The 144,179-nt window shown below is 37.0% G+C and overlaps 1 protein-coding gene and 1 pseudogene across 6 annotated transcripts; one reads left to right on the top strand and one right to left on the bottom strand.

Annotated features, from left to right (window-relative positions):
- Nucleotides 1-5,445: 5,445 nt before the first annotated feature.
- Nucleotides 5,446-98,263, bottom strand: SMAD2 (SMAD family member 2). Of its 6 annotated transcripts, none has more exons than XM_053571412.1 (13): nt 97,858-98,263; nt 97,493-97,577; nt 68,634-68,759; nt 66,771-67,060; nt 31,258-31,347; nt 30,044-30,237; nt 29,106-29,240; nt 26,053-26,127; nt 15,204-15,257; nt 13,486-13,698; nt 11,458-11,595; nt 11,141-11,285; nt 5,446-7,122 (listed from the first exon to the last, which is right to left on the bottom strand). In XM_053571412.1, exons 4-13 carry the CDS (start codon nt 67,004-67,006, stop codon nt 6,999-7,001), a joined length of 1,404 nt encoding a protein of 467 aa, XP_053427387.1. In that variant the 5' UTR covers nt 67,007-67,060; nt 68,634-68,759; nt 97,493-97,577; nt 97,858-98,263; the 3' UTR covers nt 5,446-6,998. The 6 variants fall into 6 exon arrangements, with proteins under 6 accessions (XP_053427387.1, XP_053427388.1, XP_053427384.1 ...); XM_053571413.1 differs by having other exon boundaries at nt 97,803-98,263; XM_053571409.1 differs by lacking the exon at nt 68,634-68,759.
- On the top strand, nt 36,211-36,845 carry LOC128571763 (high mobility group protein B3-like; annotated as a pseudogene).
- Nucleotides 98,264-144,179: the final 45,916 nt, after the last annotated feature.

Below are 144,179 nucleotides of genomic sequence, written 5' to 3' on the forward strand. Positions count from 1 at the left end.
AAATACTGGTAGAGGAAAGAAAAGAATTTTCAAGAACATAAGGCTACCTCTAAGGGAATTAGCCCCCAAAATATTTTAGGTCACTTTGCTAATAGTTCCTCCACGCTTGCTAAAAGGCTAGGAAGTCGACAAACAGCTTATTTAAAGGTGGTAACTTTAAGAATAGTTGGTAATAATTCAGCAAATTAGTGAGTTTATGAAAATTCACTCTTTTAATCAGTTTTAGACAAATCTTGTAAAGGTTTTTCTGGCTTTGTCCAGTTATACAGCATTTTACTGTATCTTTTTGAGATTAATCCAGTTTTGTAGGTCTTTTCACATTCTTTTTTTTAGGTGAAAAGAGTCTATGCCAACTATTTCCCACATTCTTGCATCACATATTGAAAAGAAGACTGCCAACTGAAGATATTTCCCACAGATTACAAAGGCTCAGAATGTTACTTTTAACTGTGCTCCACCAGAAGGTCTGGCCTTGGGAAGAGATGGCAAAAAGAATACTCTCAGATATGAACATTTTCATTTTGCCTACAGTGCTGTAATCTGGTTTAACAACTACAGAACTGCTTCCACCTTAATCTCATACTTTTTCTTGCTTTACTCTTTTGTATAAAATGGTTAGTGTTACAGCTTCACTAATAAAAAAATACAAATATTTATGATTTAACAGTCGGGGTCAAAAATCAAAAATGAAGTCTGAGGTAAAGCTGGTCTAAGAAAGTAACAATTTGGGTTCTGCATTTAGCCAAGAAATAGGGTTTTCAGAAAAAAAAAACCTCAATAACTCAAAATTCATATATGTTACCTACTTGTTACATATGTGGTAATTAAATTATTTCTCACAATTTTAATTTATCTGTGTATATGTATATTAGTTACATAAATCAACAAAGGACCACATTCTTAGGGTGGGTACATACATACATTCACCAGAAAAGTACCCTACTGTTTCTCATCAAAATTTTTTTTCAGCTTAACAATCCAAGAATGTGAATAATAACAATGGCAAATCGGTGTTTTCCCAGGAACTTACTGAAAAAAGGAAAATCTTATTGGAATAACAGAGACTTTAGTACGATTTCTAGTCCTATAGACAAATGCTGAGAACCAACTTTATGATACAGCACTGTAAAGGGTAGAACTAATATAGAACTAGAAATATGCCAAGTAACCTAGTGACCAATATTGTAAAATAGCCAAAAACTTTAAAGCCATAGGGAAAAAGGAGAACTGTTAGTTATGAAATGGAAAATATATAATATCTAAGTGTTTTTATAATTCTAAAACTTCATTCTTTTCCTAAAATCAATATATTATAGATATAACTGTTCAATAAATGGTCATTTTTAATTAGAGACAGGAAGGTAAATCCTTATTCCTAGCCTCCACCCAGAAGAGCACACTGGGAATTTTAGAGAAACTAAGGGAGGATAGAAGAATGTTATGTTCCTTGCAATGGTGAATTTTTTTGCTCACTATGGATCTCATGGCAGCAAACCAATTGACAATGAAGTTAACTTAGGTTAATATGCATTGGCCAGTTCTCCTGTGGGTCAGGAATGGCCCAAGGAACCTTAGAAAATCCAATTCTGATGAACACAGCTAAAAAAATCAGATCTGAGCTACCTTCAGGCTATAAAAAGATACAGGAAAACTTGACCTTGCAGCGGTACATCCCTGGGTATACATTAAGGGACAAACAATTAAGGAGGGAACAATTTAATATTAATTTTTTAAAAAGAAGAAAGAAAAGTCAACCCCAAGTTAGTATATTCCAGAAATAGTTGGATATATAATAATTTAGTGAAGGGATAGATGACAGAGTTTTATTTGATGTTAATTGAATTCTATGATTCTTAATTGTCAAGTTGCCTAAAACTGGCATACCAACCGCCAAATTAGGACTCTGGCAGAATTAAAAACAAAACAAAACCCTACTCTGACAGTCTGTCCATTAAAGGAAAATGTCTATAAGCAAATTAAAAACTTTTTACTGAGGTCTGAGATATAAACAATGGAATCATTTAATACTGTTAAAATGACCTCAACTGTTAAGTTTTTCTATGAGTGTGTGTGCGTATATATGTACATATATACAGATATATAAATTCATACATGTATGTTATATACTTTATTTCCTACTACAAAGATTGAGGCAATTCTGCTATATATATAATTAGCTATAATATCCAAGATAAAATAGCTACTACTCAAGAAATTATATGAACACAGGAGACAAGTTCTTATCAGAAAGGCTACCATGAAGCTATTCAGTATAGCTCATAGTTCCTGGTTGTGAGGCTCAAAATAGGAATTTTACTCCAAGAAATAATTTGTCCCTCAATTCCCATATACAAAACCTAAACAAAGAAAATATTAATGAAAATTTGAAAAGGAAAATATAAAAGGAAATGACTACCTTCTAACTACCTCTGGAGACCACATAATACCATCACTGCTCCTCATTGTACTAAATACATGCTATAACAATCCAATATGCCCCAAGATGGAAACAAGGCTGGTATAGGGAAAACACCGGCTACAACTGCCAGAAGAGTTAGCAATCATAAATGTAAATTAAAATAGAATCTGATACTTTATGTCAGTTGCCAGTCACAAAGACATTTAACTGGAAAGAATTTCTAAGCCATTTTTAGGATCTAAGTGATTGACCAATTTGAACACATTTAAGCTTCATGGTGAAGAAATCAGGACTTGGTATGAAAAGCACCCTCTATTTTTTGATTTATAATTACATAGTAGAGACACATTCTCATATAGGCAGATAAAACATGGCTGACAGAACAAAAGGCAACCAGCAAGTACCAGCTGTATACATGCTGTCAGGAGAAAGGGGGAAGAATAAAAGTGAAGTTGATGAATAGAATCAAAACGTTTAATATGTATAAACATCAATACCCTAGATCAGAGTAAGAGAAAACACCACCTGTTGTTCATGTCCACAGATTACTTAGTTATCACATACTTGTGGAGGTAAGGGGCTTGGCATGGAGATGAGGCAAACTAAGAAATTGGTATGGTCACCTTTTAAGGCAAAGACTCTACATGAAGACAGACTTTAAGTACAGTGATGATTGTCTTCTATCACTTTATACGCCAGCCTCCTCTACTCTCACACTAAGAGAGTGCCTAATATTGAATCAACACTCAAGGCATTTAGTAATTAAAAAAAAAAAAAAAAGGAGTATCTTAAGGATATATAATGGGCAGCTTTAGGAAGAGATAGAGAAACCAACTAGGTACATAATCTCTTTTATTTGATTCCAACTAGCAAGACACTAGGCTGATTGTTTTTCAACTTCAGAGTCTTAGTCTTGAAACTGACAATAAAGGCACAAATAAAGTGAATCAAAATAACTTTTAACAAAAGGGAAAAATCTGATAATGTTTAAAAGACAGATGAATTAAGCAAATTTGAATATACTTTAAGGTAAAAATTGTAACTAAATAATACAATCAGAATACAAATATTTAGCTTTCAAGAAAAATTAGGCAGATTTCCTTCTGGCAAAGTGCCAGGCCTTGAGAAATAAAGTAACTTCAAGACCAAGCATTTTGATGGTTAGGACCATATCCTAACTCATCTTTTCATTATTCAACATTTATCACAGTGGCTGGGAAAACAACAGTATCAACCAATGTTTCTTGACTGAATGTATATCATAATGTATTATCAGTATATAATGGGTATAGTTCAAACTTAATCAGGAAAGCTTCTTTAAAATAGAATGAAAAGAGCACAATCAGTGTTATTCTAGAAGACTGGTCTAAATCCAGTTACATTTTCTAATCTTAACCAGTGATTATAAAGGCTTCTAGAACTTTTTTTTTTTTAGAAACCAATGGAACTCTTATTTTTTCTCCAGAAGAAATCTCATGAAGAACTCCAATACCGAATAAAAAATAAAGCTGACACTGGTTAGATCAAAGACAGTGGAAACTTTACCAGCCTCCAAGCCCTAAGCTAGCCCCAAGGTTTCTCTGTAGAACCCACCAGGAAAACCACCACTCATCCTAGAAATGTGAGAGAAAGCACAGTCATTAAGTTCTCAGGTTGTCTGAGAAAACTGCCAGTAATGTGGAGGATAAGTTCTCAATAACGTTGTCAGTTTAATAAAAACAAAATTCAACAAAGAGGAGACCCTACCATATAAAAGAAAGAAAAAAGAAAACAACACACACACTTAGAAGGGATCAATAAAAAATTAGGCCACAGTAGCTAAAATGCAAAAATCAGTGTCTAATTAAAAAGCATTAAAAATATTCACACAAACATAATCACCACCAAGAAGAGTCAACCACTCAACAAGTGCAACTGCTCAATACAACATGTATTTCCAAAGAGTCTCAGTTTCTTATTTTACAGAAAAATCACATCAGAATTGTAGAGATGTGCTCCACTATTTAAATGTCAAAGTAGGTACTGCTTCATTTAACATATCAATGCAAAAGTAACTGCCAGAACCTTCTGCCACTTGGGAAGTTGTTCTCCACCCTCAGAACCATTCCCTAACATCACTAGAAGTTCTCAAGTAACTAAAAACTTCCAAAGGGCAGAGGCTGTCTACTTATTATCTCCAGCAAGCCAGTGGTAATAGGTGGGACATTTACTCTAATCACATCATGGGAACCAGAAGTCATAGTGGCAGCAGGAAGTCTGGAAACAAGCAGCAGGTCTCTACAATGGTGAGAGTTTGTACAAGAAGGGGTTGTTAAATTAGGTGGTACTGACCTTGTGCAAATGAGAAATTTTTTCAGCAAAAGTTTGAGGAGAAAGATACATTAGTGAGAATGATACAAAGCAGACTATCACAAAATAAGGCCACCTTCAATGTATTATAAACCGTAGAACCATTCTGATCTTCAAGTTGGGATTTGTGTAGAGGTTTCAATATAAAGCATTAATACCTACGCATGAGTTTCCTTTAGTATATGAGCCTTTCCTTTAGTATATGATGCTGTTCTCTTCTCCAGGAATGCTTATCTCCCCTGGCTCTTCACATGGCTTGCTCCTTCAATGAATGACAGGTGTTAGTTCCAGCATCACTTCCTTAGAAGTCTTCCTTAATGTCCTACCTGAAGCATCCCATCTGTTCAATTCTCTAACACAGTACCCTGTTTATCTCCTTCATAGACAACTAAGATGATTAAGGGTTAATGTAACTGCTGTTTCAGCAAAGGCAGGAACTGTTGCTGTCTTGTTCACCTTTACCCCAAGTTCCTGGCACATAACAGGTGAACCATAAATATTTGTTGAATGAATAAAAAATTACTATACCAAATTTACACAAAAACATACATATACACACAAATATAAGAAAGTGGGGAGTATCTGATAAAAAACAACCAAATGCTGAAAGTACTGAGATAAGACTTGTAGATACAGGTGAATATGATATCCAAGAATAAGTACCAAAGATATCTATCTTCAAAAATATGAAAATTTATGAAAAGATAATCAGGAGTAGTCATTTTCCATTTCTACTGAGATACAGACAAGAAATGTTTAAACTTCAATGAGTCAACATTAGACATAGTAACTATTTGCTACAGAAAGGACTACCAACGGAGCTTCTGAAATCTCCTCACACTGTACAGCATAAAATATAGTCAACCACATATCCAGGATTAGTTAAGAATAGCTCAGATTGCAGGTAATGATAAACTAAAAAAACTTGCTAAAATGGCTTTTCCTCAAAATTTTTAAAATTATGAATTCATAATTATATAGCATAACATTCAATTTATAAATTGAATACTACATACTTTAAAAACAGATGACCCTTATCTGCTGATCATAACCTCAGCATTACTTTTCTAAGTATTTTGCAGAAATAATTCCATTTACAAAAGGTCCATTTCATAATACAATCTGGTAATTAAATCAAATGAAACTACTCTAAATCAAAGAGCAGAAGGCCTTGAAATATTTTAAAATACCTTTTAAAAAGGGATATTTATAGATTAGCTTTAAAAAAAGGATAAATGTACTGAAGAAATTCTAGCATATCCCTGAAAATAACCATACTACCACCTGTGTATTTTTTATGAGGTGGAAAGATAGATCATCAGACTGCTGGTTATATAAGTCAATTATTACCTGTTGAAACTTGGTGTAACACAAAGGGTCTTATTCTATATGAATCTGTACTGTACTCCAGAATTAACTGGTACCAGCAGTATCAGTGCAACTGTTACCGGTGATGATGTCATCCTACACTGTTTTGGTATCAAGACAATTGTGAGAATGGACACAAGAAGCTTGGAAGGATTTTCAATATTGTTTCCTTATAATAACATTTAGTAGTAAATTAAAAAAACACAAAGAATGACTGTTTAAGCCCCACTGAACATATTAAGGTCAAGGATTTCAAAGATTAATCCACTTTTCTTCCCCCAAGAGTTTATTTTTGGTAAAAGGCAGAAAAATTAGCTTTTCTACAAGGAAAATTTGCTTCTAAATGATAATTTGAAAATCTTGATATATATTATATATTTAAAAAGTCACACAAAAATAACGGAGAAGTGGGAATAACAGATCAAGTACTATAACTTTATAAAGGCTTGCGTAGATTGAGAAGCAGCACACACACACACACCTCATTTATGCAAACTAAAAATGTATATAAACAGCACAATACTGTGATACTGGATCATGATACATTACCTGTACATATAACTACTACTGTTATTAATAAACCTTTGGGACACTCAGTTGTATGCCCAACAAGACATCATTAAGTCTTTAAAATCTTCTCCTCCTTCTTTATGGGAGGTTATTTCTAGACACTAATTTTCCCATCTAATATTCAAATATAGGAAACAGATTCCACAAGGTGCTTTAATTGATGAGACCTCAAGTGCTGTTTTCTCTCTTGAATTTTTGGATAGTAAACAGTCCATGGGGACCACACACAAATACTATGACAGAAGAGCTGTTACATTAAGTCTTTTGATGGGATTTGATTGGCGATGAAGCTTTATGACATGCTTGAGCAACGCACTGAAGGGGATCCCATCTGAGTTAATACTTTGTCCAACCACTGTAGCGGTCCATTCAGATGAAGTTCAATCCAGCAAGGTGTACTTGTTACTGTCTGCCTTCTGTTTAAAAGAATATAAGAAAATCACCATGAAATCAAAAGGTGTATTCACTAAAAATCTAATTTCTTTGAAATAATTATTAATTCTGGATACCTGATTATCATTTGAAAAATAGCTGATCCTCAAAGTATGACTTTTTTTTTTTTCATTTTAAGAGGTAAGAGATCTAAAAAAGTATTCACTTCCCATCAAATTACAATTAGTAAGGTGACCTTATTATTTACCACTATCCAAAACTGGCTACCTCTGAGAGACAATGTAGGCATTATTAATCATCAGGCCAGAAAAAGAGATGTAAACCAGGACTGTCCAAAGCAAACTGAGACATACAGTCACCCTACTTATTAATTAAATCAACCACAGAATAGTTAATACTCAAATATCAAACAAAGTCTATAAGGGTACAGGGGTCAAATTTAAAAGTACATCAGAACAAAAATCAAACTTCAACCCAAGCTAAATCCAAAGCCAGTGAACAACATTCTTTTAGCAACATCATTCAGGCTTTTAATAAAAAACAGCTCTAGTGCTTCAACAAAAGGGGTGGCTACCCTCTGGAAATTACATATTCAACATCATCTCATTATTTCTAAACACTGATTTTACTTCTGCCTTATTTGATATATAAAATAAGTTAATAGGGTGGTGCCTGTAGCTCAAGGAGAAGGATACTGGCCCCATATACCGGGGGGTGGAGGGTTCAAGCCCCAGCCAAAAAACTGCAAAAAAAAAAAAAACAAAAAAACAAAAAAACAACAACTTAATAAACCTTTCTTCTACAAAATAACAGCCCTTCAAACATGAGAAAAATTCATTATTTACTCTTTATCTCTAAGCTACACAAACCCAATACAGCTTAAAACTATTTCTAAGGATGTGAGTTTCTGTAATAGGTAGTGTCAGTGCCCCACTATACCCTTCAGATTTTTCACCATGCTCTAGCCAACTTCCAATTGCAGGTATCTGAATTTCTGTGCCTAGGAACATTGTCATGCCCACAGTGTAGCAGTCTAGAGGTGTCAGGAAATTAGCATCCCTAGAAGGAGCCCTCAACCAATTGACATTTACGCAGGCAGTGCTTCCTTCTCCCCTGGGTGGGATAATTCTGTAGGTTCTCTACTGTTTCCCCCAAATTTTCCACGACCTACGCACTGTGGTAGGTAGCTTAATAATGGTAAAGCTACGTTCCCCTCTCTAGATTGCAGAAAGGCAGTAGGTTTAAGAAGACTGCCACTACATTTATTTAGGCATAGCTGTACCTGAAAGATAGTCTATCCCATCTTGTTTATTCACTTCTGATCCACTTAACTCAGACATATTTCTCCATTAAAAATAAATTCTTTGTACAAAGAAATTCCTTGTTTACTGTATTTCCTAATTTTTATGTTGACAATCAAGTCAAACATTTCCTTATGTTGACATTAAAGAAAATGAAAAATAGTTTTAGAAATCTAACAATTAGGTCTACTTCCTCAGCGTCAGCATTAATGAAGACAAAAATTCTTGGTAGCTACCCACAGGTCACAGTTACGTAGGTATTTGATACTTTGATTTTAAGTATTATAAAAAAACTATGTGATTATCCAAAGTACGTGACTACAAATATCTATAAAAACATACCAAAACATACCAGTTCAGCGCCTGTAGCTCAGCAGCTAGGGCACCAGCCACATATACTGGGGCTAGTGGGTTCAAACCCGGCTTAGCCTGCCAAACAACAGCTACAACAACTACAGCAAAAAAAAAAAAAAAAGCCGGGCATTGTGGTGGGTGCCTGTAGTCCCAGCTACTTGGGAAGCTGAGGCAAGAGAATCACTTAAACCCAAGAGTTTGAGGTTACTGTGAGCTGTTGATGCCATGGCACTCTACTGAGGGCAACATAATGAGACTGTCTCACAAAAAAAACATACCGTATATTACTGCTTCTTACAATTATGGATTTTAATTTATCCCTGAGTTAAAGAACGGCAGGGTCCACAGTGAATGAAGATGGGCAGTATCTCTTTTATCAATTAAAAAAAAAGAAAACTATCCTTAGCAGAAGACCTACCTATAGATACACAGAGGGTGTCAAAATATTGTATATACATTTTAAGAAAGGAAAAAACTGTATTAAAATTGTAGTACTCAAAATATACCAACTCAAGAAACGTTTGACTTCTGCAATTATAAGAGGTGTTCCAAGTGGTTTCTATCAGTGTCCAGACACTTCTGACTATGGCAAACTACTCCTTGAGCAACACTAGGAAGCCTCCTCGATCTTCCTTTGTGCCCATCGCACATAGTACCATCTGTCTCAAACTTATCATGAATGCATGCAATTGTTAGGGGTGTTGGCAGTTATGTTGCACACTTATGCCTCCGTTAATCATACTTCCACACTATTCTCAAATTTCAAATACCACTTCAAAATGGTCTTGCATTCCTAAAATGACAACTGTGCTTCTGCTATTTTCTGTCGAATTCATTTGATTAACACCGTCTTTTGAGTAAATGTCATACTATATACATTGCTACTATAATTCAATGCAACTTTGAAAACATAGATACATAGATAACATTTCTTACAAATGTATATACTTTTTTTTTTTGGCACTCTCTGTGTATAGAATTCTCCCTGTCCTATGTAGTTCAATTTTAATTCCTACCATATTCTGCCTTATTCTAACCTTTTGAAGGAAAAGAAAAAGTCTGACCTGAAAACTTCTTATTGGCTGTTACCACTGAATCTGATTTTACTATCAACTCAAACTGAGTGAAGTCCAAAGTTTTGAAAAAATGTATCTAGCATTCTTTAAAGATATCACATTTAAAAAGGGTACTGATCAAAAGAGAACCACAGTAAAATCACAAAACGAATTATTCTACCAATATAAATCAGACAAAACAGTTGACAAGTCTTCATTCCAGAATATAAATATATAAAAGTCATACTCAACAAGCAGACCTCAAATCTTACCATCTTAGTAGTCAGATGCCTCACAAGACTTATTTAACATAGAGAATCAAGTCCAAATCCAATCAAATAAATTCTGAAGGGACAAAATTGCTGAATGAAGTAGGAATATAATTACTATACTATATGAGTGTTTCCCATGCAGGCATACAGAGTGAGTAAATAAAGCAATCAGAGCAGAAGACTATTTTACTTAAGTTCTATCCTTTAATATGGTGAAGAAGTCTTCTCTTTCTTTGATATGGAATCCATTTGATTATTTAAATTAGTAATGACCTAGTCTGTGTTATCCACTGACTACAAGTTAGTTTTTGTAAAACTCAGTTATGTAATTGTTACTACTATCCTTAGGGAAGAGGTGAGAATTAAGAACTGTCTTCCAATTCCAACTCAACTACTTACCATGTATCCTTCAAATTATCAAGTTTTTCTATGCCTATTTGCAATTATGTATTGGTTTGAATCATTTGTTACCTACAAAGATTGCCATTTCATATATTTAAATCTTACAGAGAAAAAAATAATAGAAACATTAATTCTTAGATATTACATTTAGAACATAGCACAGTACCTGGGCACATGAGCAAGTACCCCTTCTCCTCCTGAATAAAGTTCCACTGCTTCACCTACAATTCAACTCATCTCAACTTATTTGTTCAGCCTTATTTTTCTCTACTTTCTACATTCCATATAAACTGCTACTCCATTGTCAGGATTACCACTTTCCACCCTAACCACCCCCATCTATGACTACTAAAATTGTATTGATCTTTTAGACCAGATCACGTGCCGTCAATTATGAAAACATCGTTCCTTCCATGAAGTGACATAAATGGCCAAATGTATGTCTTCACTGTGGTAAATATATGCCTGTAAATGTTTCAATCATATCTTCTATAAAATTTTAAATCTAGAAGCCTCCAACTTTCATTATTTTACATAAAGATCTGCTGATCCATTACCTCGATATGTATAGATAAAAGTGAATTCCACCAGATGCAAAAAGTAAAAGGGAATGTAATTATACTGTGAAAATGTAAGAATAGAACATGTATGTCATACCGGTATTCTGCTCCCCACCCTTTCACAAAACTCATTCTTATGGTGCACATTCTAGTTAGTTGATATACGGCTTCAAAACCCTGATTAACAGACTGAGCCAGAAGAGCAGCAAATTCCTGGTTGTTGAAGATCTTCAGATTACAACCTATGATTGAAAAGAGTAAAAGAAATTGTATAAAAAGAGTGTCATTAAGAAATTATTGTAAAAGAGCTCTATATAGGTTTTAGAATATGAGCAGGCAATCATCTCCTAACTTCTAAAATTAGCAACCAGAAAAATTAAGCAATTTGATGTGATAGGTTTATTGAATCCATACCTGGTGGAATTTTACACACTGTTGCAGGGTGCCAGCCGTATCTCTGATTACAATTCGGGCTCTGAACAAAGATTGCACTATCACTTAGGCACTCAGCAAATACTTCCCCACCTATGTAATATAAGCGCACTCCTCTTCCTAAAACAAAATACATACAGGATTAGTTTATAACATTTACTACTTTGGTGCGACTTTGAAAATCTTGGAGGAACTGTAAAATGACATAAAGAATTTCCATGACCTTTTACATAGCTATGTTATTCTGAAGTCTAACTTTGAAATACTGTGTATCATTTTGTTTTTCCAAGTGTATTTCTAACAATTTTATTGATTTTTAAAAGTAATACATGCTTACCAAAAGTATTTAAACAATGAAGCATAATATATGAATATAGATAATAAAAGTTTCATACAAATTATACATCATTTTAAAATAAGTAAAGAAATTAAGTTAATTCTGAAGGTATTAACTAATGTTTGAATAAGTATATCTTCATCACACAGGCTGTCATAAAGGCCCTGCTGAAGTTAAGAAAAAAGATAATTGAAGAAAAACAAAAAAATTAAGAGGTTTAGAGTCATCTGCCCTTTTAAAAACTATTGAGGACCTCAGTGCTACAACTGTAAGGAAATGAATTCTGCCACAAGTATATGAGCTTAAAAGAGGACCTCAAATTCCAGATGACAATGCAGCCCAGCCAATACTTCCATTTCAGCTGTGTTAGGGATGTATGACCCACAGAAATTAAGAGATAATAAATTTGTTTTGTTCTAGCCACTTGAGTATGTGGTAATTTGTTACACAGCAAAAGAAAACTAATAAAACAACAAACAAGCCTGATTTAATAGACAAATGTAGAACCTGGTACCTTTGTTCTGTAATTATGCAATACTGTAAGTCAATCAATTATGCACCTGGTCATTAGAACTAACTTCCACATGAAAATAAAGTAAGTCACTCTGATAATCAACATTATTTCTCATAAGTGGTGATGGGTAGTAACAATTAAAAAACAAACAAACAATCAGAAGCAACTACTGTTAAAAGAAGAAATTACGTTAAGGGGATGATGACACTCAATTATAAGTAGCTATCAAACCTTTTCACCTCACTGTTAAAAAAGAAATACTGAGGATCCCAAAGAGTTTTCCTTCATAAAGGTTACATTATGAAAATTTACCATATTAGATATAAAAACTGAGATTTAAAGAATTCATTTAAAAATCAAAATAATAAACCCATTATATATTTATATAAATAAACATTTATGTAAACAACTGTATTTCCAAAATAAAAAAATTACCAAGAAGAGTGGAAATGTTTCACATTTTTGTAAATCTCCTGAATGTCTGGCCTACCAGAAAGAGTTGGATTCTCAAATCAGATCTACATTTCATCTCTTGCAAAAATCACATGCCATGTAGCCTCTAGAAAACTCTGGTCTACACTTATGAGAGAACGAGAGTTAAAATGGCAAACAGCATATTAGCACCATTATGAAAATAGTGTAGACCTCATGAACTTGCTAAAAGATCTGAGACTACCAGAAAGACTCTGAATTATATTTTGAACTATATTAAATAGTTTTTGTTCTGATATCTCAATTCAGATTAATAATGGGAAGATTTAATATATGAACTTGCTAGAGGGAGAAACACCCCAAAAGATATAAACAAACTGGCAAAAAAAAAAAATCAATAATTTGTAAAAATTATAACCCCCAAATGTGAACATGGCAATTTTATAACTCATAGAGACTCAACAAATTCAAATTATTTCAATACATATTTATGGGAAGGACTTTCTAGTATCAAGGGTGCCAAATGAAAGTCAAAGAGTCTATAGACTGAAAAATGATCAGGATCTATTAGAAGCAATAGGCCTGTGGGCTTATATATGACTGCACGTAACCAACAGAAAGAATGCTGGCTTTTCTGCACACCAGCTCTCGCATACTACATTAATGCCCGCAATATGAATATATGGCATTATGGCATTGGTTTTCACACAGGAAAAATAAAACATACCTATATGTCTTCTTGTCATTTCTACTGTAGCATTTCGGTTAACGTTGGACAGTAAACCTAAGCAAAACCTCTCTGAATTTGATGGATCTGTAAAGCCATCTACGGTGAGTGAGGGCTGTGATGCATGGAAGGTTTCTCCAACCCTCTGGTTTAATTCATAATACGCTATTGAACACCAAAATGCAGGTTCTGAGTAAGTAACTGGCTGCAAATCTGAAAAAAAAAAAAAGCAAAAAAGGGGGGAATAATAATAAAAGAAAGAAATGTGTGAAAAAGTCAATCCAAAAATACACTGACTACCATCATCTTTACATTTTCTACACCAGCCTACACTAACCAACGACTCAGGAAACAGAAATAACATTTTTATCAGTTTCCACAGATCATACCAGATCTTTTAATATTTTTAATACAAAATTTCAGTTTCCACAGATCCTACCAGATTTTCAATTTTTCAAATGTCTCCCATGTTATTAAGTTACTTTCTGTTGGATTATTTGTTTTACCAACACTTTTAGTCTAGTTCTTCTTCAAATATAAAACAATCCAAGACAAAGTCGACCAATTGGCCGTATTTGTGGATTTGTTAAAAATGCATTAAAAAGTTAATTTTTGATAAAATAAAGAACAGAGAAACAGCAAAGATTAATGAGTCAAAAGCCATAAGAAGAAAAACGGTCATAATAAAAGAATATGAAATATGACATATCGGTCATAATAAAAGAATATGAAATATGACTTATTTTTTACATTTGTCTATTTTACCATGAGATTCTCAATTACTCTAGCTATAAAAATAGAAAACCTACACAATATGTGAGAACCAGAAAGTAATAAAACACAAAGAATATGAAAGTAGTAACAGAATATGGAATCTAAAGAATCCTTTTACTGCAAAACTAGGATCATATAGGTATTCAACTTCCATAATTTTGACTAAATCATGTAAGAAATATTATGAATGAAAAAAATTCTACAATTCAGTAGAATATATTTTGTAGGAACTGAAGAGAAAATGTGAAATAGCAAGGTAAAATGAGGGCCAAAAATAAATTACAAAAGTGTACATACAGTTATCCCTCACTGTTGGAGAGGATTGGTTCCAGGATCCAGTGTTTAACATAAAATGGCATCATATTTACATAAAACTTAAGGATACCCTCTCATGTACTCTAAATAAACTCTAGATTACTTATAAAATACCTAATATAATTTAAATACTATGTAAATGTTTGTTATACTGCATTTTAATTTTTATTGTTGTATTGTTTCTGCATATATGTATAGAGGAGCTAACTGTATAGACACACACATACATGTGTACAGACACACATTCACTCTCACATATACACCCTCCATACCACATGTATTTATGATATGTGTGTATATATTTATACATATACTTTCTTATATTATTGCCACAGACATAACATAAACTTATTCATAAAAATATAGCCATAATTTATAAAATTTTCCATGAAGAAAGAATGATTACAATAAAAAGATTTTTTATACCCATATGTGCCAGTAAACAACTTTTAGTAATACTGAGGCATGATATCAAGCTTTTAAAAATATATTAAACCACTTCCACAATTATTTAATATTCATTAAGATCCCTTTCCTACAAATATGAAAAATAACCTCCAGAAAGGACTTTTATTATTAAGTAAATAATACAGTACAAAAATGGTGGGAAGAAAGCATCTGCAACTTACCCAGGCTATGATTAACAGGGGAAAGAGTAGTAGGAGAGAGTTCTGCTGGAGAGCCTAAAACAAAAGGATTTAATTTTAAAACAGATGTTCAAGTATGCTAGAACTTCTGATCAAGTAAAATAACTGGCTACAGCTAACTGTAATTATTACCAAAATTACATAAATCATTTAAATCCATAAGCTATAAGAAAATGGTCATAATAAAAAGATATGAAATATGACATTTTTTACACTTGTCAAAATACATTAACTGCATTAGTTTAATTTGGGGGAGGAGGGTTTCAACATATAAAAGTTACAAAAGGCAATGAATAGTCCTGTCTTTAGTTACGCAGTTCACCATCCCAAAGATATTTAAGATTGACAGTCTTGTGTCTTTCCAGAAATATCTTATGAACCTTATGTGTATTAAGTAAATACACGTGTTCTGTTATGCCTCCCTTGTCATAAACAAATGACACAATTCTGAACCTCCACATTACTTATTCTGTCAGAGACTATGTTGATGTTTCCTTAGGTATTTTCTTATCTATCTTCCTGCCCATCAAACACGTAACATTACGTTATGATCTCAGATTGATGAATACTTGGGCTGTTTTCCATCTTCTGCTTTAAGAATAAAGATTACAATGACTAATCTTGTACATTTTGCATACTTCCAATTATATATTGGAAACTGAAATAAAATATAAAGGCTCCCTCCCAGTGTTTGACTAATTGGACCCACCTCTTGGCCAAGGGGAATCCCCTAACACTGAGTTGCTAGCCATTGAGAAAGGTCTCATCATGTCTCCCTGCTTCCTTAGAGATGTCTATGCAAAACCTACCTGTAAATCCTCAATATACACAAGAAACTACTTGAGCCTGAATATATCTCCTATAGTTTGCCTCTAATTAACAGACCTTTATCTTAACTTAGCATTCCTTTTCTCTGACTCCTAGTTTATTAGAGCCCAACTCTTTCAGCCAATTGTCACCTGAACAACCAGAGGACCCCTACTCTGAGATGTCTCACGGTTTGGGGCCAAACCAATGTATTTATTCCATGTCTCAATTTATGACTTTAATTGTGATTCCTCTGTCTCTCTGAAATGCGTAAAACCGAACTGTAATCTCCCCCATAATAAGTCCTCTAGCTAGAGACATCTTGGGTGTGGCTCCAGGCTATGGTCCTCAAATTTGGCTCAGAATAAACTTCTTTAAATTATTTTACAGAGGCTCAGCACCTGTAGCTCAGTGACTACGGCGCCAGCCACATACACCGGGGCTGGTGGGTTCGAACCCAGCCCAGACCTGCCAAACAACGACAACTATAACCAAAAAATAGCTGGGCTTTGTGGCGGGTGCCTGTAGTCCCAGCTATTTGGGAGGCTGAAGCAAGAGAATCGCTTAAGCCCAGGAGTTGGAAGTTGCTGTGAGCTGTGACGCCACAGCACTCTACCGAGGGTGACACAATGAGACTCTGTCTTGAAAAAAAAAAATTTATTTACAGAGTATGGCTTCTTTTCCACTGACAATATTTACATGAGTGCTATCTTTGTTAGATTCTGTGATCAATGTTATGGTAATATAAAAAGTTTTATACCTTTTCTTATGCTCGGTTACAGCTTAAATCAGTGGTTCTCAACCTTCCTAATGCCACAGTCCTTTAATACAGTTCCTGTGGGTCGCAACCCACAGGTTGAGAACCTCTGGCTTAAATGATATTAGCAGCACACTCTTCAAAAGTTCAGTAGCATTAACCTATGAAAATAGTTGATAATGTTCTAGGATTTATGAGATAATTTTCTATTTTCTTCTATGAAAGTTGACTTAAGATAGCTCTACTTTCTAGAGTCAGTTTTGGGAAATTATATTTTCTTAAAAACCGATCTGATTCTTCCCATTTTAGATAAACAGGCTAAATCTAATCAAGAGAATAAGGAGCATAAAAATACAAAATAAGAACCACTACAAACAATAAAAATCACAGAGAGACTACTCTGCTCAATTTCATGCAACTCAATTTTAAAACACGTTTGCTGTAAATGTTATGAAATAATCTTACTATAAATGCAGAATACATTTTATGATCACCATTCTCTAGTATGGGCGTCCAACTTTTTTTTTTCTATCTGCCACACATTGGAAAAATAAGAGTTATCTTTGGGACACACAGCATCTTTTTTGAGATATCTGATACCACACATAAACAAAATAAGTTCTCACAAAATCAGCATGCTGGCCACAGGTTGTACACCCCAGCACAAAATGATTTAAAGAAAGTTATCTAAAAGTATGAACCACAACTCCTAAGCTTACACAAATAGAAAAAGATAGGCCAGACCACTCTATGTACCTCTCCTGATCACACACCATTATAGCGATGACAAAATACCAGGCAACAAAAGTGAAATGGCAGCACCCAGATACATACATGAATCAAATGAACATTTTTTAGAAGACAGAACATTCTTATGTAACACAATTATGTTCTTTTTTGTTCCTCAGTTGAAAAATCTATACAACAGATCCAACTAAGAAAGGTCAAAATACATTTATAACAATGAACTAAAATTCACTGCTGTTTCCTGCAACAAATATAAAATAAACAAAGCCGTTATTAGAAATGGAGGAAATTGCCCATGTATTCCTATCTTTCAATTGTTTATTCTTCTATTAAATACTTATAAGAAGTAACCAGTAGGGTCACAGTTCATTAATTTAGACTAATGGAAGTTCAGTTAGATGTAACAAGTCAGAATTATAGATTACAAAAAAAGATTATAAAATTTTAAGTTAAATTAAGCTAACAATTTATTAGTTAACAGAACCTTTTAGAAGTATTTATAAACAGAAGCAAGTAATTAATCATTAACCTATGTATTATTTATGTACAAATGCTGCTACTGAAGTCTAACCTACCACAAGCCTTCCACTTAGAAGAGATAATAAATATCATATTTCAGCCAATTTCAATCAGCAGTGTTTACCTGAAGTTGAAAACAGCTAGAGAGGGTGGTGCCTGTGGCTCAAGGAGTAGGGCGCCGGTCCCATATGCTGGAGGTGGCGGGTTCAAACCCAGCCCAAACCAAAAACCGCAAAAAAAAGAAAATAGCTGGAGAAATCTTTGTACATGTATCTTTACATACAAGCTCACATGTAAGATACATTTTTAAAGAGGAAATGTAAGATAATAAGAAATGAGTTTTTGGGCGGCACGTGTGACTCAAAGGAGTAAGGCGCTGGCCCCATATGCCGGAGGTGGCAGGTTCAAACCCAGGCCCAGACAAAAACTGGAAAAAAAAAAAATTTTGTATAAATGAGCTCAATTTACAACTGCCAAGAAGTGGAATCAACCCAAGTGCCCATCAACCCATGAATGGATTAATAAACTGTGGTAAATGTAAACCATGCAATATATTCAGCCATAATAAAAGATGGAGATTTTATATCTTTTATATTAACTGTGTAGAGATGGAGAATATTCTTTAGTAAAGTATCACAAGAATGGAAAAGCAAGTATCCAATGTATTTAAAACTAACATGAAGCCAGCAGATGAACTAATACAGGCCCACATAAGAGAAAAATTCAATTTAATTCAAGTTGGGGGTAGGGAAGAGGAAGGAGATTGGTGTGCTCTCCCCTAATGGACACAATGTACGGCATGTGGCACACCTCCTGGGTTGAGGGGCACAACTACAACAGTTACCTTACCCAACAAATTAAAAATTACAACCCAATCGTCTGTACTCTCCATAATCTGAAATTAAACAATTTTTAAAAATTCATATAAACGAGTACCAAAATACTCTCCCAAAATGTTTACACTCACCAACAATTTATAAGCCAGTGTTTCCTCACATTACTACATGCTGACATCTGCAAATCTGATAAGTTTAAAGGGGGCAACTCTTTGTTTATTCTTTATTTTTCTTTTGAACAATGTACTCACATTCTTTTATCAGTTTTTCCATTAACTACTTTTTCTTCTTGAGTTTTAAGTTCCTAAGTTTAGAAATCAGTTCTTAGGCCTGCCCTATCTGCAAATATTCTGCCCCGCCTTTTTAAATTTCATTTGGTATATCACTCAAGGTGACATTTAAAAAAATTTTAATAGACTATTTTTTAAGAGTAGGTTTAGATTCATAGCAAAACTGAATGGAAAGTACAAAAAGTTCCCGTATAACTCCTACCCCTCTCCCCATGACTTTTCCAATCATCAACATCCTCAATGGTACATTTGTTATAATTAATAAACCTACGTTGACACATCATTGTCACCAGAAGTCCATGGTTTACATTAGGGTTCATTCTTGGTGTTAAGATGTTCTATGGATTTGTCAAATGTATGCTGACACATATTCATTTGAAGAATCAAAGAGAAGCGCTTCATTTCCCTAAAAATGCCATGTACCTCACCTCGTCATTCCTCCCTCCCCTATAACCCAATCTTTTTATTGTTTCCATAGTTTTGGCTTTTCCAGAATGTCATATACAGTTAAGTCCCATCCCCACTTAATGTCATTAAAAGTTTCTTAAAAACTGTGACTTTAAACAAAATGAACAGGTAACAAAATCAGTTTTTCTCCCCACATCATTATAAGGAAATGGCTTTGTTCTAGGACCTGCTGTACATTGTTTGGATATACTAATTGATTTATTGACTCTCCTATTAAATAAAACTTAGTTGAGTCTACATTGTAGCAATTATAAATTAAGCTGCTATAAACATCTATGTGCAGGTTTTTGGGTAGACATGTGTTTTCAATTTGTTTACGTAAATACGAAACAAGACTGCTAGATCATATTATAAGAGTATGATTAGTTTTGTAAGAAAGCACCTAATTGTCTCCAAAGTGGCTGTAGCATTTTGCATTTCTATCAGCAGTGAATTAGAGTTCCTGTTACTCCCTATCCTCACTGGAACTCATGAACTCCTTCAGCTTTTGTCTATCTGAGAAAGTTTTTATTCTTCCTTCATTTCTGAAAAATAGCTCAGCTGGATATAGTATTCTTGGTTACCACCCCTCTTCCTCACAAATACATCATCCTATTCTCTCTATACACTTTCTGCTGAAAAAAATCTGCTGGTGGTCTAATGGTGATTCCTTTGTATTGACACATTGTTTTTCTCTTGTTGCTTTTATTCACAATAGCCATGTATTGTGACAAAAGATGAATGAACAAATGAACAAACAGTGGTATATATCCTGCCACTTGTAACATGAGCGAACCATAGTATCGTAGAAGGTATCATACCAAGTGAAGCAAGGCAGACAACAAAAGAAAATTACAGAATGATCTCATGTGGAATATAAAAATGTCAAATACACAAACACATAATAAAATAGTGATCAAAAGGGAAAACTTAGGTAAAAGGAAATAAAATTATAGATATGTAGGATAAGTCTACAGATCTAATGTGTAACATGAAGCCTATAGTTACAATATTGATATGAATTATGTGCTAGAAATCTTTGCTGTGTGTTTGTGTGGTAAGAGTACCTAACATCTACTCAGCAGATTTTTAGCACAGACATAGGATTTATGCTCGCCAAAGAAGAAGTCAACTACAATTTCAATGGCCATCCATGGGCAATTAAAATGTGAGAAGCCTCAAGCACTGAGCTCTTTTATCTGCCAATTCTAACACATGTCTTTAGCTGAGTACATGGTAAGACAAGAAATCTTGGGCAAGGCTAGAAAGCAATGACATATCCTATGGTCTTGCTATACTTCATATCTGAAAGCCCTACCAGGTAGAGAGAACTAACTCACCCTAAAACATGAGACAAGGTGATATTAATCACAGCACTAAATCAATACCTCTCCAACTCAACTCCGAATTATAGAGAAGAGATCAGCTCCTCAACTCAGCAACCAGAGAGCATAGGGTACATTTTTCCAAGGCAAAGTATTATCTATCTTACTTTCTAGTATTATTTTACAAACAACATCCAGTATCCAATTAAAAAACAAGATATATATAGAGAAGTATAAAAAAAGATCCATAACCAAAAGGTAAAGGAGTCAACAAAAGCAGACCATGTTACATATTAATCCAACACTAGAATTACCAAATAAAGACTTAATGGAAATTGTAAACTGAAAAACATGTTATAGGAAAGAATTAATTTAATTGGATTAACAGCAGACTCAAAATCAGACCACATATACATTATCACTTGAATTGCAACTGAGGGGCCAAGATAAATCAATGGAAAGGAAAACAACTGGAACAAACATGTGTCTGCAGGAAAGGAATGAAGAACAAGAATAAAAAGCAGAAATGGTAAATATGCAGATAAATACACAACATTTTTTATTCTTTTAAAGTTTTCTTTAAAAAGAAAAATCTCAAAACCTAAAGCAAAAAAAGTAATGCCATACTTTGGGGTTTACACGTATTTATTAAGTACAATATATGACAATACACCACTAAAACCACAAAACATGACAAGAGAATTGGCATATCCATTAAGAACACTATCCTAAAGTTGTGAAACCTGACCCTACATTCTTGACAAATAACAGTACTTTCTTATTTTACTCAGAAGATCCCAACCACAAAGGTATTTTAAATGGTTTCTGCCTTTGGATCTTAATTCCTCACTTGCCTTAAAATTTTTATGTAATCAACTTTCTTCTTTTTTCTAAAGGTTAACTCCTCCTTTATATTTTCCTTAAATACACTCATACAGTGCTTATTATGAGTTAGGGACACATAATTGCTTTAAAAATACTAGCTTTTGTAAATAACTTATGAGTTAGGTACTATTATTAACCCTATTTTACAGATAAAACTGTGTGCCTATGTTACCTACCTACTATATGGTAGAGGGACAATCCAAACTCAGGTAGTCTAGCTCAGTCTGACCTTGATATGCAAAATATACATTGGATTAAGAGAAGTAGTCTTCCAAGTGGGATATGTGAACATAACTAGGAGTAGACAAAACAAATAGCTTACAAAAAGAAAAAAGTAGAATTTGTTTTCTATCTAAGCTCACCCTTTAATATTCAATTCTTGTGTATGCTTTTAAGTACCTGTAACTTACAAATAACTAGATGTACACCTTGGTAGTAGTATACTCTCAAATCCTTATAAATCACTGTATAAGCTTCCTAGGAATTGCTGTAACAAAGTTCCACACACTGGATAGCTTAAAACAACAGAAATTGGGCTGGGCGCGGGTGGCTCACGCCTGTAATCTTAGCATTCTGGGAGGCCGAGACGGTGGATTGTCTGAGCTCAGGAATTCAAGACCAACCTGAGCCAGAGGGAGACCTCCTCTCTTAAAAAAAAAAAAAAAAAGCCAGGCTTTGTGGAGGATGCCTGTAGTCCCAGCTACTTGGGAGGCTGAGGCAAGAGAATCACGTAAGTCCAAGAGTTTGATGTTGCTGTGAGCTGTGATGTCACAGCACTCTACCAAGGGCGACAAAGTAAAACTCTGTCTCAAAACAAACAAACAAACAAACAAAAAATCAACCAGAAATTGATTTTTCTCACTGAAAGACATAAGTCTAAAATAAAGGTGTTGGCAGGGACATGCTCTCTCAAATGCTCCAGGAGAGATTCTGTTCTATGCCTGTCTCTTTAAGATTCTGATTTCTCCAACAATCCTTGTCACTGCGTGGCTTGCAGCTGCTAACTCCAATATCTGCCTCCATCTTCACATGGCATTCTTCCCTGTACATCTCTGTTCATTCCTAAGGACATTGGTCATATAGGGTCAGGTGTCCACTCTACTCTAGTATAACTTCATCTTCACTTTCTAAAGACCTCATTTCTAAGGCCACATTCTGACATACTGGAGGTCAGGATGTCAACATTATCTTTTTGAGAGCCCCTATTCAACCTGCTGACATAGGCAGATTAAAATATCTCCATCTTTGTATATCCTAGACCAAGCAAAGTACATTTAAAAGATATAAAATGGAACTGTGTTATGAAATTCACATCTTATAATCCATCTATGAGATTCTATTTCTCTATATACCTGTTGGCATTAATGTTTTCATAAAACCAATCATGACTTGAAAAGAGACTAATTATAGAATACTTTGATAAAGGCTTACCAAACTTTTAGATTTCTTGCAATGTCCTGTCTGACCTCTAACATCCATAAGACTTTAAAAGAAGAATAAAGGCTTACCAGAAAAATATTTTTTTTTAAAAAGAAAAGCAAAAAGTAACAGGTGCTAGTTTATACAGCTCCTTACCAGGCTTCATTTGTCCTCTCGGTACCCTTTTAAAAAATATCAATTCAGGGTGGCACCTGTGGCTCAGCGAGTAGGGTGCCGGCCCCACATACAGAGGGTGGCAGGTTCGAACCCAGCACCAGCCAAACTGCAGCAACAACAACAACAACAAAAAACAGACAGGCGTTGTGGTGGGCGTCTGTAGTCCCAGCTACTTGGGAGGCTGAGGCAAGAGAATTGCCTAAGCCCAAGAGCCGGAGGTTGCTGTGAGCTGTGATGGCACAACACTCTACAGAGGGCAACAAAGTGAGACTCTGTCTCTTAAAAAAAAAAAAAATCAATTCATTTTATCCTAGTACAATGTGAGAGATGAATTTAATTAGGTCCTGCTCTATGACTCTAATTAAAGCAGAGTCAGAGAAAAGGCCAATTTTGTTTTAAATATGGGCCCTGCATCAGTCAGAACTGTCTTTTTTTTGCCATGGCACCACTGAGAGAGGAACTGATAGCAAGGAAAGAACTGGTAGTTAAACCAACATTTAACATGTCACGTATCAGGTATATCCACTGTCCTTACAGTAAGTCAATTTTAATGTGTCATTCTGAAAGTTAGTAACATTGCTCCCCTGAAACAGCATTAGAAATATTAGGTTAGAATCAAAGTTAGCTCTACCTCTGAATTCATTTTAGTTGATTCAGTTTATTCTCCTCTTTTTTATTTGGACTTGTAACCAGTGATAATACTTACTTATATTAATGCTTCTCCTGTGTTGTATTGTTGAATAGGTATTTGTGCACTAATTGGAATCCCTGTAGCTTTTTGTGTTCAGTTTCTTTCACTTAACATCATCTTTTCAAGGTCTAGCCATGTTGAAGAACTTCATGTTATACCATCATTCCTTTATATGGGCGGATAATATTCCATTGTAGGGACATATTTAATTTAATTATCCATTCACCATTTGATGGACATATGAATTGTTTATCCTTTTAGAATGTTATGAATAATGCTTACATAACCATTTGTGTACAAGTTTTTGTGTGGACATGTTTTCAATTCTAGGAATGAAATTGCTGGGGCATATGATAACTCTGTATTTAATTTTCGGAGGAACATCAGACTTTTTCAAAGCACTTGAACCATTTTATCGTTCCTACCAGCAACATATGAGCACTCCAATCTTCCCACATCCCCACCAATACTTTGTTATTGCCCTTTCTTTGATTATAGCCATGTAGTGGGTGGGAAGTAGTATTTCACTGTGGTTTATGATATTCAGCATCTTCCCATGCCATTCACTTTTACTTTACTTTGTCTGGTTTTTATCATGCCATTTACTTTTAAATACCAGTAATAGCTGTCCATCACAGGACAAAAAAAGAACAATGCTGCTTCAAGAATAAAGTTCTTGGCATATCAGGAAGACATATTTGGAAAGCCAAGTATCATCTGCATTAATTAACAAATGTAATAAGGGAGGGTAATTGGTGGGACCATACCTACGGTACATCTTACAAGGGTACATATGAAACTTACTAAATGTGAATTATAAATGTCTTAACACAATAACTAAGACAATGCCAGGAGGGCTATTTTAACCAATTTGATGAAAATATTTCAAATTGTATATAAAACCAGTGCACGGTGCCCCATGATTGCATTAATGTATACAGCTATGATTTAATAAAAAAAAAAAAAAACACATTTGTAATAACATATGCTATTTTCAATAATCATTAGAGTATTTACTTTTCTTAGTTATCTGCTGCAGCCATAAATATGATTTGCTACAGCAGAAGCTCCTTTATCTTGGAATCAAAAAAATGGAGTAAGCAAAAGAATTATTATAAAAATCTCCCTCTTCTACCAATGTTAATCCATGTTAAAATAATTTAGATTTGCCTAATTGCAGAATGTGTTAGCATAAGACATATAGAAAGACTGGTGGTACAATTTGTTGGGTTGTGATATTAAGGTGTCAATCCTTAAGACACATTAACCAAAGTGGACAATTACAATAATATCAAAGTGATTTCACAGGTAATCTATTCTTGTCAACTACACATTTTATTATACAACAACTGGTTTGAAGCTTTAATGTGTGTAATATTTATATATGTTAAAACTTTTTTCTCTATCATTGTTTGGAGTTGGTAGCTAAATATGAGAAATTAATCAAATTAGGTCAGATATAAGTTATTTTTTGTAAGCAATCTACTATAATTCAGAACTCATTATTAAGTTAAAGGAACATTAAAAAGTTGATCCTCATCTCTCACCCTCAAATTCCTCTAAAAATCTGTTATTGGACTAATTATGGTTGCATATCCCAATGACATATTTATTCACAGAGTAATTAAACCTTTAAACAGAAGCAAGTATTTAAAAAGAAATAAAAGCATGTAAGTGTTCTCAAATTTTCATTCACTCTAAGAATATAACCATAACAATTACTCTGTACAGTAGCAGATGTTAATTTTTTAGTGACAACAAGGCCCCCCCCTTTTGAAGGTTCAGACCTGGTTAAACCAATATAGAAGATATTTTTTGTTTGGTATGTTTCTCAACCTCTCCAGATTTAAGAGGACCATCTCTGGTGCATTTCAAATAATGCAAGAAATACATATCTAATTATTAAGAAATTCTAAGAGACTTTTTTTTACCTGTGTCCATACTTTGATTCAACTGTTGATCACTTGTTTCTCCATCTTCACTGATATATCCAGGAGGTGGTGTTTCTACAAAAGTTAAAAACAAATCAAGTATAATTGCAGTATAATCTTTCCACCTTTTCTCCCAACTACCAAAGATAACCAATGAATCACTCCAAATAACAATTAAGAATATTATATAACATTACTATAAAAAACAATACTAGATACTGAGGGCTTATGACTGAGATCCTGAAACATAGGTCTTGAAGGCGAATCCTTAAAAACTACTCATAATAACAATCTAGCTCACTGGACATACTTTCTTAGACATTATTTACATATCTGCTTCATTCCCATATGTATATATTCTGGGGCGAGAGCCAAAAATACAACTTCAAAGACGCCTCAGTTCTGAATTAATAGGCTTCAAAGACTTTAGTACCTACAATTTTTTTTAAACTAATGAACATCATCGACGGGTACTTAAGAGATTAAAGACACACACACATGATTTTAGGTTACAAAATTAATAGAGGCTTACATCTTACACTAAATTCTACAGGGCAAAATATAATAGTATGGTTTAGGACTGGTCTAGCCTGAATTCTACCTAAAAAGTTTATTCTCCAGAGATTTCTAACTGGTAAATTCTAAGTGTTTAAAGCAGAAAATTCAATACAAATACGGACTACTGCACAAAACTGAAGTAAAATACTCCCTAAAAATAAATACATATTAGGATTCTAATGTGCATTCCCAGCACGTTTTCAAATAAACTGTTTACTTTAGGAGGCATCTGAACAGCTGAATACGCTTCTCATAAAATAAAAACTATTGAAACCATTTCACCAAATATAATTTTAAGGACGAAAAAGAAATTGATAAGATTTTCAACAGTTTAACATTTACATTGTTGAACAGTTTTAAGCATTTCAAGACAATGCAGCCAAAATCTAAAAATTTTTGTAATTACCAGAAAGGAGAAAGGGAAGATGGGTATTAAGGGTTTCCTTTATTAACCCTTTACAATCTTGCTCAATAAGCTAACTATAAATTTTAAGTTCTTATCAAACTTTTCATTTAAGTGTCAGTATCTCCAAATTTTTCAAACTGAAATTCTAAGAATAAAATATCTTCATGTAATCAAACAATAAAGAACACAAAATAAGAATACATATCATTATGCATCACTCTGGTTAAAGCTAATAAATTTAAATAGAGCTAAGCTTTGCCAGTTTAACCACCAAAAATACCGAACTTTAAAATATTTTATCCTATTGTATTTCCTTACTTTTCTACATCATTATTTATGTATAAAATAACAAAGCTGTTAGCATGTTAGAGAAAATGTTAAAATTTCTTTTGAAGTGGAATAAAAAGTGAACCTTTTAGTTTTGTTATCACTTGGGAGCTGGATAAAGCCTCATTGTTTAGAAAAGCAAATGGGTATAATCCACCTCTGATTTTCTACTTTATATAATACCCAAAACTAAGTACTAAAATAAAAACAAGAAAAATTAAGCCCAAACATCTTTATAACTAAAAGCCACTAAATATTCTGCTTAACATCCTTCAAAATAATTATTGACTATGTCTCACGCGTACAAGACAATATGCTTACAACCTAAGTTTCCTGGTACTGCTAAATAATAGCAATTCCTGACTCAGACTTAAAATGCCTCCCCCATACACATATACAAACTCCACTCCAAGACACATTTATAAAAGAATGACCAACAACTTCTACCCAGGAAATGCCCTGTTTTATAGTCCTACATCCTTATCCTAGTCGATCATAACTCTCTCCTCTCCTCCTGACTTCTCAAAGTTTATATTTCCTAGCAACCAAAAAAGCAGCTTTAAATTCTCTTTTGGAATAAAACAGTCAAAGAAATGTGCATTAAAATACTTCAAAAACTATTTCCCATCTGTAAAACTGGCTATTTTAAAAAAGCACTTCTTCTTTTTCTTATATTTCTAACACTGTCTTCAATGAACAAGCATTAGATGGGATATATTAAGAAATAATTACAGTAGAAACCCTGTAAGTTGGCCATACAATGGACCATAACAGACTGGTCAACATATGGAAGTGGTGAATACAAGGAACTAGCCTACTGTACTAATATGTACATATGGTGAATGCCTGGTCTATGACAATTAGGTCAACTTAAGGAGGTGGTCAACATAAAGAGGTGGGCAACTATGGAGATTCTACTGTGTTTAATGTACTTGAAGCTCTTAAGTTCCTTACATATTTTTAGTGCATAAAATAAAAACACGAGTAGAACAGAGGAACATTAGGAAAAGTGGAAAAAAACTGAGATAATAAAAATCTTCATCCTAACATTACACTTTTTGTTTATGCTAGGGAGAAAAATCAACCTAACAAAATATTAGTTGTTGTCCTAAAAGATGGTAAAGTCTAAAAGGGTATGTATGATATCATGGAAATATTACTGTATCACATAATACAACAGTGTGAACATAATGTGAGAACCATGTGGTTTAATTAATTTTCATCAGGAATTACTAAGGTGCAAATGAAATATAACTAAAATAAAGGTTTTTTGATTTTTAATGTAACACAAATTTTACTAGATCTATAGAACAAATACTGTACTTCCTATAAAAAAGTTACATTTCTCTTAAACATTTTTAAGTTATCTAAGAAAAAGTGATTATTTGGTAGATTTTTAGTTACAAGTATTTGAGAAATACTTTTTTCTATTATTATTTATTTTACTTATTCTGCATCTCTCTCAGCTTCAACGACTAAGACAAACCTACTAAGATCTTTTCTTATCTGCTTCTCACAGTACTTTGATTAAAACCACTGCAAAAGAAAATGAAATATAAAGTAAAACTTTTCTCCAAACAAAACTGTTTAATGTACTAAGCTTATATTTTTCATGAAATAATCACCTAATAAATCAAATTTTTTTCTATTCAAAATCCAGAAACTTTTTTTAAAAGTGAAATCATAATTTAGTAATACTTCAAATGTTTCAACAAAAATTTCTCTCTATCCAAATTTTAAAAGATTCAGAAGGCAAAAATACCTGGGATATAATTACTCTGTGGCTCAATTCCTGCTGGGAAATTAGTGTTTTCTGGAATGGAGTGGGTATAATCATCCAGAGGCGGTAGTTCTGTTAGGATTTCAGTGTGCCGTGGCACTAATACTGGAGGCAAAACTGAAAAAGTTACAAGAAACCCAAGTTAATGGCAAACAGCAAAAGGGGAGGGAATATTTATTGTAAGTTTTCACCAAGAAGAGGAGGAAAAAGAAGAAAGGGTAGCTTAATTAAAAAGTTAGGGTCTACCTATCTGGTATATACTAGTTATTGAGAAACTGACAAATCTGAGTATGGCTTAAACTTATGTAACTCACCATCTAAAATGCCACACTCTAATTTATCTCCTACTTTTAGGAAGAATGCAACTCTAGTACTATTACATTACCACAGAAGTTCATAAATCCCCACTGGAAAAGTTGAGAAAAGACTGGCTTAGTTTGTAAAAAAAGATTTAGGGAATTTTCTAAAAAATGTAAGTTATATGTTTTTTTAAAAAGTTTCAAGTAGAAAGCAAACTAAATGAAGTCTTGCTACAAGCTTTATTAAACTGGTTATATACAAATGATGTCATAAAATCATTCTGAAAACACTCAAAAGCAAAATGCTTATAAGTCACTGCAGCAGAGAAGTACAGCAATATATCAGTTTAGCTCTAAGCAGACTGCAAATCTGTGGGATTTCCTGGATACTACCAAGTAATATGCTAGTCCAAGAAACTGACATCTTTTACCTCTAAGATATGTTTTTCCACATAAAATTTTAGAAAATAAAAAGCATTTTTAACCACCAAATAACATGCTGAATTTAAAGTACTTACTTAGATTTTACACTAAAATTTTCGTGGGTCACAAGAATACCTAAATAAGCTTAAATTCAGGCGTTTAATTTAAAACTAGGAAAAAAACCTGCCATCTTCCTACCTGGTGTCTCAACTCTCTGATAGTGGTAAGGGTTTACACATACTTCATCCTTTTTAAGATTAAAAGCATATTCGCAGTTTTCAATTGCCTTGAGTTCATGATGACTGTGAAGATCAGGCCAGCGCCACAATCGGCAATATATAACATGTGGCAATCCTTTTCGATGGGATACCTGAAGACGACCATCAAGAGACCTATTGGGAAGCAAGGGGGAAAGGAGGGAACTTTAAAAAATAAGTGTAGTCAAATGGGCTAAATTTGTACAATAACAGCATAAAGAAAGAAATGATAGCCATTTAGTTTTAGGGAGAATCAGGAAGAAAAATGTACTTTTTAATGGATTTGACAAAAAGTACGCAGCAGCACTAGCAGATGTTTCTTATAAATATGCTACATAAATGACTCGAATGCCAATGAAATGCTAACTACTTGGGAAAAAATGATTTTTCCAGAAGAATGTTAAACAATTATATTTGAAAAACTTTTTGTCAACTTCTATGTTTGGTATATCAAACTTTTTAGAGATGCTTCTAAGGGCATTAATTCTGTAGTGACTAGTCAAAAACAGAACTAGTGTGAAGAATGGTAAATACCAACAATGACATGACAATAACTTGCTCAGACTAATGTAACTCATTACCCAGTTGTGACCGCTTTGAAAACTAAGGTATTATCTATATAGTTCACACATAAATGCAGATGGTGATGAATATGATGAGATGAAATGGACAAATACCATATACTCAAAAAATAGAATGAGATGATTAAAAAGGTAACATAAAACAAGCTAGCCTGCTGTTAACTGTGATATAAGGGGTTCATTAAATAACTATGTATTTATTAGTATAAAGATGAGATTTTGATCACAAGAAATTTAGCAAAATTGGTCATGTACCTACTGAAAAATTAGGCCAACAACAGAGTATATCTAATCTCGAACTAAAATGAATATATATTTACAAAAATCCTTATTCTTTAGGGGAGGCAATAATTTAAAGAAGATTCAAAACTAGAATTGCATTGATCAAAACATCAGCTGAAACATTTAATGTATTTTTTAATAATGGCAAGCAGATATTTTAAATGCTATGCCTTATTTTAACATTAAGGAAAACATCCTAAACAAAATTATACTAAGCAACCCAGTACAGGTTTTCCAAAACATCCCCCCACCCACAAGATCTCTAGGATTTGACAGAGGGCAGAATATTCACCTGGTTTGTTCAGAGAAGCTGTAAAGGCCTGTTGTATCCCACTGATCTATGGTATTTGGTGTACTCAGTCCCCAAATTTCAGAGCAAGTGCTGTGCATAAATTGAAAAACAAAAAATTGATGTGAACATGGAAGCATGGTTATTCAAAATACCATGATGTAAAACATGGAGAATGTACAGAATACTTCCTTCACCCAGAAAATATAAATTGTTTCACTTTTTTTCACAGGCGTTTAGTACTAGTTACTATATTTTCTATATGAAGGAAGCCAATAAAATGAAACATGTGACTCCAGATAAGTTATGATTATGTTTTTAAAATGTGAACACTAATGCTTTCTAGCTTAATGAATCATACCTATAAAGCCCTTTCTAATCTCCTCTACTTAGAACAAAACGTCTAATACCACAGGCCTTACTAGAAGTGCTTTATTTTATAATCCATTTTTTTTTTTAAAAAGTACCTGAACATGAAATGTCAATTGATATTCTTAATGTAGGAAAAATCCTAAGTAAAATAGACACATATTCACAGTTACAATTGCAGGTTATTTGGTTCCAGTACTTAAATACTCAATTTTACTGAAAATTATTATTGTACTAGTATGGACAAAAAGTAGAGCTTGAAATCATTCTAATATAGTATATGATCTTAAAATTTATGATCTTAAAATTTTTCTTCACATTTCTTTGCAAAGCATGGGCAGCCCAGAGATAATCCTTCCTATTTTCTAGACCTCTACTTATCATTTCAAAGTAACTTCTGATCAGTGGGAGATGGGAAGAGCTTAAAGTCTTAGAATGGAACTCCCAAATCTCTCAGGTACTAGCTGTACTTTTTAAATGAATCAAAAGTCAATTTCTAAAACCCAAGTTCCATTTCTCGCACATTTACAAAATAATCAAAATTTCAAAGAGGAAGAATGTTTCAAAACAACTTTGGAAAATCAAACAACTGATTAAATTCTAAATTTATACATCACTAGTAGCTAATTAGATCAACATTTCAAAGGAAAATGGTGAAAAGTGCTCACTTACGGTGGCCAGGCAACACAGTCACCTGGTATGCTAAGCTTCAGTGCTACAGGTCTCTGGACCAGCCATCAGGCTGGAGGAAAATGTCAAAATACCCTGCTTGGGGGCTATAGTAACTGGACAGTTTGTTTAAAAAAGGAAGTTTGAAAATTTTCTAGCGCCACCTTGAAATATTTTACAGATTCTCTTGCTTTTTTAGAGAAGCCAAACATAAAATGTACTGGATCATAAAAGTCAGAAAAAGCCAATTAGAGGATAATTTAGATCTTTTCTTTTTTTCCCAAAGATACACTGATTAAAAAATCATGACATAAATGGTTATTTTACTTAGAAGATAGCAGACTTCTGTTGGAAATATATAGAACGCTGTTGTTTAAATCACAACAGAATCACCTAAATTCTAGAGACTCATGAGTCTAAGGGAGAAATATACAACTGATACTTCTTTCTTTGAAAATAATTAACAGAAGTGTAGATATCAACAGTCTGTTCTGCTCTGATGATACAGGAACATTTCACCCAAGTTATTCTGGGACTCACATGACTACTAGAATCTAAAATACAGCATGGAAGAGCTTAAATTGTGCTTTATTTAATCCTTGAAAGGAATAAGAGAAGAATAAAGTAATTGTTAAAAATCTGTAATCAATCTAGTGGCTAACAGGGACCCCAACCTTCACTTGGTCACTTTCCAAAGGCTATCACAGGGTATATTTAAACCTCAGCCCTATTATTTATTACAGTATCTCTCTTACAAAATTGGAAGATTTTAAAATGTTAAATATATTTCCAGCTAGTAAAATCTTTACTTGTTTATGTCAGAAAAAAAATTTTTTTTAAAGAATCCAATTTATAACAAAATACAGTTTGGCCCTCCATATCCAAAAGTTCCACATCCTTGAATTTAACCCACCAAAGGAGAAAAGGGTTTAAAAAAAAATGCAATCAAAAAAAGCAAACTTAAAAATATATACAATAACAACTATTTACACAGCATTTACATTATTTGAGATGAGTAATCTAGAGATGATTTAAGGAATTAGAGACATCCTCCTACATGAAATATTGCCAGAACAGAAAAACAAACACCACATGTATTCAATACTAAACTGGACCTAGTTGATTAACATTTATGTAGATATATGGAAGTAAAACTCAAAGAAAGGTGAGAGGGCAGGAGAGGTACGGTAAATCCACACCAAACTGGTCCAAGGCATACATTCTGGGTTTGACTTAAAATGTACAAAAACAAATTATGTAACCAAACTGTGTGTACCCCTATAACAGTCTGGCAAGATAAAAAAAAAACAGCTTCTGAAATCCATTTTTTAAAAAGTATATCGGAGTACACACATAGCTTATATACTACTTATTTTATATCAGAGACTTGAGCATCCACAGACTTTGAAATCTATGAGGGATCCTGAAACCAATTCCCCCACAGATAATGAGGGCCTCGCACAAAGCTTCTAGATAAATTATAAATGTGTCAAAACTATACAAATAAATATTTTGAACATAACTGAATCAGACAAGAGTACATTTAGACAAGGCAACTAGAACTCAAACAGAAAATTGCAGTCTTTTGTTTTTGGAATCAGAAGATAGATGTGGGGGCAGAAATGTCAGGGAAAAAAGGTGGAACTAACCTATAAAAGGACCATGGAGGGAAAACATCAAAATATGACAGTGGTCTCTGCTCAAATTAAAAACCTTGCCATAGATATTTTTAAAAACCTAAGTATACAAAGAAAAACCCTGTGTTCATAGATGACACAATGTTAACATGCCTATTTTCCCTTAGTAATGTGGCCTATTTGTTTATCATAGTTTCAGCAAAAAAAATTGACAAGCTGATCCAAAATGTATATGGAAATGCTAAGGATTGTGAACAGCAGAACAATCTTAAAAAAGAATTACTGACTCACAGATGAATCTCTGTGAGTTTTAATCTCAGGCAGTTTTAATCACTCTTGATCAAGAGAAACTAAACATAAAAGACTACATACTGAGTAATTCCACTTATATGAAGTTATAGAAGTGGCAAGACAAATTGAAAAGTAAAAAATTTCAAACAGTGGTTGCGTCCAGAAGAACCTTGGACGATCGAAGTATAAAAGAACCTTCTGGTGGATAGAAATGTTCTATATCTTGATACCCTGATATATTATTCATCTGTCAAATCTAATCATTATTTGTGTACTTTGCCACATGAAAATTCTACCTATGAAAAAAAAAGTAGGACGGCGCCTGTGGCTCAAGGAGTAGGGCGCTGGTCCCATATGCCGTAGGTGGCGGGTTCAAACCCAGCCCCGGCCAAAAAAACCACAAAGAAAGAAGGAAAAACTGGAACAGAAAGTCCCTATAAAAAAGTACAGATGGTAATTTCACATATGATAAAGAAGGTTCCCTATGAATTTACAAGGAAAAGTCCCTAAAATATATTAAGTGAAAAAAGCAAGAGTAGATCAGTAAGCATAGTACGCTACTCTTCACATATATATATTAAAAAAAGGATAGATAAAAAGATTTTTAAGTATTTGCTACACGCACATCAGTAGTTTTAAACAAGGGAGCGGTGGGAAGGAAGACTTTTCAATGTATATTTGTACACACTCCATGCATGTGTATGAAAACATAACCATATATTTTTAAGCCATGTGAATGTACTGCCTTTTACCAAAATTAAATCAAAATATTGCCATAGAATTAAATAGTAATCCATGTCACGGTGACATTTCTATAAAAAGCTATGCTTTTAATCTTAGATAATTAAGCATAAAAAGCACACTGTTATTTCCTATACTGCATCATTTCAAGCACACTTTGGCATTAGTATTGGAGGCAAGTAATACTAACATGCCCACCTGAGCCTATTCATTTTTTCCTGACACAATGTCCTCTCTGTCTCTTGTGGGCCCTCGGTACCAATTTTTTTCCACATGTATTTATCAACAACTGTCCCTGGCTACCTTTTAACTTTACTACTATGCCTAGCAAACCAGGTCAATTTTTAAGATTCTTTTGAGGTGGGGAGGTTAAACCAAGCAGCTTTAATCACTTGCTCTCCCTTAAAAGATTGACTATGTCTAACTACATTGCATTTCCCCACAAGACCCTGAGCTCCCAAAGGTCTTTGTGTACCTACCACCCAGCAAACAAGGTATTTGGTGACTCAATTAGTATCTTCATAGTATTCCTAGTCACACTAAATCCTAACATTTTAGTTAACACTGGTGAAAAATTTCATCTCTCGGGTTATCAAAATGTAGGAAAGGAATGCAGGAAAATTTTTAGATAAGTAGCATTGATTGTAACTATATGAAACTACTTATACAGTCAATAAATTTCAATAAGCCATAAATGTTACTTAAAATGCAACATTATTTTGTATAATGCTTAAAAGGAAAAACCTTTCAATTTTATTTATAAGAAGCATCTCAATGTGAAAAAATGTGTTATTTTAGAATCAGTAAAATATTTAACAGCAATTATCTTTACAAGTTACTATTCTATATCAAGCAAAGTGTAAGACTTTAAATGGATTATGGACCTCACAAGTAACCTGCAAACTATGTAAAAACAGTACCTGTAACTCATTAAATTGATGTTAATTGGAAAAGAAAAAACCTGCACAACATCCAGTAGTTGCTAAGTACTAAGGATAGAGAAGAGTAACTCTGAAAATGTTAAAATAATAAAAATATGTTCTATGTAAAATCAAAAATATATCCTAAAGAAATTAAGTTTATTACTATAACAATGATAGCAATATCCAAACACATTGGCACAATATTTCCTAACTTATTTGACCATTTATCTTCAGAACATCTTAAAACTCTTAAGTATTGAAAAATATCAGACAAAAATTGGTCTCAGAGATAAATTCTGCTTGATCAGTATTTGATTGTTGTTGTTCGTGCCCTGCACTGCCCAGACTAGCGAACAATACAGTCAAGATGGCTAAAGGTGACCCCAAGAAACCAAAGGGCAAGATGTCTGCCTATGCCTTCTTTGTGTAGACATGCAGAGAAGAACATAAGAAGAAAAACCCAGAGGTCCCTGTAAATTTTGCAGAATTTTCCAAGAAGTGCTCTGAAAGGTGGAAGGCAACGTCTGGGAAAGAGAAGTCTAAATTTGATGAAATGGCAAAGGCTGATAAAGTCTGCTATGATCAGGAAATGAAGGATTATGGACCAGCTAAAGGAGGAAAAAAGAAGAAGGACCCTAATGCCCCCAAGAGGCCACCATCTGGATTTTTCCTCTTCTGTTCAGAATTCCGCCCCAAGATCAAGTCTACAAATCCTGGTATCTCTATTGGAGATGTGGCAAAAAAGCTGGGTGAGATGTGGAATAACTTAAGTGACAGCGAAAAGCAGCCTTACATCACTAAGGCAGCCAAGCTGAAGAAGTATGAGAAGGATGTCGCTGACTGTAAGTCTAAATGAAAGTTTGATGGCGCAAAGGGTCCCACTAAAGTTGCCAGGAAAAAGGTGGAAGAGGAAGATGAAGATGAAGACGAGGAAGAAGATGAGGAGGAGGAGGATGAATAAAAAACTGTTTATCTGTCTCCTTGTGAATACCTTAGAGTAGGGGAGCGCCGTAAATGACACATTTCTTATTTAAGAAATGTCTATTGCCCTCATTAGGTTTAATCACAAAATTTGATCACGATCATATTGTAGTCTCAAAGTGCTCTACAAATTGTCAGTGGTTTACATGAAGTGGCCGTGGGTGTCTGGAGCACCCTGAAACTGTATCAAAGTTGTACATATTTCCAAACATTTTTAAAATAAAAAGGCACTCTCGTGTTCTCCTCACTCTGTGCATTTTGCTGTTGGTATGACAAGGCATTAAAGATGTTTCTGGCATTTTTTTTTTTAATTTGTAAGTTGGTGTTAACTATGTGGTTATTGGCTAGAAATCCTGAGTTATCAACTGTACATATGTATAGTTTGTAAAAAGAACAAAACAACCGAGACCAACTCTTGCTGCTCCCTGCTTGGTGTTAAGGCCATGGGGAAAGATGTCCTTCTGAGGGGCCGTAGCTCAGGGCGTGCACTGTGAGCTGCACCTGTTGACACTGCTGCGGGCATCCATTTAGCTTCAGGTTGTCTTGTTTTTTGTATATAGTGACATAGCATTCTGCTGCCATTCTTAGCTGTGGACAAAGCGGGGTCAGCTGGCATGAGAAGTGTTTGGATTTTTTTTTTTTTTAATTAAGTGCGGTAGTTTTTAAACTCTTTGTTTTAAAACAAACCGTAGAACTCTTCATTGTTGGCAAAGCAGCAAGCGGAAGAGCCACTGCATCAATGCAAGTTCAAGAACCTTCTGTACTTAAACACATTTGCAATGTAATGTTATTTTTTGTATGTTTAGAATGCTGAAATGTTTTTGAAGTTAAAAAAACAGTATTACATTTAAAAAATATTTGATTGTTCACTAATATAATTAGCATAAAATATTACAATATGTTAAAATAAGATGTAATAGACCACAAACCAACCATGATGTTGGCCCTATGTTAGTATACAGGCAGATGAGGCAAGCCTGTGTTGGTATCTCATACAATGTCCTGAAGTTCTTTAAATAGAACGCAATTTCTTAAAGGCAGATTATGACACTATCAACTGTGTACCTTTCTTCCATACATATCCAGCTTGAATTAAAAAGACATGGGGAAAAGAGTGGAATAGCTACTGAAATAATAAAGACACTAATATATCAAAAATATTTGTTGGCCTACAATATATTAGTTGATCACTAACCTAGTAGACTGGCTTGGGGTAAACTTGGCAGAAAGCCTCATCAAATTTCCCTAGTAATCACTTTTACAATGAGTATCAGTAAAATTAACACACTGAAGACCTTCTTCATCTAAGAATAAATTAACCTTTGAAAACTGAAATTAAATTTTAAAATCTAATATATGATTGACAAGTTGTATGCTCATACACATTTTATACACACATTTAAATTAGCATTTTATACTGGTTTAATCACCTAGACATTATATATTTGTGTCAATTAATGTACCTCTTTTGCATTGAGGACATATATGTTTTATTCACATACTTCTTACAGGAGATAAAAGAGAAACAATGTGAACCAAATTCAAGAAAATAACACTTGTTTGGGGCAAAGGAAGGCTTGTATCACAGAATGTTAAACCTAGTTTTACTGTTCCTGACATATTTGCATGATTTCCTCCTTCAGTTAAACAACAAATGTCAAAAGTAATAAACCGATTTTACTAATTTATTATTTTACTTGATCTTCTTGCCTAGAACATATTTCTTCTTGAAATCAAACAGAATTTGTCACTGTGGAAAATTTAAAGCATGGAGTAAAATTAAAGGGGTTAATAAATTAATAGAACAATACCAACAAAAAGAAGTTATTTCATGATCCAGCTTTTGATTACTGTTACGTTCAAATAATATAGATTTCTAGGGAATAATTTTTAACAATGCATCCATAATTATTTCTACTCACAACAGAATAATCCTTTCATTTTTATATATGACTTGAGACCAGAAGTTTGTATCTGAACTAGCTCAGGAATGAACAGCTAACCACTGTAATAATAGAAAGTCTCCATAATTGCATGTACTGTCTGTATACTCCATCATCACTACAGAGTTGCTGGATGGGGAATGGAAAACAAGATAACACCTACCTCCACAGTTTTTTACCTTCCTTCAACCAATGAAAAAGGATCCTTGGAGACATTATACTTAACAAATTTGCAAAGGTTACAAGTGAACAATGAAGTATTCCTTGTCTGCAGAAAACTTACCCAAAAGCTGTCAACTTACTGAAAGCATTTACTATGTGCTTTACACACATTATCTAATTTATGCTATGTACTCACACCAACCTTGTAACATGAAATACCATTACCATTATTTTTAAAAAAGTAGGAAAGAAACCTCAGCATAAGTTAAATAACTTAAAATGTCATAGAGCTAATGTGATAAAAGCCAGGATTGATATCTGCTTCTGCATGGCTTAAAATCCTAAATTCTTAAGGATACACTTCTGTAGAATGATAGTTTAAATCTGTTGTTTCAATTTTTTACAAAAGCAGAAACTTAAAGACTGTAAATATTATTGAAAGATATAAAATAAAGTAATAATTTAAAATGTTTAAATGTAATTCACTTATTATGTCACTAGAAACAAAGTGACTGTTGATTAAATTAAGTCTTAATCAATGATTAAGAATAATAAATTTTATTTGCCTCATAATCTAATTTTTTTCTCCTATGTTTTGTTTTGTTTGCAAAATGCAGACAATCCTGAGAAACAAGTCATTGCAAATGCAATTTATTTTAAGCTACTACATCTACAAATGCTAATAACCATATCTCTTGAAATCTTAGGATATTTTTAAATAAAAATTCAGAAATGTAAACATAAGTATCAGGAAATTCATTTCAAAATGTTGAATCATCAACAATAGTCAACAAGCACTTATATTCCTTCATAATTAAGGCATAACTAGGCAGTAATTAAATCTGGAGACAATTTAACAGAGTCCTTAATTGGTGTAACCCTTCACTCTGTATAGAGAATGTTTTTCAATTTTATCTTACAACAGTGAAATAGTAACCATTCAAAAACAAACTCATAGTCTGGTATGGTGGCTCATGTCCGTAATCCCAGCACTCTGGGAGGCTGAGGCAAGGGGATTGACTGAGCCCAAGAGTTTGAGGTTGTTGTGAGCTAGGTTGCCATAGCACTCAACCCAGGGCGAGAGAGGGAGACTCTCTCTCAAAAAAACAAAAGAAACAAACAAAAGAAACTCATTCAACAAATACACATCCTATGATATCAGGGTTTCAAAACAGAACAGAGTATGTCTAGATTCTAGGTACCTGAGCTGTCCTTAGCTCTCAGTTGAGCTCATTGTGCTGTGCTATGGTACTCTTAATTGCATAATTTTACAAGAATATACACAAAATAGAATTTAAAAAACATGCTCAGGACAGCAGAGCAAGATGGTGGCCGAGTAACACTTCCTTGAAACTGAGCACTGTGAGTCTGGGGAGACAAGACTCCAGGCATCTCTGGATGGTGAGATTTGCCTATAATCACCACTTTGAGGACACAGGGAGTCAGCAAGAGACATCTAGACCCCAAGAGGAGGACAAAAACAGTGGAAAACTGGCAAGTCGCTGCATGTGTTCGTTCAGTCTAAACCAGTTGGCAGCCTAAGTATAGCAGCAGTGAGACTGCAAACCGGAAAGGCCTTACCTGTGAGCTGTTTTGGTGTTTCTGGACTTGGCACTCCGTTGAACTGCCTTGGGAGAGGTTGGGCAGGAGTGCAGAGAATGCTGGGCGTTGTCTAGAGCCCCAGACTGAGCCACTGAGCCAGATGGAGCTAATAGAGTTTGGCTGTGGGCCGTGGGGAGCCATGTGAGAGAACTGACCCGGCAGGCTCCACCCTCAGGGTCACAGAGCAAGGATCAGGCAGGAGCTAGTAATCCAGTGACTGAACAGCCTAAAGGTGGGGACTGAGCCGCCTTACAGCCCTAGCCCCCAGGTGAAGGGTGAGACCAGTTTTGGCACACTGGGTAAGTAGATAGCCACTTCAGCAGTGATCCCAGCGACAAGTACTTTCCTGGGAAAGCTTCTGCTTAGCCAAATTTAGAAGTTTAAAGTGCCTTTTAAGAGGACTGAAGACAGATGTAGGGTCTCCACCCTCTGGGGTTTGAGAAATTAGCAGAGGCCTCCAGTTGTGTCAGCATTGTGATTAACATCTCATACCCCAGAAGATCACCTGTTGCCCAGACAATATACAACAAAATACATATAGTGCTTTGTTTTTTTGTTTTTATTTTTGTTGTTGTTTTGTTTTTTAATTTCAACCTTTTCCCTATAGAGTTTTCTTTTCTTTTTTTTTTCTTTCTCTATTTTTCTAGTTTAAATACCATTTCCCATTGTTGCCTTTTTCAATAATTAGAACTTCATTTTTGCTAGTGTTGCTACACCTATTATTTGGTTTTTCACCCAATTTTATCCCATAAAGTTTTCTGTTTGCTTGTTTTGGTTTGATTTATAGCATTTTTGTCTTTCCTCTCTACTTGGTGGAGGTGCGGTACTATGTCAGATCAGGCTAGCAAAGAGCTGCTGACCTCAAGGGAACCACCCAACCCAGCACCCCCAGAAGTTGGGGTTTCTTTAAGGTTGTGTCAAAGTACCCTACTGTACACCTATATTGCTGTCACCCTCTTTCTGTGCCTCTCATCTTTTTGTCAATATTTCCTTTTAAGCACCCCCTCTCCTTTCTCTTTTTTCTTTTCTTTCTTTTGTTCTTTCTTTTATCCCTTCTTGTTCTTCAACCTTCTCATCCTTCTGGTCCTGTACCAAAAGGACTCATCGAAACCCTAGTTCACAGGCACGGCAACTTAAAAAGCAAGAGGAAGTGAAAGGAAAATTAGGGCAAGGAAACAGATAAAAGAAATCACTCATGGGAAAGAATCAGCAGAAAACTCCTGGCAACATGCAGAACCAGTCCAGAGCAACCTCTCCAAGGGACTGCGAGGTAGCTACTACAGAGGATTCCACCTATAAAGAAATGTTAGGAATGACAGAAAGGGAATTTAGAATACATATGATGAAAACAATGAAGGAAATGATGGAAACAATGAAGGAAACTGCTAATGAAGTGGAAAATAACCAAAAGGAAATCCAAAAACAGAATCAAATAAGAGGTGAACGATATGAAGAATATAGAAAGGATATAGCAGAGCTGAAGGAACTGAAGCAGTCAATTAGGGAACTAGAAAGTATCAGCAACAGGTTAGACTATGCAGAAGAAAGATTTTGGAGGTAGAGGACAAACTTCTTGAGAACTCAGATAGTTAAAGAGGCAGAAAAGAAGAGAGAGAAAGCAGGAACATTCACTGACAGAATTATGGGACTTTATGAAGTGTTCCAACATATGAGTTATAGGAATCCCAGAAAGGGAAGAAGAATGCCCCAGAGGAATGGAAGCCATACTAGAGAATATTATAAATGAAAATTTCCCAAATATCATCAAGGATTCTGACACACTCCTTTCAGACGGATATCGGACCCCAGGTCACCTCAACTCTAACCAAGCTTTTCCAAGACACATCGTGACGAACCTGCCCAAAGTCAAGACAAAAGAAAAGATTCTTCAAGCTGCCAGGAGTAAGCGCCAGTTGACCTACAGGGGCAAATCCATCAGAGTGACCGCAGACTTCTCTAATGAAACTTTCCAAGAAAGAAGACAATGGTCAGCTACCTTTAATCTACTTAAACAGAACAATTTCTAGCCCAGAATTCTATATCCTGCTAAGCTAAGCATTAAAATTGACAGAGAAATCGAATCATTTACTGATATACAAACATTGAGGAAATTCGCCACAATAAGATCAGCTCTACAGGAAATACTTCAAACTATTCTACACATTGACCATCAAAATGGATTAGCAGCAAAGTAAGAACTCAGAAAGTAAAGGACAGAACCTAACTTCCACACTGATGCAAAAGATAAAACTAAGCAATGGACTCTCACAAAATAAGATGAATAGAATACTACCACACTTATCAATTATCTCAATAAATGTTAATGGCTTGAATTCCCCACTGAAGAGGCACAGATTGCCTGACAATTAAAAGAAACAAGCCATACATTTGCTGTCTGCAGGAAACATGCTTAGCTTCAAAAGACAAATGAAAACTCCAAGCTAAGGGTTGGAAGACAATTTTCAGGCAAACGGAATTCAGAAGAAAAAAGGAGTTGCAATCTTTTGGATTTAAACATGTGGATTTAAAGCAACTAAAGTTAAAAAAGAGAAAGATGATCAGTTTATATTGATCAAGGGAAAAATACAACAAAAAGATGTTTCAATTCTAAATATTTATGCACCCAATTTAAATGCTCCCAGATTCTTGAAACAGACCTTACTCAGTCTGAGCAATATGGTATCGGATAATACCATAATAACAGGGGACTTTAACACTCCTCTTACAGAGCTGGAGAGATCCTCTAAACAGAAATTAAACGAAGATACTTAAATGAGACCCTGGGACAACTGGGCTTGATAGACGCATATAGAACACTCCATCCCAAAGATAAAGACTATACAATCTTCTCATCACCCCATGGAACATTCTCCAAAATTGATCATATCCTGGGACACAAAACAAATATCAACAGAATCAAAAAAATTGAAATTTTACCTTGTATCTTCTCAGACCATAAGGCACTAAATGTGGAACTCAACTCTAACAAAAACGTTCAACCCCACACAAAGGCATGGAAATTAAACAACCTTCTGTTGAATAACAGATGGGTGCAGGAAGAAATAAAACAGGAAATCATTAACTTCCTTGAGCATAACAACAATGAAGACACAAGCTACCAAAACCTGTGGGATACTGCAAAAGCAGTTCTGAGAGAAAAAATTTATTGCTTTAGATGCCAACATTCAAAAAACAGAAAGAGAGCACATCAGCAAACTCACAAGGGATCTTATGGAATTGGAAAAAGAAGAACAATCTAATAGATGAAAAGAAATATCCAAAATCAAATCAGAGATCAATGAATTTGAAAACAAAAGAATTACTCAGAAAATTAATGAAACAAGGAGTTGGTTTTTTGAATAAATAAAATAGATAAACCTTTGGCCAGACTAACTAGAAATAGAAAAGTAAAATCTCTAGTAACCTTAATCAGAAATGATAAAGGGGAAATAACAACTGATCCCACAGAGATACAAGAGATCCATCTCTGAATACTACCAGAAACTCTATGCCCGGAAATTTGACAATGTGAAGGAAATGGATCAATATTTGGCATCACCCTCCACCCGGCCCAGGTCCAGACGAGAGGAAGACTTTTCAGTTGTTGGGGGAAACTGTGCATTGAGTGGAAAGCCTGAAGATTATGCAGATTCAAACAGTACAGCAACCAAATCTGAATGCCAGTTGGAGTGGATTTGCCATAAGTGTGGTGGCTAGCAAGGCAGCCACACTAAGAAGGTCTCCACAACCAGGGTGCTACTACTGCAGAAGGACATAAGAAGGTTCTTATCAGGGGCCTACAGCACGGCCATCCTAATTCTGCCTGTTGGGATCAAAACTCCACTCTTTGGACAGGCTTAGGGACTCCCGCGCCCCACAGGATAGACTCAGGGGGTACTGTGAAACCTGCTTCTGAAGGATTCTTGTGAGCTTTAAGATCTTAGCCTGGCAGGGGTCTGAATGCTGAGGAAACAATAGGGCAATCAGCAAAGGCAACTAAGTTTGGAATCAGGACCACAGAGGTTATTGGTTGTGATCTCTGACTCCCAAAAAAAAGCACAGCACCACCTGGTATCCTGGTGACATATTGCAACATACTGTTATCAAGAGCAAGGACTTCTGTTTGAAACAAAGGAGGCAGTGATAGGAAAAAGGAGAAAAAGGAGGTGAACAAGAAGAAAGAACACATGAAGAGAAACCAAAAGGAAATTTCAGGTAACATGAAGAACCAAAACAGAGGAACTCCCACAAGGGATCACAAGGTAGCAGACTCCACCTATAAAGAATTAATGGACTTGACAGAAATGGACTTTCAAATATGGGTGATAAAGACAATAAAAGGAATGGCTGAGAAAGTGGAAAGACAGAACCAAAACTCAGATGAGATAGGTAGAATATATAAAAGATATGGCAGAGCTTAGGAAATTAACAATCAGGGAATGTAAAGATGCAGTAGAAAAGTATCAAAGATAGATCAGACCATGGAGAAGAAAGAACCTTAGAGTTAGAGGATAAAGTTTTTGAGTTAATCCAGGTAGTTAATGAAGAAGAAAAGAAGAGAGAGAAAGCAGAACAGATCCTTAGAGAACGCGACTCCATGAGGCATTCAAACATAAGAATAACAGGGATTCCTGACGGGGAAGAAGACTGTCCCAAAGGAAAGGAAGCCCTACTGAATAGTATCATAAATGAAAACTTCCCAAGTTTTACTAAGGATGCCAACACGCTCCTTTCAGAGGTATATTGGACCATGGTCATCTCAACTCAAATTGAGCCTCTCCAAGACACACTGTAAAAAACCTATCTGAAGACAATATGAAAGAAAAAATTCTATAAGCAGCCAGGAAAAGCACAAAGGCACAGAGGCACAAGCCATTAGACAGCAGACTTTTCAAGTAGAACTTTCCAAGCCTGAAGAGCATGGTCACCCACCTTCAACATTTTAAATAAAATAACTCTCAGCCCCAAATTCTGTATCTTTCTAAACTAAGCTTCAAAATTGATGGAGAAATCAAATCTTTTGCAGATATAAGCACTGAGGAAATTCGCCACAACAGCACCAGCTCTACAGGAAATACTTAGACCTATTCTCAACACTGACCACTACAATGGACCACCAGCGAAGAAAACACTCAGAAGCTAAAAGTCAAAACTTCCCTTCCACAATGGAGCAAAGGATAAAACCACACAACATACTTTCACAAAATAAGATGACTAGAACTCCACCACATGTATCAATTCTTTCAATAAATTTCAATGGACTGAATTCACCACTGAAAAGGCACAGGCTGATTGATTTGATAAAAAAAAAAAAAGCACAAGCCATCCGTATGCTATCTCCAAGAGACAGACCTAGTCTTGAAGGATAAATCAAGACTCAGGGTTAAGGGATGAAAAACAGTATTTCAAGCAAAAAGAAATCAGAAGAAAGGAGGGGCTGTAATCTTATTTTCAGATACAAGCAGATTTAAAGCAACTAAAGTTAACAAAGACAAAGATGGACACTTTATATTGGTCAAAAGAACTATACAACAAGACATTTCAATTTTAAATAAGTATGCATCCAACTTAAATGTTCCCAGATTTATGAACCAGACCTTGAAGGGTCTAAGCAATATGATATCCCATAACACCATAATAGTTGGGGACTTTAACACCCCTCTGATAGACTGGACAGATCCTTTAAACAGAAATGAAACTAAACAAAGATACAAAGATGGTAAATGTGACCCTAGAACAAATGACATTAATAGACATATACAGAATACACCATCCCAAAGCTAAGGAATATACATTTTTCTTGTCAGCCCATGATACCTACTCCAAAATCACCCACATCCTATGATACAAATCAAACCTCAGCAAAACTAAAAGAATAGAAATTATACCTTGTATCTTCTCCAACCACATAGCAATAAATGTGGAATTCAACTCCAACAAAAACATTCATCCCCACACAAAGACTTGGAAATTAAACCTTATGCTGAACAATAGTTGGGTTCAGGAAGAGATGAAAGAGGAAATTGTTAAATTCCTCAAACGTAACAACAATGAAGACACAAGTCACCAAAAACCGTGGGATATAGCAAAGGCAGTCTTAAGAGGGAAATTTAGCACATTAGATTTTAAAAACAGAAAGAGAGCACATCAACAAACTAATGAATCATCTTATAGAATTGGAAATAGAAGAACAATCTAATCCCATATCCAGCAGAAGAAGAGAAATAAACAAAATTAAATCAAAGATTAATGAAATTGAAAACAAAAGAATCATTCAGAAAATTAATCAAACAAAAAGTTGGTTTTCAGAAAAAATAAATAAAATCGATAAACCTTTGGCCAGATTAACTAGAAACAGAAAAGTAATCTGTAATAACCTCAATCAGAAACAATAAAGGGGAAATAACAACAGATGCCACAGAGATACAAGAGATCATCTCTACGTACTACAAGAAACTCTAGGCCCAGAAATTTGACAATGTGAAGGAAATGGATCAATACCTGGACTCACACCCTCTCCCTAGACTTAATCAAGAAGAAATAAATCTCTTGAACAGATGGATTTCAAGAACTCAGATCAAAGAAACAATAAAAAAAACTCCCAATTAAAAAAAGCCCTGGTCTAGATGGCTTCACACCAGAATGCCATCAAACCTTCAAAGAAGAGCTTATACCCATACTTCTGAAATTATTCCAAAAAAATTGAGAAGGAAGGAATCTTCCCCAACACGTTCTACAAAGCAAACATCACCCTGATACCAAAACCAGTAAAAGACCCAACTAAAAAGGAGAATTTCAGATCAATTTCACTAATGACTATAAATGCAAAAATTCTCAATAAAATCCTAGCCAACAGATAACAGCTACACATTAAAAAAATCATTCATCATGATCAAGTAGGTTTTATCCCAGGGATGCAAGGCTGGTTTAACACACACAAGTCCATAAACCTAATTCAGCATATTGACAGAAGCAAAAACAAAGACCATATGATTCTCTCAATAGATGCAGAAAAAGCATCCAATAAAATTCAGCATTCTTTTCTAATTAAAACACTTAATAATTCAAGCATAGGTGGCACATTTTTTAATCTGATCAAAGCCATCTATGACAAACCCACAGTTAATATTATACTGAAATGGAGTAAAACTGAAAACTTTTCCACTTAGAACTGGAACCAGACCAGGTTGTCCTCTATCGCCACTACTATTCAACATAGGGCTGGAAGTTCTAGTTAATACCATCAGACAAGACATGGAAATAAAGGGCATCCAAATGGGTTCAGAGGAGGTCAAACTCTTGCTCTTTGATGACAATATGATCTTATACTTAAGAAAATCCCAAAGACTCAACCACAAGACTCTGGAAGTGATCAAACAATACAGTAATGTTGAGGATATAAAATCAATGTCCACAAATCAGTAGCCTTTGTATGCCAATAACAGCCAAGATGAGAAGCTAATCAAGGACACAATTCCTTTCACAGTATCGTCAAAATAAAATGAAATACCTAGGAATATACGTATCAAAAGAGGTGAAGGACCTCTACAAAGAAAAATCACAAAACTCTAAGAGAAAAAACAGCAGAAGCTATTAACAAATGGGAGAACATACCATGCTCACGGCTGAGAACAATCAACATTGTGAAAATGTCTGTACTGCCCAAAGCAATCTACAGGTTCAATGCAATCCCCATTAAAATACCTCATCATACTTTCAAGATTTGGAAAAAATAATTCTTCACTTTGTATGGAACCAGAAGAACCTTATAGCCAAGGCAATTCTTAGTAATAAAAACAAAACCAAGTGTATCACCCTACCAGACTTACAGCTATACTACAAGGCCATAGTTATCAAAACGGCATGGTACTGGCACAAAAAGAGACACTGACATTTGGAACCAAATAGGAAACCATGTGATGAAACTAAACTCTTACAGCCACCTACCTTTTATAAATCAAACAAGCACATACACTGAGGAAAAGATCCATATTCAAAAAATGGTGCTGTAAGCACTAGATAACCACATATAAAAGACTGAAACTGGACCTGTACCTCTCACCACTCACAAAAATTGATTCAAGATGGAAAAAAGATTTAAATCTCAGGCATGAAACAAAAAAAGTCCTTGAAGAAAGTGTGGGGAAAACACTTGCAAGATATCAACCTGGGGAAAGATTTTATGAAGAAGACTTCCGTGGCAATTGTAACAACAAAAATAAACAAATGGTACTTAATAAAACTAAAAAGCTTCTGTACAGCTAAGGAAACAACAATCAGAGCAAATAAACGTTCAGAATGGGAAAAGATATTGGCATAGTATGAATCGGACAAAAACTTGGTAACTAGAATCTATAGAGAACCCAAACTAATCTTTATAGTGCTGAGTTTTCCAATACATGAACACATCACAATTTGTTCATTCTTCTATTGATTGAATATCTGACATATATCCATGTTTTTAACTATTGTAAATAAAGCTGCTACCAACATTCAAGTCAGCACACATCTTTTTGTGGACATGTGTTTTCATTTCTCTCAGCTAAACTCCTAGAGTGAAATCCTGGAGTCACTGGGTAAAATATATGTTTAGTTTTATAAAAAACTGCTAGACCTTTTTCCAGAACAGCCATTTGCCCTCCCATCTTCAACATACGAGCGCTCCTGGATCCTCCATAGTCTCATCAACATTTGATGTGGTTGGCCAATTTGCAGATATTCTCGTGGTTGTGTGGTGATATTTCATTGTGGTTTCAACTTTCATTTTCCCAATGTCTAATGATAATGCACACTTCTCCATTTCTTCACTGGACCTTTATGTATCTTCAGTGAAGTATCTAACTCTTGCCCATTTAAAAAAAATGGGTTATTTTTCTACTATTGAGTTACAGAAATTCTTTATAAATTCCATATATGATACTATTTCAGAAATGTTTTACAAATATTTTCTCCCACTCTTGACTTGCTTATTCATTTTTTTACAGTGTCTTTTGATGAGATGCTTTTTATACTGAGGAAGTCTAACTTAGCAACCTTCATGGTTATTGTTTTCTACATAAAACAATTTTGTCTTCACAAGTATTTTCTCCTTTGTGCCTTATAAAACCTTTATATAATTTTATCTTTTTGATAAGGACTATAATTCATCTGGTATTTTTTTTGAATGGTGTAAGTTGGGAACAGGTTCATTCTTCCATATTGTTTTATTTGGAGGCATACTCCAGCACTATTTTGCAGTATTTCCAGATAACTCCAGCACTATTTTGGTGACTTTTCTTACTCAGCAGGAGTATCCAACTTTCAAACCACAGACCACATGCAGATTACTTAAGGACTGTTTTGCTTATCTGTGGTGTCGGATATCACAACACACACCCCCCACCGCAATCTGCTTTCATTAGTGTTTGTGCATTTAATGCATGACCTAAAACAACTTTTCTTACAATATGTGACTGAATGGAAGAAAAAAAAAGGCTGGACACCCCCACTACTGGGTTGATTTGGTAAGTTTGACAAAAAATCAAATAAGCATAAAAATATTTACCAATTTGGGAGCTATTTTACATCTTTTATCTACATGTTTTTATGCTAGCATCATCACACTGTACTGATTACTATTACTTCAAAGAAAATTGTGAAGTCAGGCACTTTAAGTCCTCTAACTTAGTATTTCTGAGCTTTCCAATTCACAAATAAAATGTCAGCTTATTGTATAGTAATTCCAACATATAGGTTCTCTTGGAGTTGGTCTCCTCATAAGAAAGGGTCACATTTTTTTTGTTCTTCACATTAAGCAACTTAGGATTGTATGCTGATACTGTGAATTTTATGTGATAGAGGTCCTGGGTTCTGTTACACTCTCCCAGTAAGCACTTTTTGTTTTAGTACACAATTAACTTGGCTGCACTGAAATCCTGAACTATCTTTGAGCAATTCAAATTAGTTTTTTACATTGAGCAGGGCTGTACTGTCTATCTTACAGAGGTGAGTTAGGGGTGAGCTGGTGATTTTGCAGAAGTTTGTAAGTAGAATCTGGCATAGCCCTCTCCTTGCTGAGATTTCCTCTTTACTACTCAGTAGCTGTGATTGTCATAAACTCTTACCTTTGGTTCTTTAGATAAGACATTCAGTTTTGTACTGGAATTTTTGCTAGCTTGCATACTTTATATGGACAAAAACTATAAAACAGAAAATTTTCCCAAGCCATTCCCTTCTTCCTAGTGTCAAATCCCCTCTAAAACATGCCTATTTTTTCTTTTTTTTTCCAAGATCTCATGTGATTTTTACTATTTTGCACAGAGTTTGTTGTTGTTTGATGGGGTGTCAATCTCATAAGAACCTACCTGGCTATCTGAGAATCAGAACTTCCATTTCATTTCTTCAATTTCTCTCAGTAAGATTTTGAAATTTCATATAGCAACTGCATGTCTTTTTAAAACATATATTTCTAACTATTTTATTGATGCCATTATTCATGGAATTTTCTGTTATCACTTCCATTTGTTTATTGTTAGTATTTATAAAGATACAATTGACTTTAAAACATTAAATCTGTATGTAAAGTACAGCCTTGTTAAATTTACTCATTTGCTTTAATGGTTGTTGTAGGTTCTTAAGGGTTTTCTACATAAAATGTTATCTGTCATCCACAAACAGAATTTTGAAACATTCCCTTAGATATTTCCACCTTTTACATTTGGTTTTCCTGATTCACTGCACTTGCTGGGTCCTCCATTAAATTAATGAACTGAAGAAACAAAGGGGGAACATTCTTGATCTTAAGGAAAACACACTATTTCATTTTAAGTATATTCTTAGCTGTCAGACTTTTATTTTGGGGGCAAATCTCATGCATTTGTCAGCTTTTCTTTTTTTTTTTTTTGCAGGTTTTGGCCAGGGCCAGCGCCCTACTCCTTTGAACCACAGGTGCCACCCTGTCAGCTTTTCTTTACCTGAGGAAGTCTTTACATTTCTCAGTTGCTAGTAGTATTTACTGTGAATGAATAATGAACTGTTAAATGCTTTTAACCAGGTTAGGTGATCATATAGCTTTTCTTCTTTGTTAATGCAGTGAACACTACATTAATTTTTGAAAGTTATAAACTAACCTTGCATTGTAGGATAATCCCTACCTAATCGTGATGTATCCTCCTTTTTGTATACTGCTAAAGTTTATGTTAATACTTTTTTCATCCATGTGCATGACAAATTAATTTGTAATCGTTCTTCTTTTAGTGCCATCTTTGTCAGGTTTTTGGTACCAGGTTATATTGGGCTCATGAAATAGCACTTTTTTCCCTGAGTTTCTACAAGATTGGTGTTAATTCTTCTTCAAATGTTTGAATTTACCAGTAAAACCACCTGGGCATAGTTTTCATTGAGGGAGATTTTGATTAAGAATTCTATTTATTGTCGATTATCCAGATTTTCTGTTTCTTCTTGTAGTAGTTGGGAGCAATCTAAATTTCCTCTTAAACATAGTCATAAAATGTGATGATATAAAGTTGTAAATACTTTCTTACGATTCTTTTAATGTCTATAGGACCTACCATAACAATCCTTCTCTCATTACTGATACAGCTAATTGGTGGTTGTGGGCTCTCTCATTCTTTTTCTTGACCAGTCTAACAGGACTTTATCTTTCCAAACAACAGAGTTTTGTCTTGGTTAATTAACTTTTTTGTTTCTTTTCTGGCCCTTGGTTTCTGCTTTTATTTTTATTATTTCTTCCTTCTACTTACTTTGCATTTTATCTTTTTTTAAAATTCTAGTTTATTTGAGGAAATCTTAGGTAACATTTTTCTTTTCTAGGAGTATTATTTAAGCTCTAAATTACTCACTGAGCATGTTTTTAGCAGCATCCCACATATGTGATATGTTGTATTTTTGTTATCAATTAGTTTGAAATATATTCTTTTTTTTTTATTAAATCATAGATGTGTACATTAATGGAATTATGGGGTACAATATGCTGGTTTTATATACCATTTGAAATACTTTCATCAAACTGGTTAACACAGCCTTTACCATATTTTTCTTAGTTATTGTGTTAAGATATTTATATTCTACCCTTAGTAGATTTAACATGTACCCTTGTAAAATGCACCACAGGTGTGGTCCCACCAATTTCCCTCCCTCCCTTCCCCTCCTCATTCCCCTTCATCTTGAGCTATCGTTGGGTTATAGCTTTCATATGGAAGTGTGGGTGCTTATAATTAGTTTCATAGTAGGGCTGAGTACATTGGATACTTTTTCTTCCATTCTTGAGATACTCTGCTAAGAAGAATATATTCCAGCTCCATCTATATAAACACGAAAGAGGTAAAGTCTCCATCTTTTTTAAGGCTGCATAATATTCCATGGTGTACATATACCACAATTTATTAATCCATTTGTGGGTTGATGGGCACTTGGGCTTCTTCCATGACTTAGCAATTATGAATTGGGCTGCAATAAACATTCTGGTGCAAATATCTTTGTTATAAAGTGATTTTTGGTCCTCTGGATACATACCTAATAGAAGAATTGAAGAATCAAATGGCAGGTCTATTTTTAGATCCCTAAGTGATCTCCAAACATCTTTCCAAAAGGAACGTAGTAGTTTACATTCCCACCAGCATTTTCCACATCCACACCAACATCTACATGAAACTATAAAAATACCAGAAGAAAGTGCAGGGAAAACACTTGAATAAATCGGCCTGGGCGAATATTTCATGAGAAAGACCCCCCGGGGCAATTGAAGCAACACCAAAAATACATTACTGGAATCTGATCAAACTAAAAAGCTTATGCACATCCAAGAACACAGTAATAAAGCAAGCAGATAGCCCTCAGAATGGGAGAAGATACTTGCAGGTTACATCTCTGACAAAGGTTTAATAACCAGAATCCACAGAGAACTCAAACATATTAGCAAGAAAAGAACAAGTAATCCCATCTCAGTGTGGACAAGGGATTTGAAAAGAAACCTCTCTGAAGAAGACAGGTGCACGGCATACAGACACATGAAAAAATGCTCATCATCCTTAATCATCAGAGAAATGCAAATCAAAACCACTCTGAGATATCATCTAACTCCAGGAAGATTAGCCCACATCACAAAATCCCAAAACCATAGATGAAATAATGGTTTATATTAGAATATATTTCTAATTCATTATTTTTCCCCTAAAATAACCCAGGAGTTAGTGAATTCTGCTGTTTAATTTTCAACTGTCAACAGATGTCTTATTGGTATCAATGTCTAACTTATTCTATTGTTGGCAGAGAACATACTTTGTGCATTTCATCTTTGAAAATTTACTTGAGTTTCATGTCCTACAGTCTTTATTGGTATGGTTACCATGAACACTTGAAAACACTGAGCATTCTACTAATGTTGCGTTCAGTATTTTACAAATAACAAGTAGGTAATTAGCACTGTAACTTAAAACTTCTATATCTTCACTGGGATTTTTTTTTTTTTCCTTTTTGGTCTAAATGAAATCTCCAACCATAATTGTGGAGTGATTTTGCTCCATTAAGTCTATCAAATTTTGTTGCATGTATTTTGAAGCTCAAAGATGCAACAGATGCATATTTATTGTTACGACTTCCTAATGTCAGTTTTTAGAAATGTCATTTTATTATAGAATTTTCTGGCTCCACTGCTTCTGATAATCTGTCATGCAAACCCTTGCTCCTACATGTTACATGCCATTTTTCATTAGCTGTTTTAAGATTTTCTTTTTCATCAATTTGACTATGATATATTTATGTGTGGTTTTCTTTTTATTTACCCTGCTTGAGTTTAATAAGGAATCTAACTCTATTTTTGGTATGTGACTGCTAATAGGTTTCAACTGCCACCATTTAATCTTCCCCTTCCGTCCTGAATTCTTTTCTGGTGCCAGGGGAATTTCAAAATAGGCAAGTCTACATGCATACACAAGTATAAGAAAAGTTCCCCAGCCACAACCCTTCCCTAACCACCATAAAACCCCAAGCCAGTCTTCTATTACTGCTCTCTCAAGTCATTTCTAGACCAAATCGGGAACCTCCTCTGTTCTACATAGAAAGCCTCATTATGTGAGTAATAAATGTGTTCATGCTCTCTTGGTGCATGTAGATGGTAAGCTGAGTCTCATATCAAAATCAAATTTTAGGGAGGCTGACACCACATATAGTTGACACTTACTAAACACTTCACCACTATGTACCAGGCACAGTACTGTGTCTTTACACATATTAAATCACTAATCCTCCAACAATGCCATGAATTAGGCATTGTTATCCCCACTTGACAAGTGAGGTAACAGAAACACAAAGATCAAGTAATATGACTAAGGTCATGACTAACATTATTCTGCCTCTTACAGTTACTAGAAAGAAACAGGTAATACAACTTAAGCAAGTCAAAACTAAAACAGTAACATTGGTATAGTATCCCAGAAACATAAAACATTTATAGAACATGCTTAATTTTAACTAAAGATTCTACTATAAGGGGTGTTTTCTCAGGAAAGAAAATTTCTTTGGACAAGTAAATTGGTTAAGCCCCTTCCAATTAAACATACTTATTTATATTTATGTGAATTTCAAAAGTCAAAGTCCTAAAAGTCACATCATCTTACAAGAATACAACTGATACTTCTACTCATCTTTGATATGGTACAGCCCACCCATAAAAACAGAAGGAAGGACTGGTAATGATTGAAAAAGATTTCCCAATATTTTTCACCTTTACCGCTAAATGTCATATTAAATGCACTATTTTGAGATCTTGCTAGATAGTTCTACTGCGTTTGAAAAGCAACGATATACTTCCCACACATATAAAATAGTCCCTACCTCTAAAAAAAATTTAAATATTAATTCTTGGACCATTTCAAGCCCTTCCAAAAACCTTCTCAACTACCAACCAAAATTTAGGATGCGTAGGTCACTTATGCAATGTGACATAGTACTTGTGTATAATCTGTGCACATCCTCCTGTATACTTTAAATCCTTTCTAGATTACTTATAACGTAAGTGCTATGTAGATAGCTGTACTATAAATTGCTTTCTATTATTAAAAAATAAATAAATAAAGCCAACACTCTAAAGGGTAAAGGTACATATTTTCTTTAATAATACAGCTCCTGAATTTTCCAAATTTATCTTCATATATTGTTTTTTAACAATTTAAAAAACAGTATTCTAGGCTCAGCGCCTGTAGCTCAGTGGCTAGGGCACCAACCATCTATACCAGAGCTGGCAGGTTCGAATCCAGCCTGGGCCTGCCAAACAACAATGACAACTACAACCAAAAACTTGCTAGGTGTTGTGGCAGAACCCTACTTGGGAGGCTGAGGCAAGAGAATGGCTTAAGCCCGGGAGTTTGAGGTTGCTGTGAGCTATGGTGCCACAGCACTCTACCAAGGGCAACAAAGTAAGACTTGGTCTCAAAAAAACAAACAAACAAAAAACAGTATTCTAAATGAAAAAAAATTTAATACAAAATGTAAGTATCATTCTAATCTTTTAAAACAAATGCATAAACATCTGGAATATACAGTTGGCCCTGTATATATCCACAGGTTCTACAAATGTAGATGGAAAATACTTGAGGAAAAAAAATACAAAACAATACCACAATAAAAAACTACAAATAGAAAGCAATATATAGTACACCTACATAGCACTTACATTATAAGTAATCTAGAAAGGATTAAAGTATACAAGAGGATGTGCACATGTTATACACAAGTACTATGCCATGTTATATAAGTGACCTAAGCATCCCTAGATTTTGGTTGGTAGTTAAGAAGAGTGTCTTGGAACTAATCTCCTGAGGATACCAAGGGATGACTGCACATTAAACATAAAACAGGGATTGCAATACAGAATGTGGCTCTATAAAACTCAGCTTTTTAAGTTATACACTTTTGTAATGCCTGATTTTGGTTGTAAAGAAATATTTTTATAATCTGACAGCAATTTTTAAAACTTAGTATCCTACAAAGTAAAAATCAAATCAAACTTACATAGCACTCTAAAGGTGAAAAAGTGCTTTAGGTAACATGTTAAATTATTCATGTTAAGACTCGGCACCTGTAGCTCAAGCAGCTAAGGTACCAGCCACATATACCAGAGCTGGCGGGTTCAAATCTAGCCCAGGCCTGCCAAACAACAAGGACAACTGCAACCAAAAACCAGCTGGGTATTGTAGCGGGCATCTGTAGTCCCAGCTACTTGGGAGGCTAAGGCAAGACAATCGCTTAAGCCCAGGAGTTGGAGGTTGCTGTGAGCTGAGATGCCATAGCACTCTACCCAGGGCGACAGCTTAAGGCTCTGTCTCATAAAAAAGAAAAAAGAAATTCATGTTAAAATGTTTTGGTGCATAGGTTAACATATTATTTATACCCGTTATTGCAAATTACATAATCCATCATATAAAAACTATAAGGAAAAACTCTTTTAAGTTACTTAAATCATTTTTCATTATATCTGTTTCATTTTTCATTAAATCTGTGTTCATATTTTACTCTGAATTTTCACATTATCTTGAACATAAATATAACCTTGCTTCATCTCCTGACCCACACTAGCCCAACTTAGAAAAAATTGTACCCTCTTACATACAAATAAAAAGCCACAAAGATAAGCAAAGTTTTAAAAGAAAAAAGGGTGAGGTGTAAAAGTTATTCGACAGAAATCTCCTTATGTATTTCAGTTCTAATAATTTAAGCATTATCAGTGATCATAGTGTCATAATAGACTCAAAAAGATCGTAATGCTTCCTGTAATGACCCAAAGGCAGATAAAAGTTGTATTTTGAGAATAAAAATCACTCTAATCCTTCAAGGAAAAAAATAATGATGGTAATAGAAGAAAACCCTTGTTGTAATAGTTATAATAAAATAGTGTCTTTGAAAACAAAGCATCACTGGATAATTTCATGGATGAATATTTTGTGTTTAGAAAAATGCTCATTTTGTTAAAATAATGTGTATTTCATGCAGATGCATGTAACATCCCCCTATTCTCCCCACATACTCTCCCTGTCCCCAGCAACCACTAAATTTGGGATCCTATTCAAAAGGAGGATATAGACAACTTATCGCATAAGCTTGACTTGGTGAGTTCCCTCCCCTACCTCCCCGTACCATTATTCTCCAACAAGCTCTTCTTCAAAAGCTTTCATCCTTTTTGTAAGATCTCAAACAGATCTCGAGGCTTTTAAAGTCATATCCAGACATATGTATTAACAAAAATCTTTTAGAAATTAAAACTGTAGCCTAATCTAAGCCCAATCTTTATGAAATCGTAAAATTTTACTCATTCCATCCCCTCTAGGACTCTGCAGGGGGCGGAATGAGTATAATTTTATGATTATTTTTAAGGCCCTTCCGGGTTCTAGAGAAACAGAAAAAGGGACAATCTTATGTGGCTAACTAGATTATAATCAGGTATGTCAATAATGGGGGGGGGGGCTCTGTGGCAGACAGAAGCCTAATGTTGCCTCTTACCTACAGTTAGTTCCTCCTGCAGAACTGCTCAAGCTAATCTGCTTGGATCACTGTGACCCTCTAACCAAGTTGGGCCTCTTGCTCTTTAACACAAGAGAACTTCAACTATCTTACTAGAGTCTACTCAGTCCACAGGAGAATACTTGTATCTTTAACTGATAAAACTCCAAGAGTGCTGCCATTCCCATTATGCCCTTTCTTCATTTTAGTGATAGAGGCAGCTCCAGCTGGTATCTCTTTTCAGACTTTTTTGGATAGAAGTAAGGTAAGAGAGTCTATTCATCTCTCAAAGCTCAGCAGACACATGTCAAACTGAGAAAGCTCTTGTGAAGTCCTTCAAATTGGGCTTTAAAAGGGGAAATGCCATAACAAATACTGTTCTCTTCAAAGAACTATTCACTATGAGTCTTTCTCCTAAGCTTACTAGATTTGTGTAGTCTACAAGTCAGTGATAGGTTTAACTTGAGCAATGCTTGTCTCTGGGAATCCTTTCTGCAAAACCTGCATGAATAGTGTAGCACCCCAATTTTCAATGTATGTTACTTCTGATCTACTGTTCTCAGATTTGGGGTCTCTAAATAAATACCAGAGGAGTTGCCATTTTAATGTTCTGTTATTGTTCTACTTCAAGGTAAGCTATAAGCCAGTCATGGCAGACCAATGTTCCTATTGCAACAAGCAGAGAGAAAAAAGGAAAAAATAAAAATTATTCGAAGACAATAGACAGTTATCAAAGTAATGACATTACAGCGCCAGGCACATACACCAAGGCTGGCGGATTCAAACCCAGCCCAGGCCAGCTAAAACAGCAATGACAATTACAACAAAAAATAGCTGGGCATTGTGGCAGGCACCTGTACTCCCAGGTACTAGTGAGGCTGAGGCAAGAGAATTGCTTAAACCCCAAAAGTTGGAGGTTGTTGTGAGCTGTGATGCTACAGCACTCTCACCCAGGACAACATAGTGAGACTTTCTCTCAAAAAAAAAAAAAAAAAAAAAGAAAGAAAGTAAGTTGCAGAGAAGAAAGAAGCTTTCTAGATAAAAGGAAAACTTTCTCCCCAAGGTCAATTATAAATTCTATGTATAGGCTGTGGATCAGGCTTGGTCTGAGAAAAGAAATGCAGTTACAAAAAAAAAAAAAAAAAAGGCAGCACAGTAGAACTTCTGACACATTGAGTATCCTCCCTCAAAACACTTACAGATTTTAAAGCTAAAGAGCTAACTCAGATTACAAAAGGGTTGAAGCGAATCTCCCACAGTGTTTGAGGGATTTAGGTGAGAACCTGCCAAGTTTACAATCAAAATCCCAGGACAGCCCTGTTTACCAAAAAGGTAGACTAAGTCAAATTAAAATGATAATCCAGCTCAATCCCTGAACAGATTAAGGTGATCAGCCTCTCTCACTATCTTACAAAGGTAAGTATGGTCAAATATTCTTTTGGGGTAACTATCAATTGTAGCCTTCCTTTATATGTGAATTTTATATAACATATATGGATATACGTGTATAGTATACAATCAAAATTACCTAACATGTAAAAACACAGGAAAATGTGAATGATAAAAGAATGAACAGACAATAATAGTACACTATCAGATGATCCAGATATTCAAGTTGACAGACTATCAAGTAACAATTATAAATACATTAAGAATAACATACAAAATGGATGATTTCAACATAGATTTGAGGATCTATAACATCAAAAGAATATCCTACAACTGAAAAACATAATATTTAAAATTATGTTGCTTATTACATTGGGTGTTAAATGTTAAAATTATAGAGATTAATTATTTCATGAGGGTATAATTCAGTAACTATATTAAAGGGACAAAAGTCCTAGGGCAGGTAGGTATTTTCCCTGATAAATGATAAAAATGTACCATGTAAGAATGTATCATACACACAAAAGGGGTCTGAATACCTGAGTCCTGAAACAGAAGCTCCCTTAAAAAGTGATAACTATAAATATAGGCACCAGATAAATGTCAAGAGTCCAATAAAGTGGCTTTCAAAGTGTGTTTCACAGGATCCTTGACCTCATCAGAAGTACTTTCACATTTATGAACAGCATATAGAAAATGACAAATTGGATGCTAAGGCTGAAGAAAGGTACCTATTACCCATAACTTCAAAGTTCTAATTTGAAATTATATAGTGCCATTGTTCTGACGTTATGAGTAAACTTTTTTTTTGTTTTGTTTTGAGACAGAGTCTCACTATGTCACCCTCTGTAGAGTGCTGTAGCGTCATACTCACAGCAACCTCAAACTCTTGGGCTTAAGCAATTCTCTTGCCTCAACCTCCCAAATAGCTGGGACTACAGGCACCTGGCACAACACTGGCTATTTTTTGGTGGTAGATGTCATTACTGTTTCGCAGGCCCCGGCTGGGCTCGAACCTGCCAGCTCTGGTGTTATGTGGCTGGCACCCTAGCCATTTGAGCTACAGGCTCCAAGCCTATGAGTAAATATTATACATCTGAATAACTAGATTATGCATAGCACAATGCTGCCTGGCAGAAACTTTTTCTAAACAGTTACACACAACACAATTTAATGTCTACCATTTAATGTGAGTTCTACTGAAGAAGAAGTGGAAAGAAAATGAAGACCTGGAATATCTGTGAATATTTCAAATAAATCATATTCACAGCTATAGGCTATATATGGTGTTTTACAGCTTTCAAACCTCACACTATTTCAATGGACTCTGAAGTCATACTAGAAAGTACTCAAGACAGTACTACTACCTTTCAAAGATGAGGAAATAGTAAAAAGTACAGTCACATCCCCCAAGATCTATACTCACCAGAATTAAGAAGCCAACTTAAAGAAGGGTTATCAACGTTCAGAGTTCCCTCCATCATAGTGCTCCATACATATGATACATGCACACACACATACACACACACACGTATAAAAGAGAGAGATTTCCTCTTCCGAAATAAGGAAAAAGCACTCATTTAAGAAGAATGTAAGAACACTATAATTTGGGTTCAAACAGACTTCTTTTAGCTATTGATGGTTATCTAAAGTAAAAAGGTAAGAACATGGAGTTAGAAATCAAATAATTTTTTAAATTTAATATTTCTAGATAAAGTTACCTTAATTACTCTGATGTTTAAAAATTTAGCAGAAAAACAAAATCCAAATGTTAATGATAACATTAAAAGGATACAGAAGACTCTACTAATACAATTGTCACTGAAGACAAAAAGGTCGACAAGAGAATAAGAGTGGGAGGGATACTAATTTTTCCGCTCTGTAACCTGTGGTCAATCATATGCATGTACTATTTTATATTTTTATAAAATGTTTTATAGGGCAGTAGTACTTCAGTTAAATGACTCAGCACGAACTAAATGAACTAAATATCAGAAATAAAGGCAACAGTACTTCAGTAAAATGTTTCTGAAGGCAAAAAGTCACAAATATATATTTTAAATAAATTGAAAAAAATGAAAATATAAATAAATTTAATGAAAACACTGACTTTAAAAAAAAATAAAGACAAGAATTACACGGTCTTAAATGGACAAGAATTAAATTGCCCAACAGTCCTATTTAAACATTTCTATAGCTATAGTGTTGACTATAAAATATACTTATACAGGTTGGGTGCTGTGGCACATGCCTGTAATCCTAGCACTCTGGGAGACCAAGGCAGGAGGATAGCTTGAGCTCAGGATTTCAAGATCAGCCTGAGCAAGAGAAAGACCCCATCTCTACCAAAAAACAGAAAAATTGTTCAGGCATTGTGGCAGGTACCTGTAGTCCCAGTTACTTGGGAGACAGAGACTGAGGCTGAGGCAGGAGGATCATCTGAATCCAAGAGTTTGGAGTCTGAGAGTGCTGTGAGCTAGGCTGAAGCCATAGCATTTTAATCTGGGACAGCAGAGCGAGACTCTTGTCTCTCTCTGTGTGTATATATATAATACTTATAAATATTAGGACAAAACTACAGGACTTTTTAGGTCACCCATAAATAACCACTTTTAACAATTTGGCCAATTTGGTATATTTCTTTCTAATGGTTCATATCTACTCGTTGGCTTTATTAAGCTAAGAAAATTCCTATTTCTAGGCTCAGCGCCTGTAGTTCAGCAGCTAGGGTGCCGGCCACATACACTGGAGCTGGCGGGTTCCAACCCAACCCAGGTCTGCCAAACAAGGACAACTACCACCAAAAAATAGCCAAGCGTTGTGGCAGGGCCTGCAGTCCCAGCTACTTGGGAGGCTGAGGCAAGAGAAATCGCTTAAGCCCAAGACTTTGAGGATGCTGTGAGCTGTGACACTACAGCACTCTACCCGGGTGAGGTAGTGAGACTCTGTCTCATAAAAAAAAGAAAAAATTCCAGCTGGGTGCCTGTGGCTCAAGCGGCTAAGGCGCCAGCCACATACACCTGAGTTGGCAGGTTCAAATCCAGCCAGGCCACAAAACAACAAGGATGGCTGAAACCAAAAATATAGCCAGGCACTGTGGCGGGTGCCTGTAGTCCCAGCTATTTGCAAGGCAGAGGCAGGAGAATCGCTTGCGCCCAGGAGTTAAGAGGTTGCTATGAGCTGTGATGCCACAGCACTGCACCCAGGGCGATAGCTTGAGGCTCTGTCTGAAAAAAAAGAAAAAATTCCTATTTCTAATTTGTCAACATCAATAGTGAATTTTATAGAAAGCTCTTTCTAGATCCAGCATGATCATAAAGTTTTTCCCAAACATGAATATCTTATATTAATACATTTCCTATAGTTGAATGATCTTCGAATGTCTATGATAAATCTTACCTAGTTATTAGAATGTTTTGTGGTTTTATTTTTAATAAACTGCTGAATTCTGATTTCTGATATTTTATTTATAATTTTTATATCTATGTTTATAAAGAAATGAGATTGGTATAAACTTTTCTTTTACTATCCTTGTTCAACTGTGGTATAAAATGAGTTTTTAAGTTTTCTTTATTAGAGTTAAGGAAATTAAAGCTTGAGTTTTTGCTAATTCTTTGTTTTTACAAAATACTGAACTAAACATCAGAAATCTTTGACTATATTCTTAAACGTAATTACATGGCCAGAGCAGCACCTTAGGAAAGCCCTTATAATTTACTCTTTAGGAATAATAAACTCTGCACTCCTATACATTTTTATAATAGGATTACGAAACCCTCCAGAGGTGGCAAGAGTAATTAGGTTAAGGGGACTGGGAGGAACATAAAGCTGGGGATATGTTTCTGCCCTATCTTTAATCCCACTCTAATATTAGGGGGGCTGAAAGTGGAGGTATGGAAACTGTTAAGAGTCAACAGAACTGTATTTGAATAAAAAATAATTGCCGTTTCTTAAAATTAAGTAATTTATGTTTCATATTCTTCATCAGTTGAACTTACTTGTATTTGGGGGCTTATAAAACCTTCAGGGTGTTTTATTAATGCCTTACTTGCAATTTTAAGTAAGTGTGCTTACTTCCTAAATCCATTTTGTATCGCATTTTAAATTTTATTTAAACTATAGTTTGGATTTATCCATAACAGATCTCTTCATCCCAATCCACACCGTTTACATTTCACATAAATGAGAATTCCCTGAACTCCAACTAAAATTTCTTACATTTAAGGATATTTAACAGTTAAGAGATGACTAATAATAAAAATCACACAATATAATTATTCTACTATAAAAATAAAGCAAACTCTATTAAATATGTCACCCAAGTACAGTGTAAAAAGCTAAAATCTTTTGATAAACAACAATCAGTACTAACAAATCTCCATTTCTGCAACAGAAAAAAAAAAACCCACCAAATTAGCTAAGCAAGTTTCTAAGCTTCAGGAACTTTTTTAATAGTGAAAAACAAGATAACAGACAACCAATATTTCACATTCATTAATCTAGTAAAAGAATAGAAAGAATTTTTTTTTAAATGAAAAGCTCTCTATAATATGAAATCTAAAACAGGATATAAAAATAATGGGAAATAAGGAAAAAAAATGTGACTAAGGTGATCTCTACAGTTTAAATACCAGCAGCAATCAATATTAACGATCAGGCTATATCTGTTGTACCTCCTTAAAAGATTCCAATACCTGCAGGCTCTGCTCCATGGATAACTTCACTGCCATCTCAACCTTAGCCTCAGATGAAGCAAGGCTCCATGGCTCTTTTTGATGAAATGATAACCCACTAATTGGTCTCCTGCCTCCACTGTGACAGACTCACAACCAGTCTCCTCACAGCAGCCATATGTTGTACTTAAAATAAATCTGTTTTCTGAGCCTTCAGGACCTAAGACTATTCAATTACCCCCACCACCACCCCCACACACACAACCCTTCAGGTTAAGTGTGAACTCCCCACCACAGCACACTGTGAATCTGTGATACCTGTACAGACTCACCCCTGCCATTTCCCACCCCTCACTTTATTCTAAGGACACCAGGCTGCTTGAGCCCTTCCCCAATCCTCCCCAACCACCACATTGTTACCAGTGATGCAACAGCCTTCTCCTAACATTCTTTTTTCCACCAAACACGAACTCAGACATCAATATTCCTCCAGAAGGAAACTTTCCTCAAGCCTCCTTTGGACATAGCTCCCTGAGCACACTTCTTTCACCTACCCCGCATTATGAAACTATCTCTTTTTTTTTTTAAGTTTACCTCTCTTAGTAGAAAGTAAGAAGATTGGCTCAGTGCCTGTTAACTCAAGTTGCTAAGGCCCCAGCCACATACACCAGAGCTGGCAGGTTCGAATCCAGCCCGGGCCCACCAAACAACAATGACAACTACAACCAAAAAATAGCCAGGCATTGTGGTAGGTGCCTGTGGTTCCAGCTACTAGGGAGGCTGAGGCAAGAGAATCACTTAAACCTAGGAGTTGGAGGTTGCTGTAAGCTGTGAGGCCACAGCACTCTACTCACAGCGACAGCTTAAGGCTCTGTCTCAAAAAAAAAAAAGAAAGAAAGAAGATCAAGAGCAAAGACTACATTTTAACTTCCATGAGGAATATCATATCAAGCATGTACTGGGCATTTAAAAAAATGTTTACCAAATTAAGATGCCACATAGAAAAATTAAAAATAGCTTGACTACTTCTTAGCTAATTTACCAGTAAGTTCTGTCCATTCTACTTCCAAAACACATGCTAAATTCATACACTTTGTATACTACACAGCCACCATGCCAGTCCAGACTCATGTCATCTTGAATTTAGATTCCTTTCAACCTCCTGATTTCCCAGCTTCCATCAACCCTAGTGCACACAATACTGTTATCCCCTTATCATACCAGCAACCAGAATGATCTTTGTAAAATGTTTATTTTTAAAATCCTTTTAATTGTTTCCCTTGTATTTAGACTAATGCCCACAGTGCCTTCAGATGCTCTACCTAAGTGGACCCCTTTCCAAGTTTTATACTCTATCTCCTCTGCATTTTAAATCCTCTGATGCAAGAAGTTACTTCACACCTCAGTGTCTTTAGGCTAGTTTTTCCTTTGCCGAGAAGACTCTATTCTCAGCTAGCTGCTGCTTCTTGGGAGCTCTGCTCAAGTTGTCACAATCCAAGCCAAAGCAGCTTTTTTATTACTCAGTATCACTGCATTTCTTGCCTTCTTCAATACCATCTCACGTTATATTTTTTTGCTCATTTGTTTATTGTGTATATCTGTCCCTTTAAAAGGCAGGAACCTTGTGTTTTGTTCATTCGTCATTTCCCCATATGTCTATAAACAGTGCCTCACATATGCCAGGCACTCAAAAAGCATTTGTAAAAGAAGAAAAGAATAAACCAAGAAGAATGACCCTTATTTGATCAAGAAACAAAGAGATAATCTACCAAAGAAGGAAACATTTTATTATAAGCATTTGCAAGTGGACCGACTGCTATTACTAGGATCTATAGTCTATAGGCATCAGGGATGTATGTCTTACAGCTCACTAAAAACTCACTAAAACTAATCAAGAAAAAGTTTCATGTGCTGTTCACTAGTCTACACCTATGATACTGCACTCATTTTAAAGAATTCTCTGTTTCTGATACTCTCCCCAAACCTGTAATGTATGTAAGAAATAGTAAAACATTTAAAAAACCACCAGCCACTTTATTAAAAACAATACTTCTGACAGTGGTACTTATCTGTATATGATTAATTTTATACTCAGAAACCTTCAACCTCTTAAGCAACAGGTCCTTCCAATAGGAGGTGAGTCTTCAAGCAGGTTCTAGCTACTACCTACAACATTTAAGAAGCTGCCTTCCACATTGTTCTTTCTAAAAAGTAATGCTGCAACTCAAACAAAAACTATTTAAAATTCATTTAAAAATAAATTAGCAGCCTCTTTTAACTCTTTACTGATTAAAGTTTTGACCAAGGGAGGAGAAAACTGTAAGTCACTACTAAGGAAGTAACATATAAACAAAGCTTTCACTTTTTACTCAAATACTATCAACCTGTAGACATGAGGATAACACAAATTTAGGCAATGAAGACCGAACAATAAATCTAAATATCTTCTTTTGCTTGATTAAACCTCATTGCTCAAGAAAACAACTTGTAAAATAAACACATCAACTAGAAAAATATTTAAACAATAGTTTAAAAAGTCGTATTTTAATCATCACTATTTACCGATTACTTGAACACAAATTCAATAACTTTCCTTCAGATTCCCCTACACAATTTACAAGAATCTGATCTAATGACACTTACCTTGGTATGGTAACACATTTGGTATTACAGTTTTGAGTGGTGATGGCTTTCTCAAGCTCATCTAATCGTCCTGTTTTCTTTAGCTTCTTAACCAGACTTTTCACTGCTTTTTCACACCACTTTTCTTCTTGCCCATTCTGCTCTCCTCCTCCTGCTCCTCCAGACCCACCAGCAGACTTCTTCCATCCCAGCAGCCTCTTCACAACTGGTGGAGTGAATGGCAAGATGGATGACATGTTCTTACCAAAGGCAGCAAGCCACAACACCAGGAACAGCCTCCTGTGCCAAACCTAGCAAAGACAGTAAAAAGATGATACACAAACTAACTTTAACATCAAGTAACAATTTCAATACTATAGAAAGCAAACTATAAAATGATACAGAAATCCAAATTGTTACTTTTAAGACCAAACTTTCTAGAGTGTTCTCTAGCCATAAAAATGTCATCTTCACTAATTTGAAGAAATTATGGAAACAAACTCTCCTTTAATTCTTAATTTTAAAAATATTTTCACAGAAAAAGTTTTTCTTACCTTTTAGGATTTTAATCTATTCTCAAAAGACTTAATAAAAATACATAAAAAATGTATAAGTCTATTCCCTCCAAAGTTTTAAACTTTCATAATTGACTGAATAAGTATCAAAAACAAAATCTAACATTATAATGAGGGGGAAATGCATCAAGTATGATGTAAATAAGAAATAAGGGTGGTGCCTGTGGCTCAAAGGGGTAGGGCACTGGCCCCATATGCTGGAGGTGGTGGGTTCAAACCCAGCCCCGGCCAAATAAATAAATAAATAAATAAATAATAAGAAATAAAAGTAATTAGAAAAGGTTTGGTTTACTTTCACTTGCCTTTGAGTGGACCTTTAAGTCAGTCTCTTTTTTTTTTTTTGTAGAGACAGAGTCTCACTTTATGGCCCTCAGTAGAGTGCCGTGGCCTCACACAGCTCACAGCAACCTCCAACTCCTGGGCTGAAGCGATTCTCTTGCCTCAGCCTCCCAAGTAGCTGGGACTACAGGCGCCCGCCACAACGCCCAGCTATTTTTTGTTGCAGTTCAGCCGGGGCCGGGTTTGAACCCGCCACCCTTGGCATATGGGGCCGACGCCTTACCGACTAAGCCACAGGCACCGCCCCAGTCTCTTCTTTTTTAACACATATTTTTATTTTTTATCTAAGCAACAATGTGCATAGTGAGTAAAGTTCAATATACTTTCTCTCCCACATATAGGTACAATTCTTTAAAATCTTTTTATTTTATTTTATTTAAATATAAAATTTAGTATTATCTATATGGAAATGAGGATTTAGTTCCCTTAAATCGCTTACTTTTCATCCAACTATGAAAATTATCTCCCAACTATAATTATATAATTATGTATACACAGTTAACGGATGAGATCAGTAGTAAACTACCATGTTTCTTTTTGTACAATGTTTTGTCTTGTCCAGAATTAACTACCTTACTTTTTCAATTGCTTAGCTTTCTATACACCTACCACAAATTCTTCACACTTCCCACCAGTCCCTCAATTAAATTTTCCACTTAGCATCAGAAATCAACTAGTTCTCTTCTAGCCCTCAAATCATAAAGCTCTGTATCCTCCAATTCCAGACTGAACTCACAGTACAGTACTATGACCTGTTCTTTTACTGGTGTCCTAAGAACTTTCTTCAGCTCTTTCTGGCCTGAAGCTCTTATTTCTTAATATATCATCTTCATCTTGCTTAATTCACTAGATCTATTATGTCAATGGACTATGTCATTCCTGATAGGAGGAAGTCTTTACTTGAGCTGATTGATAGTTTGACTTAGTACAGAAGACCGTGCTAAAAATCATTTTTACATGTGTTATTTACCTTTTCAAATAGCTGTTTCTTCCACTTACAAAATGAGTGAAACGTGGTTTACCATAATTTTTCTTAAAAACCCAAAAAGCAAATTCCTGATGTCATCATTTCATCTCTGTATATTTCAGAATCCATCTATTAAAAATAGATTTAGGCCAGAGAGATTATCTTTCCTAATCATTATCATACATCGAAATCATCTACAACGCCAGTCATAATCATGTGCCTGGCTGATTAAAAAAATTTCATTTTACAGCTGGTTTGTCAAAACAAGGTTGACGATTCATTTGGACAGTATGTACCCTAAGTCTTTTTTAATCTAGAGTAGTTTCCCCCCTCCTCCTTTTTCCTCCTTTATTAAAACGATTTAGGAGAGAAAAGTCATCCATTCTCTAGAAGACTTTACATCAGCGGTTCTCAACCTGTGGGACGCCACTCCTTTTTAACAATGAAAATGCACTGAGGCATTAGGAAGGTTGAGAATGACTGCCTTACATCTACATTGGCCAATTTTTTGTAGTGTCATTAACTTGTTCCTCTATCCTATAAATGGAAGTTAGCTCTATGCACTTAGATTTAATTTCAGCTATCATAATCAATGCTGTGTGTTCATATCACACATTACAAGGCCCATAATGTTTTACTGTCCAATTTAGCAAAGCTAAGATTGATTAGTTGTTGACATACAACATGACTCTGTATATTATAAACCTCCCATTATATTTTATTTCAATATTTTCACTCATTGATGATCATTGCTCGAATCCATTATTTTATTAGGACTGTTCTCTAGTTCTATTCCACCTACAGTTGTTATTCACTGTAATTCTTTCTCATAAATTCTTCTCATCAATTTGGCTATATGTTTATCCTAAAATATAGTTCATTTAAGCAAAGTCAGGTTAAATGCAAGACTCTCATTTTAATTGTAAAATTTTCAGAATAAGAAACCAATGCCCTATTTCCAATGATATCTAAGTAAGGTTTGGGGAAAGGAGGTGGAGATCATATCATTAGAAACGAATCATTTGTTTTGTTTGTTTTAAATATATTCAACAAGTTGCGATCATTTATAATAAATTTTTCTACTGCTCTTTTTGGTAATAAAAACCTTAGCAATGGGAACTCCCTCAAATTTGATCTTTTGAGTATGAATCTAGTAGTCTGACATTTTTCTTGTTTTCTAGTGCACCAAATTATTACAAGCTCATTGTACGTATTTCTTATTCCTAGATTTAAACAGCTATTACTCTAAAAAACCCTGCCTGCTGCTGCTTAGTGAAGCATGCAGAAATCACAACTTGGGTATTAGGTGCACTCAGTGCTTCACAGCTTTTTCAGCAGGCAGAACTAGGATTGAACCTTGAATGACACCAATTTAAACTGTGAAAGTTACTTCTATATGAATTTTTCTCAACCAAAGACAGATTGAAGACAGCCCTATAAAGAGGGCTGCCTTTTCTTATATGCAGGTTTCACTGGCATGATTATAGTACCTGAGTATGTGAAGATTTTGGACTAAGTGAGGATCCTGCAGCCAAGAAACAACTCTGTGGTCTTTGAAGGCGAAATAAAAAAAAAAGGTAATGTGACTTCATGGATTCATTTCTTAATTCCAGGGGTTTTACTTTACATCTGTATTGGTTTCCTGAGGCTGCTGTAACAAGTTACCACAAACTTGATGACTTAGAAACGGAAACCTACTCTCTCTCAGTTCTGGGGTCAGAAGTCCAAGACAGAGTACTGACATAGCCTACCCCTCACCTCCTTGCCTCTTCCAGCTTCTGGTGGCTGCCCAGCATTCCTTGGCTTCCCTTAACTTGTGGCTGCATCACTCACTCTAATCTCTGCATCCATTTTCACCTTCTCTTTTCTGTCTCTTCTTTGTGTGTCCTTTGTAAAAACATCTATCACTGGATGTAGGACCCACCAAGATAATCCAGGACAATCTCATCTCAAGATCCTTAATCACATCATCAAAGACCCTTACTCCAAACAAATATACATGTTCTGAGAAATAGGACATGAATTTATCTTCAGGGAGAGAAGCAGCACCATTCATGCCACTATGAAGTACGATTTGTCCTCATTTCCTTTTCTCTAACACTAAAAATCTTGCTTTTATACAAATATAGTCATTTATGGCAAAATGTCCACAGTTGATCACCTCTCCCTACATTGACCACCTCTTTAAATTGACCTAATTTTCATAGACTGTACATGCACCACATGTACAGTAGGCTTCACTCTCGATACTGACCACTTTTGCATGTTGACCAGTTACAGTCCCTTGAAGGACTATAAAGGATCAATCTACTGTATATTCATTGGATATGCATCACTATGCTAAACTACAGGGGCTGGAAGAATTAAAAAAAAAAATTCCTTAGGCTGGTCAAAGACTAGTGAGGCCAAAAGTTCCAGACCGGCCTGGGCAAAATTGCTAGACCTCATCTATACAAAAAAAAAGGGAACCTAACTAGGTTTAGTGGCCTTTTGCCTGTAGTACCAGCTACTTGTGAGGCTGAAGTGGGAGGATCACTTGAACCCAGAAGTGAGAGGCTGCAGTGAGCTATGATCACATCACTACAGTCCAGCCTAGGCAGCAAAGCAAGACCCATCTCTTTAAAAAAACCTAAAAATTAAAACAAAAAGAAACAAAAAAAGGTGACATTTAGTGATATATTTTATTTAATCCAATACTACCATTCAACATGCAATCAATATAAAAAATATTAATGAGATTATGCGGTTTTTCATACTAAGCCTTCAAAATACGCTGAATATTTTTTACTTACATGACAACTCAACTCAGACTGACCTCATTTCAAGTACTCAATACTCACCCAAGGATAGTACCTACCATATTGAATGGTCTAGCTCTAACTATTCAAAATGCCTGCTTCATTCTCCCTATCCTGTATTAATTGGTATAAAACTTTCACAAATTCTTCTTACTCTATTTAATGACTACAGGATCTGTAGAGATGTACTATTTATTTGTGTTCTGTCTCTCCTGTTTGAGTAGTTGCCAAATGACTATTAATTACATTAAACTTTTTTAAAGAACCAACTCCTTTTTTAGCTTTGATTTGCTCTACTGTAGGATTAACTTCCTATTTACTAATTTCTGCTCTTGTCTTCGTTAGTTCCTTACTTCTACTATCTACATTTCATTTGCTAGTCTTTTTCTTCCTTCTTAACAAAGCTCTTTCTTTTCTAATACATAGATTTAAGGCCATGCATTTCATCCTAGCATTACATTACCATCATTCCAGTTCACAACAGTTCATCTTCATTTTCAACCACTTCAAAATATTTTCTAATTTCCATAATAATTTCTTCTTTAAGGCATAGATTATTTATAAGTATAATATTTAATTTACAGGCATTTGGATCTTTTAGTTATCCTTTATTAATTGTTATTTATAATAATACAAAGACTATATTCAGTTATTAATATTAAAATCCAATGAAATTTATTGCAGCTTTGTTTATGGCACAGCATATGGTAAATTCTGATACAACTTCCACATGCAAGAAAAAAGGTTAATTCTACCATTAATGGTTTCAATGTTCTATGTGTTAACAACCAGATCAGGTATGTTAACTGCAATGTACACATCCTCTATATACCTGTTTCTCTCAGGATTATGTATTCGTCCACTTTGTTCAAAATTTTTAAAAATTGTTTAACAGGCATTCACGCTGTATTATTTGATACAGATTTAGGATTGTGATAACTCTAGTGACTCAATCCCCTTCCATTATAAAGGAGATTCTCTTTTTCTAATGTTCATTGTATTAAAATTTACTTTGGCAGATTAATACAGCCATAACTTCTTTCTGTGGATTAGTGTTTTCCACCATTTTCTCTCAATCTTTGTGGGTATTTCTATTTAAGATATGTCTCTTTTAAGAAGCAAATAGTTACGGGATTGTTATTGTTATTTGTCCAGTCTGATAATTTTTGCCATTTACTTGGAATATATGGCCCATTTCCATTTAATACAATTACTAATTTTGTTGCCTGTTTTTCAATGCCTTTTGAATTTCTCATATTCTATTATTCAGTTTCTTTCTAGTCACTTGTTACATTAAGACATTCATTTAGTAGTTACCCTAGATAGTTCCTTATTCATCCTTTATTTATTAAGGCCTCACACATATACTACTTCCCCTATAATGCCAGAATCACACAACATTGCTAATTGGTAGTTTTGTTACAAACAAGACTACCTTTGGTTTGTTCTTGTTCCAAGGGACATGTGAAAGGCTACATCTTTATCTTCTAGGTCCCTAGATACTTAAGAATTGCTTTGTTTTTAAAAGATTTCTGGTTTAGCTCTTTAGCCTAAGCAGCTTTAGAATTTGGCAAAAGTCTAGAAGAGGAAGAAACTGGGTGTGTCATTGAACATCCTCAATATGTTATTCGCCACTTCCTCAAGGGCTTTCAACTCTCACCTATTGTTCTCAACGGCCCTTCCCCTAGAGAATCTTTATCTGACCACTATAGGACTAGAAGAAATTCTAATCTCTTCTTCGGAGGTTCTTGCTTAGCTCTTCCGCCCAGTTGAACTGTGGAATTTAGCAAATACATCTAGGAGGTTCTTTCCCTGTGTTTAAAGGCCTTTCACATTTCCACATTGCCACTCAGGCTCCAGCTCAAAGGCCTCCCTCTGTGTCCATGAAAACTATTCAGCTGCAGACCTCTCAGTCACTAAAGGTATTCCCCCAGATCCAGAGTTTTACTTCTTTTAATCATTTTTTATTTCCACACTTTTCTATCTCTAAATATATAAATTTTGTAAGTTATCTGGCTTTTTTAGTTGTTTCATAAAGTCTTATATTACAGGGAACTACTCCATCCTAGCCAAAAAAATCCTCATTCCAATTTAATGGTAAATTTTACCCAATTATAAATCTATGAGTTCAAATAATTTGATGTGGATGGCGTTAATTTCAAAATAAGAGACAAAATCACCTACCACTTTGAGGACAGAACTGGAGAGTTAAGATTTCAGAAAAATGGAAAAGATTTAGAAACCCAGCTCTGAGAAATACTTTACAAAAAAATCAACCAGGATGAAACATAAATTTTATAAGATATATTATCACAGACTATATATTAAAAAGTATTTCATAGGAGGAATGCCACTTTTAATTAGAATATAGAAAGTCACAATAGACAACTGCCTTCATCCTATCAAAATTAGCCAGATAAGCTACAAAATCATGGTTTTTCTGAACCATTAGAGAGCTGAGGATGCAAAGTAATTTAAGTAGAACTACATTTCACAAAGCGTTGGGCCTTCACAGAAGAGAGGCCCACATATGGTCTCTCCTAGCAGAGTGCTGGGTTAAGATAGAGTATACCTGTATTAGCATTCTACTGCTGCTATAAACAAATTTCACCAATTCAGTGCCTTATAACAATACAAATTTAGCAAAATCAGTTTCAATGGAGTAAAGTCAAGGTGTTGGCAGAGCTGGTTGCTTCTGGAAGGCCTGAGGGGAAGTTCCATTTCCTTAACTTTTTCAACTTTAAGTGGCTGCCTGTAGTCCTTGGCTTGTGCTCCCTTCCTCCATCTTCAGAGCACGTCATTCCAACCTCTGCTTCCGTATTCCTTCTCTTCTGTAGTCAAATCTCCCTCTACCCCCCTTCTAATAAGGGTACTTGCCATTATATTTAAGGCCCAACCAGATAATCTGGGATAATTTCCCCATCTCAAGATCCTTAATCACATCTGTAAAGTCCCTTTTGCCATATAAAATAGCATTCAAAGATTCAGAAGATCAGAAGCTAAATATCTTGGGGACCACTGTTCAGCCGACCACGTGAAACAACTATAACATCTATAGAACTGTCAAGTTTCTAAAAAAATTTATGTACCCTATTTCACTCCTACATATATTCAAGAAAAATAAAAACACATGTCCACATAAAGAGACCTGTACAAGAATGTTCATAGTAGCCATATCACTAGCTGTATTTATAATTTAACTGACAACGGCCAAAATATCGACCAACCCCCCCACCCCCAGCACTGTGGTATACAAGAGAATACTACTCAGAAACAAAAATGAGTTAGCTACTTATACACCTAGGGTTCTCAACTTTCCTAATGCCTCCTAATGCCATGACCCTTTAATACAGTTCCTCATGTTGTGGTGACCCCTAACCATAAAATTATTTTCGTTGCTACTTCATAACTGTAATTTTGCTACTGTTATGAATCATAATGTAAATATCTGATATGCAGGATGTATTTTCATTGTTACAAAGGGGTCATGTGCTCTAAAATATGGTGAATCTAAAAATCACGCTGGACAAAAAACAAAACAAACAAATTAAAAAAATATATAGAGAGAAAGAGACTGATAACATTATGACTTCATACAGCAAGCAAAACTAATCTAATGATAAAAGTCAAAATGACTGTCTCAGAGGCACTGGAGAAGAGAAATGGAAATGCTTGGACAGAGTGGTACAAAGTACTTTTCTGGGGTGATAAAATTGTTTCCTGAGAGGTCATGTGTGAGTACACAATTATCAAAGCTCACAGAACTGAACATTTGAAGTTTGTGCATTTCATCAGATATATATTACAATTCAAAAAAAATTTTTTTAAATTTCTGAACAAATACATAAAGGAATTCCTAAACAAAGTTAAATAGATTTCTGTACTTAAGAATGTCTCAAAATCTTCAATATGCCAGTGCACATTGACAATTTCAAAAGAGAGAAGGCTGCAATTGACCAAAGATGAAAGCCTAGGTGTCTACCCTCAATATGCAGATAGCTCTGCAAGGACATCTAGAGGGAGGATGAGATGGGGTACAGAGGAGGGAGGTAGTATTGTTTTGAGGAAAGTGAGAGCCCAAATGATATCCATTCACAAACTTATTTGAGGTACTGACAGTATTGTTGTTGCAACAGAGCTATACAGTTGACCCTTGAACAACAAAAGTATAAACTGTGTGGGTCCACTTATACGTGAATTTTTTTCAGTAAGTTTGCAGTAGAACCTCTTGTAAGTTGATCACCCAAGGGACTGCAACAAATTGGTCAACATACAGATGTGGTCAACATAAGGAACGAGGCCTACTGTACTAATATGTACACGTGGTGTATGTCTCGTCTATGAAAATTAGGTCAACTTGAAGAGATAGGCCAACTATGGGGGTGCTACTCTATTGGAAAAATTTTTGGAAATTTGCAACTATTTGAAAAAACTCGCAGATGAACTAAAGAGCAACGAAATATCAAAAATAATTAAAAAACAGGTATATCAGAAATGCATTATATTTAGATACTATTCTATCTTATTATTTACTACCACAAAATATATACACATCTATTATAAATAAAAATGTGAAAATTTATCAAAACTTATCACACTAACACAGACCAAACATGGTGCCATTTACAGTTAAGGGAAATGTAAACAATCCTAAAGATATGGCATTAAATTAACTGTAGTACATTCTATACCACTGCAATAATTTCATAACCACCTCCTGCTGTTACTGCAATGAGCTCAAGTGTTGTATCGGCTTAAAACACCAGGTGATGCTAATCAATTGCACGAGTAGTTCATCTCTCAAGCAAAATCACAGTAAAAAGTGATTTCTCATGGTTCTCCCATATTCTTCATCATATTTAGTGCAATATTATAAACCTTGAATAACACCTTGGAACCCATACAAAGTGCCACTGGTAATGCTGGAAGTGCTCCCAAGAAGCAGAAAAGTCATGACATTAGAATAAGAAGTTGAATTGTTTGATGTGGTCTGTAGAATGAGTGAGGTCTACAGCTGTGGTTGCTGGCCATTTCAAGATGAATAAATCCAACATAAGGACTAACTATAAAAAAAGAAATTTGGGGCATCACCTGTGGCTCAAAGGAGTAGGGCACTGGCCCCCATATCCTGGAGATAGTTGAGTTCAAACCTGGCCCCGGGCAACAAAAAAAAGAAAGAAAGAAATTTGTGAGCCAGTCACTGCAGGTACAAAAACTTTGCACTTTTTTACTAAACCTTTTTATCTAGCATTGAAAATGTAGCTTTTATGTGGGTGCAGGATTGCTGTAAAAAAGGGGCACGTAGAGACTCTTCAAGAAAAAGGAAGTTACAACTTAAAGTAAAAGAAAGATAAAGGATATAAAGCTAGAGAATTTAATGCCAGCAAAGGATGGTCTTATTTTAAAAAGAGGTTTGGCTTAAAAAATGCCAATGTAATGGAAGCAGCAGCTTCTGCCAATGAAGAGACAGGCAACAGTTAAGTTCCCAAATGCCATTAAGAAAACAATTGAGTGGCTCAGTACCAGTAGCTCAGTGGGTAGGGTGCCGGCCACATACACCAAGACAGGTGGGTTCAAATCTGGCCCAGGTTTGCTAAACAATGACAACAACAACAACAACAAAAAGCTGGGCGTTTTGGCAGGCACCTGTAGTCCCAGCTACTTGGGAGGCTAAGACAAGAGAATCGCTTGAATCCAAGAGTTTGAGGTTGCTGTGAGCTGTGACACCACAGCACTCTACCGAGGTGACATAGTGCAACACTGTCTCAAAAAAAAAAAAAAAAAGAAAGAAAGAAAATTATTGAGCAGAAAGGGTATCTGCCTAAACAGATTTTTAATGCAGATGAAAGTGTCCTGTTTGGGGGCAGGGAGGTGAGGGTTGGGATGCCACAAAGGACATTTATTATTAAGAAAGAGAAGTAAGCACCAGGATTTAAGGCAGAAAGGGATAAGCTAACTACTGTTTTATGCAAATGTAGTCTGGTTTATGATCAGGATTGCCCTGATAAAGCTGCTATCCTTTGTGCCTTGAAAAGAAAAGATAAATACCAGTCTTTTGGTTGTACAACAAGAAGGACTGGACAATAAGAACATTTTTCCTGGACTGGATCCATTGATGAGTTATCCCTGAAGTCCCTAAGGGCTGCCTTTTTAAGTTCTTTTGCTACAAGACAATATCCTTGGCCACTCAGAGCCCCATGAGTTCAACACCAAAGGTGCCAAAGTGGTATACTTGCCCCCATTCAGTCTCTAGATCAGTGGAGTCTTAAAGACCTTTAAGGCTCATTACACATGACACTCTATGGAAAGGATTGTCAAAGCTATGGAAGAGAACCAATAGAACATCATGAAAGTCTGGAATGATTACACCATTGAAGATGCCATCGTTGCTATCATGGAAAGCCATCAAGCTGAAACAATAAATTCCTGCTGGAAAAAACCGTGTTCTGATATTGAGCATGACTTCATAGGACTCACAACAGAGCCAATCAAGGAAATCATGAAAGATATTGTGGAAATGGCTCAAATAAGGTGAGGGGCTGTGTGAAGGGTTTCAAGACACAGATCTTAAAACTAAAACACCAAACCAAAAGAATGAAGAGAGGACAACTTGATGGAGGTAAGTGCTTCTGAATCAGTGCCAGACAGGGAGGAAGATGACACAGAAAAAGCAATGCCTTAAGACAAACTGACATTAGACAATCTGGTATAAGGGCTCCAATTATCCAAGACTGCTTTTGACTTCTTTTCAAATGATAGGAGGAGGATTGGTATGGTTTTAGAGAAATAAAAAAGCAGAAAGTTCAAGGAGAATTTACAATGTATTCCTGTAAAGTCACACAAGTGTGCCTGGTTCTCCTGCCTCCCCTTCTGCCTCCTTCACCTCTTCTAATCTGCTACCCCTGATACAGCAAAATCAACTCCTCCTCTTCTTCCTCCTCTCAGACTACTCACAGTGAAGACAAGAATGAAGACTTTTATGATGATCCACTTCCACATAATGAATAGGAAATACATTTTCTCTTCCTTACAATTTTCTTTATTGATTTTTTGAGACAATCTTGCTGTTGACCAGGGTAGAGTACAGTGGTGTCCTTGTAGATCACTGCAACCTCAAGCTCCTAGGCATAAGCAATCCTCCTGCCTCAGCCTACGAAGTAGCTAGGACTACACATGCACAACACCAGGCCCAGCTAATTTTTTTCTTTCTTTTTTTTATACAGAAGGGGTCTCACTATTGTTCTCAGACTGGTCTCAAATTCCTAGCCTCAAGTGATCCTTCCATTTTGGCCTCCCAAAGTGCTGGGGATTATAGGCACGAGCCACTGCACCCAGCCTTACTATTTTCTTTTTTGAAACACAGTTTCACTCTGTCACCCTAGTACAGTGCCACAGCATCATAGCTCACAGCAACCTAAAATTCTTGGGCTCAAGAGATCCTCTAGCCTCAGCCTACCAAGCAGCTGGAACTGCAGGTACCTGCCACAAATACCCAGCTATATTTTAGAGATGGGGGTCTCACTCTTGCTCAGGTTGGTCTTAAACTCCTGAGTTTATGCAATCCACCCACCTTGGCCTCCCAAAGTGCTAAGATAACAGGCTTGGGGCACCATGCATGGCCTTTGATTTTCTCAATAACATTTTTTTCTCTAGCTTATTTTATTGCAAGAATACAGTTTATAATATATGTACAATACAAAATACAGTGTTAACTGACTATGTTATTTATAAGACTTCTGGTCAACAGTGCTATTAGTAATTAAGTTTTGGGAGAGACAAGTTATATGCAGATCTTTCACTGTGCAGCTTCAACTGCCCATGTTGTTCAAGGGTCAACTGTACATTTACTAAAAAAGAAATGTTAAGCGTAACCTCAAAAAAAGATTCTGAATTCTCAAAAGACCCATTCTCAAAAATGGTCTTTAAAAAAACGTTCCTTAGGCTTCAACATAGTTTGCTAGGAAATAATGGTCACACTCTCCCAAAGAGGGAAAAATAATAAATGGTCCTCAAATTCAAGGCAGGAGACTGTCTCCAGGGTCTCTAGGAAGAAACAACATACTATGCTTAATTTCATAAATTTGGCAGCATAAACCCTTTTTTAGGGATACAAGAAATTCCATATAACAATGCTGCATTGGCGACAATGACAGTCCTGCTAACAAAATTGTGAAAAGAGGCTGGGCATGGTGATCCATACCTATAATCCCAGCACTTTGGAAGGCCAAGGTGAGGATCACTTGAGGCCAGGATTTAAAAGACCAGCCTGAGAAACACAGCAAGACTCTGTCTCTACCAAAAAAAGAAAATATTAACCAGGCATAGTGGCATGCACCCACAGTCCCAGCTATTCAGGAAGCTGAGGCAGGAGATCACTTGAGCCTAGAAGTCTGAGGCTATAGTGAGTTATGATCAAATCACTGCACTGTATCTAGCCTGGGTGACAGATCAAGGCCCTGCCTCTAAAAGAAAAAAAATTGAAAGGAGCCAATAAATAGGATTAGGTGACCTTCGTTAACAATCGAATACGAATGGCAGGAAAGTGAGGTTTGCACAAAGTTAGGGAATTTTCTAAGGGAAGTAAAGGCACAACCATGAGAACCTGACAGTAGCCCTGTCTATAGTGGTATACCTTATAATACACATGAATAAGCACTACAGTCTATTAAGCTACAACTTAATAAAATAAAGCAAACACAAAATTCCATCAAACACATGTAATGATACAGTACCCAGAAATTTGGGACTACCAGGCAGGAAAAGGTATACTTGACTACCCCTTGGCCCCTGCTGAATTCCTACACTGAGCCACAAAGTATACCTACGGAAGCCAACTATATAAACCTTAATAGCATATGACACAGTCCTATCCTAACATAGAGAATGTGATTAATTCAAACTCTGGAAGAGAAAGATGTTACAAAAGTGACACCACAGCAGAAGTCTGAAGAGGTAGTATACTAGGGAGAAAGCTCAGCATATTTCCTAAAAACAGAAAACATTCTAGGAATGACAAAAAAAATCTAGGTTATTGTTAGAATATGGAGTACCAGCAGGGGTAAGAGATAAGGGGAGAATAAGGCCAGCCCAGAAAAAAAAGCTGAAGACAGAAATTAGTGCTAATGATAGGAAATTAACTCAGTCATTGCATAAACAATTCACACAACCTACTGACCAACTAGATGTGTATAGTTTAGGGAAAAGGAGGACTCAAAGATAACTGACATGACTATCTAATGCAACTGAGCAGCATGTAATACTACATTAATCACTACTTGGAACAAAGAGAAGCAAACTTAAAGGCTAAGGCTATAGGTCAGTTTTATACATGCCTTTACACAAGTAAATCTTTAAGGGCTAGGAGACAACATAAAATGTAGTAGACTGAGGAGAAAAGGTACTCAGTGCACAAATAAGAGTGTGCCCAAGCTAGGTAGCACAACTGTAGTCCTGAAAAAAATAGAGCAGCCAATCCCTAGGTTTGGTTTCCAAGGACTGTTCAAGCCTATTTCAGTTCCATACCAACTTCATCCTTAGCACAAATCCTCTTTCTAAGTTACCATAAGTGATCCCTGTTGCTTGCGAAAAACTAACAGAAAAGGCAAAATATAAAAACAATCTACCTAGGGCGGCGCCTGTGGCTTAGTCAGTAAGGCGCCGGCCCCATATGCCGAGGGTGGCAGGTTCAGACCCGGCCCCGGCCAAACTGCAACCAAAAAATAGCCGGACGTTGTGGCGGGCGCCTGTAGTCCCAGCTACTTGGGAGGCTGAGGCAAGAGAATCGCTTAAGCCCAGGAGTTGGAGGTTGCTGTGAGCTGTGTGAGGCCATGGCACTCTACCGAGGGCCATAAAGTGAGACTCTGTCTCTACAAAAAAACAATCTACCTAGAGTATCTACATCTTTGGCTCAGTTATTCTATTCATAAGAATTTAGCCTAAGAAAATGAACAAAAATTAAATTTCTGTATCATCATCAAGAATGAAAGGGATTCCCACTATTAGAAAGAACCTAAGTAAACAGTTGTGTTACACTTTTGTTAGGAAACATATTTCCTATGACTCGAGCTATACTCTTGGGGATCTAAAGTTTTCTATAAAACCTTTTCAATTTTTTTTCTTCATGGAAATGAAAATACCATGTTTCAGCCTATTCTAGGCCATCCAATGATCACATGACCTGGAACTACCACACGATTTCACTGTCTGGTATCTGATAGCAGCAGTTATAACCACTTTAGAATTAGGTGAACACTTACAGTTACCAGCCTTAACTTTTCATGTCTTAGTAACTATGGTTGGCTGACATCTAGCTAATTATCTCTCTGGAGGATTTTCAAATTATAGTAATAAAATAATATTTGTTGGTAATGATGGTAATATATTTCAACAAGGTGAGCATTTATTTTAAATAACTAATGAATTCTATTTAGCCAATATTTTAAAAATGTAAATAGATCAAATGTAGGTTAACAAGGAATAGCAGTATGTTCGTAAATAAAAACAAATGGAAGAAAATAAGAAAACTAGATTTATGATCAAGTTGTTATCAAAATGTGAATGAGTCATTTATAAAACACAGATTTTTCTTCATAGTGTGGCAGCAAGCTCTCTACTGGAGAAATTTTTTCAACATCTTCAAGAGTTGAAATATAAGTTCAGATGCCAAGTCTGTTTCTAATTCCAGCAATAAGTGATACTTATATAATATAGATTTCAAAAGAACAGGAAGATTTAGCTGAATAAAAAAGTTTAACAAATGACACCTCAGTAAAATTGGGATTCTAAAATTACTCACTGGAAAGTTTCAATTAGGTTAAGAGATCTAATCATCCTGAACTTGTAGTAAATAAAGCCCATTAAGTTATAACTCTGCAATAGTTTGACAAATAGCATTCTCTGCATGTTTTCTTAAACTACAGTTTATATTCTTTGCAGTCTTCAACTACGCTGTACTTGTCTTACTGTTTTTATTCTGATATAAACCCCATCACTGAATATCACAAAAAAAAAATTTCCAAATCCTTAGACTGATTTTTCCTTTTCTTATGTTGTCTTTCAGAACGTACAAATTTATATTTTAATCTAAAATCTTTAATGACATGACTCTGCTTCTTTTCAAAGAAATCCCATTCTGTCCCAAATATAGTAGGAAACATTTATTGAGGGCTTAACAGTCTAAAAGTCCAGTAAGCATGAATTCATGGAATGTGCTCATTAGAAGTACTATAATAAGTACTGTTATTTACAAATGAGGAATGAGGCACAAAGTACCCTGATGTGTGGAGAATCCCCTCTAAATATAAAAGCTTTACTTTTCTTTCCATACTTAGGTTAACAACACATCAGATATTTGTTTTTAAGAGGTAAGACAGTGACCTCCTCATCTCCCATAAGAATAGCCTCTTGTATCAGCACAACTTATTAAAGCTTACCTTTCAGTAACTCACAATGCCACTCCTGTCACATGATAAATCCCTATTACATAAAGGCCTAATTATGGGCTTTCTATGAACAACCTATTTGTTCACACTTAGTATCACAGAATTTTAACTAAAATTAATTTTCTAATTAGTCTTGATATTTATACTAAGATGAGTCCACTCTCTTTACTATTCAAATTTGTGTTACTGTTATTTTGTTTAACATGTCAAGTTCTACAAAAACACTACAGGATTTTGATTGGAAGTGTCATGAATTTATATTTATTTGTGGAGAACATATTTATAATATTAAGTGTTCCTATTATGAAAATGAAGATGTTTCCATTTATTTTGGCCTCAATAGCCATTAGTAAGTTGTATAACTTTCTTCATAAAGGTTATCACATCTTCTTAAATGTATTTATTTCTCCAGGAATAGGTATTTTATTTTTAATTGATATTTATTTGAAAAATTAAATATTTCCCCCAAAATTAAAGTTTTCAATCATACAAATAAAAAAAGGATATGACAATGAAAAACCTTGTACTTTCCATTGAGCTATCAAGTCAGCAGTTTGCAGTATTTGATCATATATAAGCAATAAGACAATACTACAGCTAAAGTCCCCTATGTCTGCGGTCCTCATATCTTGAACTGTAAACTAAACGCACAGCAGGTCTGTGGCCTATTAGGAACCTGGCCACCACACAGCATCACCACCAAGCTCTGCCCCCTGTCCCATACACCTCAGTCCATGGAAAAACTTTCTTCCATGAAACCTTCATTTCCCTTCACAGCAATTATTTTTGTATTCTGGATACTTAATCTTTTGTCATTTACACATTCTGGATATAATTTTACTCAGCAAATAACTTTTGAAAGCTTTTTTTATACTTCAATATTTTAATATGCTCACTTACTTTAAATCCCACAATGTATACATTTACATCTTCTTAAACGTCCTTTCACAAGCTGTGATCTTCTAGAAGTCATAAAATCTAATGCTTTGCTTTTCACCTTAAGGTATCTAATCTCCTTGGAATTTATTTCTGATGATATGAGGTATCTTTCTCTATCCAACAGAGATAATCAGACATGCTACTGACTTTTTCCATATCAATTTATAATGCTACTTATGTTTCTGGGCTTTTATTTTTTCTTCCAATATTCTGTATCTGAGGTAAAAACCATCATATCTGTGAATTCCTATTTACCTGCTGGGACTTTAACTGGAAGAAAACTGACATCTTTATGATAATGTCTTCCAATCATAAACACAAACATCTTTCATTTTGATTTTAATATGTGTTTTAAAACATTCTCCATTAAGGTCTCACACATTTTTGTTGTATTCTTCCCTAGATATTTTGTAGTTTTTATTACCATTTTAAATGGGGGTTCTTTTAAATTTTCTTTGTTGCTAGTCCACACAAATGCATTGGTTTTCACATATTGATTTTTTAAAAATCAATTTTATTGAGGCAAAACTTAATGCAATAAAATATACAAAAGGTTAAGCAGAGAGTTTGATGAATTCTGACAAATGTTTACATCGATGTAACTACCATTCCAATCAAGACAGACCATTTTTCTTGTGTCCCTTTTCAGTCAATAGGCCCTCCCCATCCTGGGGAGATCTGATCTGATTTCTATCACCATTTTAGAAATTCATATAAATGAAATTATACCATAGTACTCTTCTGTGTTTTAACTAAATACTTCAGTAAGTTCTCATATTTCTAGTTTTCTAAGTATTTTTCTCATGAACAAATACTAAATTTTATTATTTGCTTTTCCCCTGTTATCTACAAAATTATCATATGGCTTTTCTCCTTTCATGTGCAAATGTGATGAATTTCATTTATAGATTTTCTAATATTTAATCATTACATTCCTGAGACAAACAATTAGTCATGGTATTTTGTTTTAAGTAAATGTTAACATTTTACAACATACAATTTTTATTGCCAAGTTCAACATCCCCTTCTCATACTATCCAATTGGGGCATTAAAGTTATACAGCAGCCTTGCAAAAGGATTTATTTTCTGTAACATTTTGTATTAAGATTGAAATTGTTGATTATTCATATCTATGGTTGTACTTGCCTGGGCTTTTGACTTACAGCTTGGTATAGGCAGATTTCTAAGAATGAATTTAAATTTTTAAATCATGATCTAGTCAAGTTTCTAATTCTTATTAAGCCAATTTTGGCAATTTATTTTGCTAGAAATTCACTTTACTTGTTTCAAAACGTAAAGACATAAAGCTCCTCACAGTATTTTTAAAATCTCAATTCATCTACAGTTACACACCCTCTTTTCATTTCTAATACATTCTTTTTCTCCTCTACCAATCTTGGCAAACAGTCTTTTCAACTTAGCACCTTTGGTTTAGTTAACTGTAAGTGTTTTTAAAATTAACATCTGCTATTAACTTTATTATTTCCTAACTTTTTGTAACCTATTACATTCAAACTCATTATATTACATAGATAGCTCATTCATTTTTAATTTATGTAGCTAGCTCATAAATTTTCATCAATTTTTTATTATTTTACTAATAAACATTTAAGGTTCTAAACTTCCCATAAAGGCAAATGCCCTTCAGTTGTATCCCATGCGTTTGATTATTCTGTTTAAATGTTTTTTAGTATACAACTACAGACTTGGGGATTTGGTGCTATCTTCCTATCACGTCACTAACTTAACTGCACTGGGGTCCAAGGATGTTATTTGTATGGTATAAATTCTTTGGAATTTGTTAACACTTGCTTTTAAGTCTAACATATAACCAGTTTTTGTAAAATTCCATGGGTACGTAAAAAGAACACATCTTTTCTAATTGTTAGGTGCTTGTTTCTCTTCCAATCCTTTATAACCTTGTAATTTTTTTAATCTACCTTTTCATAAATTACTGAGATATGCTAAAATTTCCTACTATAATTATCATTTGATTTATCCCTATAATTCTGTTAATTTTACCTTATATATTACACCTAGTGTATTTTTCCATTCCTTTAACTTTTAAACTATGCCACCACACTTTAGTTGTATTTTTTTAATTTTTATTCTCCTTTAATCAGAAATTGTAACCTGAAATTATGTGTTGGATTTATATGGAGATATCTAAGCTAATTTTTGCCACCTTATTTTGTGTTTTCTAGTTCCTATGCATTTTCTTTGCTGCTTCTTTCTCTGCCTTATATTGGGATTAAATTTTTTTTCATTTCCAATCTTCATCTCCACTGACTTGGAACTATATATTCTACTTTAATTCTTCTGGAGGGTAACATAAACTTTTTTAATGGAAAAACTTAACTCATCAGTGGATTGCAGGTTAAGACAGTAGCCTATTAAAAACTATAATAAAGCAATTGAAGAATAGAATCTAATGATGATAATAAGGAGAAGAGCTAAGAAGAAAACAGAAGCAGAATTTTAATAGCTGGCAAATGGATGAGCAATAACTGAACAGGTCAGAGACTACTAATTCTAGATCAGCTATAAAGCAAACTGAAAAACACCCTAATTTATACAGAATCTTCAAAAGGTTAAGGAACCAACAGCACCCTTCACACCAGCACCAGTCATATCAGGAAGGAGGAGATAAAATAGGTAGGAATGGGTGGGAGCTGTTAGAAAAGGAATTATGCAGATTCTTAAATCCATACCTCCCAGTCTGTGTGCAACTGCCCCTCTGCCTCAATGTTTATTCTCTGCAGAGGGTAAAGCAATATCCCTGGCTAGGTATCATTGAGAAGGAGAACAGAGGGAGTAAGGGAACATGAGCACACTGTATGCTCAATGTAGACACCACCCCCTCCAAAACCCTTCTTGCATTGGGTTCCAGCTCCCAAACACTAGTAAACGTCTTCATGGTTAGATCAAAGGACTCTTCTCTAGGGTACTTGACCAATGCAGAAGGAAAAGCATACCAATATTAATACCAACAGTTTACCGATAAACAGCCCGTTCAAATCTCTGGACAGTGAAACAGAACCAAGACAAGCTTTATCCACATGTTCAGTTTCTGATCTGTTTCTTAGATCCCTACTTCTTAATCAAGGATTACTTTGATTATCTGTGGAAGAATGGCAAGCAGAAAGAGAAAAATGAAGCTTAAAGAAAATTGAGACTATATAGAAAAAGAAAACACATTAAAAATCATCCAGATAGTCAGAGATTAGGAATGCTGAAACAAGAGCAGCATTCACTCATAGAAAGCATTCAGAGAGTAAGATAGCTCTGGATAGCTTGACAGTTCATGACAGCAGAAACAGGAAAAAAGGAAAAAACAAAACAAAACCAAAACCATACACCTAACAGAAGCACTGGTAGAGAAAACAGAGGAAATCTTCCAGAAAGCAGAAAATAAAGATGGAAAATAGTACAGAAAAATGAAAAAGAAAACTGAAGGACCAGCTCTGGAGGTCCAAATAGGAGTTCTGAAAAGACATTGAAGATAATGGAGCAGAGGGTCAAAAAAGAAAGACAGGAGTTTCCAAATGGAAAGGACCCACTAAGACCCTAATTCAATAGATGGTAAAACAGCTATACAAGGCCTATGGCAGTGAAACTTCAGAATGCCAAGGACAAATAAAGAGACTAAAGTTTCCAGGGAGAAAAAAATAGGTTATATAGAAAAGAACAAAAAAGAATCAGAATGTCTTTGGTTCTGTCAACAGGAACGCAGTAAGTAAAGAGAGCAACACCTTGATAATTCGGTGGAGGAGGGATCACTTCCAACTGGTCTTACCCAATAGTATTGGGTAGAATAGTAAATTCTACCTTAATAGTAAGGTAGAATAAAGACATTTTCAGACATGTAACATCTCCAAACATTCACACACACACACACACACACCACTAAAACTCTCTAACACTCTCAAAGAAGGTCCTGAAGGAAATATTTCATCAAAAAGAGAGTAGTAAAAAAGAACAGGAGATCTAACAAAGGGGAAAAATGAAGGAAATCCATAATATGACAGTAAAAGGGTACTTTCACCCAGGATGACTGCATGTACCAGATGTAGAGGCAACCACTACAAACCAGAGCAGGTTCAAAACTGTGGAGCCACGAATAATACCAAACTTCTCTCCAAAGTGAACATGGTAAAGTCAATGGAAGCATCACTTTCACTGATAACACCCACAATGATAAGGATAAATGGATGAGAGTGAATGATTAGGCCAAAAAGAACAGCCTGCTAACGCTGTTCAATAAACATTTTAGCAAGAAATTTATGATTCCATAGATTACAATGGAAAAAAAATTATTTTTTGCCTCAGTACAAGAATTCACATATATTCATACATGTTTATATATACATTTCTTTAGACCTGTGCTGTCCAACAGATATAGGATGTAAATTATATATTAATGGTAAATTTTCTATTAGCCACATTAAAAAAGTAAAAATAGGTATGCCTTAGTCAGTTTGGACTGCTATAACAAAGTACCAGATTGGATGGCTTAAAAACAATAGAAATCTATTTCTCATAGTAAGTCCGAAATCAGGGCAAAAGCACTAGTAGGTTCTCGTGAGGGCCCTCTTCTGGGTTGCAGAGTGCCACCTTTTGTGGTATTCTCTCTTGGAGGAGATATTAAAAGTTTCAGGGTCTCTTTTATAAAGGCACTAATCCTACTCATGAGGGCTCCACTCATGACCAAACTATTCCCCAAAGATCCCAACTCCTAATTAATACCATTATATTGAGAATTATAAGATCAACTTGATAACTTTAATAACAACTTTATTAATTTAAACCAATATATCTAACATAGTATCACCTCAATATGCAATCAGTATTAACTATTGTGGTATTTTTTCAACTGCTCAATAGTCACATGTGGCTAGTGGCTATCATACTGAAGAGAGTAGCTCTTATCATTTGATTTTGATACACAAGGATAAAAAAGAAGCTAGTAACAGCAGATTACATTTCGGGAAAGTGGAACTCAGCAGCAGGAGACAAGAAATGTGAGACTTATTTTTTTCATATTTACTATTTTGTTCCTTTTCACTTTTATACCATGTACATGTATAACTTACTAAAAAAAGAATAAAATACATTCTCTGAAATAAAGTACAAACATTGATAATCTTTGACCGATACCTAGAAACCTTTCTTATAGACGTAACTACACAAATGCAAAATGATGCATAAACAATGTTATTTGTTGCAGCGTGGTTTTTACTACATGATATCGTAAGACTGGAAATAACCTAAACGTACATCAATGGAGGACTGATAAAACACAGGGTGGCCATAAAGTTCGTGTGCGATGTAAAATAGTCAACTATTTTAATAAACTTTACAGATACCTTGTATATTACAGACCCATACAAAAGATTATGCAAATCAAAGGAAAAAGAAGAACTCATATAGTAACATGAATAATTTACAAGATGTACTATTAAGTGAAAGACATGACCATTGGTACTAATCTATGCAGAACATTGCTCATAGATGAATAAAATCTCTGAAGCAATACATAAAAACCTTTGGGAAGGCAAATGGATAGCAAGGTACAAGCTGGCAAAGATACTTTTCACAGTAAATCCTTTGCTTTTCAAGTTACAATAATGTATTACCTAAAAAAATTCACTATTTCATGTCTAACTATAGATTTGTTTTTATTTACCCTTCTTTACCTTGTGGTGCTATTTAAGTTCATCTAAAGACTAGTGTTTTTCCATAGAAAAGTTTGAGGCATCTTTCTTCCAGATGTTTCAATGTTATCAGAACAGTTTTGTGTGTGTGTGTGTGTGTTTTATTTGTTTGGCTGGGTTTTTTTTTTTTTTTTTAGGCATACCGTTCACAGAGTTCTGCCTCCTTTTTTCAAATGGCATTATAACCTCAACAACCCTACCTACTAGATCCTATCTCTGGTAAACTCCCCAAGAACAGCTTTTCCTTAAAACTGATGTTTCTAAGTCTAGTACCTGTGTACTTTTTTCCTCTCCCTTAAAATCAACTATATACACAAAAGAAAACTTGCCCTACATATTATGCTACATTCCCATTTTTTGCAGTAGAAAAAATGGGCCTAATCTGTTGTCTTGTTCTAGCATATCTGTGTCATTTTAAGAAATTTTGATGGAGAATATAGATAATAATGGCAAACACTGGAAATAGTATGATCATTGAAAAGACTACTAAGGTTGGCTATCCACCTGGAAGGGCAGTGGGAAGGAAATATGAAAAAGAGTGGTAAAAAACACTTTACAAAGTCCAGAACAGAGAAATTGATTAAATACAGAAAGCAAACATAACGTGCACTTTTAAAAGGCACAGAAGGAAAAGAAATTTCAAGTATCTTCAAACTGCAGAGAAATACAAAATATTCCCTTCTACAAATTTTTATTTCAAAGAAAAAAACCAAAGTTTGACTATTTCAACATAGAATACTTTAAATATAATATTACTTCACACAGAATATTTAAGGAACCATTGGAAACAGTATAAAATCACTGTACACTCAGTATCCCAGTATCAATGGTTTCAATCTTAGATTGAAAATATTTGAAAAACTGCAGCTATATTGAGCATGCAGACTTTTTTCTTGCTATTATCCCTTAACACAGGATAGCAACTATTTGCTTAACATATACATTGTATTAAGTAATCTAGAGAGAATTAAAAGAATCCAGAAGAATGTACATAGATTATATGTGAATTTTATATAAAGAACTTGAGCATTGTCAGATTTTGGATCCTCAGAAGGCCCTAGAACCAACCCCAACAGACACCAAGGAACAACTGACTATATCAGATTTTTGGTAATCTATATTCAAATATATCACACAATACAGAAAAAAGCAGCAGCATCAATGACTTGGAATTTTACAAATGTTTTAGTCACAAATCATCAGTAACCAGACAACAGAAAGCATTAAAGACACTTAAAAACAATTTAAAAATAAACAGATTTCTCAATTCTCACTGTAACTATGTTCTTTCCAAAGTGTAAGCTAGTAAGAAAAGACACTGCCAAATGGAAACCTAACTTGGCCCCATGAAGAACAATGAGTAACATGCCTTTTTAAAACAAAAGCAAACAAAAAACATTCATGTGCTCAATTTTATGTACTGTCAAACCTAATGGAAGAGTTTGAATTTGACCCTTGAAGCAAGTTATTAGCTCAGTAAAAGTCCACCATTACCAAGGAACTGCTGTGTTAAGAAACTTTTTTACCTAAAAGTTACATTCTTTTCACCTTTAATGAGCTGCATGGAATCCATTATCTCTAAATTCAGCATGTAAATACACAACTCACATACTGGTTTATTACCCCCAGGTTATTAAAAAGCACCTATCAGGAGACTACACAGGCCTAGACTCAATTCAGCACAAACATTAAGTAGTTCAAGTACTTCAAAATACCAGAGTCTATCTTGACCCTCTGCTGAAGCAGCAACCAACACCCACTAACACTCACATCAAATCATGTGGGCAGGGCCCCACGTCTATAAAATTTTAATTAAAGAAAAGTTAGAGTAGAAACTCTATTGGACAATAGAACTTTCTACAATGATCAATGTCCTTTATCTGTTTTGTCCAACATGGTTGCTACCAGATACACAGGGCTACTTAAACTTAGAACTAAATTAAATAAAATTTAACATCAGTTCCTCAGTCATAGTACTCACATTTCAAGTGCTAAACAGGTACACATGGTTGTCAGCTATCTGTTAGACAGGTCCACAGCAAAGATTTCTCTAAGACCTGTTGTTCTATACTGGTGTGTCAAAGGCTTCCTGGGAATAAGTACTAGGGGAAAACTTATCAGACTGGGCTTAGACAACTGCCCATTCTCCTGAAGAGTGTTACTCCTTTTATCTGTCTTACATTTGGAGACTAATATTTCTCTTAAGGCTTTCTAGTCGCTGTTGTAGGTACAAATGAGTGCACTTTTATTAGAGTCTCAAAACTACTGGTTCACAGCAGAAACACCCAAAGTCTTAAGCCAAAACTCGATCCTCCTGATACTTCAAATGTTTTAAGAAGAAAAGCTTAATTGAGTATCTAACATGAACTACAACCTAACTATCTATGAAATATTAAAAAAGCTGATCTAAACATAGAAAATTTGTTCTCTGGCACAGATAAAGCATCTCTGGTCAAAAAAAAATCTTCAATAATTCATTCAAGTCAAGGGATAAAGCTCATGGGCCCAGCTTCCATTGCATCGTTTATAAGGATTCTGCAAATCAGATTTAGCAATCCACATTTTGAAACGAAAGATGTGATTAAGAAAACACTTTTTTAATATTCACAAGACCTTAACCATTATTTCTTTATAGCAGCGGTTCGTTGTAACAATGACAATACACTGCAGCATTAGGAAGGTTGAGAATCACTGCTTTATAGAATTTTTGGAAGCAGTAGAAGCAGCGTATGAACATGCAGTTTACTTTTTAAAACAGGCAAATTACTAAATCACAGATTTACTATGCTACTTCTTTAGATCAAGAGTTTTTTTTTGACTTAAGACTCAGAGGCTAAGAACAGTCTGCCAGTTGTTCACCCAACATTATTTTTCCTTACTAGCTGATTAAGTTTCTAACTACACATTTTTAAATGAGAAAAGGGCTGGATTACTTTTGTACTGCCACTATAAAAAAAAAAAATCCCATTTTTTTGGAAGCCAAAAAATTGGTTACATATTACAAGGTCATCAGTAATTATTTGATGAAGTAGATGGTTCAGAACAACAGTCCCCAACCTTTTTGGCAGCAGGTACTGACTGGTTTCTTGGAAACTAATTTTTCCACAGACCAGGGGTAGAGGGCAATGGTTTCGGGATGATTCAAGCACATTATATTTATTATGCACTGTTTCTATTATTATTATACTGTAATATATACGAAATAATTATACAATTCACCATAATGCACAATCACTGGGAGCCCTGAGCTTGTTTTCCTGCAACTAGACGGTCCTAGCACTAGTATCACTGCCTCAAGTTCCATCTCAGACCGGGCTTTAAATTATCCTAAGAAGACACAACCTAGAGCCCTCACACACAGTTTACAGTAGGGTTGAGGCTCCTACGAGAATCTAATGCCACCACTGATGTGACAGAAGGTGGAGGTCAGGTGGTGATGCAAGCAATGTGGAGAACAGCTGCAAATACAGATGAAGCTTCACAGGCCGTTCTTCTCCTCTGTATGGCCTGATTCCTAAATAGACCAGGGATCAGACCAGTACTGGTACACAGTCTAGGGGGTGGGGACTATAAGTTTAGAAAGTAACCCTAAGGTAGGGAGGAAGAGAATCAAAAAAAATTGTGAATGCTAATACTGGGCAGAAATCATATGTAAGAGTCAAGAAGCTCTCAAAGAGACTGGCCAACTATCCACACTTGCTTGATTCTGGAAATCTTTAATATACTCCTCAAGGCCTAAGTGAAAAGTTTTACATGACACTCCCACAGACTGATCAAAAAAAAAAAAAAAAAATTACCCTGAAGAAAAGGTATAGCATAAGGAGCTATATCACCTCCATCTCCTCTCTTTACTACACTGACTAGCATTAAGGCTTTTCAGTGTGGCATCATGGCTCTCTAAATGGCAAAACAAATGAAAAACATCTTTTTCATGGCAGGTACTATGGATCTATCATGAAATAAGTCATAAGCTACAGAACATAATGTTCTACCCCATTAAGAACATTTGTTAATCATCTTGAATGACAATCTAAAGTATATTATGTAGATTACTGCACTCTTAAAAAGATTTTCCCTAACATGATTTAAGGTAATTGATGAACATTCCTTACTATGCATTCAGGTCTGGTCCTGCACAGGATGGCCCCAGACATGCTATGCTAGTCAGGCTTTGAATATTTTTGTGTCTTGTATTATGTAGATTATCTCTTTTATCCTTACCTGGGTGTTATCTGTTTTTTTTTTTTTTCTTAAAATAACAGGCTAATAGTTCCCCATCCTCCTAACCACCACACACCTATACCCCCCTTAAACCTCCACACTAGCCATAACCTATTTATTTCTAATATACTTTGGGCTTAGAAGCCAGAAACTGTGCTTGTTAGAAACATTTTAAATAAATGCCAACAGGTTCTGACTAAGGGGCCCTAACTCACTCCTATGCCTTAATGTATGTACTTGGACAATTTGGCTACTCAAGGCTTTTGTGGCTTAGTGTCTGCTACTCAAATACATCTTATAATAGGTCAAGGATATTAGTGGACTAGAAAGAGCCCAAATAACTGAAATCTACAGAAAAGAAGAGATCATTTGGGAAGGTAGTTAGGTCTCTGGAATGTTCTAGGTACTTTAATTGTGATCAATTCTTGTAATAACCTTAAGAGGTAGGTGTTATTACTTCCATTTTCAGTCAAAAAAATCAACGATCAAGGGTTAAGGAGTAATTTTACCTAATACTGCAACTGAGAAACCAAATATTAGTTTAGGGCTCTATTCCAAAAACCAAGGTCTTTCCACTACAAGCGACTGCTTCACAAACCTTATTCTCAGTTTTACTAATTATTTTTATACTTCATTTCTGATCCTTTCACTGGAACCTGATTCAAGTTTACCATTGTTCCTTAACCCATTTCTGTAACTAAAAGGCAATGGGAAATCAAATTGAAGGAGAAATAAAGATTAGCTCCGCAAGTATACGCATTTGGCAACAAACACTTTTCTAGAAGACTGGCCATATCTTCAGTTTGCACAGGCCATGCAAAATTGCCCCCCCACCTCCACCCCACCAAAAATACACTGATCATTCCCAGTGACACTACAAATTAACACATCACAACTTCCCTAATGCGGTCCTCTACATTGGATAGGAAGCAGTACAAGCATACTCCCTTCCCTCAGTTTGTACATTAACATAATTTTCTTACTCTAAACACTGGGGAATAGGGCAGAGGACATGAGGAGTTTCCATTTTTCCAATTCCATTAAGAACAGAGGTGTACTTGTCTGCTGTTAAGATAGAGCTTGACACACAGAAAAAGCTGTCTGTTGAATAAATGCTACTTGTTCGATAAACACAAGTTATCTGAACGCATAACCTCTCCTGAACTGGTTTTGAATTCTTTACATTTCACATTTTCTGACATACCTTTGTAATACTTAAAAAACTACAAGCCTAAAAATGGCTCTTCTACTCCCATGAAAAACAAGAAATCTAAAAGACATGCCCCTTTCCACCCTCTAGAAAATGACTTTTGTCCCAAGAATATGAATAAATCTCCATCTGCCAGACTGCACTAAATACAGCCCTTACATGCACTGCAAAAACACCTGTATGAAAAAGCTGCTACCTACAGCACAAAACCAACAGAATCAAAACCAAACAATAAGGAAACGCTGTCAGACCTAAGTCAAAACAAAATTTGCAAAAATGTAAAAATTCAATAGGTCTTTGACCAGCAGTTTACACAGCTAAAAGGAGGTTTTCTTCACTCATATGTATTTTCCCTCAAACATCAACTAGTAAGATTTACAGCAACACAACACAATATGAAAATGAAAAGGAGGCTTCTTAGACATCCTGAAGTAGAAACTACCTCTGTTCCTTATATTAAAAAGAACTTTTGCTGAAGTATAAAAAACTATTCCCAATATTCCTACTTATGAGTTAAAACACATAACAAGCATGACAAGCCACAAGCAGGAAATTACCCTGTACAGTTTCTTACAAGACCATTTCATAAACCTTACAGATTGTGTAAAGATTGAACCCTTATGACCAGGTACAGGTAGGTTACAAAATCTTGAGAACACTCTAAAATCACTTAAGAAGTGTAGCTATCAAATGTAAAATTCAAGGTCTTAGAGCAATTTCTTACTAAAAGAAGGCCAGAAATCAATGTGTCCTAGACAATAAACTTCTTTTAACTCAGTTAAATCCTGTAGATTTTAACATTAAGAATACAAGTCGACACTCCTTTTAGAAATGTCCAAAAACCTTAACTCTTTATATTTACTACCACAGCTAAGTTTATAGCAAAGACTAAGGAACTTTACAAAATAAAAGCAGCGTTACTTTCTGAATTTAATATAAACACTGCTAAATAACTTCTGGTGGAGGAAAGTTTTTAAATATCTTGTATGGGTTTTTTCCAAAGCAAATGAAAGAAAAAACCCTAAAACCATGATACATTTATAAAGTCAGTTTTACATTATTTCTCCCCTTTCTGTGTTGCATTTGCTTCACTAATTCCCGTATTAAAACTGTTAGAACTTCAATTAACTGATTTACACTTTTCTGTGAGAAGAAAACTTTTTTTTTTTTGTAGAGACAGAGTCTTACTTTATGGCCCTCGGTAGAGTGCTATGGCATCACACAGCTCACAGCAACCTCCAACTCCTGGGCTTAAGCGATTCTCTTGCCTCAGCCTCCCGAGTAGCTGGGACTACAGGCGCCCGCCACAACGCCCGGCTATTTTTTGGTTGCAGTTCAGCCGGGGCCGGGTTTGAACCCGCCACCCTCGGTATATGGGGCCGGCGCTTTACCGACTGAGCCACAGGCGCCGCCCTGAAGAAAACTTTTTTAAAGAGGGACAAAATAGAATGGCAAATATATTTTCACCATAGTAATGGTGCATTTATCCTCACGGAAAACATCCTATCACTAATACAGGTTCAAGTCATATGAAAAGAGAAAATGAAAAGGAATTTTGGAAGTTAACTGACATTTCAGAGATCATTTTTGAAAAGATGAAATATTTATTAAAAACTATTTTACACATGCAGATTTAAAAGTTTAACACACCAAAACTTAGGATACTCCAAACTGTAAAAACAAGAGATGACTGATGAACAGTGCTGCTTGCAAATTCATTTTACCTGGAGACTTTTCTTAAAGGTCTGGCTAACAACAAGCTGGTAGTATTTAGCTTTCAAAGGGTCAAGCAGAAAGCATAACAGAACTAACCTGTTGTTTCTCTTTTGTTTAGGATCAAAAGAAAACCAACACCAAGTAAGGAAAGTAAGTAAAAGACAAAAGTACCTGACACAAGGACAGCATCCCCTACAAGACAACAAAAACTTAAAGCTGCAATTCCGAAAACCAAGTTTGAAATAACGTAAAATCAATTTGCATGCTTTCTAAAGGCGTGTGATAAAAACTAATAGGCTCCACTCACACAGCAACTTTCACAGTGAATTAGGGATGATCTCGACAGAGTATCAGCCGTGTTTGGGTGTGAGTACACACAAGCAATACAAAACCCAAGAGTATTACAGTTAACAATGGTTACAGGACCAAAAAGAAAAAAAAAGTGGAAGCTAAGTGTTACTTGCTCCTACTACGGCTTCCCAACAACTCCTAAAAACAAGAAAGAGCTCTGACCCTTCGGTTTTAAAAATCAGAACCACAAACTAACTAGCGCGTTGGCCGCGGTGGCGAAGGGACACAGGCGGCCTCAGCACAGGGCCCGGTCGGGCACGCAGCTCCGGGACGCCGAGCCCCTGCTCTCCAGCCCGCCCCAGACCCCAGATGCCCGCACACCGGGACGGCGCGCCCACAGCCCCGAACTCACCACACCCCAACCCCCCACCCCACCGTGGCCATGTGACACGGCCAATCTCCCCCCGCGCTCGGCCGTGGCCAAACACAAACACACCCCTAGCCCGAGGCCCGCGGGCGCCACGGCTTTACCTGCCAGAGTCGCCGGGTCCCGCCCCGTCAGCTCCTTGAGGTGCGGGACCTTTTGTTCCTTCCTCTTCCGATGGGATGGAGGAGCCTGGGAGGGGAAGAGGGGAATGGGCGATTGGAGGCGGAACTGAAAACACTCCCGGCCGCCGTCTTCCCGCCCCGCCCCCCAGCCGCGGGCCTGGCCCGCGGCCCCGGCGCACAGGGGGGTGGGGGCTCGGCCGCCGCCCGCGGGGAAGGAGGGCTGAGAGCGCGCGCCCCGCGCCGCCCCTCCTCCCCTCAGGCGCGCGCCCGCATCCCCTCACGGCCTGCCCACCTCCGCTTCCGCCCTCCGCCCTCGGCGACCGGCCGCGGAGGCGCAGCGCACCCACCTCCCGGCGGCTCGCTCGGCGCTCGCGGGCTGCTGGCTGGCGAGCTGCTCCTCCGCCGCCGCGGCCGCGCGGGTAAACCCGCCTCCCACCCTGGGCCGCGAGCCCCGCCGATTCGCCGGCGAAGCCCCGGGGCTGGCACCCTGCCGCCCGCTGATTGGCGCCCCCAGCCGCCCGTTAGGGCGCGAGGCACGCTGGCCGAGCGCCGCGCGGGGCGCGCACGGAAGACGGAGGGAGAGGAGGAGGAAAGGAAGGAGGCAGAGTGCCGCGGGAAGGGCTATGGGGCGAGCGGGGTGCAGGGAATCGCGGGCCACCGCCTCCCCACCTCCCTTTGCCTTCGGCCCGCTCCGCCTCTCAGCCGGACCGGCGGCGCTCGCAGCCAATCAGCACGCGGGGAGTTCGGGGTGTGAGCCGCGCGTCGGGGGCCTCGAATCGGAAGGGAGACGTCGCTCGCTGATTGGTCCCGCCTCCCCCGTCGAGCGTGAGGCGAGGCGGGGCGCGGCCGGGCGAGGTGGGACGCCCGCGGTTTCGCTTGAGTTGGTCTGTGGCGCGCTCCCACAGGGCCCGGGGGAGGGGACCGGGAGGCTTGCATCCTGCTGCCCTGGGAGGCGGCCCCAGCGACTAGTGGGCCCCAGGACCCTCGCAGCTCTTCGTCAGCGCCGTTGGGAGGGGCTGGAGAAGAGGACCGCCGCCTCGTCCACCTTCCGTCGTGAAGCTGGGATTGGACACGTGCTCATCCCCCGGGGTGGTGTCGGGCCCGCCCAGAGGACTGGACGCTCCTGGGACAGAAAGAGGCTTCTGGAGATGCCCGGGTACCCCGCCCGCAACTGGGCGCGTCCGGTGCTATCCAGTGGGCGAGTGGGCGGGGCCCTCGTGCTGCAGAACTGGGGCGAGTCTGAGATGTAAATAAGCTCAGAGCCGGGATTTTTCACGTGCTTTTAAGATCAGGCAGATATTTTTGTTTATATTTTTTGCCAGTATTAAGTGGTACTACTTTGTGGTACCACTTTCAGTAAAAATGACAATAATGCATGTTCCGAAGGATCCTTGTGAAGTCCAGAAGATAAGCGTGTCATGTTTCCCCTTAATTGCTTTCTTTCCTTACCCCTTTTACTGTTTTGGCTCTGTTCCTAGGCCCCAACTTAACACATGTGGCTTACAGGAGGCGGCAAGGTCCTGAGTTTACGGACACCCAGGTCGTAACCTTTTCCAGGGATAATCTTGTTGCTTTTACCTAACGGACACCCAAGCCTCTGCTGACAAAATGTTGAGTCCAACTAATCACATGGAGTATTTATTAAGCGCTTTGTATATTTAGGCAGGAAGCACCATAGAACTAAAAGGAACTTCATTCTCACACAGGTAATTGGTGGCAGAGACAATACAAGAACATGGTTTTCTTGACTGCCTATCCAGCACTCATTCTGATGTACTTCATAGATTTAATTGCAGACTTAGCAAGTAGGAAAGAGCAACCAGCAGTACAAATTAGTGATCATACCAAATGACCATGTCAAACAGAGTTGCTGAAGTATTCTCTTCTCAGAGTTGAAGGTGTCCCAGAAGAGAATACCTTCAAGTGGACCCTGAGCAATATTTTGCCATCCCCTGAAGCATATAGGTTTTCCAGATGCCCTTTCAAAATCTCTGCATTTCCACTATTTTTCTCCTGAAACGTGGAAGTACTTTTCTCATGGAAAGATTGCACTGTAGAGCATGAACCCTGGAGTCAGGCAAATTTTAGTTCTGAGTGAAGCTCTGTTTCAAATCTGTGATCTTTGGCAAGTGGAAGATGCCTGCAATGATGCCTACTTAAACATAGTGGTGTGATGATTAAATAAAACATACGTATGAAAATGAATAACATAGGGCTATGAAGTTAAAGGAAAGGTAGTGATTGCTAACGTTTCTTCTGCTTCTGCAGTATGCAAATATTTAAGCAAATATGAACTTCCTAGGAAGAATTTTTTCCTTCAAAAGTTTATTTCCAGAGTGGTTTCTCCCCTTGTCAGTTTAGAAGTAGCTCTTCAAACCCCTTTTCAAAAATAGTTTATGATGGAGATTCGGGAAACCAATTGGTGGAGCTGTTCTACCTCCTGTGCCTTCTGTTTCCACTTTCCAAAGCCACCAGGCCAGGTCAAAGCCTGTTTAACTTAGAAGGAGAAAGACTATTTCTGTTGCTTCTTCCACTAACACAAGTCAATAGTAACAAGACTTGTGTCAGTAGGAAATGGCCTGTAGAAAGCAACCCTGGGTCACACAAATGTCTTCTCCTGTGTGAACAAGATGTGGATTTGGGGTATGCTGAGGTAGTAGGGGTAGGAACAAAAGCAAGGCTGGCTGAGATTCCAGAAAAATCTGCTCCTAGTAGAGTGGTTAGGTACTTTAAGGTTATCTTAATTTAGTGGGTAGTACACCTGAGGTCTAAGTTAGACCATCTCTTCAAAGTGTCATACTCAAAGAGTTGTGGGACCATAACTCTTCCACTTAGGAAAACTTCTGGGGTCTATAGGCTTGAGGAAGAGGAGGAGGGGCAATTTGGCTAACAACAAAACCTCGAAGAGGCTTAGAAATGGGAGCATGCCTACTGTCCCCTCTGTTAGAAATGCATCTAAACCAAAGTGGGTCAAGACAGAAACTGAAAGCACATAGAGCAGGGATTGCCATGGCAACAATCAGCTTGGAAATCCACTAGGGTACCTCAAAATCTATCAGTAGGTCCCTATTGTATAAATTATATTGAGTGAGTCTTATTTTTTGTATGGGTAGAAACCAAGTTTAACCCTTCATTGCACATGACACTGAAAAATCAAATCAATTCAGAATCTATTTAAAAGTAAAATTCACTAGGATTATAAAAAAAAAAAAAAGGTAGTAGTGGTTACTTCTGGAAAGAGCCTGAGGGTCATAGAGAAAAACTTCAATGTCATCACTACTTCTTCTGTAGTTTGATTTTAAAATATATATATGCCCATGTGTTGATTTTTCAAAAGACAACTCATATATCATCTCCTCTCTAGTAAATCTGTAAAGCCTTTCCTGGCTACCTCTGCCTAAAGCTGTATCACTCACCTATGAATTTTCTATCTCATAGTCAGGATGATATACAGACCATGACTTCACTTTGATTAATGTCTTGATCAGTTTAGTCTTAAGCAGTTTTTTAACTTCTTGTGTGTATATTTTTTGTCTCCCCCTCTCGACTATAAATTCCTGAAGGACGATGACAGCTTATCCTCAGTTGTCTTCCCACACCTTTACTAGAATACTAAGCAATTGAAGAAAGGTGAAATACAGCACCTGTATAACAGAAAACTGATATGTATGTCACAGGTGGGCAAGCATTCTACACAGCTTCTCCATCCTTCCACTTTGTAGTTGCCCCCAATACAACTGCTGTATCTCTTGTCAACATCCAAGCTTTGTATTTGCTTATCCTAGTGAGACTAAGTTGCAATTAGCATCCCTGCATCTTAAGAAAAGATCCAGTTATTTGCAACCGAAAAAAAACAATGATTAAATGAGATAAGCTACAGAAAAACTAGAACAAATGTGTGGGATTACTTTTATTGTAAATGATAACAAACAAATCCAACACCAGCTGCATTTTTATATCAATGCAATGAAATTTTCATGTTTTAAATGAATTTATGTTGAGGATATGTACCCATGCCTCTACATACATACACACAGTCCTTATTTACATGCTACTTCTTGCTAGAAAAGAAAAAGTATTTAACATCTGTTGGGAAATGCTGGAAATGTTAATAAGGAATATGTAAGAAAAAATATTCATAGGTGTTCATCAGGTATCTGTTATATGCCTGTCATAAAACATTAGTTGATCATGCTGGAAAATTCTCATTCATTCATTCAAAACAAAATAAGATACACAGGTAGGACATTTTATAACTAAAGCAAAAGAAACTGGAGGAGAAGTTAGCTCTGATCAAAAGAAAAATATGTGGCAAAATAAGTTATAGTTCTCATCCTCCAGCCATCTGATAATTATTATTATATTTCATCTAAATATTTAAGAAAAAATTGGATTAACAGAGCCTTGGATAAATAATCCAGTGGTTCTTCAAATATTACTCGGAAAATCACGATACAATTCCAGTGTAATGATGGCTCCCATAAAGGCATTTAAATATTATCTGAGATCTACATATTTTGGAAAAAGACTAAACAGGGACCAGTGTCTAAAACTCTGAAAGAACAATATACCAGTGTTTAAAGTTCTATTGTGAGAGGAGACATTCGGTAGTCCTATGTCAACAATAGGGCCTTATGCCTTGATTGTAAATGTCTGTGTGTGACAATATTGACTGAGTCAAGCTGCTGCTAGGCAGGATAAGTGTATGAAGGTAAAATACTCTTGGAAAATGTCAGGCATATTAGCATAATTGCTGTGATGAAGACTGAAGAGCTTATTTAACATAGCTGACTAGAGTAGACAATAGATGCATAATCAGTGTCCTAATTATTGAATTAATGAGTCCCAATTGTTTGTCCTTACTGTAAACAGTCCTTAGCTATGAAAAAGACATTTTGCTGAAGGAGTCTGACAATTGTGTTAGCTGACAAGTGGCCAGAATATAATTAATGGTGGGAGAGAGCCAATTACTACTGGGTCCTAAAGGCTTCCATGGTGCATTTCAAGGGGTACATTATATAGCTACCTAGAGTTTTTCCTATCAGCTCCTCCTTGCCTTTATATCGTCATGGAGTCTGATTCAATGCTTTTATTTTGCAGTGAAGGAAACTGAGGCCTAGGCTTCCCCAAAGTCCCATGACCCCTTAGTGCCAGGGATTATGCATGTATCTGCCTTTTCTGCTCTGACACTGCCCACTAACTTTTCTACCTGTCCCTGGTTTCTACCCACGCCCATGCTGCAAAGCAACTATTCTGAACCTGTGCATGTGCATCGTTCTCACCAACTATTCAACAGTAAAAATAGAGGCAAATTTCCTACCCACACCTAACCACCCCACCATGACAGAGGATATCTGCCTCCAGACCCACCCTTCCAACCACTTTCCATGAAAGACTTACTACTCCTTCCGAGGAAGTGTTTTTCTTCCACCTGCTCTCTGTTCTTTTGACCACTCAGTCTAAATTAGCACCCTACCACTTCCACACAAACATACCTGTCACACATCATCACATCACGTTATAATATTTTCCTTCAAAACTGTTATCTTTATCTGGAATCATGTCTATTTGTTCTATACCGATTTATCATTTGTCACCCCTCCCCACTGAATAAGAGCTCTACAAGAACAGGAGATGTGTCTGTTTAGTTCAGCACATTATCCCTAACTCAACCATGTCTGTTTTCTTTACCATAACGTCCCTAATTCAAGCATACCTGGTAGGCACTTGGTAAGTATTTTTGAATGGATGGGCAATTTTCATGCAAGTTCACTCAAACTCAGCATGTCAAAATTGAACTGATCACCTCCCATTTTCCTATATGGGTATGTCTTAGCCCAGTTCCCTAGAAAACAGAGCCTCATGTAAGGATTAAGTGTTGATGCTTGGTTTGGGAGGTATAATCCCAGGGCAGCAATAATGAGGGGAAAAGGAACGAACAATGGGGAACAATTCATAGTGATGCATTACTATGTTAAACACTGCTCCATGACAAGCCTTAAAGAAATGAGTCCTGTCTCTTTGGCAGGTGCAACTGCTTGGCCTTACAGGACATCTCCAGACAGGAAGTTCAAAGAATTCATACCTTGAAACAATCTGAAAAGGGAAGGAATTTTATCCTTTTGTCTCCTATCTTCTCTTGGTGATAGCTTATTCCCCCTGGGAATTAACTTACCTTACTTGCCAGTTTTGTTATCCTTTTTGACAGTCACTCAGCCGGTCCGATCCCTGGAGTCCAGAGTGGTGGGAGGAAACTGGGTATGTGGCTGGTTGGCCTCAGGCAATCAAACTACATAGACTTTAAGTCTCTCGTGGTGGCACCTGGGACAGAGCAAGAGGTCAAGTGTCCCAGAGATGTGAGGCCCAGAATATCTAAAAAGACACATAAACTGAACCTGATACAGGGTAATTGTTACAACAGGACAGTTTGTAGGACCAGTGTGTTTGGGATTTTTTTTCCGCTGTGTTACATTCAGCACCTACTACAATTAAGTGTTACTTAAACATTTCTTGAATGCATGAATACATAGATGATACCACCATCTACCCAATCTGCTTAAACAGAAAACCTGGCGACATCCATGGTTTCCCTTCTTCCTTAATTCCTATTGGCTCTACCTCCTTAATACATCTTGGATCCAATGCCTACTCTCCACACACACTGCCTTCATTCAGACTTGATTATCCTTCATTGGGATTGTTGCTATAGCTGCTTAACTGGCCTTCCTATCTCTGATCTTGTTCCTCTCCAAGTGATTCTCCTCTTTGCTGCTAGAATTTTCTTTTTTTAATAGCATATTTTCTGAATGAAAATCTGATAGCACTATCTTGAATAAGTTAATACTTTCATCCCAGCCCCCCTGGGATAAAATCAGGACTCTTTAGTAGAACCTAAAAGATCTTTCATGACCTACCTGTCCAGCCAGTCTCTATAACTTTATATCTCAAAACTCCCCATTTTGCTCCTTATATCCCAGTCAGACTGAACTCCTGACAGTTTTCCTGGAACCCCATGTTCTCCTATTCCTGAGTGCCTGTGCTATGCTTCTTCTGCTAGAATGCACTTGCCTCTTTGTGCCTGACCAACCTCTACTCACCCTTCAAAGATCTGTTTCCATGTAGCCCCATTCATTCGTTGATCCCTCCCCCCACTACACACACACAGTTAGTATTCACAGTACTAACCAGGATTCTTAGCCAAGCAACAGAAGAAACTGGATATTGGCTGACTTAAGGAAAAAGGATATTAGCAGAAAGGATATTGGATGGCTGACACAAATGTTGCTGGGAAGGCCACAGAAACTGGCTCGGACAAGAAGCAAGAATAAGGAAAGCTGAGCACCAGCAGGGAACCCAACAAGACACAGCACAGTATGCCAGGGTAGGAAGCAACCATCACTGCTACCACCATTGCACACAGGATACCTCAGCTTGCACTTCCAGTCCAATGGCACTGGACAGTACTACAAACCACTGGTACCACTGACTCTGTTGCTCCTGGAAACCCCATGTTACCTGCTTTTGCCACCAGAATCAATCTTCTGCCAAACCAACTTTGCATAGCAAAAGCCCTCTCTTTGAAGCCTGGGGCAGATGTATTAGCTAGACTAAGCTTAACATATGTTCTGTGCTCTACTTGTAAGCAGGGCTGGGAAAGTAAGGAGCTGGCATTATTTTTGGCTTCCATATTGTAACTGGGATCTGCTTTTCTCCAGTAATCATGAAGGATTCCTCAAACAAAGGAAAGGGGTCAGATATTGGGGACCCCCTAAATGACAAATGTCCAGCCTATTATCAAATTCATTCAGTAACTACATTGTATATCTCCCTGTGCCAGATTCTCTTTTAAGCACTAAGGATACAAAAATGAATAAAGTGATCACTTCATACCCGCTAAGATGGCTTTGGTCAAAAAGAAAATAATTGTTCTCAAAGTTGGGAACAACTTAATATGTTGCTGGTGAGGATGTAAAATGATGTAGTCACTTTAAAAATCAATCTGGCAGTACCTCAAAAGATTAAACAGAGAAATCATATAATCCAGCAATTCCACTCCTAGGTACTACGTATACATCCAAGGAAAACAGCAACATACATCCATGCAAAAAACTTTTACACAAATGTTTATAGTAGCTTTATTTATAAGAGTAAAAAATTAGAAATAACATAGGTTTCACCAACTGAAGAATGGATGGATAAAATGTGGTACATCCATATAAGAATATTACTTGGCCATGAAAAGGAGTAAGGTACTGAGATGTGCTACCACGCAGATAAATCTTAGACTTGAAACATTATGCCAAGTGAAAGAAGCCAGTCACAAAGGCCAAATATTATATGATTCCATTTATATGAAAAGTCCAGAATAGGCAGACTTATCAAGAAAGTAGGTTAGTATTTGGCCAGGGCTGGGGGTGGAACAAAGCAGGATGGGGAGTAATACTCACAGGCACAGGCTTTTCTTCAGGATGAAAATGTTTTAAAATTAGATTATGGTGTTGATCGTATAGCTCTGTGAATATATTAAAAACCACTGAATTGGCGGTGCTTATGGCTCAGTGAGTGGGGTGCCAGCCGCATATACCGAGGGTGGCATGTTCAAACCCGGCCCCAGCCAAACTGCAACAAAAAAAATAGCCAGGTGTTGTGGTGGGCGCCTGTAGTCCCAGCTTCTTGGGAGGCTGAGGCAAGAGTATCACCTAGGCCCAAGAGCTGGAAGTTGTTGTGAGCTATGACATCACAGCACTCTATCGAGGGCAACAAAGTGAGACTTTGTCTCTAAAAAAAAAAAAAAAAAAAAAACCCACTAAATTGTATACATTTAAGTGTGTGGATTGTGTGGTATGCAAATAATGTCTCAATAGAGTACTTAATACTATGTGTAATTAAAAAAGGCTCCTTCTCCTCAAGAAGTGGACATGCTCTTAGCAAAGAGTCAACAAGGAAATAAGACGAGTGTACCAGGCCCTTCCCCGACGCCTACCCCTTTTACCTCCTCCCTATCACAGCTTTACGTATATCTTATTTTAATCGTCTTTCTCTGAATGGTGAGATTTGAGGTTTAAGTCTGTATCTTTAGACTTTGGGTCACTGGGGCTAGGTGCAGTGTCTGGCATACAGTAGGCTTACAATAGTTGTTTTGCTAAATAGTGAATAAATGAAAAAGCCATACCTGGAACCTGGGTATCCTAAGACCCAGATCAGACTCCTTTCAACTATACCCAATTACACTGGTGTTGGAAATGAATACTCACTAAACCTGACCACTAGCCAGAGAGAAGTCTACACTAAAAGCCATCATGTTTCCTACAAAGCTGTCTGTTTCCAGGTACATGTTTACATTTTACACTGTAAACACAATTTTGCTGTTTCTTTTCTAATTGTGCTATGTGCTTTGAATAATCTTTTCACTCCCTCATTTACAGCTGCCTTGAGTTCACCACACAGCATTAGCTTTGCTGGCATCTTTAGCATCCTGTAATTGTGACTTCTCACCTGTTGGCTGGTCAAAACTGAGGAGGGCTTTCTAGTCTCTGTGCACAGGGTCTTAAAGTCCCAAAATTTAAAGATTTAACTTTTCACTCACCAAGAAGCACAAAATAGAACTATTACAAGCAAAGATTATATAGAAGATTAATTTTTTTTCACAGCCCACTCAGGTTTAACTCTGCAACAAATGTTCTCTGTTTTTGTACTTTTCAAAAACAGACTTATTGAAATATAATTCTCATACTATATAATTCAACTATTTAAACTATATATACTTCAACGTTTTTAGTATATTCACAGAGCTTTGCAACCATCACCAAGTTTAATTTTAGAACATTTTCATCACCCCATAATAAATCCATAACTGTTAGAATTTACTCCTCCTTCTTCCCTTCCCTTACCCTCAACTCTAGCCACTACTAATCCACTTTTTTCTCTTTATAGATTTGCCTATTATGAATGTTTCATATAAATGGAATTGTGTAATACGTGGGTTTTGTGACTGGCTTCTTTGACTTAGTATGTTTTCAAGGTTCATCTATGTTGCAGTGTATATTAGTACTTCATTCCTTTTCATAACTGAGTGATATACTATTATATGGATTTGCCACATTTTGTTTATCTGTTCATCAGTTGGGCATTTGGGTTGTTTCCACTTTTTGCCTCTTATGAATACTGCTGCTCTAAACATTCAGGTGTATTTCTCTACTACTTTTCAAAACAGTAATTTGTATTTCAAAATAGAAATTTGTTCTAAAATTTCCTTTGCCCTTCTGATGCTCTGTCTCTGAATAGGCTATCCAGCAGTTTATAAGATTTTGTCAGGGGCGGCGCCTGGAGCTCAAAGGAGTAGGGCACCGGCCCCGTATACCAGAGGCGGCAGGTTCAAACCCAGCCCGGATCAAAACCTGCAAAAAAAAAAAAAAAAAAGATTCTGCCAGGCTTTTAATAATGGATTATTAATGCATATTAAAGCCTTAATTATTAACCTGGAAAATGTACAGACTTCTCGTTATTGTAATTGCTTACCAATATATACAATATGTCTCTGAACTAATGAAAACAATTATCTCTCCAAACGACATTATGTGATGTCCCATTAAAAGATGTCAAGGAACCAAGTTTCCCATTTATCCAACAAGTCTTGGAGAGTCTGTTCAGTATTAGGGACTGTGCACTGTACTGAGATGATAAGGATTAGTACATAATCCCTGCCCACCAAGATCTTCTATTCTTTTAGAAGAGACAACCAAAGGGGAGGCTGCTAACCTGGTCTTGGTGGTCAGAGCAGGCAAATTATACTTAGGAAGATACTGCTAGGACTTAGCCTAGCAAAGAGCCAAGAAACCAAAGGCAGACACATGTGCAAAGATCCAGATGTGAGAGGAACATGTCTGAATGGAGGGAGGGAGAACACAAAGGAGAGGGAAGGGAAGGGCATGAGGAGGTGTGGGAAGACATACAGCTGATGAATAAAGAGGAGCCACATTGTTCAGGGCTTTAAATGCCAGCTCAGGAAAAGATTCTCTGCTTGAAGGAGAAGGATTAAAAAGTCAGCAGGCTTAAACATTCCCTCAAAAGCTTATTGAAAAATGTACATAGCCTGGGTAATAGCAAACCTCTGTCCCTACAAAAAATAGAAAAATTCACCAGATGTGATTGTTCATGCCTCTAGTGCCAGCTATTCAGGAGGCAGAGATGGGATAATGGCTTGAGCCCAGGAATTTGAGGTTGCAGTGACTGCTATGATAATGCTACTGCCCTCATGCCCAGGCAATAAAGTGAGATCCTGTCTAAAAAAAAAAAAGGAAAAGAAAAAGGAAAAAATGTACAATTTATTAAAAGCAATTCATGAATTTCTACTTTTTAATCTTCACATTAGAAGCAAATACGTTTCTGCTTTAGTCAAAATTTTAAAATTTGGTACCAGCTTGTAAATGATAATTATGTTTAAAATTATTGCATTTTATTATTTAACAAATATGTGTTTAGCCTCTCCTATGTATAAGAAATTCTCTGACCTCTGAGGCTGCAAAATGAACAGTGCTTGGTTCTTCATTTCCGGTGATAAATTAAGCAAGATGTAAAGAAAGGAAAAAAAAGTAATAGTTTATGTGTTATACATATTTAATGAATTACTTATTTAGAAGAACATTCACCACAAAATAATTCAAAGAATATCAGCCCCAGTGTCTCTCATTTGCACAATATAATTCAATTTGGGGGGAGTAGAGATGGGGTCTTACTATGTTACCCAGGCTGGTCTTCAACTCCTGGCCTCAAGTGATCCTCCTGCTTTAGTCTCCCAAAATGCTGCGATCACAGGTGTAAGCCACTGCACTCAGCCTAAAATCCAATTTTTTCAAGAGCCCTACACCAAGAGACCTTCAGTAAAGAAGACTCGTAATTATTTTTGCTTTAGAAATCTTTGCATCCTCTGGTCCAAATCAGGGCAGAATGCTGGGACAATAAAAAGTAAGCACTTATTAAACATTACTAGCAAAAGAATATCCTATGGGCTATGAATAATATAAAGAATGGTAGTTATGGTCTCTTCCTCTGATGAACTTCCAGTTCAATTAGGAAGATTGGGGATGGTACAGAGGAGGTCAGGAGAGGAGCACATCCAATATTTACTACCTCTTCTTCTTGTACAAGGTTCTTAAATCTCACTTTACTCCATTTAATCTTCAAAAACCTTCATATGGAAGGGTTTTTGTCATAAACTACAGATGTCTCCATAGAGGTACAAAATAACCTGCCCAAGATCAATAAGCCACAGCAGATATTTCTAATTGAGGTGAAAAACAGGAAATATATACCAAGTGTGGCCACACGGGCAACCACCCAGTTCAGCTGAGAAACAATGTGGTTGGAGCCTGTAATGACTGACTTTCAGGGGTCTTTTTCTGGAATGTCCATTCTTTGGCTCTGGAGAAAGTGATAAACAATACTTTCTAAGACCTGGGACTGGTGCTGGCATTGCCTGGTGGGTAATGCTTAATGACCAGCATACCTACATGTTGCCTTTTGAGTTTTTTAAAAAGAAGAATGAAAACAGAGAAATAGAACAGACTAGGGAAAGGAAATGAAAGTTTAAAGGAGGATTTTAATCAGATGGAACATATAACATTGTTGAAGATTGAAGGGAATGATCCCAGTACAAATGGAGGAACAATAGCATAGGAAAGAGAATAGATAACAGTGAGAATGATGTACTAGAGTTAGTGAGAAAAGAAAGGACCCAGTGCATGGGGAGGAGTTAGCCCATTCTCAACGAGGGCAAACATTGGTTCTTACTTTTAGTATGTATAAAGCACAGACAACACATGTAGCACATAAACAGGTGTGCAGTATGTCTATGGCAAGATATCTAAAAAGACTCGTTAAGGGGCAATAATGAAAAAGGTTGAGAAACACTAATCTATGGTAACTCAAGAGAAGGCAGAGAGTACATGAGTAGATGTCGGGAGGTGTTTAAATGTGCTGTTGGAAACACGTGGAAGCTGTCTTCTGATAGCATCTATTTCCTTAGTGAAATAAGGAGCAAGAAGAACTACACAGTAGTATAAAGGGAGTTTTTCAGGTTTGTTGAGAGATGAGAAAGTTTGAAATTGATGTCTTGGAGGGTGGGAGAGGGAATTAACTAAAGACTCACTTGAAGTAGGTGGACTTTTTAACGTAAAATTAATCAACATGTCTGTGTCCTTTTCCTCAACTTCATTCAGATGCTCAGATTAGGCAGATACTGGGTTTCACCAGGATTGGAATCTTACTAGGGGAGTATAGTGGATGAAGCTGTGAGCAAGGGTATATCCAAAAGAATATCATGGTTTTATACATATATACACATACATAATACATATATAAGTATATACACATACATACACACACACACACACAAACACACACATATGCCTCATCCTCCCTCATCCCTGCCCATAATAGTACATGTTGCTGGTTTCTTATGCCAAGTACTTGAAACTCACCATATGAAGGGTTTTTGTTGACCTGTGTCCAAGGTGGGCCAGATATGCTAAGAAGGTCCCAGGAGCAATCTTCAGCCAACAATGGATGAGATACCCCAGTTTCTTTTCCTCTAACTCTGAGTATTTCACAAACCTGCTCAATAAATGCTCTGTATTCACTTCCTTCTCTTCCCCGTCTGACTCTCCCATACCCTACCAGTGTTTCCTGGGATCACCTCCCAAATAAATGACTTGCAAACAAATGTTTGTCTCAGGGCCAGATTTTGAGGGAACTAAACTAGGACAAAAATGAACCATAGTTTTAAGCCAGAAAAGAAGATAATTAAGGACATGATGGTAGACGTGGAGGTAGGAATAAGGGAGGATTGATAAACAGTGAAAAGTGATAGGATCAATGGATCAGAGGACCCAATGAGTTCAATGGATGTTAAAGGACTGGATAATGAAAGTGGTTATTGAAGTGTGGGACACTTGAGATTGGGATTATGCAGTTATTGTTGAAGACAAAGTTTAGGATATGACCATGGGTGTGTGTGACTTGGTGAGCTAGAGGCTAAGATCACTGCAGATAAGGGATTGAGGAACTGAGAGGCCAAGGCCAAAGGCAGAATTACCTATAGAAGAGTAAATATATTTTAGTTGCCGTCTACCTCTTATATAGGATTATTCTGAAAATTATAGAATATAATTAACATAAATCCTCTAATATAGAGCTTGGTACAAAGTATGTGCTTAATAAATGTTAGTAGAGGTCCAAAGCTTGGTACATCATCCAAACCGCACCATCATTGCCTTCCAAGGATTGTTATAACTTGCTCCATTGAAGAAATTCTCTCTTTTCTCTTTGGTCATAAGGCTATAAGGCTCCAAGGCTAAGCTGTTTATGGCCACTTACTCTGTTCCAAAGAGAGAAAGAAAGAGTTAGGACAACACGAAGATAGCAGCAGACATAAGATGGACAGAGGATCCAGTAGTATTCAATTCCCTAGAGTTCATTGTTTCTACAACTAGATGGACCTTCTCTCTACAAGTATTCAGTTAGGTTTCAGAGTCAAGAAAACTTTTCTAAAAAATTTTAATTTTGTTTTGTTGAGCAAGTTTGAATTGAGTTCCTTTCATTTGCAACAACAATAAAAATAATAACATGGCCTCATGCTGGCTAATGTGATCTAATACAAGGTTCATACAGGGAGATCTTTTAGAGCCATAGAGGGAAGTATTGTGAGGTTTAAAGAACATCCATCTGTTCTTTACCTGAGACTAACTACCGGAGTTAGTCTCAACTTTGCCATGTGTTAGCTGAGTGGGCTTTATGTGTGGGTTTTCACTGAAAAAGCCCCCAAAATCAACCAAAAATCAGGCCAAAAATCAGCCTAGCAAAGTTGTTGAAGTCATCGTGTCCCTCACCCCTCAGTGTCCTCTCTGTGATGCACACAGGAGAAATCTATTTTGGAATTCATTGCCAGAAAAACCTTACTTCTCTCAAAAAACTAGGAAAGATTTTCTTTATGTAAAGACAGAACTAAGGGACGGCGCCTGTGGCTCAAAGGAGTAGGGCACCGGCCTCATATATCAGAGGTGGCAGGCTTAAACCCAACCCTGGCCAAAAACTGCAAAAAAAAAAAAAAAAAAAAAAGAAAGGAAGGAAGGCAGGAAGGAAAGGAAGGAAGGGAGGGAGGGAGGGAGGGAAAAGAAAGAAAAGAAAGGAAGAAGTAATTCATTGTTTTTATTCACTGCGGCTACCTGGAAGCTCAGAGGCTATTATACTACCCAATAAATGAGATCTTATAATCTGTATATGTGAATATGAAACTTTAAGTTTTGCTCCTAATCTTAGTATGTACTCTAATTACTATTTTCCTTAAACATAATTTTAATTTTACTCTTTTAAGTGCTATATAAAAACTCCTCAAATCATTTATGAAAAAAGTAAAGCATGGATAAATAAGAAGATACAATAGTATGTAACACAAGGAATATCCTTTCACCTCTCTGGGTGATTCTTTGGTATAAAATGATGGAGTTAAAATTTCCGTTGGAGAGATAAATTCTGAAGCATCCTCTTTACTCCAAAGTATGGCAGTAATATATGATAATCAAAAAGAAAACTGAGAGAACACAACTGAATAAAAAGCAAGATAAAAATCTTCATGACCCAGAAACAAAATAGAAAGATCAAGAAGTAATTGGGTTGAAACCATGACTCTCTGGGCTCCTGGTCTAAAGGTAGCAGCTATGTATGGGAGTTCAGCTTCTGCAGAAGAAAACAGACCAAGTGGACCCCACATGAAATGGGATATTAAAGCCAGGAGTACTTACCTTACCATGAAAGGAAGCCAAAAAAGAAAACTGTTGTTGAGTTATGTGAGAGCTGACAGCTTTTATAAAAGTAGGAGGGAAGCCTAAGGAGACAAAAGACACAAACATAGTTCTCTAACTAGGACCTGAAAGAAGCCACCTGCTGGCCTAGTGACCCAATCTGAAGCTTCCTTAGTATTATGACAGGGCAAGAACCCCCACCACAAATATGAACCTGATTTCATACTAAGATACTGAGGTGAGGGTGGGGGAAACTAACAGGAAGCTATTACCCAATAAGTAGAGAAGAGAGATAGAAATAAATTTCCCTCTCAAAATAAGCTTATGAACCAAAACTATTGCAAGGCATTTGAAGAAAGCTAAAAAGTTAAGAAAAACTATAATCAAAATCAATAATTAAAATACAAATTTGCTCTATTAGAAATACATTCTGGAGTTTATTCTGAAAAAGACTAAAACATAAGTATGCTTAATATGCTAAAATTCATTTTTGAAAAACAAATAAGCAAATAGAAATAAGAGCTATATGTCAAAAACTGAGAAATTTTTAACTAGAAATATAGATTTTAAAATTGTAAATTTAATAGGCATAAAAACTGAGCATAGGTGATGATCAAATTAGTGATTTTTATCACAGTATAACAACTTCACTCAGAATACAGTACAAATACATAAAAAGCTATAAAAATAATAACTGAAGAGGTGCAAATTTGCCCTAATTAAGCAACGATACCAAGTCCTTGATTTGAAAGTGTTTTCTAAGTACCAAGTTGGAAAAATAAAACTAAATCCACACTTACTTTACAGCAAAACTGCCAAACATCAAAATAAATAAATAAATCTTAAGAATTTCTATAGAAAATGTCAAATCATCTAAAAATTAATGACATATATAATAACACGTTCTAACTGACAACAACACAGGCCAAAAGGCTACAAAGCTAAAATTCTAGCTTGCCAAAATACAATTGGCAAGCTAAACTGTCATTCAAGAGATGGCAAAATAGGACTCATTCATATAACGTGAGAATATCACCCACAAAATATCACTAAAAGAGGATATTTAAACCTTTTAATCTAAGAAGGAAGAAAAGAAGAAGAAAAAGAAGACAATAAAAGAGAGAAGCAAAGGCATGAAATACAAGAAAATATGGTGAGCACAAAATGAGAAAATATGTTTCCATAAATTTAATTAACATTCACTGAAATAAAAATTAAAATAACTGCTGATCTGTTTGTAAAAGAGAGTGTAAGTTAATGTTCTAAGCAACAGCAAGATTGATTGAGGGTATATTGTTTAAGCAGTAAAGTGTATTCAAGTTCTCATCATTTTTAAAGGAGGATAGAAATATTGAATAATTTTATAAAATGTAAAGTTAAATATGTACAAACTGAATATTTAGAGTAACCATTTTAAAGAATAAATATAGTATCTATAATTTTCCAAAAAAGATGGTTAAAAATGGGAGCTATAGAAAACTGTACACAAAAGTCTGAAATGGAGATAAGGAAGCAAAGACCATAGTAAAAAGAAAACGCAAAGTCAGATGGTAGAAATAAATTTAAATACATAAGCAATTTTAATATATAGAAAAGGATTAAACTAAATTAAAAGATAAGAGACTGTCTATGAGATTGAATATAAAAATTCACTATATATTACATATAATACAACCAACCATAAGGAAAAATTAAAAGGATAAGAAAAATACACCATATAAACACTATCAAAAAAAAGTGGGACTGGGCACTGTAGCTCAGTGCTGTAATCCCAGCACTTTGGGAGACCAAGTAGGGGGATCATGTGAGCCCAGAAGTCCAAAACCAGCCTTAGCAACATAGCAAGACCCTGTCTCTACAAAAAACAGAGCTTAGCTGGTGTGACATGCTTGTAGGCCCAGCAGTTGAAGAGGCAATCAAGAGGATTGCTTGAGCCCAGGAGTTTGAGATGGCTGTGATTTATGATGATGCTACTGTTCTCTCTATCCCCTGCCAAAGAGCAAGATCTTGTCAGAAATGGAAGGAAGGAAGAAAGGAAGAGAGAGAAGGAGGGAGAAAAGAAGGAAAAAGAGGAAGGAAAAAAGAAATCACCAAAGAATTTGGTTGAAAATATATCTCAATGTGCCCAAGTCCAGAATAGCAGCAGGAATAGTTACTATTTGGTACTGGAAAAGTATTTCTCTCCCCTTAGGCTAATATCTTTGATATAATGTACAATTATCAAATTCAACCACTCATGGCTTTTAATTCTCTCACAATAATAGCCACATCTTGGTTGTTTGACCAGAGCCAACTTATGGAAACATAAAAATATATCATTAGGGATCTGGATTATAAAATCACTTTCTGATGATGGGAATCTTGTTATCAAACAAATGCTTAAGATTAATCTTTATTTTTAACACAAGGTATTATGTTTCCTTTGGTACCAGCATTTTCACATTCATTAATTATGTTCTTTGGATTTCACGATACCTTCCTGAGATAAAGTGTGGGCACATACGATTTTCTCCCATTTTCTGAAAGAGTAAATAGAAATATACAGTTGAACTACTCATCCTAATATGGCTATTTAATTAGTAGCAAGATTAGGACTAGAATTCAACTGTAGTTTAAGTCCATTAAATTCAATCTCTTTCCAAGAGAAATAACATGGGTTAAAGAAACTTGTAGAACAAATGCCAATAAAAATAGATGAATCAATTCAACAAAGATGTTCTGTACTCAGAATGACCACCTTAGTTTGTTCCTGCTGCTATAACAAAATGCTGTAGATAGGTATTTTATAAACAACAGAAATTTATTGCTTACAATTCTGGAGGCTAGGAAATGCAAGATTAGAGTGCTGGCTGAGTCTGTGCCTGGTGAGGACCCATTTCTCATAGAGGGTGCTGTCTATATGTCCTCACATGGAAGAAGGGAAAAAGAGACCAACTTGCTCCCTAAAGCCCTTTATAAGAGTAATCTTATCCATAAGGGCAGAGCTGTCATGGCCTAATCACCTCCTCAAGGCCCCACTTCTTAGTACTGTTGCATTGGGGATTAAGTTCCAACATGAATTCTAGAGGAACACAAACACTAAAACCACCTAGTAAATGAACTGATGTCTTCTTTTAACAAATAGTATTTGCCCTGGCTCTGGGAAACTATGGTAGCTCAATGATGGCCCTATTGGAGTTTAAGTTTAGCAAAGGACAGCAGAAGCAAGAAATTTTTTCAAAGGAGACAGAAAATGTACAATAGTTTCACAAAACTGCTTTAGTGGTATAGTGGACAATTAATATTTTGCCTGCCCAGCACAACCCTTTTCTTTAGGGAACTGTGCCTCCCTTCTTTATGAATTGTTCCTCTCCCACCTATAATAATTCCATGGGGGCTACCTTATTCTTAGATGACCTCAGTCATAAGTGATTGGTCCAAGGTTGTGCACCAGATCCAATCTGTGCCCATCAGAACCCAACCCAGGGCCACTATTAGTTGATAGGGCATTTTTGTGCTGATTGGAAAATGTGGCCGTTCCTCAAGACACTTTCCAGCCATTTGTGAGGAAATTGTTGAAATCTATGATGTTAATCATGTGAATGGCACCCATGGGTTTGTGTAATCACGCTTAACAGCAGAATTTTTGAACTTGAGCTGAAAACAATATCACCAGTACAGAGACAATAAAATTCAGGAGCTTAGGACAGACATCCACTTTGACAGATGGACAAGGCTAATCTTCAGTGAGCCACAATGAAGTCAATGTATGGAAGGAAGCCAAAATTCAGAACAGGAGTTGGTTCTAGATATGTTTGGGGGCCAGACACAGTGGCTCATGCCTGTAATCCAAGTACTCTCGGAGAATGAGGAGGGTGGATTGTTTGAGCTCAGGAGTTTAAGACTAGACTAAGCAAGAGCTGTGACCCTGTCTCTACTAAAAATAGAACAAAATAGCTGGGTGTGGTGGCACATGCCTACTCAGCTACTCAGAAGGCTGAGACAAAGTTTGAGGTTGCTATGAGCAAGAGTTTGAAGTTGCCATGAGCTACGATGTACCGTGGCATTTTAGCCTGGAGCAACAGAGTAAGACTCTGTCTTAAAAAAAAAAGTAGATACATTTGGCGTCATAATTCCAGTTATTCCTAGAAATTCAACTATATCCCTTCTTCTCCCATTATTTGGATGTTTGACTCTTTCTTTTTTTCCGCAAGCCAAAACATTCCCTTTCTTTTCTGATGCAAGATCAAATAGAATTTTTGCTATTTGCAAATAATGCAGCTGTGAATTTAATTTCACTAATTTCCACATCCCTCAATTTTACAAGCAAATGGGGGAGGGCACATTAGCTTTAATCTCTACTCGATCAAGTATGATTTTTACACAAAGGGAAACAGCTCTGTTTCTGTCTATTCCTACCCAGTAAGTCGTTTCTCATTCTATAGCCATGCCTAAAAAGAAAATTACATGTTGGCTGTCTGCTTTAATTGTTTGTAATCACTGAAATTTGCAGTCCTATCCTGTGGTGTGCTCTGAGACCTCTCCTCATGGGGCATTCTTTCAGTGTGTTTTGTTGGCAGTTGCTGTAGCAATTTGGAAATTGGGAAATGTATAAAATCCAGAGGGATGTCAATTTTGGCATTTCTTTTCTTTAGTCAATGTTGTTCTTAGAAATGTGTAGGGCACTGAAAATAATTAAATGGAACGATGGGCTCCACTATTGACACACAGAACTTATACTGTTCCAAGAATCACTCGTTATACTGATGGTGGATCCAGCTATAGGAGTATAAGTCAAATGAGGCCCATCCTGGAGGGAGCAGGGGAGTCCTTCTTGCCCATTTAGCTTGTTTAGAGGTCAGTATCCTTAAAACAGTGGTTCTCAACCTGTGGGTCGTGATCCACAGGAACCGTATTAAAGGGCCACAGCATTAGGAAGGAAAGGTTGAGAATCACTGCTTTAGAAAGACATCTTCCTCCCAAGTGCACAGACTTTTTCTTATGCTTCTATTTGTCATGCTGGACTTTAATTTGTAGTTACAGCCTAATATGCAAAGCAAGAAGATTGAACCTTATTTGTGTACCAGCATACACACATCTGATCAGATGCAATCAATTATAATGTCATAAGACTAATTATAAAACAAATATAGCAGGACTGAGGCTTATTGTTTTCCTCTTGTCCAACAAGCCTTAAACAGTTGCAAACCGGGGGGCAGGGCAGGAACATGTGAAAACTAACTATCCCTGATCCCCTGACCCCCATGTTGGTATGCAACTGTTATTTCTTGGTCAAGCATGATAATCCCAAGGCCTTGGGAGGCTAAGCTGGGAGAATCACTTGAGCCCAGGAGTTTGAAACCAGCCTGGGAAACATGACAAGAACTTGTCTCAAAAAAAAGAAAGAAAGAGAAAGAAAAATTTGCTGTGTTTTGTAGCACCATTTGTAGTACCAGCTACTCAGGAGGCTGAGGCAAGAGGATTGCTCGATCCCAGGAGTTGGAGGACATTACACTCTAACCTGGGCACCAGAGACCCTGTCTCAAAAAAAAAGTGTATTTCTTCTTTGGAAACAGAAGCAGAAAGGAATCATTTGGAACCACCTTACCTGGCAAATAAGTTAGGTAATCAAGCTACAGTATGTAATTTTGGGTCTCCCCCCAAAAAGTATTATTAACTTCCTTTTTTTTTTTTTTTTTTGGTTTTTGGCTGGGGCTAGGTTTGAACCCACCACCTCCAGCATATGGGACCAGCGCCCTACTCCATGAGCCACAGGCGCCACCCCAGGTATTATTAACTTCTAAGACTGGTTTTCTGTGTGGCTCAAAAGCTGCTTCCAAAACCAATTTTCAAAGGAAAAGGGGAAAGAACTTCCAGCAGTGAAAGCATCTTAGAACTGTGTAATCTTCTAATGAGATTACTCAGGACAAAAACCACTCATTAGGATATAAGAGGTTATATATGCTTGCCTTTCAAAAAAGTTAAGTTTCAAAAAGCACAAACTAATGTATTTGCATCCAATATAGCAATATAAATAAAGAGACAGTAGAGAGAGTCCCAAGTCAGATCTCTACTACTCAGGTGGAAGAACAAAGGAGAAAAATTAATGTAGTCCAAGAAGGGCAGGTGATAGGATCCCTACTTCCCTCGCCACATATTCCAGGCAGGCATTTAAACACCCAAATGAGATTTGGGAGGCCCAAGGACATTAAGACTAGCAGCTCATTTTCCTGGACACAACACAAGAGAAAAGCTACCTGTAGCTACCTGGAGCACAGAGGTAGCTGAGACAGGTGTAGCAGGAGACAGGCAGTTAGGTGGACCACGTGCTCCTGGTTCTCTGTGACCCACTTGCAACTATCAAAGGATCCACAGGAAGCCAAATGCCCTGGAATACAACTGTGCTGAGAGGGTCAGGACACCAGCAGAAGCAAATGGAATTAAATTGCTGGGCTCAAAGACCCCAGTAATCTAAGCTAGAACATAATATCAAAAGGCCAGGTGGAGGCACGTGCTCTGTAGCAATAGCATGTTTAGGTTGCATCCGTGAGCAGCTGACACCCTATGGGGAACTGATCTCTGAGAAGTGTGTATTTGTGAATTGAAAGTAGCGTGTTTAAACCAGAAGAGGTGGGAAGACTGTTCACTGGAAGTCTTAGGGTTCCTTATTATTGGGAAGATGCTCAAGGAATATCACAGACATACTGATGAAAGACTGATATTTAATATTGAGTTTCAGTTCAACATTAAATCATAATAAAACTAGATTTTCTTGATATAGCTAAGTTTATTCAAGTAATCTGCAACTTTGCTAATGTAGTATCTTTTCTTTTTTTTCACTCTTTCATGAGTTTCATTTTTTCTATTATTTCTGTGTTTTCCAAATGTTATCTATACAAATAATATAACATAAAATTATGTTTTTATAAAAGCATGTATTATTTTGAAACAAAAAATATAATACATAATTTTAAAAAATATTTTTGTGTATTAAACAAGATCAGAAGAGATTCCAGGATAGTCTTTTAGTTACAATTAGTTTCTGTGAAGTGTACAACAAAAATTCAAAGGTTAAAAAAAAAAAAAAAATTCAAAGGTTAACAAAGTTAAGCCTTCTTTGTTTTGTCATGTACCCACATAAGTATATTTTATGTGTTTTAAAAGATGAAAACTAGCCATCCCCTGCACTGATTTTCAATTATCTGTACGCTGGAAGTCCAACACACCCTTGCCTAATTAAGCATATGCTTACTGGGATTAGCACAGGAGAGGAGATTTACCGCCTAAGGAGGTTCTCCCCGCTCCCAGCACCATCTGTGCACTGAGCCGTGCCCAGACCCATTTGGTGATTCACTAGAACCTGGCTAAGAGTTTGGCAAGGCTCCGACAGAAAACAGGATATGGTAATTCTCTTGAGGCTTAGCCCAACTCTGCTGTGGTTTCCTTGATATGCTCTCTGATTCCCCAAGACCAGCCTTTGGTTTGTATTGCTCTGCAGTGGTTTTTCCACAAACACACCCTGGTTCAGAATGAGTTAGACAATGACCTTGTGAGCTTGTTATTTCTCCTTGAGGCCCAGAGAACAGAGTCTCTTACTCAGGGTCACACCATTAGCTAGTGAAAGATGAGGATGGAACCCCAGCACCAAAATGTTCATCTAAACAGTGCCACAGCGTCAGAGCAAAATACAGCCCCAAATAACCACCTGCTACCCAACAACAATCAGGAAACCTCTTTTCATTTTTATGATCTATTTGAGGGCAGCTCAAGTTCAAACTAATCTAGTCCTACGTGGAATTCACCACAAATGATTTTCTAAACTTGGGCAAGATTAAGTTGTATTTAAATACAGAATTCTCCTGCCTGGGTCCCCCAAATGCTGCCCTTTCAGAGCCCTTCTGAGTCTGCCATTAACTGGGGTTTCTTGGTAAGGCAGCTAAGGTTTATTATTATTATTATTTTGACAGGTTATACAAGCACATTGTACAGAAGTCAAAAAATGCCAAAAATGTAACCATTCAAAGTAATTTTCATTCTCATACTAAGCTGCTGAGGAGTTCTCCCCAGACAAAGCTATTATCAGATTTGGGGGTGTCCTTCTAGAGTTATAGCATGAATATACAAGTATATATTTATGTATATGTAGGTCATTTTTAAAAACAGAGGGCCTAGTTCCTTCATTTTCTAACCCACAGTATCAGTAAAGAGTTACATTTAGCTTCATATAATAGTAGCCTTACTATAGTGGCGTAACAAAATGAAGATCTTGTGTCATTTTTTTCTGTTTGTTTTTTCTTTAGACAGGGTCTTGTCCTGTTGCCCTGTCTACAGTGCAGTGGCACAACCGTAGCTCATAGCAACAACAAACTCCTAGGCTCAAGCAATCCTCCTGCCTCAGCCTCCAGAGTAGTGGGGACTGCAAATTCACCCCACCATGTTGTACTAATTTTTCTGTTTTTGTTGAGACAGGGTCTTGCTGGTCTTGAACTCCTGATCTCAAGGGGGATCCTCCTGCCTTGGCCTCCCAGAGTGCTAGGATTATAAGTGTGAACCACTGTCTTTGCCTCCACTCTCCTTTTCTCTCTACTTCTGGATCTACCTTATATCTGTCATCCTCCACAAAACTTTTCCCAACTACTTTAGCCCTCATGACTCTCCATTTTTGCCTGGGGAGAAGGGCACAGTCTGACGATGTAGTGAAGAATAAGGCTTCTGAGAGAGGTCAGCGAGCTATGCCTGTGACCTAAGTTTTGTATGGCTCTTAATTTAAGAATGTTTTTTACATTTTTAAACAGTTGAAAAAAAACAAGAATATGAAATAGAGAAAATGTATGTAGCTCTAAAGCTAAAATAAATACTATCCAGCCTTCACAGAGAGTTTGTTGATCCCTGCTCAAAACCAATCACAATAATCCCATTCTCTTTCCTGGAGATTTAGGTTAGAGGTAAACACGGGACCCAGTTCTAACCAGTGATCTATGAGAAGAATTTGTTCCATCCTCACACCCAGCCTCTGGATATTATTACATCTGATAGGCTGATGCCAAGGAAGCTACACTGGAAGGCTCAGTGGAGAGATAGAAAGAACCTGGATTCTAGCTACTTCTGATGTATCAACCAATCCCATATCCTCATTTATCTCTGAACTTCCAGTTAGTATAAAATTATTTCCTTATTGTTTAAGGCAGTTCAGGTGAGAGAATTCTCTATCTTGCAGCCCAAGTACATTAGGATAGGTTAGGTTATATGTTAGCAACAAATCATTCCCAATTCTTAGTAGCTTTAACATCAGAATTGTTTATTTCCTGCTTTCATTGTATATCCACGATGGGTTGGTGCAGCTTTGCACCAAACAGTGACTAAGTGCTGATGGAGGCTCCACATTTTTTTTTTTTTTTTTGTAGAGACAGAGTCTCACTTTATCACCCTCGGTAGAGTGCCATGGCATCACACAGCTCACAGCAACCTCCAACTCCTGGGCTTAAGTGATTCTCCTGCCTCAGCCTCCCGAATAGCTGGGACTACAGGCGCCCGCCACAACGCCCAGCTATTTTTTGGTTTGCAGTTCAGCCGGAGGCTCCACATTTTATAGCTATTCTGTCTTAAAGAAGAGACCCACATGAGCACTGTGGCAGTAGAAAAGAACACCTGAAGAGCTAAATGATTATTTTTCTATTAGAGACTTTCTTGAAGATAGAGACCATGTCCTTTCATAGTTCATCCCCAGAACCTAACACAGTGACTTCTACAGAGTGGGTGCCAATGAAAGAATAATTTAAATAAGTCGTTTTTTTCTCATGTAATGGTCAAAGGCACGTTAAGGTGGTTGGCTGCTCAAGTCCCCAAGGCCATTCAAGGATTAAAATTCTTCTTTTTTTTTTTTTAGAGACAGAGTCTCACTTTGTCACCCTTGGTAGAGTGCCGTGGCATCACAACTCACAGCAACCTCAAACTCCTGGGCTTAAGTGATTCTCTTGCCTCAGCCTCCTGAGTAGCTGGGACTATGGGCGCCAGCCACAGCACCCAGCTACTTTTTTCGTTGCTGTTTGGCCAAGGCCAGGTTTGAACCCACCACTCTCGGAATATGGGGCCGGCGCCCTACTCACTGAGCCACAGGCGCTGCCCTAAAATTCTTTCTATTATTTTTCTCTGATAAGATCTAAGGGCTGTCCTCATCTACGTGATCAAAATTGGCTTATTAAAAAAAAATGGTTCACTGTTTCATTCTAGTTTAGGAGCAAGGAATAAGATCAGAAGTGATCAGATTATATCATTCTCTTGCTTAAAACATTCATTCCAGTGACTTTCCCTACTGTATTTCAAATCAAATTCAAAGTTCTGCTGAGAGCCCACAGGGCTGCATGATCTAGACCATGCCTACTTTTCTGATCTCATTTCTCCCATGAGTAGTGAGCCTGTAGCCATACCTGACCTTTTTGTTGTTTCTCAAACAAAACAAGCTTATTCTTACTTTGGGAGTTTTACTTTTGCTATTTTCTCTCAGTGGAACATTCTTCTCATGGCCTTTTTCTTTCCTGAAGTCTTCATTCAAACATTACCCCCTCAGAGAGGCCTTTCCTGAAACTCTATCTAAAGTAGCTCCCAATGCCTGTGCACTCTTTTTATTGGCAGGTTTATTGAGGCATCATTCACATACTAAACAATTTACCCATTTAAACATATGATTCAATGATCTTTAGTGTATTTACAGAGTTGTACAACTATTGCCACAATCAAGTTTAGAACATTTTCTTAACTTCCATTAAGTCCCTATTTCCACTCAACTATCCCCACCCCCACCCCCCTCTGCCCCGGCCTAGGTAACCACCAATGTACTTTATGTCTCTATAGATTTGCCTATTTGGTTTATTTTATATAAATGAAATCATTCACTATATAGTCCTTTGGGACCTGTTTCTTTCACTTAGTATAATGTTTTCAAGGTTCCTCTCTGTTTTAGCATGCATTAGTACTTCATTCCTTTCCATAGTCAAATAACATTCCATTGTCTGGATATACCACATTTTATCTATTCACTAATTTATCCATCTTGTTTATTCATTCATCACAGTTAACAGGCATTTGGATTGTTTTTCATTTCAGGACTCTTATGAACAATGCTTTTTGCTCTATAACAGATCATGTTTATTTCCTTCCAAGTATTTATCACAAACCGTGTATGACTATTTGTTTAGTTATTTGCTCTGTATTTCCTCCCATGAGAACGCAAGTTTCATCAGAAGGTAGACAATCAATATTTGGTTGAATTAGTATGTGTACTCTTATTTGTCTCATTGTTCCCCTATCAATAGACATTTGAGTTGTTCTCAATTTTTTGAAGTTACAAATGTTGCTTCCAGAAATGATTCTGACAATAGGTATTCATTTTTAGGCTTTGATAGATTTGACAAATGCTCCTCTTAAAAAGTTATATTAAAAAACATATAAATGTGCCCATTTTCCCATACCCTATCCAACATTAGGTATTGTCTAGTTGGCAAACAAACAAATAAAATAAGAATTAGATTTATATGTGTGAAATATTAGTGATGGCATGGACTTTTTCTTAATTATTGGACCTTAATTTGTAAGTGCACTCATGATTTGTGTATAAGCAAAATTAGCCCCTAAACTGCCAAATGTCAAACAAAAACAAGTTTTTGCAATGTCTTTATATTTTGATTTTTTGACTTTTGACTTTTTTTAGGATGTCCATTTTTTCTCCCCCATACAAAAAGTTTGTTTTTAAGTTGTCAAATTTATCAAATGTTTCCTTCATTGCTTATCGTTTTCACATCATGCTTAGAAATGTCTTTCTCATTCCAAAATTATAAAAATAACTCATCTTGGTTTTCTTCTAGTAATCTTATATTTTCTTTTTTCCCCTCTTTCTTTTTTCAAACACTTAATTCTTTGACACATTGGCAGTGACCACAAGGACTGGTGAGGCAAGGAATCAGCTTTAATTTGTTCTAAACAAATTAAATATCTGTATAAGCCATATTTCCCTGATGATTTGAAATGCCAGTTTTAGAAGATACTAAATTTCCCCAAACACTTGGTATATTCAGGATGATATCAAAATATTGAAAAACAGATACAATACAGACTCCCCACCCCAATCAGTTGGAACAAGGCATCAACACATCACGGAACAGGGACCATGAAAAGGGGAACAGCGTAGGCAAAGGTAACCAGTGTGTCATCGGCTGCATGGTTTCATTTCTAGACTTGGCTCTGGCTCCTCAATTCCCCTATCTATTCCTGCTTTTTCATCACCTCTAAGAACAAGACCCTGGGAGCTGGTCTCAGAGGGCCTCATCAAATGCCTGACCCAATAAGGAAAACACCTACCTGTAGATTTTTGCTAAGTTCGATCATAAATAGCCTATTTAAGTGACTTTTGCTCAATGATTCTGTTACTTGCAGCTCAAAGCATCTCATCCAACACGTGTGTTGTGCGTATCACACAGGTGATCATGTGCACCTGCCGCATTTATCAGCTTTCAGTATCACTATACTGATTGAAATTCTGGCTTTACAGGCTTTAGGAGAGCAGAAAGGGTTCATTATTTTGTAATGCCCTGGAATATTAGAATAGCATTAAGATCAATCTGTTCCCTGAAGTATTCACCCATAAAACTCTTTAGGCCTGGCAACTTTAATAATTTCCTTCTCAATTTATCCCATTGTTTTTGCTCTTGTTGTTGCTAATTTAAGTTTCCCTCCTTTAAAACTCATTTTGAATAATTTATATTTTCTTAAAAAATGATTTCTTTTATTCAGAGTTTTAGATTTATTAGGATTGGGTAGTGAAAAATAATTCACCAATGATCAAGACTTATACTTTTCCATTACTGTCGGATAATGTAGCCAGTACAGTGTTTCTTGGAATTTATGTAGGTTTTCATTGTTGTCTGTGGTAAAAATTTTTCAAATGTCTCAGACAGGATAGCATAGAACAGTGATTTTCAACTAGTATGCCATGAGAGGATCTTAGGTGTGCCTCAAAACTTTTTAAAGATTATTAATTAAATTATTTTTGAAAGAAGTTTAAAGCACAGTAAGTTTATTCTTTTTTTTCACTTTTTTCTTTTCTTTTTTTTTTTGATCAACATAATTTAAGTGTGCCATGGAAGTTTAACTATTGATTCAAGCATACCATGAAATAAAAAAGGTTGAAAAACACTGGCATAGAAGTTAAATGCCAAACCACATTAGGTTGAAGCCCAGTTCCACCATGAACCAGTGACCTTAAGTAAAGTTGTTTAATGTCCTTGTTAATACTATCATCCAGTGGTACCTCTTTTTGAGCATATTTTATAAAACTTTATGGTTTCAATACTATTGAGAAGATTAATCTAAAAATGTCTTCTGTTTCCTAGAGTGATTCTTCTCTTAGAATATTCTTTATCTAATTTATATTTGACATAGATTTATTCCTTTCTTTTTCTCTTTTCTTTTTGTAGTATCAACATGTAGGAATCTTCAGAGGGGGGCAGTGAGGCATATTATTTATCTTCAATGGAGCACTCTATTCTAGCTTATTATTTGCCCGAGAATTCCATATGAGGATGGTCATGAGATGTTCTCTCTTTTTTCCCTCAGGTAGTTTTAAGTGCACTCAAAATTTGAGTGGAAAGGCAAGTCATTGATGGCACTCTCTTTTGGTGACCTGCTGGGAAGGAACAGATAAAAGAAACCTAAACATGTCATCTCTGATTATCCCTGTTTGCACATCTCTCATCCCATAGAAGAGGAACTCACTTTTGGTTTGGGCTGTTCTCCACTTTGAAACCAGCTGGTCATCCTGAAGGGTTTTCCCAGTTACGAGATTGAGTGAGACTGAAGAAAGAGAGCCTTGGGAGTTCTCCTTCAACCCTACTATCTGGCTTTTTAAATGTTTTGTCATGAAATTGGGCCCCAAACAACATATTCTCTTTTTCTTCTGTGTCCTCCTGTTCACCATCCTTATCCCATATCCATGGAAAGAGACTTTCTAACATTAGGAAGCAGTAGTCCATGAGACCACGCTTCCCTGACAACAATTGCAAATTTGAGGGTCCCTGAGACCACACTTAAGTTCAATCATTCCCTGGTATTCACAGAATTCACTGAACTCTATATACTCACAGTTAGGATTTATTACAGCAAAAGCATAGAGAATAAAATCATCCAAGGAAAGAGGGCAGAGTCCAGGAAAGTTCTAAGCACAGAGCTTCCAGTTGTCCTCTTCCAATGGAGTTAAGAACAGTACAACTTTTCCCAGTAGTGAAGTTTGACAACACACACTCAATACTGCCAGCCAAGGAAGGTCACCCAAGCCTCAGCATCCAGAGCTCTGTCACTAGGCATAAATGACTGCCCGTGTGACCATCTCAGTGTCCATCCCCTCTGGATGTGGAGCTGATACTGTGTGACCCAAAGCCCCCACCCTAAATCACATTGTTTAACACTCTGGAGTGACCCAGAGCTCCCAGACAAACAAAAACATTCCTATCAGGCATGACATTCCAAGGGCTTTAGAGATTACCTCCCAGAAGCTGAGGGCAAAGACAACATCTCTCTTTGGGCAAGTTAAATTCTTTACCACACAGCTTCTATGAACACTTTTATTTACATTTCTAAATCTGGACCTGCTTTGATTCAGAGGAAAAAGAAGATACCACACCCTGAAGCTCTCCTTTCTCTTGGCCTGGTTTTCTTTATATCTGGCAGCTAAAGCCTTTGGCATCTAGAACCAGGCTGGCCCCTCAGTGACACTCAGTAAGTATTTATTGAATGGACGAGGGCTGTTCTTATGTGTGAATGAATGTTTTTAAAGTATGTGGTGTGAGATTCATTCTCTAGGATGTATTAGTTTTCTGTAGCTATGTAACAAACATAGCAGCTTAGCACAACACGAATTTATCAACTCACAGCTTCTGTGGGTCAGGAGACTAGATGTGGTTTAGCTTGGGTCCTCTCCTCAAGGGCTCACAGGTTGCAATCGAGTTACAGCCAAAGCTTCAGTCTTATATGAGGCTTAGGTCCTCTTCTAAGCTCATTTGGGACACACTGCATACAGGATGCAGTTGGCAGAATTTAGTATTTTTGTGTAGGTCTGAGACCCTAGAGGTCTTAGAGGCTACTGTTCTCTGCCATGTGGTCCTTTCCACAACATGCCAAGGCCAACAGAAGAGCATCTCTGCTGCTTTGAATTTCTCTGGCTTCTCCATCTCTGACTTCCAGGCCCTCTTTTAAAGGGCTCACCTGGTTAGGCCAGGCCCACCCAGGATGGTCACTCTTTTGATTAACTTAAAGTCAATTGATTAGAGACCTTCCTTACAATTACAAAATCACTTCACCTTTGCCATGTACCTAGCTACCCATACTCAAAGAAGAGGAGATTATCCAGAACACATATACCAGGTGGAGGTGGGAGATCTTCAGGGCCACCCAAAGAATTCTGCCAGTTACAAAGGGTAACTTTGAAGTGGAAATTCACAAAAGCATAAGGGGAAGGGAGGAAGGGAAGGGCAGAGGAGCAACCTCTACATGTGGGTCTCTTTGTTAAGCAGCAGCTGGTAGAAGTTGTTTCTTCCTCATCCCCACCACCTTCCTGTGCCTACCAGCCAGTCACCATCAATACCCAGGAAAACTGCATGCTGGGTTACCCTGATTTAGAAAACCTTTGCACACCCCCCACTGCCAAATCCTTATGCTCTGCCTCATTTCTGCTGTGAGTGACTCCATCCCAAGTCACATGGCCCTCCCAATCCAGGCCACCAGAGCTGGGTGCCCTTGGAGGTATGGATATCATTGGGAGCTGGTTAAGAGCAGTAAGTGACATTATTAGCTACAATATCATCAAAAGGAAACTAAGAAAAAAGGAAAGAGGGCTGGGCAAAGTGATTCGCGCCTGTAATCCTAGCACTCTGGGAGGCCAAAGCAGGGGGATCCCTTGAGCTCAGGAGTTCAAAACCAGCCTGAGCAAGAGCAAGAGCAAGTGCCCATCTCTACTAAAAATAGAAAAATTGGTCAGTCATTGTGGCAGGTGTCTGTAGTCCCAGCTACTTGGGAGGCTGAGGCAAGAGGACTGCTTGACCTAGGAGTCTGAGGTTGCTGTGAGCTATGATGATGCCATGGTACTCTAGCCTGGTGACAGAGTGGAACTCTGTCTCAAAGGAAAAAAAAAAAGAAAGAAAGAAAAGAAGAGGAGAGAAAAAGAAAGAGGAAATATACGAGTTTAGGTCATCTCAGCTCTTTCTGAGACATTCTCAAGTGCCTCCAGTGGGAGCTTTAGCCTCTTAGAACATTATTCTCAGATGATCAGATTTCCATAGAACCTCTATAAGTTGACCATGAAGGGACTATAACAAACTGGTCAACGCCTGGAGGTGGTCAAATGTAAGGAATGCATGTGGTACATGTCTGGTCTATGAAAATTATGTCAATTTAAGGAGACTGTCAATGTTGGAGAGGCAGTCAACTATTCTATTCTATTGTACTATATATGCTCTTAATCAAATGGTCCTTCTTTTGCAAATTCCCTGGACCCCTCCCACTACTTCTCATACCCCTCTGCCAGTGTTTGCCAGATGTCACTCCTATAGGCCTAGAGGTAGGAAAAGACTGAGCCATGGCTGAAGTGGCAAACATCTCTGTCCATGTGGGACAACGCTGTCAGTTAAGCTCTCCCAGGAATGAACATCCACTCAGCAGCCATGGAGCCAAGGACTGGGGAGAGCTGTTTGTTATTTTAAGAGATAGAGGGACACTTCAGTTGTTTGATAAGACCAGAAGAACTAAAAATAAAGCCAAGGAGATTCGTATACCACAATAACAGTCAGAACTTCTTTGGGTTAAAAAAAAATATCCCCATGAAATGAAGGGTCATTAATTTGTAAGTAGAAACTGCAAGCGCTTCAGGCCCACTGACCTCTGCATCCACCCCCTGCCTGTTGTCTCCTTGTATCCAGCCCAGCACTGTGCTTATGGACTCTGAATAAAAATTTAATTTCCATTCAGAGCTTCCACTGCACTTTGTTCTACCCAGTACTTTAGCCTTTGAGGGAGAAGGAGCTTAGGAATTTTTTTCATTCATTCACTCTTTCATCCATTCAACCAATATTTATTTAATTCTGGGGAAAGGATTATTTTTTGTCTCAGATACTAACAGTAGACAAGGTTTCCTCCTTTATTATGGCAGGTAAAAGAGATAGCAGACAAATAATTATATAATATAACATTATAGATGAGACAGGGTAGTGGTAAGTGCTATGAAATTTTCTTATTAGATATGATGAAAGCAGTGGTTTTTTTCTTAAAAAGAAAAAATAATTCAGATACAACGTTTAAGGTTGTCACCAATTTCCAGAAGGTCTGGTATCCTCTGAATCCTATGCACAGAGTTACTACTCCAGCAGTGGTTCTTAAGCCCTTAGAAAGTCAGATTTAGGAGGGCTGACATAAGGTCTGACAGTCTTTATGTTTCAAAGTTCCTCTGGTGATTCTGCTACACAGGTAGAGTTAGATACCATTGCTCTAAAGTAGGGGTCCTCAAACTTTTTAAACAGGGGGCCAGTTCACTGTCCCTCACACCATTGGAGGGCCAGACTATAGTTTAAAAAAAAAAAACTATAAACAAATTCCTATCCACACTGCACATATCTTATTTTGAATTCAAAAAAACAAAACGGGAACAAATACAATATTTAAAATGATGAACAAGTAAAGTTAAATCAACAAACTTACCAGTATTTCAATGGGAACTATGGGCTGCTTTTGGCTAAAGAGATGGTCAATGTCCAGTTTCATATTTGTCACTGCTAGTCATAACAAGTGATGCAAGTGTGCATCAGTTAGTCTAGATCTGGTTGGAGATTTCAGATGTTTCATTCTGGAAAAAGTCTGTTCACAGACATAAGTGCTGCCAAAGATGGTTGCCATTTTGAGTGCATGGTTCCTGAGATTAGGATATGTCTCAGAGGGGAGAGATGCCTAGAAATTAGGAAAGCTGCTTGACTTGAATGTGTCTTTCAGAGAGTCACAATTCTGCAGTTCAGCCAGTTCCATTTGGTAAATCATATCCACATTTTAAATGTCAATAGAAAATGGGTTACAGAAAACCTATATGTCCTGTTCATGGAGATGAAGCTCTTTAAATCTAAATTGGAACTCCTTTTGCAACTTTTCCAGTGAATCCACACATGTTTTATTTGGGAATGCAATCAATGGATTTTCCACTAACAGATTTTGAGTTGTGGGGAGATGGAAGAAATTTTCCTCCTTCACTTGTTTGATGAGGAGGCCTAATTTTACTTCAAATGCTTTCACATGTGATTGCATATCACAAATGAGCTTCCCCTTTCCTTAAAGTTGCACATTGAAATGGTTGAATAGCTCTGTTACATCTGTCAGAAAGGCAAGGTGCCATTTCCATTCTGCATCATTGAGCTCTGGTACTTCTTTGTTTTTTGAAAGCAGAAAAGCTGTAATCTGCGGAAGTAAGTCATAGAAATGTTTCAAAACTCTCCCTTGACTCAGCCAACAGACTTCTGTGTGGTACAGAACATCTTCACAGGCAATATTTAGCTCAGAAAGAAATTCCTGAAATCGTCTGTGGTTTAGTGCATTACCTCCAATGAAGTTAATACAAGATACCACAGTTTTCATAACAGAGTCTCACTTCAGTGATTTACTAAACAGTGCTTGTTGGTGGATGAGGCAGTGTATGGCTATTGGATGAGAATGGTTATGTTTGTCCATCCCTTGGTTAATGTGAGCAATTACTCCTTTCTTAGACACCACCATGCTAGGAGCACCATCAGTTGTCACACTGGCTAGTTTTGCCCAGTCCAGCTCCAAACTATTCACAGTTTGGCAAACCTTTTCATAGATATCCTCTCCTGTAGTTGTTCCTTTGATGCTTTGCAGTGCAGCAAGCTCTTCTGTGACTTCAAAAATAGTCATTCATCCCACAAATAAAAATTAGAAGTTGTGCAGAATCACAAACATCATTACTTTCATTGAGTGCCAAGGAAAAATAGGAAAGTTTTTTTGTGGAGTTTTGCAAATGCTGATGCAAATTGTCTCCCATTTCTTCAATCCTTTGTGTAATTGAGGGTCCTGAAAGACTCACTGTACTAAATAAATCGGCCTTCTCTGGACATATCTCTTTGGCAACAGAAAGAAGTCATTCTTTAACAAATTCTCCCTCCACAAATGGTCTGCCAGTGCACACTATTAGCCTTGGCAACTTGAAAACTTGCTCGCAGTGATGAAGTATTTAGCTGTTCCTGCTTCACAAAAGTATTTTGCTGAGTTGTCAATGTATATTTCAGTTTTAATATTTTATCTTTTCTCACTTCTCCCACCAAACAATAATATTTATCTTGATGTTGAGTTTAATAGTGTCAACGCAAATTTTATTCTTTGAACACAGACACTATATTCTGGCATATCAAACACACAGCCCTTTCCTTGTACTGCATGAAAAAGTAATCATAAGTCCACTGTTCTTTGAATATCCTACACTCTGAGTCAATTTTTCTCTTTCTTGGTATCATTGTTTCCTAGGGATTCCAAATTGCTATTAGTAAAATACCAATATATATATATACAGCGCCCCAAAAACAATATACCAGCAATAACTTTGCCCACACAGAGGCATATAGACTGCACTGCCCATCAATGCAGTCTGATCAGTGTCCATCAATGCAGCCTTGCCAGTCCACATCATTTCAGCCTCTCCAGTGCCCATATAGTGGAACTCTGCTTTTACCTCAGGCTCACATTGGTGCGGTGCGGGAACAGGCATGCTTATAGAGCCAGTTCTTCCACCACCTTTCCAGTTCACACTACCCTGTGCAAACCACAGGGTAGTGAACTCACACTGAACTCACATCTATGAACTCACACTGGAATCTGATCACATGGGTGAGAGGACCCATCGATCAGATTGCACTGCAGGAAAAAAGAAGGCACGTATGCCTTTTTTCTTCCAAATCTAATGTGAATTCAGCCATACAAGCATATGGCTGAACTCATACTGTTCAGAGATCGCAACAGTGTGAACTGGGGCTTACATAGCACACAACATACAACATCATACACAACTGAATAGCAATCAGAATATAAATGCACTTACTGTCAATTAAATTGGGTTTCTTACTCCTCAGCTGTCTGCAGAGCCCAATTAAGTTCCCATGGGGCCCTAGGCAGATTACCAGTTTGGGGCCCCTATGCGATAACACTGAGCACTGACCATTTGCATTAACACTGACTGCTGACAATTTGCATTAATACTGAGCACTAACAATTTGCATTAACACCGAGCACTTACAATTATCATTACCACTGAGCACTAACTATTTGCATTACCTCTGAGCACTGACAATTTGCATCAGCACCGAGCGCTATTTGCGTTATCACTGTGATGTAACCCCCCAGAAAACACCCCCAACCAACTAACCAACTTAAAAAAAAAAAAAGGCTCTCCTAACTTCAAAAAAAAAAAAAAAAAGGTGCCCCGTATCTGCAAAAAAAAAAAAAGACCTCTTAACTTCAGGAAAAAAGGTCCCCCTTAACCACAAAAAAAAAAAAAAGGCTCTACTAACTGCAAAATAAAAAAAAATAGACCTCCTAACTTCAAAAAAAAAAAATAAATAAATCCTAACTTGTTCTTACCTTGGTCCTTAGGCAGCAGCAGGCTCTGCACAGGCAACCTGGTGACTTCTCTGATTACACCAGAGACTGAGAGGAGGAGTCGAGAGACAGAGAGAAGGAGCAGAGTTGGAGAGTTGGCGCACATTCCACACATGTGCACTGTGGCCAGGTACGAGTTGGCTGCTAAGCAGGACAGGCAGGGTGGAAAAAACACCCGGCGGGCCAGGACGAGTCGGCTGCTAAGCAGGACAGGCAGCTATGGCAAAAACACCTGGCAGCCGGATAAATATCCTCAGCGGGCTGCATATGGCCCGCGGGTCGTAGTTTGAGGACCCCTGCTCTAAAGGATCTGATTTTAATCTACATTGAATGTACAAAAGAAAAGAATATACAAATGAGAATTACAGAAGGCCTGCCAAGGAAGACACACACACCTGCAAAACACCTAGCCTAAGGTCTGCACTGAGCTCTTCAGGATTTAAAGACCAGTGGCTGGGCTAGAGGTTTTCCAGCCTAGGAGGCCAAAGTACAATGTGCTGCTGAGGCCATCCTTATTTGCCTAGCCCAATCCTTCAATGCAGCAGCACCCCCACTCCATCAAACTCATGTCTCTTTTGGATCAAAATTAAAATATCATCTCTCCCTGAGTACTCTGAAATAAAGTTCTGGATGGAGTGTAATCCCCCAGAAAGAAATGCTGTATTTTCACTGTAATCTCATAAACCAAGACTTTGATTAGCTCAATTAAAAATAAAAAACTTTTTTAAAAAGTATGGAGATTAAGATTACATGGTAATGCCCAACATGCTTTCCCAATACACATCATACCATTCAAGTTCATGTCTTTCCTTGTCCTTCCTTGCTCCTTTCTGATACCCTTCACTGAGTGGAAGGCTTTATAGCTTATGGCTAAGGTTACACATTTCTCTGTTCTCTGTTATCACTATCATGATTTCTAGGTTGAAGAATAAATAGATGAGAAAAGAAAGAGGAAATTCGAACAGCTGGGAGTCTATGAAAAGATGCAAACATTTGCTTTCATTCCCTGCTGAAACCCTATTAGAATGCCAGTGAAGGGATTTTTAGTCATAGAACCAGTGAATGGGGAAACAGGAGAGCAGAAAACAGCAACAAAATTTGAAACCTGATAAGCAGCTAGAGAAAGGATAATTTACTTAGCAGACCCAAGAAAATGGCAAAAAAATTGAATCTGAAGCCAACAGTGCAGAATGTGAGAAACCAGAGTTGGCAGCACCAGGCGCTTCTGGAAATGGAGGTGAGGGCGTGGGGTACTAAAATTAGAACTGGCTGAAGCAGGCTTATCTCCATACTCCTTCCTCAAATCTAGGCAGCCAGGTCTCCCCCACTCTGGACAAAGATGAAACAGAACACCACCACGTTTCTCTGGCTTGGGAGAAACAGGCAGTGCAGAGGACAGGGATGCAGATGTCCCCTGGGGCCATAGACCCTATGCTCAGAAATCTGTCAGCCAGACCTTCACCCTTGAGGCAGAAGTTCAGTAGTGTCTCCTATGATCATTGGACTAGCCCCACAGGAGAGATCTAAAGATACTGCCATGAAAGTTCCACAAGAAAAAGAGCCAAACACACGTTGGTGAAGTTTGCAGTTGGTAAGATTATGTATAGCTCAGAGCTTCCAATAAGCTTCTTTGCACCAGGACTTAAATATAAACAATAGTTTCTTCTCTTAAAATGGGGTAACAATATCCCTGCAGCATAGGGTTGGTGTAAGGACTAAGTGAAATGGTCCCTGTGCATGGCAAACAAAAAAGTGTTTGTTATAGATGCACAAGTAACAAACTAAGGATTACCAGACATCTAAAGGAGTCCTCTAATGTGAACAAGAGACAAAAACAAATAGAAAAGAAAGTTGATTAAAGAGTCTGCTACTTAGAACAAGAACAAACACCCCCTCAGTACATCCTTTATAAAAACATTTCTATATAAAATATATTTATATGGAAATATATATGCATAACACAAAATGTATATTTTTATGTATATACACATTTACACAAAGAGTTCTTAGAAATTAAAAATACTAGAGAAAATCTGAAAAACTTAATAACTTGGAAGTTAAATTTGGGATAGCAAAGAAAAAAAATTGGGATATCTCCCAGAAAGGAAAGCAAAAAGTAAAAGAGGCAAAGACTTAGGCAGAAAAGAGAAGATAAATAAATGAGTTCAAGAGTTCTGACAACCAACTATAGCAACTTTGGAATGTGAGAAAAAGAAAAATATAGAGGAGAAGAAATCAAAGAAATAATTTAATAAAATTTTCCAGGCCTGAGATGCTTTCTGAATTAGAAACACTATGCGTGTCCAAATGAGCCCATACAGAGGTACATGATTGGAAAATTCAAAACACTGGATTCAAGTGGATCCTGTCATTTCCCAAGAAGACTAAGAAAAATAAGTGTAAAATAATCAAGAGTCAGAATGCCCCAAGATTGCTGAGCAGCAGTAGAGGAAGCAAGAAGGCAATGGAGCAAGGTCTTCACAATTCTGGGGGAAAGTTGTTTCCCAGCTAGAGCAATCTTTAGCCAAACAGTCAATCAAGATATTCTCACGTTGTTGAAGTCTGAAAAATTTATTTGCCATACACCATTTTCCAAAAACTACTAGGGGATGTGCTCCACCAGAATGAGAGTAAACCTAGAGGAAAATAAATCAGAGATGTAAGAAACCAGACAGCCACCTAGAAAGATGGGGGTAGGGGACTCCCCCAGTAATGGGGACAGGAGATGCCAGGAGGAATGGTGGGCGCCTGTGGTAAAGAAGAGCCAGGTCACACTAGAGCAGGCCAGAGGCTCAGGAAGAGGTTTCACGTGAAGAGAAAACCACTAGAAAAACTGAGGCATAGAGTCCTCTTGAGAGAAGACAGACAACCGGTGGAGAATTTGGGGGTGAATTTTAATGAAACCTGGAAAATACACAAATGAGAAAACTAACTATTCTAATGAAAACAAAAAAAGTTAGTACAGGAAAGTAAAATTAATCACAATCTGGTTACACGCCTCAACTATTGATAGCCTTCACCAAGCCACAATAATGTAAAGAATAAATATATTAATAGTTGACCCTCCACATCTATGGATCCAAAATCTCCAGGAAATAATCAACAGAAAATAACAATACAATAAAAATACATAAAAATATGTAGCATAACGACTATTTACATAGCGTTTACATTGTATTAGGTATTACAGGTAACCTAGAGATGATGCATATGGAGGATGAGTGCAGGTTATATTCAAATACTACCCCATTCGATATCAGAGACATAAGCAGCTTCTGATTCTGGAATTCTTAGGGTCCTGGAACCAACCCCTGCCAATACCAAGGGATGATTGAATTGAGCTGACTCAAATGACAGTTTCATTGGACTGGGAAGGAAGGGCGGGCAAGGAAGCATTATGTGGTAAAATGGGGGTGGGGGAGAGAGTTGAAAGCTGTCATTGCAAGAGGAAGTCATTAGATAACAGCTAAAGCAGAAAAAGCAAAAGGTACAATTGGGGGATGTTATCAAGACACATAAATGTGAACACCAAAATAATCAGCGGAGAGGATAAAAGGGGTGTTTCTGGAAGAGAGGAATTAAGGTGGTGAACAATGGACTGCTGTTTTTATTTTAGTAACAAAACTAGAAGTATTTGGTTTTGTAAGAAATACTTTTGTGTGTTTAACTTTGAGTAAAAATAAAAACTGAAAAAAGTTTTAAAAGTATCAAATAGGTAGTACCGGTAACTGTTCTTTCACACACAGGTGGGGTAGGTCCAGGTGATCTGGAAAACCCAGATGAGTTTTGCTGAAGTTGTTGCTGTCATTTTTTTTTTTTTCTTCACTTGCATGTACTAAAGGCAAAATCCTATGTGTGACCTTTCAGGCCTATTCCCAGGCTGGCCTCATGGGGAAGAAAATGTGTCCTCCCCACACCAGACTTGGGGCAGTCTAGAGGAAGTGCAGTCAAGGAATCAACCAGAGGGGTAAGCAGCCCCCAAGGTGTTACTCTTCTTTTAAATGACTAACATGTTTTTACCATCCTGTTTTCTATCTTGCCTTTATCCTCCCTATTGAGTTTGCTCCCTTAGAAATCCCTGCCTCAGACAAAGGTATGCCCCCTGGTACTTGCAAAAGGTGCACATTTTGCTCTTTCTCTTTCCATCTGGAAGGGTCTCAGCATCCACATCCAGAAAATGAAGGGACAGGCCTAGCTCTTGTCAAAAGGTTTTTGATGCACTCAGAAAGTTACTAATAAATACAGCTCTTCTCCTGAACTGCAGCATTTATATCACCTGTACCCAACAATTGAGCGCTTGCCACATCCCCTCCCAAAAGATCAGTTCTGTTTTTTATTTTGTTCTGTTTTGTTTTGGTTTTTTTGTGTGTGTGATTTAGTCTTGTCTCCCCCAAATAGATTAAAAGTTTACTGAGGGAGGCAATCCTCCCCCACCACCTCCTGTGCTCCACAGCACCTTCCACAGAGTCTGTGATCAGGGAAAATTCCAGAAAGAAAAGATGTCAGAATTTTCTGTGGGACAGGGAAAGAGTTGCTGCTAAGCTTTGGTTTTGTTCTCTGCTATATCTCCAGCACCTAGAATAGGGCCCGGTACATAGTAAGTATTCAGAGAAATATTTGTTGAAAGAATGAGTGAACATACCCAAAAGGAAGGCTTTGGAGCCCCTAGAAAATTTGTTGTTGCCTCCCTATAATGACTGGAGATAGAAGTGGGTAGAGCTCCCCAACCCTCCACCATCTCTTTAAGACTCCCAAAGGCAGCGTGTAAACAAGTTAGCTAAATATTTAAAGCCTACATATAGGCATACTTACAATATACATTACCAACTATTCCCTGCCTAAGACCTTTCTCTAAAGCAGTGTTTTTCAACCTTTTTTTTTTAATCTCACAGCACACTTGAACCTATAATTAATCTTCCGTGGCACACTTAAATTATGTTGATCAAAAAATAGAATTAAGAAAAGAATATACTTACTGTGCTTTGAATTTCTTTCAAAAATAATTTAATTAATGATCTTTAAAATTTTTCACGGAACACTTAAGATCCTCTCACGGCACACTGGTTGAAAATCACTGTGCTCAGAGGTGAGCACAAGGTGAATGAACAAGGAATTGATTGCAGCATTATTTATAACAGAGAAAAATTGAAAACAACCTTAAATGTTTAAAAATAAGGTTCTGATCATTGGGGAAGGTTTACTGTATGTTGCTTAATGGGTACAGGAAGACAAAATGATATGTGATATACATTATCACATATCATTTGTGTGTGAATTCTAACTTCCCTAATGTTCACCCACACACATACGTCTATGTTTACACAGATACTATATACATGCTCACCTACACGCATAGGAAACTACTAGAAAATAACATACAAATGATTATAGTATGAGCGACTCAAAGTCTGAATTTTATTTTTTGCCTTTGCTTTTCCACATTTTTAAAAGTTTGCATTGCTCTTTTATTTAGGGAAAAGTATATTTTATTCCTTTAAATGACATCATATAGTAACACTGTGTCCAAATATATATAGACAACTGGTGAATACACCCAATGAGTTAATAAATATTCTCACAGGTAGCAAGAGATCACTACTCCTCCCATCCTGAGACAAGTGGAGATTTATTCTGGACATATTTAATAGCTAAAGAAGTGTGATTCTGAACAATGTGCCAACTAAAAGTATAACTAGCACATCAGGGGATACAGATGTTAAAGGTGTGCCTGTTTTTAATGGTGGGGGCACCGACTTGGGAGGGGAGGAACTTAGGCAGGGGGAGAAAGAGGAGCAAAAACAGAAGACTCAGGCCAAACAGAGTCAGACATATCATTAAACTTTTACTGCGCCTGCCCCACTCTGTGACAGGTGCTCTGAGAGAAATCAGCATAGTGGAAGACTAGTTTATAGTCTAATTAGAAAGACAAGCCTAGTACTTATGAAGCCATTAGAGACAAAGGCTAGACTGCACTGTTTATAATTAGTGCTAAATTGTGAGATTTGGATAATAGTCTAGATTTTAAATATTTTAAGATGCTTTAGATGTATATGTATGTATTTTTTAAACAGAATTGGGTTAAGAATTCAAGTAGGCTAAAAATAAGCAAGGATGGAACATTAGAATAAGATTACAAATGTTGGTGTGTGTATGATCTTACACATAACCTCTTAGTAAGGATGTTCCAAGAGACAGCATCTTGGACTGGGAGGACGTTGTGAGTGTATAATCTATAAGATCAGCAGACAGCAGTGCAGAGGCCCCTTTTCTCCTAGGAAAAGCTGATGGACAAGAAAGATCCATCCATGGTGCAGACATTGTTAATGGATTTACTGGGAGAGAGAGGGAGGGGACATACAGTTTCAAGGAGCTTGGGTGTGATAGGAATTGACACATGATGTGAAGGGTATGAAGCTGGAAGCTGCTATACCTTGTGGGGCCCTGTGACTTCTGGGCAGCGAGTTTAGGCTGCCCCAGCATCTCTCCTGGTTTCCAGGCTTTCCATATCAACCTGACCTAACAACACAGCTGCCATTTATTCAAGAACTAGAGAGTATAAGATTAGGATTCCACCCCCCTTCGATTCCACAGTAATACTGGTTCATGAGATAATTTAGCAACTACAGAAAGAGGAGGAAATAAAAGCTACCTGTAACTTTTCTTCAGCTAGGGATGCCAGATTTAGTAAAGAAAAATAGAAATGCAATGTTTGGGAGATATATATGTACTACAAAATTACTCATTGTTCATCTGTGATTCAAACTTCATTGAACCCTAATGAGGTAATCACAGGAGCTGACCCCACTTGCTTCCCATTTCTGAATCTCTGTTAGCCATGGCAGGCTCCCTTTACCACACTGGAGTCTGTGCCTCAAACTAAATTTATCTGAACTCCCATGGAAGTTCTGGGCTTTCCAGGACTGCTGCCTCTCTCAAAAGAAGCTCCGCCTCACACCAGCCTCCCCAGTTTTCACCAGAACTGTCCATCTCCTAGAAGGGCTGGGTTTGTCCCGGGCATTGCCCCTCTGCAGGCATCCAGAGAGTGGGCTTGGAGTATCTGCAGCAGGCCCCTCTTTCCAGGCTATCCAATGTCTGATGCCACCTGATGCCAGCTGAGTCAACACTATCATCCTGGGAAGAAGCTGAGTCCCTTGCCCCTGAGCCAGATGCCTGACCCCCCTGTTCTCTCCCATGAGGCCTTAACCATCCTCCAACATATGGTCAGACTGGTTCCCGATTCAGCAACTTTCACCATGACCAGCACCCACACTACCAAGAGGAAGCAGACCCAGCCTGCCCTTGGCCATACACGTTCTCTGCCCAGCCCCCAACCTGGTCTTACGCTTGGTCTCCTTCGGCTCCTTCAGAACACCTTTCTTGTCTCCTTCCTGCCCCCAGGCTCCATAAATCTCCTCTTCAAGCCAAGGCTATCTCCCTCACTCTCCATCTCCAGACACCGACAGCTCCCCCACCAGCTCCCTCAGGTGTGCAGAGCCCTCAACCCTGCTCAGGAAGGCAGCTGTCCAGGCTTAATGGCCTGTCCAGTGGTGGGGTGCAGATGAGGGGAAGAGGATGAAAGGCAAGGAGATACCATCAGAGTTATTCTCTCCATCTATTTATTTTACTTTTAACAAAGAGGATCTTGGGCATCCCAGTTCCTTACCACATTCCTGCCTATGACCTCTGGTCTGTATTTTGCATATCACCACAGAGTTTGCATCTTCCGTATATTGGACAAATTGTTTTGTGTTTTATTTTTAATAAATAGCTGTGCTTCAGGGAAACTATTTCAGAATATCATTTCCTTTTTCCAGTTTTAGCAAAGACAGGCAAACATTGCTGAAAACTCAATTAATCAATAGGGCTGGGGGGAAAAACCCACCTAAGGTCACTCCTAAAGCCATCCCTGTCAATTCTGTATTCAAGATATTGACACACACAAGTGCTTAGTAAACCAGAGCTGTTTGCCCATTGAATTAAGTGGGTGCCCACTGAAATAATTACCTGATTTCACAGAAACATGCTATTGACCTCAATTCAAATTCAATGCTGTAGATGCTGAGCATTCGAGGAACTGTTCCTAAATGTAATCCTTTAATCCACCGTAATCTCCACCCCCACCTCATTTGACTACTGAAATGGAAAAATCAATCACTGTTGCTGTGCACCAGCCAAAGCTAGGCAGGGGGTACTTCGGCCTTCCCAGGAGAGCGTTAACTCAGAGAGGGAAGTTCCAAGTAGCCCCAGTGCTGAATGAATCTGCTCCTGATGCCTTTAGAGTTTAGTACCACCACCAGCAGCAGCAACAACAACAATACAATTAGAATAAGCAGAAGAGTGAATAGTTTGGTACAGATAACTGCCTTTTGTGACACATTTTGTTTTTTTCTTTGTTGTCTTTAAAGATTTCAATAATGCACCTGCTCTTTGGGGAAAAAACCCTCAAATCATACAGAAGTATATAAAGTAAAATGGAAAATTAAAAACAGGCTGGGTGTGGTGGCTCACATGCCTGTAATCCTAGCACTTTCAGAGGCCAAGGTGGGAGGATCAGTTATGGACAGAAGTTTAAGACCAGCTTGGACAGTAACAAGACCCCATCTCTACCAAAAAAGAAAAGAAAAGAAGGAAGTAAGTGGGGAGGGAGGGAAGGAGAGAGGGAGGGAGAGAAGGGAAAAAGGAAGGAAGGAAGGAAAGAAGGAAAGAAAGGGAATTTAGCTGGGTATGTTGTCCCATGTCTGTAGTCCTAAGTACTTGGGAGGCTGAGGCAGGCGGATCGCTTGAGCCTAGGAATTGGAGGTTGCTGTGAACTATGATTACATTACTCCAGGCTGGGTGACAGAGGAGACCCTGCCTAAGGAAAAAAAAAAAAAAAAAAGAAAGAAAAGCAAAGGAACCACTGTTAAGTGTAGTTTGTTTGCAGGTATCCTTAGACCTAAGGTTTCTAAACCACAGTGGACTGATGTCCTCATGCCCAGATATACCAATTGGAAAATAAGAGCCAGGCCTCAGAGCCTTGTAGAGGAAGGTGAGCTGCATCCCTGACACCCCTTTGCTGATTTGTTGCTGTTTCCAAGTAGAAAGAAATATTGGGTGTTTGAAGACATTTGGAGGAAGCAACAGTGAGAAGAGCTGAAGTTGCCACTCGAGCCAAGGCCAAGTCCAAAGGAGTTTCTTGATGAACACAGGACTGGGAAGTACCCTGCTCCCTCTGGCCCCTCTCATCTCTCTACACCTGCCCCCTGCAGGACCCTCCCTGCACAAATCTGGGACCAGATACTACATTCTTCCCCTAATCCCCCACCTCCTGGCCAGGGACTGGATGTAGGTAATTTAACTTTTTGGACTTCAGCTGTGCTGTGTCAACTAGAGAAGATAAATATTTTTATGTTCTTGAAGGCAAGGGGCTTATGGAAAGAATGTGTTCAGGGTGCTCAGCATTGCAATGGCCCTTGAGGGAGAAGACAAGAGACAGAGATCAGAAGACAGAGGAAATTCAAGACCCATTCAGAGAGGGATATGTTGACAGTGGCCCCCTCTGTAGAATACCTCCCGGCTCCCCAGAGCTATGAGGGGAGGGATAGAGTCCTGACATCCCAGGCTCGTCACACGCCTGTTCCCCACTGCCAGCCTGGGTGGATCTCTGCTTAACACAGGAAATACGTGAGCTTCTTATAGCCTCTCTTGGGACATGCTATTGTATACCTCCACCTGGATTTGGGGCTTCCCTTACAAACTCAGCCAACCTGACTACATTTCTGGGTGCTGCCAACAGTCTGGCGGCTGCTGTGTGGCCTGCATTGGTTCTCGAACTTGAGTGGGCAATGGAACCACCTGGAGGCTTGATAAAACATGACCCCTGGAGCCCTACCCCTGGAGCCTTGGCTGGAGTGATGTCTGATGATTTGAGATTCTAACAAACTCTGAAGTCAGGCTGGTCCAGGGAACACACCTTGAGAATCACTAATCTCAGGGTCCCTCAAAGAAACTAGAGGCAGAAAAAGTCTTCATCAGACACCCCCTGCTAACCTTCTGGTGTAGGAAGATTAGAGTCCATGGCACCTGCAGGTTCACCCATGAGAAAGAATCTGTGCTCTCCTGGGCCACTCTCTCCCCCTCTGCCTCGTGTTTTCTCTCCTGCCCCTCATTCCCTTCTCTCTCTGTATAGCTCTGTGTCTGTGTCTCTGGGCCTCTCCACACACATA

Source organism: Nycticebus coucang, chromosome 19 (genome assembly GCF_027406575.1).
Source record: "Nycticebus coucang isolate mNycCou1 chromosome 19, mNycCou1.pri, whole genome shotgun sequence".
NCBI classification, from domain to species: domain Eukaryota; kingdom Metazoa; phylum Chordata; class Mammalia; order Primates; family Lorisidae; genus Nycticebus; species Nycticebus coucang.

Coding starts and splice junctions, on each gene's coding strand:
- SMAD2 (XM_053571409.1), bottom strand. CDS start 67,006: ATGTCATCCATCTTGCCATTCACTCCACCAGTTGTGAAGAGGCTGCTG. Junction 31,348..66,770: donor AAATGTGTTACCATACCAAG/GTAAGTGTCATT, acceptor ATTTATGCACAG/CACTTGCTCTGAAATTTGGG. Junction 7,123..11,140: donor GGGTGGGGAGCAGAATACCG/GTATGACATACA, acceptor TCTTTTAAACAG/AAGGCAGACAGTAACAAGTA.